This window comes from Chanos chanos, chromosome 13 (assembly GCF_902362185.1).
Source record: "Chanos chanos chromosome 13, fChaCha1.1, whole genome shotgun sequence".
Lineage (NCBI taxonomy): Eukaryota > Metazoa > Chordata > Actinopteri > Gonorynchiformes > Chanidae > Chanos > Chanos chanos.
In genome coordinates this window covers 18,896,845-19,041,023 of record NC_044507.1, presented here as the reverse complement: position 1 = coordinate 19,041,023, position 144,179 = coordinate 18,896,845, and the positions used below count along the sequence as shown (strand labels likewise).

At 41.2% G+C, this 144,179-nt stretch overlaps 6 protein-coding genes across 6 annotated transcripts in view; 5 read left to right on the top strand and 1 right to left on the bottom strand.

Moving 5' to 3' along the window:
- The first annotated feature begins 75,619 nt into the window (after window positions 1-75,619).
- Window positions 75,620-77,141, top strand: psmg3 (proteasome (prosome, macropain) assembly chaperone 3). The gene is made up of 3 exons (XM_030790864.1): window positions 75,620-75,691; window positions 76,275-76,504; window positions 76,627-77,141. Exons 2-3 carry the CDS (start codon window positions 76,289-76,291, stop codon window positions 76,777-76,779), a joined length of 369 nt encoding a protein of 122 aa, XP_030646724.1. The 5' UTR covers window positions 75,620-75,691; window positions 76,275-76,288; the 3' UTR covers window positions 76,780-77,141.
- Window positions 77,142-77,502: 361 nt separating this feature from the next.
- Window positions 77,503-92,401, top strand: tmem184a (transmembrane protein 184a). Its single transcript, XM_030790689.1, has 10 exons — window positions 77,503-77,824; window positions 78,287-78,535; window positions 82,835-83,000; window positions 84,434-84,524; window positions 85,752-85,827; window positions 86,918-87,009; window positions 87,372-87,541; window positions 87,815-88,012; window positions 90,385-90,646; window positions 90,938-92,401. The coding sequence occupies exons 2-9, from the start codon at window positions 78,287-78,289 to the stop codon at window positions 90,615-90,617; spliced, it is 1,275 nt and encodes a 424-aa protein (XP_030646549.1). The 5' UTR covers window positions 77,503-77,824; the 3' UTR covers window positions 90,618-90,646; window positions 90,938-92,401.
- Window positions 92,402-96,808: 4,407 nt separating this feature from the next.
- Window positions 96,809-105,713, bottom strand: mafk (v-maf avian musculoaponeurotic fibrosarcoma oncogene homolog K). Its single transcript, XM_030790639.1, has 3 exons — window positions 105,679-105,713; window positions 97,511-97,589; window positions 96,809-97,375 (listed from the first exon to the last, which is right to left on the bottom strand). The coding sequence occupies exons 2-3, from the start codon at window positions 97,553-97,555 to the stop codon at window positions 96,941-96,943; spliced, it is 480 nt and encodes a 159-aa protein (XP_030646499.1). The 5' UTR covers window positions 97,556-97,589; window positions 105,679-105,713; the 3' UTR covers window positions 96,809-96,940.
- A 4,083-nt stretch (window positions 105,714-109,796) lies between these two features.
- On the top strand, window positions 109,797-127,454 carry ints1 (integrator complex subunit 1). The gene is made up of 46 exons (XM_030790305.1): window positions 109,797-109,887; window positions 110,010-110,297; window positions 110,441-110,637; window positions 110,787-110,924; window positions 111,032-111,191; window positions 111,272-111,377; window positions 111,591-111,777; window positions 112,202-112,347; window positions 112,483-112,624; window positions 112,775-112,951; window positions 113,109-113,217; window positions 113,332-113,452; window positions 113,644-113,721; window positions 113,815-113,972; window positions 114,154-114,250; window positions 114,405-114,496; window positions 114,698-114,758; window positions 114,863-115,060; window positions 115,631-115,760; window positions 115,902-116,081; window positions 116,194-116,343; window positions 116,637-116,921; window positions 117,185-117,352; window positions 117,745-117,866; window positions 117,996-118,147; window positions 118,239-118,385; window positions 118,813-118,911; window positions 119,111-119,235; window positions 119,394-119,648; window positions 119,804-119,963; window positions 120,216-120,347; window positions 120,912-121,095; window positions 121,301-121,424; window positions 121,702-121,832; window positions 121,940-122,027; window positions 122,384-122,631; window positions 123,820-123,949; window positions 124,072-124,205; window positions 124,469-124,661; window positions 125,433-125,554; window positions 125,709-125,818; window positions 126,114-126,230; window positions 126,328-126,398; window positions 126,542-126,633; window positions 126,809-126,918; window positions 127,071-127,454. Exons 1-46 carry the CDS (start codon window positions 109,833-109,835, stop codon window positions 127,184-127,186), a joined length of 6,585 nt encoding a protein of 2,194 aa, XP_030646165.1. The 5' UTR covers window positions 109,797-109,832; the 3' UTR covers window positions 127,187-127,454.
- A 6,194-nt stretch (window positions 127,455-133,648) lies between these two features.
- LOC115826069 (retinal homeobox protein Rx1) lies at window positions 133,649-136,135 on the top strand. The gene is made up of 4 exons (XM_030789746.1): window positions 133,649-133,747; window positions 134,076-134,355; window positions 134,946-135,103; window positions 135,713-136,135. The coding sequence occupies exons 1-4, from the start codon at window positions 133,649-133,651 to the stop codon at window positions 136,133-136,135; spliced, it is 960 nt and encodes a 319-aa protein (XP_030645606.1).
- Window positions 136,136-139,363: 3,228 nt separating this feature from the next.
- The window catches only part of micall2a (mical-like 2a), a 13,799-nt gene continuing 8,983 nt past the window's right edge, over window positions 139,364-144,179 (top strand). Inside the window, exons 1-4 of the mRNA XM_030789745.1 lie at window positions 139,364-139,506; window positions 140,396-140,444; window positions 142,966-143,107; window positions 143,497-143,642. Coding sequence (XP_030645605.1) covers window positions 139,364-139,506; window positions 140,396-140,444; window positions 142,966-143,107; window positions 143,497-143,642 — 480 coding nt within the window. The remainder of the gene's footprint in view (window positions 139,507-140,395; window positions 140,445-142,965; window positions 143,108-143,496; window positions 143,643-144,179) is intronic.

Sequence of the window (144,179 nt, the reverse complement as noted above, 5' to 3'; positions counted from 1 at the left end):
CGGGGTCCGGGGTCCGGGGTCCAGGGTCCGGGGTCCGGGGTCCCCCCCCCCCCCTCTCTCTGCTGGCAGGTAGAAGTGACATGCCTGTATGGCAGAGTTAAATTACTGTAAAATGTTGTGTTTGAAAGTATCATGTTTGGTCTTGTTGGGAAGTACGTTTTGTGGTTGCTAATTTAGTAGTATGGTCAGAGGCTAGCCAGTTTGGGAATAATTAAGTTTAGGAACCATTGCTTAAAATGATTCAGAAAAAAAATGTTAATTACATCTCTCCCCAAGCAGATGACCTACAGACGCCGCGTGATCACTGGCATTTATTGTTTTCTTCCTAATTATTTTCTAAATTCCTGTTTTATTTTAAACTGTTTGCTTTTCCTTTGAAGCTCTGCTATTTGATTCCAGTTTGCTAAAGCTGGTCTTTAATGATATGTAATTTTTTCAAATACTCTTAGGCGTACAAAAAGATGGTGTATTGCATTATTCATCTGAGGGGTTAGCATGACACTCCAACACTCTGTTTCTTTAGCCTTTTGTTTTTGTTTTGGGGTTTGTTTGTTTGTTTTGGAAACTGTATCGAAACATTGTATAAGTTTATACACTTTATAGATTTCAATAGAAAACAATGATATAGGAGCAAACAGTGATCAGCAACTGCCTGTTCGTCTCAAATGGCATCCATGGCCAATCTGGTTGGTTTCGATTACGGTTATGGTTGGCCCGATTTCAACAGCGCTCAGACAACGGCAAAACACTGCGGAAACGTAAAGTAGAATAGTGCTATGCACCTCTATTGTATTATATAAAAATGCATATTCAAAACATGCAGCAAAAAGCACTTATGAGTTTCCTAATAAATCATTATTGTAGTAATGTCTGAATTGCTGTCTTTTCTGTGCTGATTATGGAGAGTGCTGGGACAGGTTGTTTGAATCGAGCCCACTGACTGGTCTTTTTTTTGTCTTTGTCTGTGCTGCAATCCTTAATTTGCGTAAATGAGAAAGGGCAGATGCCTGGAATATATATCGAGGCAGAGGATTGGCCACTTCCTCAGGTTGGCAAACAAGAAAGACTTTCATCCCGTCTCACAGATCTGTCTGGTAATGAATGTGGCGTGTTTTTGCTTTGAAAATGCTCTACTTAGTTGAGGTCCCTTCAGTGATTTGTCAGTCCACTGGCACCGTGTGGCCAGTGCCAACTTCATTAGAACAATGAACGCACAAATGTGCTATTCCTACAACAGCCAGCAGGATGCTCTCACACACAAATAGCTTGCCTGTCTAATGAGAGCCCAGTTGGTGTTTTCTCATTTAATTATTTTCCCATGCCTGCAATCAGTAAATAAGCCTGAAATTTAGCAGCCCAATGATGAACTAAATGCCCCCTTGAAGATATCTACATGCATGCTGGCTTGCAGTTAGAAGTCGCAAATATCAAATTCTCTAAATGGATTTTTTTTTTATCTTTCATCATGCAAGGACTGGGAGGGTTTTGTTTTGGGTCTTTTTTTTGGTTTTGTTTTGTTTGGTTTTTTTTCATTCCGCGCAGAGCCAAATTAAGATTAATACTTAAACGGCCGCCGAAATATTTTAATATTTCTGATAACACAGTCTTGAGTGAGTATACTGAAAGAAAAAGAAAAAAAAGCTCTTATGCGGGTTTATTGAAGACAAGTCTGTCTTTCAAAGTGTTATGCTCTTTACGCAAACAATCTTGTGTCCTGCTTGTTTTCATGTTTTATTGACAGAAAACAGCTGACCTTTTGGTAAAAGATGTGTTGATGTTTTTGCATTACTTTTATTTGAAAGCCTCATCTGAAAAAAAAGGCACAGTTTTATTTGATTAAGGGTGGCCTCTTTTTTATTTACAGGCAGTCATTGCACGGGCACGGTATGTCATTGTGAAGTCTCTTTTAAACAAAACAATCTTGGATCTTCCCTTTCAAACTGATGCATCCTGTGGCAACACTATACTTTGAATAATAATAAAAAAAAATTGTCATGTCAGCCTTTTCTCCTTAAACAAAATCACTTTGCTGAAAAAAGACAGGGTGACTTTGCAAAGTCAATATTGTTCTTTGCTCCTTTGATGTCATACATGAAAGACATCATCATTTCCTTTTTGATTAAAATATGTATTATGAAAAAAAAAGCCATACTGATCAAAATTACACAGTTATCAAAAATATAAATTAACCCTTAATCTTGAATTAGCCCTGGATATTAAGGACAGAGGTGGAAGAACAAGAAAGAGTCTGTATGATTCTGCTGTTACTCAGTGGTGGCAATATTGGGTGATGGATTTCAGCTGGGAAGACAGGTAAACTGCAAGAGCTCAGCACATCCAGTAACAGTAAGCAGGGCAGCTCATTCACTCCCAGTTCTGCCCGTTAGATCTTCCACCACTGGAATCCATTACGGAGCTGAGATGTTAGGCAGCGAATGATTCCTGGCCGTTCCGACACCGAGGCTCACTACCTGACACACGTCTATCACCATAATGTAGTGAAGGAGCACTGCGGAGATGTCTGCTATTTTGAATTATGATTGACTGAAGCTTTGGCTCAGAGAGATAGAGAGAGAGAGAGAGAGAGAGAGCGAATGACCATGTCTTAAGCTCTTAAGAGGGATGTCTGTCTTCCCACAGTTTTTTTGTCTGGAAGGAAGGTATGCAGCCTACGTTGCTTCGAGTCAGCTGAGGTTTCGACAAATCTGGGGTTATTTGTTGCGTCCAAAAGTTCAGACTGTTCCATCTGGAAGTGGAAGGGTAAAGCTGTCTGAGTGTGACAACTTCACAGTAGAGCAACTTCTCCCCGTACTGTTGACATGGCTTTCTGTGCCTTAGGGGACAGGACACTATAGCTGCTTGACAGCACAGAGACCATATGGCCTCTAATGGCAACCAGGAGAAAGCCCGATCCTGCCAACGTAATATCGTACATTATTTTGTTTCACATTTCATCTGTATAAATCTATCAGCATTGCCCATTACCAGGGCGTGCGAGGGGAGACACTCATTTATAGCATGCAAGAATCCTTTTTGAGCAATGCATTTTAAATGTCGAAATCAATACCTAATTTACAGGAAACCGATGCAGGTACATGACTACGATTTGCTGGCCGTTCACCTTCTAAAAAAAAAAAAAAAAATGGAGAAGATGTGCTCTCTCTCGCAGGATCATGACTTTCTGAGTGATATTCAATTTAAGAGTCATACCAGGGGGCGATGGGTCTTTTTGCTCAAGAGTTATGACTGTTTTCCAGAGAAAGACCGATGTTGCAGCACAGTATCCGAGGGGGGAGATTTCTGGTCTGACTGACAAGAGCGTACCGACTGCGGGGTGGTCGGGGTCGGTCACGGGGGGAGGTGTGTGCGCAGAGAACCACGTCGGCTCCCGATAAGATAACGTCAGACTCTTCGTCCAGTTTCCAGCCCATGCACCATCCTCTTTCCTCCCTCACCTTCACATACTTACACTCCACTGCAAGCATGACAAATATTGGATTAAAGGGATTAGAGGCAGGCGAACATGAAAAGAACCATATGCTTTCGAACCTTCCTCCTGACCTAGATGTACATGCATGCAACGTAAATGAAAGATAGCCTGCTGTGCGCGCTTTTTCTTTTCTTTCCTTTTCTTTTTTTTTTTATGACAAAAGCTCAGTGGCGAGTTAGCATGGTGCTGGCTGGCCACCGCATTCCGGTGATTGGCTGCGATTCCGCGTGAGGCTGAAATTCATTTACAAAAGATAATTGTACATTTCCGGAGGGAAGAGGGGAGGCAATGAACGGCAATAAAAGAATGAGTCTACATTGCTGTGCACAAATGGTGCTAATGAGAATGATGATCGACTCCAAATGAATCCAATTAAGGAGCTGTTATTCTCAGACCTCATGAATCTTTACGTGTTCTTCTGGGATGCTCAGTCACCCAGGAGAGAAAACAGGGGATATGTTGACCACCTTGCTGCTTGCTCCCTACTAATAAACTTAGAGGTCCATAAAAGCCAGGTTGTTTGTGTTTTGAAAGGTTCTGACACAGAAGGGGGAACAGGTCAGGAATAGAGGGAGTTTGTCCGGGAATGCTCAAACGCCTGGGATTGGCTGTAGCGTCGTAGTGAAGACGATGGGATTAACCAGGGATTAGAGGACGATAAGCACAGTAACAAAATCGCTCGACGAGGACACTTTAGTTTTACCGCGCTGTGTTAGAAAGACCTGGCGATAAAGCCCTTCAGAGTAAACGTTACCAGGAAACGAGACATGGGCAGACACGGAATACGATGAGTGTCCGCTGCAGGCCAGCGACTGGAAAGACAAGAAAGAGAAAAACAATGGCACTCCTGCCTCCCAAATCCATATCACTTCACGCGGAGTCACACATGGATAATCCCAAAAAATCATCACACTTTTCCTATCAGTTTTTCATCGCACCATTCCTATCACACCATCTAGTTGGGCGTGCAGAATATCAATGAAATGCTAAAAACGAATTTAAAAATGAGGATACGGCAAAGACTTTGTGAGTGTCTGTGGGTTCTGAAGGTGTCAGCTTGCCACTAACAGTGCATTTAACTTTGCCACTCAGCTCTGTAATCTAAAGGAACTGTAAAATAGGATTACTTTTTGACTAAACGACAAATTAGATTATGTACTTAAATGCTAATTGACCATTTTTCAGTTTAGCCAGACCTTTTTTGTGACCAATTTCATATGCTCAATTAGGTGGGGGGGGGGGGGGGGGGTGTATATTCAAGCAGCACAGAGGCTCATTGGACATGACAATGAAGGACAGACAGCAGAGGAAAGGGTAGGCTACAATCACCGAAGAGAAGAGAGACGAGGGCGATTACAGAAAAACAGGGGAGGCATAGGAGGGGAGGATCAGGGACTCATTTAAGAAGTGGAGAAGCAGCTGTAATGGAGCCATGCGGAGACGCAGGGAGGTGCACAGAGAGGCTCGCGGAGGAACTACGTTTCCCACATCGCAGTTTCAAGGAGGGTCAACAAGGGCCGTGGCAAACAGCGCGGTGGGAGCTTATCTTAATTCTGAAGGCAAGAAAATCCAAGATCCCATCCAAGCTGAGTCCCTCTAATCGATTTGGACAGGTAATTCAGACGAGAGCAGGAGAGAGCTTACAGCTCACAGCTCAGTGCTGCCACATGATGACAACCACACACACACACACACACACACACACACACACACACACAAACATACTCAGCTGCAGCCATACCAATTTAATCAAAGGCACTCAGAGCTAGCAATAACAGCAGGTATTATGTAACATAAAGACTCACCAGAGCAAACAGTGAGATTGCTAATAATATGAAGCAAATCTGCACAATGATCAAAACTGTGTTTAAATGCTCTGTTTCAAGACCTCCAGCCATCTGCTCATAAACTAAAATGTGAATGATGTGAAAAGAGGGAGAGAGAGAGAGAGAAAGAGAGAGAGAGAGGGAGAGAGAGAGAGAAACCTGCAGTACCATTTGCATGAGCGGATGGAGTTGTTAATGATTTGAGTGAAATATTTCAAAATGACAGGAAACCGATTCCTTCTTCAAAATTAGCATTTGTGTAAGATAGCATCATTTTGCTTGATGGGCATAGCCCAAAACGTGATTGGCTGACTCATCTGCACATGTCTTGATTGCGATCTGAGCTGGATGAGCCAGTTAGCAATTGGAGCACAGATCTCCAGCCGGCCTGGCATGCAGTGGGAGTCACACACACACACACACACACGTGCGTGCACGCGCACACACACACACACGCACACACACACATACACACACATCCTGCCTCACTGCTGTTTTACACCTGCCTCTGGATTCTGTCCAGCTCCTACTGTGATACCATGTTATGTAATTCAAGAGAGTCCATTCTCTTCCATTTAGTCTGTAGAGTACAACATTCTTGTATTAAGGTTCCAACATTCAAGCCTTAAGCTCTTGCTAAAGGGAAGTTGTTGAAATGGCATAGTCCTAATCAAGCAGGCAGAGGGATACATTTAGAAGTACTGTGTTACAGGTTAGCACTTAGCTTCCCAAATCCACTGACCCACTGACATGATAAACTACAAAAACAGCTCACTATAAAAAAAAAGTTCTATTAATTCTTTAACAAATTCTCTTGACTGTCTAAAATGTGGATGGAACAACAGCTCAATTCTATTCTCCCAGGGATTATGCAAGAGTCTGCACAGAATACAACACTATTTTAGGCTATGAAAATGACTTGATTCAGTTATCCTATTCGGTCCACTCTGAGCTTGATGACAGTCTCAAAACACATACTGATGATGCAATTGTGAGACAATGCAGTACGCCTTATAACCTCACTTGTCCATCAGTCTCAGAAATGCTACTGAGGAATGACATTATCTTTAAGGGTACATTTGCATGCCTGCTGAGTAAAGGAAAAAATGTTCAAACTGTTTTCATGGTCACTGCATTTTAACGAAGCAAGCCAAGATTTGTTTTGAATTTTTTTTAAATTTTATTTTATTTTTTTTACTGAAAGGGCTCGGCACTAGCTTGTGACTTCGCCAAAATCAAAAGTCAGCTTTGATGGTATGATGGAGGGAGAGTCACGTATTTCTCTCCTTATTGAGCGCTATGAGATGATAAGTGGGCCCCCAGGGAATGTATCCAGAGAGAGTGCTTTCACTTATGTCCTTTCTGAAGAGCTTATTTCAGGCTCCAAGCAGGCAGAACTGGGGGAGATAAACAGAGGAGGAAACAGCAATACGCACATGTTTACTACGCATTGACTGAGCCTAATGGCACCTGTATACTAGAAGCACACAGAGAGAAAGAATATTTTAAGATTTGCATTTAACCTCAGGGACAGAAACTTTTCAAAGAGCCATACACAGCATCGCTAAAAGAAACTGCAACAGCCTTAAGGCTCCAGGCCAAGATTTCTTGCTGTTCGCTGACCAGTTGCCAAGACATGATGTTTACATGGGCCACAGACTACCTAACACCTCCATGGACACACAGGCACTCACTGCACTGTGCTGCAACCTCACAACCCCCAAGATACACAAGAACTTACTAACACTGCTATGTTTCTCGCAATCTCTCACATCAATGCCTTTCACATGAGTGCTGACAGCAGTAGTACTTCACAAGACTAGTGCAATTTACCACAACACGCTGGGAGTGACAAAATTTTGGTGGGGGGGGGGGGGGGGGGGGGTGGGTTGGGTGTCTAGGGACTATCCACCAAAAATTGGTGAAAGTTTTTGACATAGTTCAAGAATGTTGAGCTCTCCTGAAAACAATAAGCGAGAATAAATAGATAAATAAATAAATAGATAGATAGATAGATAGATAGATAGATAGATAGATAGATAGATAGATAGATAGATAGATAGATAAATAAATAGATAACTAGATAAATAAAAGCAATAATTCACAAATGAAGAAGTGCATCATACATCCCAGGGTGTCCACTCAGATCTTCTGCAGCGAGACATCTAGCCATGTCAGTTGAGCACAGGTTAAGGTCTCAATCTCCAATCTTTTCACATCTAGCCCCAAAATGGTGGAACGAGTTGCCTCTTCAGATGCATACAACACATTCAAAACATACAACAAAACTCACCTCCTTCACATTTATCTGACCTCTTAACCACTAACTTTACTGCACCTCACCCTGGCTCTCCAGCTGTGTAATAGCACTGCACAGATCTTCTGACCACTTGGACTTGTTTGAAAGATATGTATGAAATTATATATATTGTGTATGGGTTTATTACTATACTTAGTCCTTAGTATATTACATGTATATACATACATACACACACACACACACACACACACACACACACACACATATATATATATATATATATATATATATATATATATATATATATATATATATATATATATATATATATATATAAGTAAAATAATAAAACCATACACAGTCCAGCGTGTTTTCTGACACTGAAATGTGTATTCCCTGGGCACTTTTGCAAGTTGCTTTGGACAAAAGGCAAAAGGATCTGCCAAATGAATAAATGAAAATGGAAAATATTGAAAAAAAAAAAAAGGTTTCTTAGACCCTAACATAGTTTTAAGTACAATTACAGCAGGTTTTTTTTTTTTTTAATTCTTGTATTTGCTTTTTTGTATGTGGCTCTTACATTTTCAGCCTGGGAAATGGGCAGTATTAATAAAGGAAAACAATGGGCAGCATTAATAATGAACTGTATTTTCAATGACACTGTCCTATTTGAAGAGTCCTTGCACGGTGTTCATTTATACATTTCAGTCCCATAAAGTCCCATATTCACACTCAATTCCGAATAAGATAGAAAGTGAATGGTTTCTGTTTTCAAGGCTGACACAGCCACTGAAAGACTTACAGAAAGAATCATTCAAAAGGATGAAGATGATGTGCTCTTATTGATCTACAAGCTTGATGGTGAGCTCTACACTGCAATGTAGATGAGAGTAGGGAATAACCTGGAGTGTTTTTTTTTTCTCAAGTTCACTAACAAGTAGCGTCAAGTAAGGTGAATAAATTGCTAGCTAAGCTCATTTTTACAGTTCTCAGATAAGCAGTTGCATGCTTAGCTTGCGAACACTGCGTAATAACCTGCGAGTGGAGAATTCTAACAAACTAAAATGGCTGCTTTCACTCTTTATTCAATGGTTTACCTTCAGTATTCAGAAATCTGTGTATTGTGTAAATTGGTCATTTTTACAGTGAGGAGTAGAATGCTATCCTGGGCTGGGCTTTTTGCAAATGCAAAGTTTCTCTGCCTAACGGCAATTGCGAAGACTCGAGAGACAGATGTTCCAAATTAACTTTTACGCTTTACAGACATTAACAATGTGTCCGCATAGCAACAGTGCTCACAGCCAATTTGGCGGCAAAAAAAGAGAATCACATTAATATCAATATCCTATGGAGACATTTCTATCATGCCAACTAATGGGGGGATATGCTGAGAATGACTGACAAGTGAGGTAATATGCTTTCACAACCAATAGGGCTTACTGTTTGAATCCAAGCAGGCCTTTATGAGAGAATAATCTGCCTTAGATGAATTTGTGATTACTTTGTGAAATGTTGACAATCTGAGGGGCCAGAAAGGGGGAGCGAGAGAGTTGATGGTGGTGGGAGGTGGGGAGGGGAGAGGGTTTCTTCAAGCGGCATGAGATCAAATGAAACTTTCATGTGTCACATTACAGGCGGTTTCATTTCTGTCCAGTGGGTTTTATGTAAACAGAGGAAGCATGACCACTGATGAGTAGGGGGGGGGAGCAAGATATGCACTGAAGACAGAGGGAGGGGTCAGTTTGGGGAAACAGGCCTGTGGGGGATTATGGGGGGGGGGGGGGCGGTCAGAACAAAGAGGGAGGAGTCTGCATGGGGGAATGGAGAGGGGGGGCAGGTTTGCATCCTCAGAAGATGCCTGAGAGCTGTGCCTGATGTATATTTAAACAGCTATGTGCTTGCACTGTGTAAAGAGAGCGTGTTTTTTGCCATTCACCATTAAACATATCACAGTCTTCTCGGCCTTAAATGAAAAAAGCCTGTTGCCCACAAACACCACAGTGAGACAGGTACTGGATGCTCTAGCAGGATGTGTGTGTGTGCGTGCATGTGTGTGTGTGTATGTGTGTGTGTGTGTGTGCGTGTGTGTGTGTGTGTGCGCCCGTTAAATGGAAAAAACACTGGTTCCACACAGCGACTGAAGCCGGAGTGGTTTGAGTAATGAGACACAAACGGCCGACCCGCTCTAATTAGAAGTACATTGCTAGTAAACGGCATCCACCACAGGTAAGCATTTAACTGTGAAAATGCAATCAGACACTTAAACATACAGCCTAAATCTGTAAAACAGACTGCCAGCCCGCTAAGTTAAACAGCAGCCATGGCAGTTCTCCCTCTTATGCTCTCTCTCTCTCTCTCTCTCTCTCTCTCTCCACCTTTCTCTCTCTCCCTCTTGTATGGATGTGTAGCAGCTCCTTCTATGTGGAATGTGGGTAATGTGGATTTATATGGTGGTCAGAAGATATTAGAGTTTTTAATCAGACCCAGATCTTATTGGAATATCAAAGAGAATTAATTGGATTTTCTGCCTTTTTTTTATAGTGTGATTAATGTGTCCAAGCTCATCTCTTTATGCGGCCTGCCTGCCTGCCTGCCTTAAGAGTTCATACACTCCAGAGTCTCAATGGGTGCGCGTGTGCGTGTATTTGTCCTATTACACAAATGCGGTAATAAAAGTCATACTCACAACAAATATGGAGGAGAGTGGATAAAGTGTGTGGGTTGATTAATTCAAAGGTCTCGAGGCCCAAACTAATCTGGTGAATCGTGTTACGTTAATCACGTTAGGCCAAGCTTCAAATTAAGGAAGGGCCGAGTTCACGGTAAGAAGTAAAACCACTGGTTGCCCACAGCCCGACCGAAGAGTATGTGCATTTCAGAGCATTTCATTTAGATTGTCCCGGAACAACAACAAACTGTAATAACAACAACAAAAAAAAATCAGCTAACCGTAGGGATTTCTCCGTTAATGTACCGTAGATTTGATCTGATAGCATTTCCAGCATGGTACGGGACGAAAGACAAACTTCTCTTACAATGTATTATAACATTCAATGAAACATCTCAGAGGTAAATGACTGTCGCTCGAATAAAAGTTGACCAAGTTCACGAGAGCGTAAAGAGAAGTCAGCTGGTAAATGTATTGGATTATGACATCCATTTGCAAAGCTTAAGTGCACGTTATTGTGTGTTCTGTCCCAGAGTGAATCAGGCCTTGGGGACCAACGCAAACAGAAAAAGAAAACATTTTTGTGTGTGGTTCCCTGGTTGGGTGTGCCTCATAGGTCAAAAAGCATGATCCTGAAAAATCAATAAATACATCATGTTTGAGATTTCTTTTCATAGATCATTGTGGCTGAGGGAATAAAATACAAAGGAAAGGAAAGATCACCCACTACAGTTTGATTTCATATTAAACTTGCAGATTTCTCCAGATAATTCCTCGGATAGATACGAAATGATATCCATTTTTGTCATGTTATTTATTGAATATCTTGATGTATTGTAAGAAAAATCCAGAGAAAAATATAACTCTTGACACATGAGTTTCCTATGATGTATGCCTCATTGTTCTGTAATGGCACATACACACTGGAGATGACTGTAACAATAATGATAACTATTATATAAGAATAAAATTGTTCCAAGCCAAAAGAATTGCTGTTTCAGTGCTGCAATGGTCATTATAAAAACACTGGTGTATAGTAATGATAGCTTTGGTTGGGAATACTATTCAAATCATTTTTTTCCCATGAAATTTTCAAAGATTTTTCAGGAATATAAATGAGATGCCCTGTCTTTATGAACTCAAAGCTTTGATGTTGTTAAGAGTTGATGTTGTTAATGATTAAAGATGATTAAACATGTTTCATATGTAACTACTTAACAGGACTGTATCTTTATCTTTTTGTTTCATTTAGTTTTTTGTTTTGTCTGATAGTGACCAAAAATAAAAGTAAGACACAATTCCACAGTCTCTACCTCCTGCTGGTGGGTGAAACAACCATTTGTGCGAACCAGCCATTCTACAGATAAAGCACTACACACGATTCCTTTGTGAAGTGTGAGTACTCCACCAATAATAAATCATTATCTTTACGATTCATTTTACTGTGATCATCGGTGGCGTGAATGGGCTTTAAGCCTGGACCATCTGCGGCACGGTAAAACTGCAAGTGCTGAAGTGAAAAGCCAGAACAGATTTTTTTTTTTGTTACATTTTGTGCTTTCTCCCGCAGCATTGGCTAATGTGCAAGACGTTCTCTCTCACATCACTGGCCATCAGAGAGGCCCGGACTCAGGTGGTCCCACGTAAAACAAAAACAGAAAAAAACCAAACGAGATGCCGTAATTGACATGCAAGCCTCACACGGATATCCATATTTATCTCTGGGATAACACCTTACAAGCTTTCCAATCTGCCATCCCGAGGGTATGATTTCTCTCTTTCCCCCTCTCCTCTTCTTTCTCTCTCTCTCTCTCTCTCTCTTTCTCTCTGTTTTAACCCTTATATCATCCTCTGTTTCTTTCTCTATCCTTGTGTCTCTACCTCCCCCTCTTTCTCTCTGTCCTTTCGCAGCAGGTGATCAGCGTGCTGCCCTGATTGGTCTTGATAGGCCTCACTGTTTAATGAGTAGCAGGAGGCCTTATGAGTGAGTGAGGAGACAACAGGTGGAGCGTCAGAACGATGCTGTGCAGTTGGGGAGGCACCTCTGTTTCTGCCAGCTGTCTGGAACAGATAGGCTTTTTTTCTTTTTTTTCTTTTTTTTAAAAAAAGGAGGATTCCATATCAGATTGATTTGAAATGAGCAAAAACCCCCACGAAGCTTTGTGTACCATCAGCTCACCGGCAGACTTTTTCTGTTATAAGCACACTTGCCAAAATAAATAGCAAAATGCACCTGGGTTTTGGCCACAGATGAAAAAGAGAGAGGGAGAGAGACAGACAGAAAAAAAAACCCGGTGAATGAATGCTGTAGCATAATCTGAATCGCGATGTCTGGCAATCTGTGAGAGCCATCTCCAGACTTGGCACTGGAAGAGATCGACTCTATTGCTAAGGGCACACAAATATAGTGAGTTAAATTGATTTAATTCAGTCGGTGTTGCCGTGTGAAGTTGTTGCCCTGAGAGCCCGATGCTATGTCCACCTTCATTACTCTGCAATCGATCATCATCGTACAGGCCATTCTCCAGGAAATGGCTGGTCTCTGCTCTACATTGTCGTAACAATCTAGGGCAAAACAATGAGAGACACACTAGCATTGGAACCAAGGTTTATAGGTCCTTTTGGGTTTTTTGTTTTTGTTTTTTTTTGCTGGAGAAGTTTTCTCAAATCAAAATTGAAATAGAAATTGCGGACACTCTTGGACATGATGTACACCTATTCATGTGTATTGTCTCAGGATGAATGCGCCAGGTGTGCTAGATTTATAAAAAGACCCCATCTTTGAAGCAATGAGGATTTCTGCCATTACTTAAAGACATAACAGGCTTTGGCAAAAATTTGAATATAAAATTATAACATATTTTTGGAAACATAAGCTTCTGCCATCACTTTTTAAATTTGTTTTCTGGTTTCTTCGAAATTTGTGACTATTAGCAATCTCAATGACTAACAGTTCAATTTAATGTCAAATATAATGTGTCCATTCCAAATTCTAAAGCAGCCTATGATTCCTGTGAGGAATACAGTAAGACAGTCTAATTAGAGTGTTACCATACACACTAGCCAACAAACTGTGTGAATATTGGCACATTTTTGATAAGTGGACGCTAGTATGTTTTTTCCCAACTTTGTGGCAGTTTCTATGGTAACAATGTCTCTCTGTGTTCTTCCTATCAGTTGATTTTTCCAGCAATACTAATGAAAGTAATGTTTTTAATCAGTAGAATTCTCAAACAGGAATCACATAAATGATTTAAAACAAACTCCAGTCTTTAATTATCGGCAGATGCTTGCGACTTAGGTAAGTACAATGCCTCCGCCAGCCAAAACCAAAATTTATAGCCCATCGTGACAGAAATGCTTAGAGGCCCTTAAAGTCTTAAGATGCATTAAACCCATCTTGGCAGCTGGCGCAATCTGCAGTCGATAGAATTTAAAAGACATTTTGCTTAATTATCTCCTGAACTTTAAACGATGTTTGGGGTCTTTAATGGAACCACCAGAAACAGGAGATCAGCGTTGCACATTAGCAATGTAGAAATGCGCATATTGCCCATATGAACCTCAGGCCTTGACCTTCGCCATGGTTCAGTCCAATTTCCCGGGTGAAGTGGATATTAATGGTGCCTGTTTGTGTCAATGGTGGGACCCATTTACATCCCTGGCTCCATCAGATGTGCCATTCATTTTTTGTTTTGTTTTTTTTTTTTTTTCCCTTGACGCCAGAGCAAGGCGCGGTTTCACTCATAGGTTTCTCCGGGTGCCACACTCTACCACTTGTCATGATGCAGTGCATCTTGTTGTACATAACAGGAGGTCTCGCCAAATAATGCCATGTCCCTTCACTCCCTAGAAGCTTCCACTCCATGCACCAAACCAAGTGAGCGGAATTCGAAAGAGAGATCGAGACATCGCTTCCTGGGCAGAGTTGAGGTTTTGTTTTTTGTTTTTTCTCCGGGTTTTTAGGGCAGGCGGACGACAGCGCCAGTCTGCTGTCATTTCAGCAGATGCTACGTTTAACTCTTAAGGACCTTTTTTCTCAAAGCAGATGTTTCTGATGTCATTTATGCATGAAGGGTACAACCTGTCACTTTTACAGCCCCGTGTTGGCTCATAGAAGGTTTTTCAAGAGCAGAAACAGCTCATTGCTAACAGCCCATTTACACCTGTACAGAAGAACCTCAGTGTGATAAAAGAGCGATGTATTCCTCCACTTCAATGCCTGACTTTCTGACTGACAGGGAGATGTAAATATAACAAATAACATTCATTTATTGCCACTGTAGCTTTGTAAAACAGACAACAGTGGGTATACAGCATTTCCAAAGGGGATGAGCTATCTTTTATATCTGTCTTCAAATAACTCACATCTGTCACTACCTCAGTGACGCTTGAAAGAGAGGGTCAGAGAACCGTCCCAATCTTTTCTGTGTGTGGTCCTTTCAGAGTAAAACATTTGCCCCCTTTTTTTTCATTCTGGCCGATGGACAAGATAAATCTTTCAGTAAACAGGGAGGAGAGTGCTCTCTTTGTACACCGTTGCCTTAGATTACCTGGAATGAAATGCATATATACCGAGCAGGAGGGCACGACAGCAAATTGAAAGAGAGGGACCGTAAGCACTGCTATCATTTGTTTCTGTAAGTAGACCGGGCTCTGTTATTGTAAATGAATCTTTCTAACGAGAGCAGGAAAACACACGGACACTGGCCACGAATAAAAAAAAGACACATTGTTGCCGTATAATTTTACATAGTTCATGTACATACAATAAAGTAATTTTTTAAGCTCTCTGTCAGCCTGTTTTGTTTTTTTTATGAAGGGGAAAAAAAAGAATTCTTTGGATTTTCAGTGTTACACAAGATCCTATATTCACATCTGTCAAAATGGTCTTTGTTGGGTAGACAAAGACATTAATCAGATCTGCAAGTACTAGACAGCTCCTTTCCAGGGGCGAGCGACATTCCACAGCAGATGGCTGTTTGGCTGTCTCCGTCAAACGGCACCTGCTCCTCGCACTCCCGTTCAGCACATTTTTAATCAGAGTGGTCCTCTCTGGCGTCTGGCTCTGGGAACCAACGCGAAACATACTTCCCATCAGAAAGAGCTGGCCTATTTGAATAATGAGATGTCCTTTCAAATCCATCAGTCCGCGAGAGTAAAAAAATGCGAACGATCAATCAAAGACGCCATTGAATTTCAATTAAAAAATTTCTTATAAAAAAAAAAAAATTGGATAGCTAGGGAAAGTTAACTGCCAATATGTGATCTTTTAAACCAGTTCTAATCTGTAGCAACCAAAAGCTACTGAAAGGTGACCTGAAAGGTTGTTCTCCTCTTTTTTTTTTTTTGTTTTCATTGGGGCGGGGGCCTCCCTCATTCCTTGTTGATGCTGCCGGCTTTAGCAAACTCAAAACAGTTCTCTGGTCGTGTTGTCCCCCCGCCCCAACCAACAGACTAAAACGTTATAGTGCGGAGAGGACGAGAGGAACAGGAGTGTGGCTACTTGACATTCACATAGAGATAATATATCGATCAGAGGCTGGGGGATTGGCACCTCTATATTTACTCCCCCCCCCCCAGTGGCAACCTACTGAGGGCAAATGCACTCCCCTCAGTCTTCAGCCCACATGCCTGACTGTCTATACCATTTACCCCAGGCTCTGACTGGATTCTCTTGGTTTATTGAGTGCGTGATATGTTAATTCAATAAAGGTCTTTGTATCCTCTCGACCAATGAGAGAGGCTTAAGATAAGAGCAAAGTCATGAAAGGCAGCTAATGCGCTGATTCGAATGGGGATGCGTATTAAATATGTAGCTATCTGCTCTTCGCTTTTGCTTACGATCATAAGAGGAAGATCAAATTCTCTCATCATTAAGTCTAATCTCATTATGCAAGGTAGGCCTATGTTCCAGATGCACAAAGTTTTATTGACAGCGTTAAGGAAGCTGAATCGCTATCTCTCTTCTTTCAGGGTGATCTCTTATAAAAGACACAAGGACACATCACCTTTCCCATGAATACTTTCATGCAATTTATTTTCACTGCAGAAGAACCCCAAAATGATTCTTATATCAGGTTTTGAAATTCCCAACAGAACTAATTACAGTGACGGGTATAAGAACATATCGTTGAAAAGGAGCTCTTTTTAGTGTATGTACGTGTCTGTGTGCATGTGTATCTGGGTGTGCAGGTCCGCGTGTGTGTATTTGTGTGTGTGTGTTTCTGATGAAATGAAAACGAATGGTGTTGACATGCATAAATAAGAAATGTAAGATGTTGAAAGTACCGCTTTACTTATCTAAAACACAGACAAAATTACAGCTGAGAGATGAGCAAAATGTATTGTTTCTCGGCTCTTTTGTGGCAGGTCTTGGACTAATGTCATCTGATATGCATTCCCACTCCTTGTTCCAAAGAGCTCTCATATCGTAGGCTTGGTTTTGTAGTCCAAATAGTAGACTATTAGCCAAAGACACCCCCACTCTCTCTCTCTCTCTCTCTCTCTCTCTCTCTCAATGGCAATGATATCTTTTATCCTGCTAATGCCAAGTGCTCAGATATTATAATTACAACCACAATACAAAAGAACATGCAAATATTTTCCAAGATAAAACTCTACATTATTCTGTTTTTTTTTTTCCTTTTCCTCACTCATGATAATAAATTGGCATTATACTTTAATTCATATACATGCTCAAAAAAAAAAAAAGGCCCAATCAATGAAAGAGCCTCTAAAGTGAACACTGACAAAGCTGTTATGTATTGCAAGCTTTATGAGGGTGTCATACAGAGCACACTCATCAGGCCTGCAGGTATACAGCCATGCTATTCCGTAGCCAGGCCTCTAATTACTTTGCGGGAGGACAGCTAGAGAGAGGGAGGTGGTGCTGATGGAGGCGGGCGGGGGGGCATTCAATATCTCTCGCTCTGCTGCATGTGCGGTACCTGTTTACTGACGGATTTTGTCCATCACACCACTGCTAGCCGCTGGCCGGCCCTAACGCGGCTTGCGTAAAGTAATTTCCTGCGAAGGAGATTAATAACGGAATGGTAGCTGGTTAAAATTCAACCTCCGCGAGGGGGTTTTGGCAGCAGACAAAGCCTCTATTCAATAAGGGTCTAACACAGCACGTCTAACTGTTGATGCAAATGAACTTGGATTTTTAATGAGCAACCCTCTCTTGTTTTAACGTAACCCTGACAATGGTATAAAAGTCATACTGAAAATCTGCACTCATACAATCAACACTATACGCCAAGGAAGGTTAAGAAGTAACAAATTGTGTTCTTCTTGCTGTTGTTGTTGAGGTTGTTTTCACCTTAAAAATCAAACTTTTTATAATAGGTACAAGTTGCTTTGAATGCACCTGAGAGTAACTAGGTCATCTGAGCCATTTGCACTGAAATCCCTGAAGTAAACGCAAACACATGGTCCTCAGGGAGAGAGTAGGCCACATGCTCGATAATCGCTATCCATACTTAATGACTCAGACAAGCTGCTGATTCAAGGTGAAGTTGTTAATGCCATTTGTGTACCTTCCAAAGAGATAACAGCCCAGCAATTGTCCCATCTTTGCTTTGCTAAATTGAAATAAAACAATACCCAAGGGCAAAGGCTTTAAGGACATCAGCTTTGTAATTTCACCCTTATCTTCAAGTTCCAGCTCCTTACTGAATGCAGACAGTTGTACGGGTCCTAAATCAACATTGTAGGCATGATTTGTTCTTGTCATTCTAAGTGTTCTCTTTGGTTGCCAATGGCAAGACCTCCCAAGCACAGCTTGTCCTAAGCCAAGCATTTACTGAGGTAGCCGCAGTGAATATAGCCCTCAACCATGGACGTAACTGGCTTTTGTCAGAACAATGCCTTCCATCAGTGTAGCTCTATGCTCAAACAAGAAAGAAGACTAATAAGTGGCTAATCTGAAGTCCTGCATCTGTCTTCATTACCAGTTCATTAAAGACTATGTCTGATGTGAGATTAAAAGACCAGCACACTAATGTATATTCCACTGCCTTGGACGTTCTACTTCCTTGTACATTACCAAATGAACATGGAGGGAGACCAGCTGCATTTCCATTCTTTTCAAATCAAGAGGTTTCTGCCTGAATGTGTAAACCAGAAACATCTCTGAAAAGCCCCACCCACCTTAACCCAAAGGAGGGAAAGGAACCAAAGCTTATACGCCACTTCTATCCACCAGCCTCTCAAAGGCTTTTCAGCACCATGGACAGCCCCCTCTAATGCATGCCATTTAACCTCCGTTGTGTGAATAATAAAGTGATGACATGGAACTAAATATTAGGCATAATCACCTTTGCCCCACCTCTCCTCATACAACAGAATATTTCTTTAATGGTATTCATCAAATTAACTGTCTTTTTAGCTATCTTTTTTATTTATTGTATAATTCTTTGCATCTTTAAATGAGATTATACTGCATTTTCTTGTTTAAATTTTTGTCAATGCAAAAGGCGAAATATACATCCTGGATACAGAGGAGCTAACTGAAATGTTTTAAAATAACAGAAGTCTGTATGAGTCTGAAATTCATTAGTGTGATTTAATCATGAAAGTAAACACAGTGGAAAAGAAACACGGTGAATATTACCTCAGTGGTTAATGAGAGAAGAGTGCTGATCATGTGCACCAGTTCACCAGGTTTGCAAAAGCTGTTATTCCCCAAAATGGCTAAAAGTTCTACAAGGACATCTTCACATCACTGCTAATTTACTCAGTGGCACACCTACGAAACATTATTTTAAGGCTACATCAGAGAGGGTCTGGCATTCTTGTAGCAAAAGTATCTTTGTCAATTCACATGGTGTAAGTAATATATATAAATAATGAACTTTTATAAACCTGTATGTCACAGTAAGTCCAACCTTGACTCGTATTTGCTCGAACGTTCAGTTGAATGCCAAGTAATTGGGCATTAGTTGGCCTCTCCAAAACATTTACGATCTTGAAATATTGAAATGAAGAAGCATATGTGAATGGGTCATAAAATACATTAACCCTAAAAAGTTCCACTCATAAGTTTTGATACCTCAGAACCACGGTCAGTCGGTCACCTCATACTCAGCTCGTTTAGACGACTTAAGTAGAAGAATTCAATGGTTGCATGCTAAGTGCTTCACTCAGACTGACCCTAACACTGTCTTAAATAGTACGAGCAAAGAAGAAACGAATTGTTTACACATAAGGGGTAAAATTAGTCTTCTAGAGATTGCAATTACTTACATAACATGGTGAAATGCCAGTAAGAGGAGGTTTCACTGTTTCCCAGTGCAATCTGGAATCTCAAGAAAGTGCCGAAGTCTGCGAGCGGTTTAGACGTCTTTTTCCAAGCGTTGCGTTCAGTAAACGAACATTTTGATGGGCATTGTATGATTTGCCTGACGTTCAATTTATCAGCGACTGTCTTTTATTACTGACGTTCCCGTTTGTGCCAATATTTTTGCTCCCTCCTATTCACTGTGATCAGACAAGATGCCGCTCTCTTGATGTGGTGGTCGTCTCAAAAACTGTCCGTTAACACTTGGAACATTCAGTCAGTGGCGCTCTATTCCACTTTCTCCTACAGCAGACGTGTCTTACGGCGACGGCTACCTCTGTTGCTGAAGGATTTAGGTATTAAGGGCAAATTATGGGACGCGTACAGCAGCAGTTAGCAATCTCTTATGTCAAAGGAGCACGCAAGCGTGCTCCTTTTTTTTAATAAAAGGGGGTGATATGAATGTGAACGTCACCCTGCTCACATTAAACCTATCGTGTCCAGCCCTGCTGTGGTGAGCAAAATAGCCTTACATTCCTCTTCTCCCATCTTGTATAGCTGTAACTCTCAGTATCCGCGGCACGACTGCACTCTCCTCCACAAAGAACCTGGCTAAGGCAACTTGCATACAAAACAGCTGACTCAATCTTCAAGCTGCATAATCAAGATAAGAGAGACAGAGAGCGAAGGCAAGCGGAGACGCGCACGTTTGAAAGACATTGCTTTACGCAAGTAGCTAACAAATGATGTTCGAGTGTTTTCAGACCAACACAACTCTCCTTAAGGGCTTCCCCCCACGTTTTAAGCCATGCTTAGATCCAGTCACTCTCCATTCAAAAAAGTCAACAATAGTCATAACACCACATCGAATTGCTGACGAAAGAACGGAAAAGGCGGAAAAGATTTTAACCTCATTTTCTGGAAGGTGCTGAAGTTTACATCTTGTTTAAGTGTGCAAATCATCGTGCTTTTGAACTGAATAGTGTTCTAGCTTTCAAGGAGACTCTTAACAAAGACAAACAAACACAGAGAGAGAGAGAGAGAGAGAGAGAGATTTCCACTGACAAAATGTAATTGCATCTTTTTCATGTTCCAGTTAATTTTGTACGACTGTGTTCTCAATGTGATTCAGGGATACAACTGAATGGGTTAGTGAAGAGACAGAACTGATCAGTATGTATTTCTAGAAAACTCTGTTAGTTTAATGTTTTGTTTCTGATGAACTGTGCACTGTAACTGTTCAGTTATCTTTATTTTATAGCTGTAAAGCGAGCACCAGCAACGAAGGTGCATTTTGGCCTCTTGGAATCCACCAAATATGGATTTTGTCTTCACAGAAAAATCTTAAGTTTTATGACAGACTGGAAGATTACCAGTGAAGCCATGTACTCTTATATTCGTAGGATGACCATTTTAGTCTAACTGATGTTTAGTTGTATAATTATTAGAAAACCTGAGAAATGCTGTAACCTAACCATCCATTTTGGGGGACGGGAGATTGCTGAGGTGAGGCCTCGTATGTATCTCAGTGATGTTGAGGTGGAAAAAAAAAGATTGATTGTTTCAGTGACCCAGAATAGGAATCACCATTCACGCCTTCACTTTGCAAACGAGCTATTTTACTTTTTCCCTGTTGCCAAAGTTTTTTTTTAAGTCATAAGAAGATCTGGTACCTGATATTCACTTGGTTACAACAACATTTCCCGGGGATAGATGACGCAAAAGTTGAAGGAAGCGCTCTTGCACACATATCTACAGTATCAATCATTTGAAACGCAGTCATTCAGAGATACGTCCACATAAAAAGCCACGCAAAGCTTTTTCTTTTTGACTGGTTTGACAGTTTAGAATTTCGAAACAATAAGGCATTTTCTATTTCTAAGTGAATTTGCTTCCGAACAGTAATCTGTCGAGTGCAGTTAAAGGTTTCGCGATGCGCCGTGTTAGTCTATTAAGACAGAAGCGCGCGATAAACAATTACCGTGACAGACAGTCACTTACAGACTTCATAACAACTCATTTAACTTTATATTAGTCCCATTTGACATGCGTAAAAGGGGCATCATGTATTACTCACGTAATTCATGAGTCCGCTGAATGGACGAGTGGGAGATGGAAAAGCTTGTCGCACATTTTTATGGCTGAAAGCGAACTCTAGCGGTAAGCGGGATCGGGAGCTGTCCAAGGTCCTGAAGCCTTTGGCGACCTACGGTACTGTTTGCCTCCTCGCCGAGTTTATGTTTTTACCGCAAAGGAACACAAAACGAAAAGCTAGAACATCTGGGACAGAGATGTGTTTGGAGGGCGCAACGCCGTAATGTTCCTTATCCACCGCGATGTTGCTTTTCCCTCTAAGCGTCCCTTCTCAAAGGAATTTTCTCATAAGGGCTTGAGATATCCCATAATTTTTCATAATTTTAGATGACATTAGGCGACTCTTGATATTTCCTTTTGGTTTTCACCAACTGCTTATCCCCACATGTATTGCTTATGCAGCTAATACTCTGTATTACTGTTTAGACTGCTTTTAGCCTAAGTTTGGCTCAGTTTTTTGATGCACTGTGTAACTGAAATACCACTTTTTACCGCTATTTCAAGTCCGTCAGAAGCACAGTAGCAGAGCCTACATTATTTGTTGCTCGCACATCGTTGTGCAGTATCCAAATGGATAATTTACAAATGTCAGATTCTGAAATTCGTAAACCGTACGTGCACCAAGTATTGCACCCCGCAAGAACATTGGCTGACAAAAATCGATGTTTTTCTTCGTTACAGATGGCACTCAAACACATTGGAGTAACTATCCTAGCCACGTTCTGAAACATTTTCTCTTACCAGCCTCATACAGCGAAGTAGGAGCCCTCTGGTCTCTCTGGAACCAAAACCGGAGTCCCTATGTCACCATGAACCCCAAGACAATTTGAAGGAGGAAGTAGAATTTAGACGGAAAATCCAAGGTTTGTCTTGGCCACGGAATACGAAAAGCCGCAGCTCCTCACTGCGTCAAGCACGAGCCTCAAAGATCCATTAAACTGTGAGTGATTAATTCAAGACAGAACCCCTAATTGAAAGCTCTTTCATTCATTGTCTTTATGTATTCCGAACAGAGAAGAAGTCAGGAGTTTCCATTACGCCGCTACGGGGCAGTTTGTACTCTGTCATAGAGGAGCCGACTCAATCTTAGACGACCATTTTCAGTGGTTCATAATTTTTAGTGACGGAGCTGGCGGTAGAGCTGCTGTCCAAAAGCATGCTGATCCACAAGTCCAGTTGGGGTGAGGTTAAATCTCATAATAAGATTGTTTGTCACCTCGAGGCTATAAATGGTGTGGGTTCAACACAGAAGGCTATGGGGTAATTGTAAATCTCTCTGTTCCTGCAAGCCACGTGAGGCGGCTACTTGCTTTAAAAACGTGGCATTTGTAAAGTATCGCTTCACGTATCTCACTGTTCAAGACCTGCTCATACAATGCATGTGATTTCCCTTGCTTCAAAGAAAAAAGGGACAGAGAGAGAGAGAGAGAGAGAGAGAAGAGACAAAGCCATTGAAAGTCAGTTATTTATTAGTTTAATTTTGAACTATTGATCTTAAGCCCTCACAGAGGTCTAGATGCAAAGTGTTTAAATTGCAGCATCACCATTTTTCTGTAAATAAAACTGGAAGGTGAGAACAACGCAAGCACAAGCTAGTTTGGTTATCCAAATATCACATGAGAATAATTTGTTTTATTTCACTGTCATTTTCCACATTGAAGTATAAAATATAGAAGAGCATTTAACATCAAGGGAAATACTAGCATCCAAAAAAAAAAAAGAGTAATTTGGTCTAATATCCACAGGCAGGGAAGAGTGGCATGATAATTATGTCTATCTGGACTGTTTTAGCTGTTCAGTGTCTTCTACATAGAATTGCTAAAGACATATACACGCTACACTACTGCAAATGAGCTCGATCCCAATTATAACTGAGTACATTTTCAGGGGCCTTAATTGGAAGCCTTTCTTTCTCTCTGCGTCATCATACCAATACATGTCTATTCTCTTCAGGCTGATTTATGGCTGCTTAAACTTCGTGTGCTCTCTGGTGATGTAGGCTGGGGGGGGGGTGGGTGTTGGGGGAGGTGGGGCAGCGGCGGTGGGGGGGTGTGGGCGGTGAGGGGCAGGCTGCAGCAGATGCCTGGCTGACAGGGGGAGGCTGCAGAGACTGCTATGCCCTGGCTCACTGCAGCACTCAGGCAGGCGGGACGAGTGGGCACTATATCCACAGGCTACGCAGCTCTGGTGCAGCAGCAGGGATTGACCAGTCCCCTTGTGTCACCCTGTTTACCGTTAGCCGTGCTGCTCGTTACGCCAGCCGGTCACTGGGGCAAAGAGCCTGATGTGACGGTGGCAAAAGAGCTACACTGTGTCATAATGAAGTATCTGCCACAACCCCTTGGATTTTCTCAGTTTTTCATGTGTGTCAATGAATTTCATCTGATCTTCAACCAAAGACAAGTATTAAATAAAAGAGGCCAAAGTAAAGCAAATATTGCAAAAAAAAACCCCACACTTATTTAATATATTTATTAACAAAAGCAATGCACCACCGAGAAGCTCTCTTAAGTAATTGCTCCTTCACAGTCAATAACGAGTTGCATTACCTTTAGTTGCAATGACAGAAGCTAAATGTTTGCTGTAGCTATTGATGAGCCTGTCTCTTCGCTCTGGGGGAATTTTGGCCTACCCCTCCATGCTGAACAGCTTAAGCTCAGAATCATTTTTAGGTTTTCAGGCATGTGTGGTTTTTCAGGTCTTGCCACATAAATTCAATCAGGTTTAGTTCAGGACTTTGACTAAGCCATTCCATAACTTTGTTTAATTTTTTTTTCCCCATACTATTCTAGTGTTGACTTCCTTTCACGTTTAGAATCACTGTCATGACCCCACTGTGTTTCAGATTTAGCTCACGTATGGACGGCAGGACATTATCCCTTAGCATTTTCTCACATTGAGAAGAACACATGGTTCTTTTAACGATGTCAAGTTCTCCAGGTCCTGAGGGAGAACAAATGTCCGTGGACCATCAAATTCCTATGGCTGCACTTGACTGCTGTCAGGAAGTTCTTACTGTGGAATGCAATGTTTTGTTCTTTCTAGACATAATTGCATTCAGGTCACCCAAAAAGTTCCACTTTTGATTCACCAGTCCACAGTACATTCCGAGTCTTGAGAGTCATCCAGGTGTTTTTTGGCAAACTGGCCCAGAGCCTGTATATTATATTTAATGAGCAGCAGTTTCCACCTTGAGACTCTCCCATGCATCCCATTTTTCAGCATATTTATAACTTTGGAGCCATGAATACTGACTTTAGCTGAGACAAGAGAGGCCTACAGCTTCAAAGACGTTGTTTCTACAGTTCTGTTTTGTTTCACTGATGGTTTTATGCTTTACTCATACAGAGATTTTGACAGACCAGTCCCTCCTGGGTCCATTGTCCAGTGTCCTAACTTTCTCCATTTGACTGATTGGCTGTGACCATGGCTAAGCTGAGGTTCACAGGCTTAGAACTGACTGTGTAACCCATTCCAGACTCACAGGCTTCGACGACTTACCTTCAGAAGTCTTTGGGAATTTCTTTTGAGTACGGCTTAATGTGGCTTTATGAACCTGTGTTTTGCCAAATTAACTTTGGATGATACAGGTTTAACTTGGTTAGTTATATTTGACTGGACTGACCCAAAGATTTCAAACAGCTGAGCATAATTAACAGTTTAATTAGGTTGATTTAACCTGGAGCAGTTACATTTTCGCACCTAACAATTGCACATTTAATTTCCATGCACACCAAAGAAATAAGAGAACAGAGCTGATATCTTTTTTTTTGTCTCTTTTGTCTCCTTTCCTGTACTACTAAAACCAACAAAAAAAGAGATCTCGCCAAATTCAATATCAAAAAGATGCAAAAACAGATAAAACTAGAAACAGGGTAAATACTTTTTCATGGCACTGTCTATATCATTGAATAACACTGAATGTTATATGGATTGAGTTTGTGAGCAGGTGTGCAAAATCTATCATTTTAAGACTCTTAATGAGGAAGGGCAATCCTTTGTAGATGATTTATGCTTTTTTGTTTCTCCACGGAATGATGTGTACAGAAAGACACATACATGGTTTTATCTTTGGATGCTTTTTTTTTTTAACAATGTTTAAACAAAACTTAAAATTAAATTTAGTTTGATGTACAATAAGAGCAGAAGTGCACAGCAAGACAAACAGATATGTTTTGATTCCTTTATCTGTAACACCACAATCCACAGTGCTATATCGACTTTTCCCCCGATCGAATTGTACTTTACAATTCTACATAAATGCATGATTCTGATTGGATATTTTTCACTCTAATATGTAAATGTATCAACCTGAATCCTGATTAGGTTGTGTGTTGAGTACTGTTTTGAGTACAATAGTTTGACAGAATACAATGCTATCCTCAGCTTGGGAACATAACGATATTTAACTTGTCCATTTATACCTAATTAAACACTCCAATGAGGCGTGGTGGAATATAGGATTTCACAATATTTGCAGTAAGCTGTGTAAGTATTGGTTAAATATTTTAAGCAGCTGTCAGTATTAGAGAAAATGGAATCTAATGTCTGTAAATGGGGTCTGGGGAGAGAAGGAGAAAAGCAGGCCAAGAAGTAAAACGTTGGCCATGATTTATTCAAATCCTCCTTTTATTTGCTAAGCCTATTAAGGTGCTGAGGAGAAAGTATGGACTAGTTATAATTCTGTGGAGGAGATGTTAGATGACAGTGGATGTAATGGAGCATCTGTTAGCCCTGAACACCGCAGATCCATCTGAACATCTGGACTGAGGGAGGGGAGCCTAAAGCGGGATCTCTCCTTCGCTGATGGTCTGCTGTCTTTAAAACAAGACGTCACCAGCTCTGCCTTTGTTTTGGATATTTGCTCAAAGTGTTTGGGTGACGTCTCTCTTCTCTTTTTCTTTTTCTTTTTCTTTTTTTCAGCATTTTCACATTAATCCTTTGTAACAGATGCATCTGCTGTTGTATTCTTGGAATGCAATGTTCATTAATTCCAGGTCTTTATATGCCAGGCTGTGTTGGACGATTAACTTTGTTTCTCAGCATTGGGAACTGGTCAAAATAACTGTACATAGCCTCGGGCGAAATTCTGTCAGACCTCTTTTTTTGCGGGGGGAATGACAAAATAACGACTGTAATTGTTGTTATTACTATTTCCGTGGTAGTACTGTCAAAATTGGATTATGTAAATCCATGTTTAGAGGATTATAATATTTAAGCTCTGAGACCAAAATTACATCCAGCTAAATCGTAGGCTTGGTTTTGTAGTCCAAATGGTAGACTATTAGCCAAAGACACCCCCCCCTCTTTCTCTCTCTCTCTCTTTCTCTCTCTCTTTCCTTTTTCTTTTTTTTTTTTTTTGGTTTGTTTGGATTTTTTTTTTGCTTTGTTTTGTTCTGAATGAATGTTACTTTATATGTAATTGTATGCAAAACACATAATACATTATCTGGTCTAATTGCCTAATTGTCTAACTAACAAAGCTTAATTGTTAGTTTCCACACTAAAATAGACAGGAGATAATATATGAATTTACTGGAATAAGTCTCATTGAATACCCTTCCTTTGGAAGCGTGGCTTAATTCATCGGTCTGACAGCCCTCATGACTGTTAAAATCAGAACCTTACTCTCTGAATAAGTCATAACCCACGTGAGTCTGAACACAGACACGTTCTTCCACGTCAGCAAAACCGCTTCAGCTCCACAAACATCCATCTTAAAGGACAGTGAAATTTCTAAGGTTCTGGTAGTCTGTGACATTTAAATACACATTTCAAATGAGTAAGTCTTTTTTTTTTCCAGGTAGCATTTAAGGGGATAGGAAAAGCAAAATGTAGAAAAGTATTGCTGACATAAACGGTACGTGAAAGTACGGGCCTTTTGCTCGGGGTTATGATGACTTCAATGTTTAAATCCCAAATTCAAATGCAAAAGAGGATCAAAGACAGCAATTGTGCCCTCAGGAAACTGCAGAATTGACACAAAGACATAATCTTAGACACACTCAGGGTTTTTTTTGTTTTGTTTTGTTTTTATTTTGTTTCTGAACACAACTTATCAGTGATCTAACATTCTACACCAGTCTTTAGACAAATGAGATATTTTATCATTTACATAAACACATGTTAGATTTACCACTGAGCCGGGATCAGTTCACAGTCAGAGTGGAGAACGACTCATTACGTAGGAGTTAGATTTGCATAGATTTGAATGTACGGTGACACTAGATGGGCATTTATAGACTGAAGTTCTGATTAGATGCCCATGAATCACATATTTCTCTCCAGACGTGGTCTCTCCAGAGTTAATGACAAACGAAACTTTTTTTTCTTTCTTTTTTTTTGTAGAACAGCTCTTACATATTTATTTTTAGTCGATACTTTTTGCAGTTAAGGGCTTTTCAACAAAATTAAAAATCATTCTGAGTCTTTTTCGTTGTCATCTCCTGACATATATATATAATAACACAAGTTTTACAGACTATTTCAAAAGGCACGACTGAACTTCAAATCGGGCCAATTTAACATCATGTTTGTAGTAAATTATGTGAAACTAAGGATTAAAGACATAGTGATAATGAGAAAACTACTCTCCTATCACTAATTATATGGTAAGTGTAGAGTAAACCTTTGCCCTTTGATCACCCTTTACAATCCAATGTCTTAAGCGTCACCATGGGTTCACTTCAAACTACTTAAACAGCTCAGACTTTACTAAGGTACAGCATCAAAGAGGAACGGTCTTATTTTTAACACACCTTAAAATCCTCCACCACCCAGGGGTAATGTTCTTCCCACTAGTCAGAATAAATATTTTTCACCCTTAAACTTCAAGGAAAAGCATGACCTGGAGCCCAATAGTCAAAAGGCAACTGTCTGTGGAGAGGTGCAAGCTTCAGACATACTTGCTCTTTCTCTCTCTGTCTCTCTCTCGCTCTCTCTGTCCCTCTCCCTCTGTCCTCTCTCTCATACACACACACACACAAACACACACACACACATACACACACACACGCACGTGCACACAGACACCTCAGAGCCGCGCAGTTGCGCTGTCAGACTTGGCCGCTGACATAAAAACACCACTCACACTAAAAGCTTCACAAAAGAGGAAGTGTCTTTCTTACAGCTGTGACATGCCGCCACTCCCCTCAGACCACTGAATGACTGGTCTTTATTCCTGCCTCCTGCTTATAGCAGTAGAATGGAAATGGTCTGACGCACAGGCTTTCAGCTACAGCGGCCCCACTTCGGCCCCGTCAGAGCCAAGCCCCTGGCTACGCTCCCTCAGGGCGTGCTGCTCTGTGCCTGTAAATAGTGCTTTCCTTAGATTGATACACTTACGGGGAACGAGCGGAGGGGCTATTTTGACAGCGGACGCGAGAGCATGCATAATTAAAATTGGCTAAGTGCCTGTGTGCCAGTTTGGGTCTTTTTTTTTTTTTTTTTTTTTTTTTTTTATGTCTCCCCAACCACTTGTTCCATCCCCCACCCCCACCCTGCTCCCCCTAAGAACTACGAGAACTTCCTTACATCATGTGTGGAGATGACCCTGCTGTTTCATCAATCTGGTATTTTATGAGCTACATTAAAAAGGAAAAAGGGGGCAGGACAAGAGGAGAAGGCCATGGGAAATGAAGTTTCCAACTGAGAGAATCACATATCACATCTGAGCCTCCGCTTCAAGGCTGATAAAACATTTGTACGTTTCCTTAGCTTGAGGTCGGTATTCTGTACAGTTATGATCCAAACAATGGAGAATCCAAAGGGGGAAAAAGGGGAACAAAAGATCGCTGGGGCCAGATCATGTATATGCGAGCCGTGGATGCATTATGAATTCAGCCCATGCTTGGGAATAGGGCATTCATTTGCACGCCTGGCAGCAGGCCGGCTAAACCACAGGAAGCCGTTGACTCCCTGCCAGAGCACTCGTTTATGCAGTCAACAATCCTCTCACCTGTCTGCTGGCATGCCGGTTATACACACACACACACATACACACACACACACACACACACACACACACACACACACACACACACACACCGTACACCTGCAAGAGGAAAAAAAAAATCATTGTTTAGCCTGTAGTAAAGCCATTGTAATTCCTTACATGTGTTGTCCTGTGGCTGACTTACAAACAGGTACTGATGGGGTTTACCAGTGTTCATGTTCAGTAACACAGTCTTGAGTCCGATTGTAATGACTTGGTTTCATCGTTCATTAAACATACAAAATGATAGAGTGCTGTTTTCTTAGGCCTTCTCTTCTTCTCAAGGAACCTTTCCCTGTGTGTGTGTGTGTGTGTGTGTGTGTGTGTGTGTGTGTGTGTGCGCGTGTGTGCGTTGTGTGTGTGCTCCACACAGCATGATGGTTGGTTAACATGTATATCCTCATTCAAGGCAGCACTAGTATCAAACATTGCAACTCCTTATTTTGTATTTCTTTTTTAATGCCCCTCTCCAAACACACACACACACACACACACACACACAAACAGAAGTCCTAGTCTATCATAAGACCTATGGAGAGGTCAAGGGAGCAGCAGCAGAGAGGAAAACAAAGTTAGTGGTTGAAACTGTGTAACTTATTCCACATATCTATCTGTTCTCCTCCATCTCCACTGCCTTGAGTTATCTCCGCCAGATTGGCACAAATTCAGGCCGTTCCCATTGGGGCACCCACCAGTCTGCATCTGTCTGTGAGTGGCCTGCCAGCCTTTCCATCCATTCCTCTCCATCCGCCCACCCACCCCACTCTCTCTCTCTCTCTCTCTCTCTCTCTCACTCTCTCTCTCTCTCGCTCTCGCTTCCCAGCACCGAGGTGAGTTCCGGAGCCCTCAGTGACACGGCGCAGTCGCTGTGAGCACAAGCAGAGACACATCCGCCCACACCAGAGCGTCAAAGTGATTCCCAGCTCACGACGCAGAGGGAAAAACAGATTGAAAAGTGTGCATGTGGGGGGGGGGGGGGGAGGGGGGGGGGGAGGACCAAAAAAAAAAAAAGGATGGAAATATACCTGACTCATTTCCTTACCCTCTGCTTTTCTTCTTACCCAATTACACATGCAAGAGAAAGACTGAGAGAGAGAGAGAGAGAAAGGGAGAGGGGGGAGAAAGATTGTTAATAATCTTACCTGAACTCCAGCACTTCAAAAACATCGACAGATATTCATCTCTCTCTTCTCTTCAGTTTTTGGTACTTTGGCTGATTGAAAGGTATAAAAATATTCCATGGATTTACAGCATAATAATTGTTTTGTGCAGACAGTTTTTTCCTCTGGGACCTCTGTTCAAATGAATCACAGTAGCTGATAATGCCTAATTATAGTTTGTGGACCTTGAAAATATTTGCAGTTTTACCTAACAGAATTGCACAGGCATGTGAAAATGTGTACGTGTTTGAAACTCCAAGAACTTTATGAAGACTGAAATGATGGGGGAGGGTTTTTTTTTTGTGTGGGGGGGGGGGGTTTGGCCTTTTTTTATGCGTTGCCAGATTCACTCTAAGCTCTGTTCCCAGTGCAGTGGAATCACCAGTTGCTCTTAAATACCCGAATACACAGAGAAAATTGGCAGACCATTATAACCAGAATTTCATTGCCTCTACCAGTGCATACAAACCACTGATCCATTTCTCCAGTACCATCATTATGCAAGCATTACACACACACACCCACACACACGTTCATGTTCAGACCAAGTGCCGCAGATGCACATGAACAAGCACGCTCACAGACAGATGCGCACAGACAAGGGACAAGCAAAGAAATTGTATTTTTTCTTTCTTTCTTCTAGACTGATAATTATCTAACTGAGAAATGAAAGTTTGACCTAGTCGCAGCATACCCATTAACCCCAGTCCATGTATTTTTACGATGATCACACCTCATTAAGGAACAAATTAATTCATCAGATACTGTTGAGTATGAAGACTTTAAAAATAATTGTTTTTTTTGCCCCTCTCTCTCTCTCTCTCTCTCTCTCATTTTGAAGGTTTTGATAAGGGTAATGTCAAAGCTGTTATGTGTTTTTTGTTTTTTTGGGGGGTTTTTTCATAGTTATAATTATGTTATGAATTACTGCTTCGTTGTATTTATTTAGCGATAGCTGTATGCCATGTGCGATTTGAGAAGAATTAATAAAACTAATAAATCATTCTTACTTTCAGTTAATTAGGTTTTTAAGTAATTATTGTTTTATGGAACACTGCTCATATATAAGCAGGATTTGCTTTGCTGACTGGCCTTAAGGGTTCATTAGTATTAGTTATCAGCTGTAGAGACTGCTTACACCTGTCCTGAATAATACATGACAGCAATCAGATGAAGAATTCATAGGCCGATTGGGATGCTGGTATAAATGGGAGCTCCAGACTAATAAATGAAATATACATTTTTACCCAGGTAAGTACTACCAAAGCAAAATTCCTGGATTTATAACAAACTGTTTGTGTTAAAATGTTTCGCAGACTTTTCAGACTTTTTTTTTCAAGTCCTGATCCATAATATTCTTAATTTCTGACATACACATTGACAAGCAGTCATCTTGATTGTCTATCCCAACAACATAAAAGCACAAAACACTAAGAGAAGTAACATGTTCACATGTCTCATTATAAATATGAAATCAGTGATAATGCCAACAGAATTTCCATATTAAAATACAATACAGTACAATAGAGCTACAACAGCAGAGTACAACATGTGTTCCCCAGAGATGAAAAGCGTGGGAAGCTTTGGATCTTTTTATGATAGTCTCTCCCTTCAGGTACGGGCAACTGTAGTATATAGGGAGTTTCGGTTCACCAGGGGGTCATTTTCTCTTACCCCCCCAGTCACTCTACCTCAGAGTGGATGGGTGCCAGTGAGTGCCCTTTCCTCTCCTTTCCTCTCGTTTCTCTTCATCAAGTTAGTGGCCCACCTCTGAACAGAACATCTACCTTTCATTTTGAGCCACAATGGCTGAGGGGAGCCGTCAAATCCTTCAGTCGCCTTTGGAAACTTGGATTCCTCAGTCATAGCACGAGCCACTGTCTGGCTCAGACGTCTGAGAGAGATCTGAAGTGACATGAAAGTTACAGTCACTGTGGCTGAGCAGTCTAAAGAATGTATGTGTTCTTTCCCACCCGGTTTCTCACATCTTAGCACTTCTTTTTTTTTTTTGAAAACTATACATATTTCATTTATATACAGTAGGCTTTTTGTGAGAGAACTCCCTGGAGACCTCAGCCTTAACTGGGCTTGTCATACTGTGAGTGTTCTTTATGGTTGCCATATATGAATACAAAGTGATCATCCAGCCCGCAGAGCAAACCCACGTCTTTTCAGACAGCTTTTCCCAGGTGCGACCAAGACTCACTCCTGCCTGCCCCATGCCCCCTCCCCCCCCAGTCTATCTGCCTCAGGTGACATTTTGTTTAGTGCATCTGAAACCATTTCCTGTACACTCTGTAGCACGCTACATTGGAAGCCATGCAGTCATTTTGTGATCATAATATATTATATTATTTCAGCAGGTTTCTGACTAAGTACAGTAGGTGTTCTTATAGCCAGGCTCACATGTAGAGAGCACTAAATAACATGCTTGTCGCTAGCGAGAATGCTACGTTGTGAATGTCGACGTGCTAAGAGAAAGCATTTCAGCCCTCTTCTGTGAACAGCTGCTGTTCTCTGAACTACTGTCAGCTGTAGTCTTTGAGAAACAAGTAAAGCCACTATTTTTGGTACATTTCAAACCTTTCAGATGGTCACAGCGACCGGCTGTCTAGAGGTAACCTTTCCCCTGAAGACAACACCGGCAGTAAAAGCTTGCACAGGTACGCAGCATGCGGGACACTAAACATCATCAGCAAGCTTTACCAGAAGGCTTATCTTTTTGTTTCACTCGTCAGTCAAACAGTTTGTTTCAAGCTACACAGTGGCTAAGGGGGCTTTTTTCTCTCCAGTGTGAGCAGGAATACTGTTTGTTAAACTCACAGCGGACTGATGGTAAGTTTCCGACAGTTGCTTATGCAACTACCGGCACAGAATGTGATGAAACAAACTGTGTATTGTACAGACTTGTTTATTTGAATCATCAATTCAGTTTCCTACATGAATGTGATACATAGTACTCCTGATGCTCCAGTGTAAGAAATAGCAAACAGGGTGTCATTTCAAACACAGCAGTTGTTTATCCGCCTGCCATCAGTAGAGCAGAGCTGTCAGTGGACCTTAATATAAAATATAAGATGAAGGGTATGGATCTCTGTAGATGCTGAAAAAAATCTTGCTAATAAGCTGACTGGGACCACTTCTACTGATTGTCATTGCTGAGAAGGGGGAGGGGTGTGCTGTTACAGTGAATACTGGAATCTTAGTGATATTTGGTGGGGTGGGGCGGGGGGGGGGGGGGGTGTGTGTAATGAAATGACAGAGAGAGAATCTCGTTGAGGATGTACCTGCTGTGAAGTCAAGTGATATATTTAGCTTAACATCTGTTCATGCCATTGCCTGAAGGAAGCATGTGCCACTGCTTACTGTTCTGAAAACAGTGAAACCTGTTCTTTGTCACACAATCATATGGTAATGTGCATTCCTGCAGTTTTTGTCTTTGTACTGTTTGAAAACTTGTCCAGTCTCAGTACTCACACAGAACCAAACTGATGCTTATAGCTGTCCTAAAGAGTTACATATGCTATATGGATAGCACAAGTCTCATTGTAAATGTAAAAACAGCTATTGCATATTAGAATAGAATAGAATAGAATAGAATTATATAAACTTCACACATCTATATTCACAGACACACACGCAATGCTCTTTGCCCATCTAGAATTGTGCCCCGCCCATAAAATAATTCAGTGTGGTAACACTACAGATTGATCAATCAATCAAAGAATGTCACACAATCAGTGGGAAACTGCTTTGTTCAGATGACTTAATATATGGCGAACAAATGATATTTTATTATATTTCCAACACGTGAGCATTGTAAAACATCTTTTTGAAAGAAGAAATGGAAACTGGAAAATATGGAGGCTAGGAGAGGTTATTGACAACTGAATCTATTTCCCTTTCAGAGGCTTTATTGAAGACGTAACTGGAATTACATTTCTGACTAGTGTTAAATGGCAGGATGACTCATAAATAGGCTCACATACATGGTGAAATGGGCTCATTTACACAAAACTTTTCCTGATTAAAAACCGCTGCCGCTGGTTTCCTTTTTAAATATTCTTCCAGTGTTTTCAGCAAAACGTTATTTTCAGTCTGTGTATGTGTGTGTGCCAAGACACTCAAAAAAAAAAAACAAAAAAAAAAAAAACCCTGAATCTCTTCCACTGGCTGATCATTAAGAAAAAATGTCTTAGAAATATGCAGATTTTTGGTGTTGTTACCTTTAGTTCTGTTTATATTTGTCTGCAAAGTATCTAATTGGCAGCATTTCTGAGGAGCAGCCACATGCTCAGAGTAACAAAGCACACCAGTGGTAACATGATCTTTTAGAAACAGTCCTTCCACGTCCTTAAGCAGATGTACAGAAGAAAACTGATAAACAGGACATAGGCAAATGATTTCAGCTGTTTCGAAGGGACCAGCTTCATCACGTTCATAAAACTCAGAGCGGCATCCACTGTTCTCCTTCATGCCTTGGAGATGAACTCTGAGTTGATCTGTTCTGGGAGAGGTGATATGATAACAACTTCATCCATATATTTAGCCAGTATAGAAGTCAGAGCCATGGGCTGAAAGGGAGTCTGACCTCCACAATGAATTGGGTCTGGGGTTTTTTTTTTTATTTATTTATTTAGTTTTTAACAAAAGAGCTATCCGTAAACCACAAGTCAACTCAGTTATTTAAAACGAGTAAATTACTTTCTCATGCCAGACAAACATGGAACTACACCATCATAAATATATATATATATATATATATATATATATATATGTATATATATATCACAGTGGTGAGAATAGAGAAAAATAAAGTAAGTGGGAGTAATAAAGACATGAGACTGGAGCCATCAGTAAGTATAAACTAAGGACGAAAATCAGACATGAACAGATAAGAAAACTGCAGTGTCAATGTGGAGCAGCCGTGAACAAGACTGAGCAAAGTGATCCATGTCTATGAGTAGTTTCATTGATTGGTTTTCAGACACCGATTCAGTCATTCAAACATAAGTGAATAGTTCATGCATCCAAAGACATGCTCAAATAGTTACACACTGAGCTGAGTAAACATTTAAATAACCTCCAACTACACGAAATGTAAGCAGTTAACTATTACAGACGTTTTTGTGCTCCAGTTTTCCGTGGGGCTAGTCAACATGTACTGTAGACATTACATTTATCGCTGAGTCTGTGGCAAGACTTCTTAAGGCGGTGAAAGTAGTAATATGAAATGCGATTATTATTAAAACTTCATATCAAACACATCTACTATTCAGTATTTTCCTCCACAAAATGTTTCAATGAGTAGTGACCTAGAAAAAAAAAACTGTTTGCTCAACCATTCTTAAAATATTACTTAGATAGAAATGCAATATTTACAACACAGCTTTCAAAAAGCTTGAGGGTTTGGGTAACGGCGAATGGTGAATAACAGTCAATTCTTTTGGTGCATTGCAAAACACACAAATTTGCTATGTTGGCACAAGACCGTGTTGTGAGACATGTTGGTAGAAGAGGGTTATTTTTTTTAGCCTCCTTCTCATATCCCTTCTCTCTTTTGGTGGAATCTTCCCTGTTAGTCGCTAACCAGTGGATTGATTCTCACCGTGTTAGTGCCAAATATGACAGACCAAATACTTAAATAAGGTTTTAAGGATTTCCCATAAACAACTAATTCAAAAATTGTACTGACATTTCTTGGAAAGTTCTAAGAAAGTAACAGTGTTGTAGGAACCTCAAGAAAACCTCACCAATGAACGTGAAACATTGTCTCCTTTGAAACAGCAAGGTGATGTTTGATATGGCATAGCAGAGTTGGACCAGGCATCAATGTTAAAATTAGCCCTTAATTTCTTAGAGTGTAGTTCAGTTTTTTTATATCCACTCCATTTGCACACTGGGGCACAGCCATTTTACGTGGTAGCTATTGTTCAGCTTTCTGCAGACCAAGCTGAGCTCTTGAGGAGGTCAGACCATGCAGGACTGAGAGAGATCTCTGGAACAAAAATGATCTAATCATTCTGTTTAAGCTTCATTATTTTGTTTGACAGCATACAAAGAAACTTATTTTCTGCTGTCAGTATCATCATAATTTCTAGTAACGAACACTGTGAGAATCCACAGACTTCACAGAGGGTTAGGTTTCAACAAAAAAAGAAAGAAAGAAAGAAAGAAAGAAAAATATATTTGTTGATGAGTGTCTGTGTCTCCCTTGTGCCTGCAGTCACATAGATGTAATAGACAATTGACAAACCTTTTCTTCATTTTCTTCACTGTGAGACTGTGTTATCATACTTACCTCTACTTCCAGGTAGGTTGTGGAGTCAGCTTTGGAAAGATATGCTGACAGCAGACTTCAGCCATGTTTTTAGGCCAAGCTTCATTGTTTTCCTCACAAAAGAAAAGGAGAAATGATTACGTACCTGCGTCACAAGCTGTATTCTTTTCATAGCCTCCTCTCATAGTGCTTTTCCAGCTCAAGAGAGAGAGTGGCCACAAAGGAACACAAAGACTTGCTCCACAAAATCACCTTGTCAATCATTTCCTGGAGAAATTTGATTCAAAAATTCAAAAAAGTTTACTTTATATATATATATATATATATATATATATATATATATATATATATATATATATATGTATGTATGAAACAAATTCTTGCAGCTAAATAGGCAGCTTTAAGCATGGTGACCAGTGTTGGGGGTGACGAGTTAAAAAGTAACGTGTAACTGTAATTATATTACTTTCCTCCATAACGAAGTGAAGCATTACAGTGCAAATTTTCAATAATCACATTACAGTTACTGGATTATCAAAATGTCCTTTCCTGCCTTATACATGCCTTTTCAAAATAATGTTTTTCCATGCTGAATATTTAAAGTTAACCTATAAAATGGACAGATCCAGTCCTGTGTGCTAATTTGTCAATACGGTGTTCCAGCTATGTTAAAATACATGATTATAGAAGCAGCAATGATGCGACACACACCTGTTCACCTTAATTGTGTATCTATGACTACCCACTGTCACTAAGGAGAGATTGGGTCCTTGACAGTGGCTCCCATTAAATGGGACAAGACAAACAACTGGTTAGTTAGCTTGCTAGCGAGGTCTGCTACATTTGAGAAAACCCAAAAATACGGTGCAGCCAACCAAGACAACAATATGGAGAGCTTTAATGTTACTTTTAATCAAAGAAAACAGATAATGCAGCTGTCAGCTGATAACGATACCAGAATACATCAGTAGCTACCTCAGAAACTACCGGTAGTTAACCGCTGTTTCCAGTGTATCATTTTTACTGTGTAGGCTATTCCACCAGTATTGGCTACACTGTTTTCTAATTAAAGGCTCATAAGTTATGCCTTTAACTGTGTTCATACTTTGCACTAGGCTGTTGCACTGAAAATAAAGTAATGAAAGGACTATGACGTTTGTCCGTGTATTTTTATGTGGTAATTTGTGGAATTTGTAGTTTTAGAGAGTCACTCAAAAGTAAAGTAATGAGTATTGTAATTACTTTTCATAAAGAGTAACGAGTAAAGTAATCCCATTACAATATAAAGAAGTAATTGGTACTTGTATCTAATTACTTTTTTTGAGTAACTACCCCAACATTGATGGTGACCCTGCGTTCAGCATTGCTTGTACCCTATCACTGACTTTGTCCAAAATACCAGATGATAATAACACTTAACTCCATATGCAACCATATAAGCACGTCACCCTCCAGAGAGTGACCCTGATGAAGAATGCATGGTCAAAACTATGTCAATGGACTCCTAACCATGGCTGGCAAGTGTGCAATGCTACAATATGTTGGGTTATTCTATCAACACAAATTTTGTGTTATGCTCATTGGGTTGCTAACCTTTTACTGGCCTTTTCTTTCTTTCTTGTTTGTTTGTTTGTTTTTTGTAACCTGAATGTGCTGGGTTCTGAGCTATGGTGAGAAAAAGACTCATTACTTAAACTGAAGTTAATACTCAATGCTGGGGTCAATGTTAGCGCCCTGTGCGCTTCCATTTAACTACTCTGTTTTACTTTTATGTCCAAATGTAAACAGCTACTCTCGAGAATTATTAGAACAATAATACAACAATGATTCTAAAACCGTCTACTAAGCAATCGTTTATTTTGCCAGTTAACCCACTTCTCTCTGTGATAAGCTCAGATTTTTTTTTTTTAATATTATTTATAAAATCTATTGAAAATGTAGAAGTAACACATTTTCTAGGAAATACTAGGCCTTGTGTGGGCTCAATATAGAAGTGAACAGGATGTCTATGATCATGTTTGAAACATTTAGCCAATACAATGCTTTGTAGGCAGTTTATTGAGACATACCTCAGAATAGTGATTCTTTTCCTCCCACCACTTCTGCTGAGGGTTTACAACAGCTTAAACTTCAGTCTTAATAAAGAGGTTTGTGTGTGTGTGTGTGTGTGTGTGTGTGTGTGTTCCTAGGTAGGAAAGGGAGAGATAGGAGGCAGTAAAAAGTCAGAAATATGCAAATGACACTGAAGATGAGATAATAGTGATAACCAAAGGATGACACTGAAAAAAGATCCAGCTGCTGAGTTAATTTTCAAACCCACGGTTCTGGGCGAATCAGACAAATCACCACACTGGGTTGTATAAACCCAAGGCTCTCTGTTTAGCGAATATCCCAGGCCCACTGGGTAAAATGAACCCAGTGATATCTAATGATAACCTAGGACTAGATTGAACAAATGGCCCAAATTGGGTTGTCAGTGGTTCCTAAAACGCATTTGCATTCAAGATAGATACATAGACACAAACACACACACACACACACATACACAGAGAGTCACGTCTTTGCTTCAGTCTTCCTGTCTTCTGACCAATCAATGCTCTGTGTTTTAATCACTGCGTTACCCGCTCATCTTCTCATTATGAGCACCTTGTCTCTGTTGGCAGGCCTTGTTCCTGTTAGCTTACCTGTTCCTGGCTAGCTTCTACACTCCTGTGTATTGACCCTGGTCTGGTTAATGATTTCTGATTTAGTGTTAGCCCAAAGTAGCCTGTTTACCATGTACTGAACCCTGCCTGTTTGACTTTGGATTGCATTTTGAAATACAGTTAGCCTGCGCTTGCATCGAGCCTCTGTGAATTCTTGACAGAAGGCTTCACCACCAATACCAGGATGCATCAGACAACGGAAGAAATAATTCATAAGTGGAAACAGCTTCCCTCTCCTGGTGCATACCAAGAACATGTTGTCAGATTTGACGGGACACCTAAGTGCAGGTATTTTCTCCTCCACTGTCTCCAAAAAATCTCTCAGTCGGGAGCCACCATTACAGACGCTACAGAAATAGCAAATGTTGTTTCACAGCTTGCAGGAAGCCCAAAGGATTGGGCCGGCGACCGTAAGGAGAGAGGTAGGGAGGAGACCGGGAGAAGGGTTCATTTCTCTTTTCTGGTCCATTTCTGACCCCGCTTTTAGTAAAGCCCATTCGGCGAAGTAAAGCGAACGCTTCAGATGTCCATGCTAAAATCCTGGTCCCTGTTGGCCTTGCACGGCTTCCTTTTCTGGCCTCCGTGGCTCCAGTCTCTGCTCCTGTTGCCGCCACCACCTCTATGGCTCCAGTACTCTTCAGTACTCAGTACTCTTCAGTACTCAGTACTCTTCAGTACTCTACTGTCACTCTTCATCAGGCACCAGCTGCAGAGTCCATTATCCCAGAAGCTTCTGTAGCTGAAAGTCTCCAGTCCTACTGCCTGCCTCTCCAGTCCCGCTGCCAGCGTCACCGGTCTCTGCAGTTCTGCCACCCGAGCAGACCACTGTTCCACCTGGGCATCCAGTCTCGTCACCTGCTCCACCTCCAGACCCTCTACTCCTGCTGGCCGATTCATCACGGGCGCTGTGACCTCCAGCATCACCTTCAGTCATTTCCTAAACATCTCGAGTCACATGGTGCCCCTGATGCATTGCTTCCTGAGTTTTACGGTCCGCTCTCTTCTTTAATCATTGTGTTTCCAGCTCATTGTCCAATCATGTACATCTGTTTCCTGTTCATTAACTCATTAGGTCTCTTGTATGTATGCCCTTGTGTTTATAGTTATTCTCTGCAAAGTATCTCACATATATCACACGCTAAGATACAGATTTACAGTGAACATGTACACAAACTCATTGTTAATAGACATTCTGTGAACTCAGGAAAGTTCTCTTCTCAACACTATTCTAATAATGTTCGTGAAGCTGTCCTCATTCGTAATGATAATCTCACCAGTGCTTCCATTCACCAGTTCTGTGCCTGATGAGAGGTGATCATAAAAGAAAGAAAGTGGGTCACAGAGTTAATATGTGTGAGTCAGAACTACACCTTTCCCCTAAAGGAACTCATGGTGTGCTCATGAAACTCGAGCGTGCAGGTACAGCAAATGTTTTGGTTCTGTGGACCTTATCCAGTCCTTCACAGGGCAACACAAAGAAATGTCTGGATAGTAGAGAGAAGACAAATGCGCAGAGAGATTAGCTAACGCCACTGCTTGTTGCAGTGAAAAATGACTTGGCTGAATTCCAGGGTTTTTCTGCTCTTACCTGGCTGTGAACTAGGGCAAAACCGAAAGAGGGCTAAAGACCCAGACACATCACAGTTGGGTTTGATCTGTCGTCTAATCAGTATATGATTCATCCCCTTCCCACACCCACCCCATACCCCCCTCACTTCACAGAAGTGCAAACGATAGGACAGACAGACAGACTGGGTGATATTTTCTATCAGCGAAGTGCAAATCTTACTAAGTTTATCAGTCTTTTATCAGGGTGACAACTCAGATCTCACTTTGTCTAAAAGGTGTGGAAAGTGCTAGAGAAAGATTACATTACCCCATAAATAGTATTACTTCTTTGGGAATTCCTATTTTGCTCTATGACGACATAGAGGCCTGTACGCTGCTTATGGTTACTATACCTTTCTTCGTTTCGTGAATAATCCAGAGAATTATTTCTGTTTAAGAGCAGCGGCAGTGTGTCAAAGGAAAGCCTGAAGCCAGACTTTGGGTCAGTGAAACTGTAGTAGACAAACACTAATTAGATGTGTATCAACTGACTGAAATGCCCTTTGGCAGAAAAAAAAAGAAAAGAAAAAAAAATCAAGGTGGGTTGAAATTCACTCTGCTCAGAGACATGTTCCTTTTAATTGTTTGGGACAAACTCCACTCCTGGGCTACGCTCGGTAATGTCAGGCTGTGTTGCAGTATCGTTCTTTTCTCGCCCGTTAACACGACTGTACCTTTGATTCGCCTGCATTTCATTTGCACAGTAATGCATCCCTTTGCTTTGACACCACTCACCTCTATGTGCTGTTTGAGAGATGCACTTCCACTTTGGCCTTCAGCAAACATTAGCATTGGGAGACAATAACACTAATTAACATGAGATGGGAAAACAGAAGTATTAGAACACACTCTGTTCCAAACCAACCAAAAGGCTGCATTTCAAATATCTGGCTTTTTTCCATTATTTAAATAGGGTTTGAGATCACTGGCTGCTCTGTGTGCTAAAATAAAAAAAGGTGGCTGAGTTTGAATGTTTTAAAAGCTGATTTAAATGCCATTCATTTTTTAATCTAAGAGTTCTGAGAGATTTTTTTTTTTTGTGAACGATGACTGAAGTTTGAGTAGAGTAAAATTTTGTGTAAAAACTGAGTTGAAAAGAATCAGTCATGTTTGTGTGATAAAAACACTTGCTCTTTCACTCTAAATATATTCCTCCATATTCACTCTAAATATAATTACTCCTATGATAACCACATCACCATGACTCTTCTATATGTGCCCTCACAGTAAAAAATCTAGCAAAATATGTAGATATTGGACAGAACACTTTTTCTTTCCATGTACTCTCTAAGCAAATAAATACATTAAGACAATAGTACATTGTACATAGTACATAGTACATTGATTTCACTACAGTCAAGTCACCCATCTCTCGTCCCTCTTTCTGTCTTTCACACACTCACTCACAAACACACACACACACACACACACACACATCTTTAAAATTCTCAGTGCCCTCGTGTTACCCAGGTGTACAGCATTTTAGAGACAAATGTGGCTTGGCTGTGTGGTTTTTCAAGCAGAAGGCAAGTCCAGCGCCGTGGACGGATTAAGACTCACATATGTGCACAGTCGAGCCCCAGAGACAGAGGCAGAGGCAGCATGGGGACGAGCCCGCTGAGGGCTGATCCAATCCTGTTTCTGGCCTACAGCTCTCATGTGTGAAGAATGCAGCGTATGGAGTCAGTCGACCGAAAAGTCTGCCGGGCTGCCTGAGCTGAGATGACACATTGAATACAGCTTTGTACAGCAACCCAGCAACATGGAACTAGATCGCTCTCATCTTTACTGTTGTGGCGTGATGTCCTGTCCGCTTCTGACAAACATCCTTCTCGCTATGCGTAAGGCCGTTCGTTGAAAAGGACTGCAGGACCTGTTTTCCTCAAGGACAATAGAATGTATTCTCTTTCTAGAAATAGGACAAAAAGAATCTCTGTTTCAACAAGAATTGGCTACACTGGTTACCTGTCCGGAAAATAGCAATAACGTGTTTGCTTCCGACATGTGCTATTTGAAATGACACTCTGATCTGTCCATTTCGCCCTTAAACGACTGAATGGTAAACTGGTATCATCTTTGATTGGTGGAGCATGATGTAGTTTCCCTACGTTATCTGAGAAGATCAAATCCCCATATATAAACCACAGTCCAACTGCATTGTACCAATTGTAGTATGTGATTATGGGGAAGATGAGGATCAGTCATCCAGTAAGGATCTGAAGAGGCAAAATTTTACCTCCAGTCATGTATTGCAAACTGAGAGGACTGGAAAGCTTGCATAGAATGAAACCACATCGTGTAAGACAGCACCATCCACATGTTAGAATCATCTCATTAAGTACCTTAGGCTCTAACAAGGAACAGTGACAGTGTTTCACTGAAACACATAAAAGCTTATTTCTAAACCATTTCTCAATATTGTTGGTTTAAATAGCATAACTGCTTTAATGTGGTTAACATTCAGAAATCATTTGTTCTGCTAGCTATAGTTTGGTGCGTTCAAAGTGATGTTGGGTTTACAGTGATGTGCACTTACTCTTTGATATCAGCATGTAACAGCTGAAAGAGCTACCACACAGCTCATCATTTGGCAGACATATAGTTGGGGAGTTTGAGGAACAGACGTTTGTGGTATCCCTCAAAAAAGGAGAAAACAGCCAGAGGTGATACTGATTTCTCCTCTATTCTATCTGCTCTTTGGAGCGGGTCAATCCAGAACAATAATGATCCTTTGGCCTATAGCTGAGATATGAGCATGTCTAATTGAACAGTGCTCGAAGACATGACTGGACCCACATGCTCCTTGAATAAAGACAGCCGATTGGACGTGTTTGCCCTTTCATTGAATATTTCATAAGTTCAAAGACAACCAGCGGTCATGCCTGGACCTACCGAAAACCTCCCCCACAGCTGCCTGCTCAACACTTTACTAGCTGTTTGTGGTTTGTGTGTGTGTGTGTGTGATTTATTTCAGCAACTGGGACATACAACACATAAGCATGGTCTATTTTATTCTTGTATCTGGGTTTAAAGGACATACATAATGAAATAACCCCAATTATTTTCACTGTGGCACTTTATACTTCTCCATTTGTAAAGAGTACACAGTCAAAGTTAAAAGAATGCCCTCGTTCCTTTTTATTAGGTTTGGATTTTTTTTTTTTTACTTATTATTCTTGTGCAATGCATTAACTCTGTATTCATTTCATGTGCCACTTTTAACTTGCAGCTCTCTCTTAACACACATTTGCCACCGGCAGTAACACACTGAAGCAGAATGTTCAAATGAATTAAAAGAGTTGTGCATGGGGGAAAAGGTGGTTTTCATTATTTTTCTGACACTCCTGTCACTGAAAACTCATTCATTATTATTAAAAGCCATATGGCAGAGGTACAAAGCACAGACACTATCCATTTCAAAGATGCATTATGCTTAAAACACAGCACACAATACCATAAAACATACATATTAATTAATATGCAAATGAACATATCTTATGCATACATCAGTTCTTGTGTTCTGTGACAGTTGTTGATTGCCTGTGGTGGTTTGGCTACTGATGTTCTTCTTCCATTGATTAAAGCTCTCCCAAGTTCACATGAAAATTCAAACTCCTCATCACTGTTTTAACATGACACTCCAAAAAAAAAAAAACAGTTCTAAATCAGTGCGGTGTTTCCAGTTGCCTCTCACTAATTCAATCTCGCATGTTTTACACACATTATAACTCATTGTACAGTGATTGAAGCACTGGCCATGTAATGCTAAGAATGTATTGAATGCTTTGTGGATAAGGAAAAAGATTTTTTCTAAAGACTTTTTGCCTGGTCTAACAGGCGCCCTGAGGCAAACATGATGTTTTCATTTTTGAGTGCTTTGTTTTAGGAAATACGGATAAGTGTTCTTGTTTATATTGTTTACCTCATTAGGTGATAAGGTTATAAATTTGCCTTTGTATCATTTCCATGAGGATTTTTTTTTAAAGAACTGAAGTTATTAAAAGGGGAAATACTCAAGTGGCTGTGAATTTTCCCTTGATTAAAAGTCCTAACACAATATTATGATTCTTCATCAGGACACAAGTAGAGTCAATGAGATCTTGGCTCTCTACACTTCAGATTGTGAATGAAAATCAAGGTTAATGTTTCTAAATGGTTAAGTTAAAAAAGGAAAAAAAAAAAAAAACCCCAAACAAAAATGTTCATGAAATCCAAAACCGTTCAAACGATACCTGAACTGAGCCCATCAGTAACACCTTCCCCTCTGAAAAAGAAGGGAGAAAAAAGGAATCCGTTTTTATAGGCTGTCCATCAACTTTTCTGTCTCTCTGCGCGTAAGGCAGGGGCTCATCTCCCACAGATCATTAATAAGCAGGACTCAAGTGGCAGAGTAGAATCCCCCGCAGTTCTGTGTGTGCATATAATGACTTCATCAGGTTCCTTCATCTGCATACAATCAAACTGTGCAGCCAGCCATTAAGAGGGTGGGTGGGGGGGGGGGGGGGGGCGGGGAGGTCCACAAGCAAAAAGGCTGATGAGTAGTTGAAGCGCCACACGACCAGGCGAGAAATTAATCAGTCAGTCAGTCAGTCAGTCAGTCAATCAGTCAGTCAACTCACAAAGAATTGTGAGATTGTCCACTTCTCAACAACTTTTTTTGAAACAGGATTAAGGCAATGGTTCTCTGAAGTTAACGGTCTCCTGGAGTGCTAAACTCCTCTGAAGTGCTTATAGAAAGAGGACGTTGAGAAGAAAATTGTCAAAGTTAGTCGAGGCACCTGAAGGCTGGTCAAGGCAGACTGAGTAAATTAGTACATTTCCTCTAAGTATTTTTTTTTTCTCTAAAAAGCTAACAAAACCTCACTCATTATTTCAGTTAGAAACAGATGGTGTGCCTTCAGTTAGCTAAGAATTTTAAATTATTAGTGACTGAAATTTGCTGCTGGCTTGTGAACAAAATCCAACAGAACATCATGTTTGTCTGAATGTTTTGCTTTTTGGCCACTCAGCAAGATATGTGCTTACATCATCTAGCCTCCATTTATCTCACTCTCTGATCACTGGAATAAGCCATATGCTGTCATTTAGAAATTGGGGGCTTCTGTTACTTTAAGTTGTTATTCACAGTTATTAAAACTCACTTCAGCCCCCACACAGGTCTGCTGAATGACTCACGGCATTGTGAAACACAGCCAGTGTTTGAGACTGACTTGAAAAGGCTGTACAAGTTTTCTGTCTTCTGTTCTTTAACTATCAAATCTTAACATGTACCTGCTCTTTCAAGTCACTCAGTGACCAAACTGACATCTGTGCAAACATTTGGTTTGTTTTTTGGGGGGTTTTTTTTGGTAGCTGTGTTTTTGCCTTAGATTCAGATTACGTGCCTCTCTCTGTATAATGAACCACTGCAGCTGCAACTGGCATTGCTGTTGCAGCAGAAGTCTGTTTTAATATCATACTGTGCTATTTAATACACTCGACTATTTAATAATGTTTTAATGAATGAGAGAAAGGCAAGGAGAAAGAAACACACCGGGAGACACAAACCAAACTATTATTCTACAGTGGATAAACATACAGGGTAAAGAACAAATTGATTCCGCATATATGCCAGAACAACAAACAAGTCAAAAAAAAGAAAAAGAAAAAAAAAGCCTAGAATCATAGTTTACATTCATTCGCTGTCGTTCCCTACACATGCAGCGGTGAATATATGCTTCTTCCCGCTCATTAGCCCTGATGAGTGGCCTGAGCAAGAAGTTTGCGGCGCTCACAGAGTTGTGATTTAATGGAAGGTGACAGAGCCAGATACCTGGAACATTCTTCTCCTCTGCTGCCACACACACACACAGCTTCCAAGACAGAAGCCAGTCCTTGCAAGATACCTTACCAAAATAATCACTAGAATCCATCTGGGTCCTCCCCTCTCCCGGTAACCACGCTAACGGCTAATGTAGGAATGCTCTGCTAGCGCGTTGTTCTGTTTTGACCCTGCTAATGATGCTAACCATTTATGCATGATCCCTCCCTGCATGCAGAGTTCTGTAACCTCCAGTTGCAGCGCTAACCGCTGCGGCATGAATCTACAATGAAAACTGAATTCTGTGCTAACCTACACCTGTTTTTCAGGTTAGACAAAGTTTTAGGTGCTGTAATATATATATATAGCAAAGTGCGGTGAAGCAGCATGTTTCACATTCATAATTTTAAATAAATGTTTAACTGTAATAGGCCTATTTATGCACGTGTAAATATAAGAGAGAATAAATTATGCATGTCCATGAAATTCAATGCATACAGTACATTAAATATTGAGGGGACATGACTGGTGTAAAATTGCTTCTGCGTTGTGTTATTTTCACAGTCTTGTCTGTACTTCGTAGACCTAGCGCTAGCATTCATAGTCATGTTTTTCCTCTGATAACAAGAAACAAATTAAAAACAAAGAACATTACGCTGCACTGCCCTTGACATTCCGGCCCTTTGATTTTTAAAGAGTTCAGTCCAGTGAATAGTTAAGTCAGCATTTGTTCTGTGTGTTCCTGAGAGAACAGTAGTTATGCTAGTCCCATTGCGGTCGTGTTTCCATTTATTGTAATGGACCATGACTAGCTTAGTGTATGTAAATTAGTTTATGTGCTGCGATGGGGAACATATTAAACTATGACATGAACTCTGTATTGTGGAATTAATTGTATTATTAGTATGAGTCAGCTTCATTGTAATTTACTTGTTTTTGGTGAATTTCATAAAAGAGCAGAGGGAAGATGGGAGACAGGAAGTTTAAATATGGGCAACAGAGGAGGGACGAGTCATGCATTTCAAATTTTACATTGCTTTACAAAAGTTTTGAGCGATATTTATGGCACAGTCTTGTTGGATTTCTTACATATATCCTAACTCTGTCACAAAAACTTGTAACTTTGCTTATCCCTACCTCTGAGTCAAATTATCTGATGTGTTCAAGTACAGGAAGAGAGTTAGTTTTGTTTTGTTTTTTGTTGTTCCCTTTTTGCGAGTGAAAATTCAAAGTCTGGAAAGATAAAGGAAATCAAAATTACTCTCCATTGAAGTGGAACAGATGTTCTGAGCCCAACCAGTGAATCTCACACAGTGAATAAACAATGTAAGGTACTCGTAGATAAAGAGACCATTCCATATCCACTCTTTTGTTTACTGAAATTAACATTAATCATTTCTATGGCCCAATTATCAAAATAATTTGTTAGAGTCACATTTGTGATCAATGTCATATTTCTTAAATGTGTCATAGATTGTGTTGATTTGCTTAAAGCCATAAAATGAAGTTTTACATTAAAGATAACTGAACTTGTCTGTAATGTGATTGTTGGCTGTCACAGTGGCTAAATTAAGATAAAGACCTTTTAACCTTCACACAAAAAGGACTCTTATTATTAAAGCTTTAAAATTCAGGGGACATTTCCAGTCTGTCGAGAGGGTCAGAGAGGTGAATGTGTCTGTGAATAGAAAGGCATTTAGAATGATAATTTTATGAGGAAAATAAAGATTTTATCATTTAAATTTATGGACTTGATAAGCACACCCTGTTCACATTTACCTGGGGTTACAGAGTTATAGACAAACACATACCTAGTGTTTTCTGAGGGTTACTTTCCTTTTATGAAAAAAAGAATTCAGAGCAGGTGATGTCATTTATATTTTTCTTGAATACAGTCTGATCATTTTTTTCCCTTCATTTGTAATCGACGCTCTGTTCTTTGAATAGATTAATACTGAAGAATGTCAGTTTAGAACCCAATCATGCTGACACCAAGTTCTCTTTAGATTATTCTTGTGTTTATATAATGTGAAATCAGTGTTGTGGTTGATGGTTAAAAAAAAAGACAGACAGACAGACACATCAATATCCTATATCAGTCCCTCCTGACCAAAAACCTATTCTGTTTTCTACTTAGGATAGGATGGGAGGGGAGTAGGGTGTCTAAACAACTCTACAACTTTACAAGGTCTTGCTAACAATAACAACTGCTTTCATCTTCATCCAAAGATTTCCATGGTTAGGTGCTTAGTGTCTAAGGGGGAGAAAGCAACACATGAAGTAGTCTGTCAACTCATTTTGCCAAATGTACAAGTGTAAAAGATATGTGACGTGATGTGGTTTCACAAGCAAATGTTTAAAGTGAGTACCAAAGAAATGTAATCTTACATACAGCCCAAACACAGCTGTTTCCAATTTTTAAACTCTACAAACTTGACACCAAACATCAGAGTGAAAAACTGTACACATTAAAAAAAAAAAAAAAAATGCATGTGAGTGTAGGCATGACTAAGGACTTTGATCCAGGCTTGTACCAGAGTTAATTTAATTTCAACCTGTAAGCATTAAATCCTTCCTTTGAGCCACATGTTGCTTTGAGATTAGTGAGAGAATTTTACGACTTCTCAAGAGAGAGCCTATCATGAAACAGTCTGTGTTCTTTCACCCCTGATTACGTTCTATGGTAGTCAAGTGTAGAGCTGAACTCCAGCCATCCATTAAATTTGATTTGGTTTGAAATGTGGGGATTTTGGGAATGCCAAATGAGCCCCAAAAAGGAAGAACAGTACAGTGGTTAATCCTGTAAGTCTGATATAAACAGTAGAGCGTCATTGATTTATTGGTTCGTTCAGTGAACCATACCAGATGGAGATACTGAACTGAAGAGGGTAATGATAAACATTACTAATACATAAGATTACAAAGCAAAAATTGCAGATCTGTTAAAAAAAAAAAAAGTAGAATGAAAGTAGAACACGTTGAACGAATTCATATTCTTAATCGTCGACAGACTGATTTTGCTTCGTTTGGTTTTGGAGCTGATCATCTGTGTAAAAGAAATCTCGTGAGGAAATGCAAGATTGCCCCTTGGTAAATTTTTTGTCATATCCGCTTAACTGAGGGATCTATGATGTCCCCCCCGGTTTGGATGGGCATCAATCCCAATTAAGGAAGCTGCAGCATTGTGTGAATTGCCTTACCCAAATACTCCTTTCGCTGGCTCTGAGAGAACAGCAAATGTAAGACACAAATGCATCATCCACTGTCTGCTCTGACAGCAAGCACCTCCACTGTGTCTCTGCAATGATTCATTAGTTTTAGCCTGTCTCCTCCTTAGAGAGCTGCTAATGATGGATTTAAAGACATCCCCCTTGCCAATATTAGCCAAGTGGTAGTGAGAAATATGTTTGTTTGACTTCATAATTGATATATTTACTTACTAAAGCTGATTGGGGAAATGTAAAACCGAACCAGCAACTGAAACAGATAGGAAGAAGGATTTGTATCAATGTTATACACAAAATTACAGAATTACAGAAATTTTAATACGGAAAGACACAGAGAAAATGTCCCATTCCATTTTGTGTCAAGACTTTTTCAATAAATATCTGTTACATACTCCTGTGTATTACTGAAAAGGCACTGATTAATGTAATCTTTACAGTGAGCATGCCTGTCACTTTCATGACACTGCATCTAATCAGTGCGGCGGCCCACTCTTTCACATTAACTGTAATGATATACATACCAAGAGGATGTAACAGTGATATATATGACATGATTTTAAATTGTGCTATAACTATGGAACCCTCCCCTTCACAAAACATCAGCGCAAGTCCTCAGAGAAAATTTGATGGCATAATTCTGATACTCCATAGGTAATATGCGTCTGCCCAGAGGTCTCTGGGTCATATCTATGAGGGTGAGGGATCCTCTCTCCCCATCCCCACATCCACTTACTGGAACATAATATTAAAGGAGGGGCTGGGGTTTGGAAGGACTTGCTCGCTTTATGAATGATACTTTATGGAAGATTTCAGTACGGACACGTCCGGTTCCACATGGGGCACTTTCATGTTTTTTAAGCAGCCAATTCCGCCGAGCGTCCTCTTTCATTGGCAAGGGCAGTTTTGCACTGTCTAATTCACCGAGCTACGCTGAAGACATGCACTTTGTGACGCTTTTTTTTTTTTTTTTTTCGTGGTTCACTTTTGTCCTACAAAGACCATTTTTTTTTTCCCCAATGTCCCTCGTGCAACAAGCAAATGCATCACCAGGGGAAAGAGCCAAACTCCTCCACAGTGACTTCAAAGGCAGAGACACCTCAATCCACAACAGATTTGTTTAAGAGAATGTGGAGTGCATTTGCATACATGTTGCTTTCATAGCAGGTGTGTGGGAGAACATAATAATTGCAGGGAGGAGGGGACATCCATTAAAGGATAGCTCCCACTTCATTCCACCTTTCAACCACAGATAATCTTTTTTTTCTTTTTAACTTTTCTGACAGCATTTTGATACTCAGAACTTGTGCATGTACAGTACTTTTTTTGAAGCACTGAAGGTCTGCTGATCCAAAGTTCTTTTTAAATCGCCAGAAATACCCAGAACGAGCTTTTCCAGTGCTGTGGGTAAAAACGGCTAGCGTGGGTGCGTGTTGTATCATTTCATGAAAAAAGGTGTACAGGTTTCCCTGGGGTGATTATGCTCTGATGATTAGGTCTATGCACTAGTTCTAGACTGGAGAGACAACACATCACTTTGGCCTTGACTGTCATTATCCTACACAGCTGAGTGAGCAAAGTACCTCTCTGCTCAGACAGAACAAGGAATGGCATTCCACAAACACGCTTAATTCCTTATTATTCATTCAAAGCATGAAGGCAAACATTATTTCAGACCTTTGACATTGACATTTTCAGTAAGCCATCATGCTTCAGTGATGTTCGTGCCATTCACTCCTCACCGTAGCTCCATAAACGGAACTATTTCTTAGATCACTGGTTGTCATCGTTGACTGAAGACGTTTAGCACGATGCCCAAAGCTCTTACGAACCTAATGGCTTTCCGTGTGAGGGTAGATTTTTCTGATACATACATACATATATATATATGTATGTATGTATCAGAGTTTGTAGTTTGTTTTAAAATGGCGCGAACGTCAGCGCCTGGAATTCAGAGAAGGCTTGAGTTAACAGTTGAAAGCCTGGCACAGCAGTTAGCGTGGATTAAAACAGTCTAGCCATCAGGTGTAGACACGCATCATTGATTACGCCGCAGTGTTTGTGGTTTCTGTCATTAACTCACACTCTGTCATTATTTGCAGAGCTACACGCAGCAAATGTTTAAAAGGATGTGACGACAGAAGCTCTCTTTAGACGTGAGTGGAGGCTTCACCACAGCCAGCAGGTGATTTGTAGGGGGATGAGGGGGGACGCCATCCCCTTTGTTAGCAAAATGACCAAAATGCATCCCCCTTGTTAACCTGCCATCCCTTTATATACTGCATAGAGTAGTGCCAGTGACCACTGGGCCATCCCCCCCTCTGTTAAAAAAATACCAAATCACCTGCTGACCACCATGAAACAGTGCAAACTAATGACGACAAGCCTGTTACGAAAACCACAAACTAAAGACAGCGACAAAGAACAAGAGCAAATTTCAGGGTATAAGAAACTGGTACTAGCTCTATAGTATAAAATGAACAGCTATGTTCATAAATAAATGTCTTAAGTTTTTCTCTCAGATTAGAGTCTAAGACATCCGCAGAAGCTCATAAATATATGAGCTTGACTGAAAATGTGTCATTACTCAAGGTAATGAAATTGCTAATTATTTTGATCTGCATTGATTATGGAGTATTACAATAATATTAATCTGATCAGACATCTCACAATGTATTTGTAAAATTTTGATTGGCTGTTGTGTAGCAATCAGAAGGCCATGATTCCGTCCTCTGATCTTGCACAGCATCTATATTCAGAGAGATAAGTCTCTCATTATCCTCCCTTTGAGTTGAGAAAGCAAAGAAAACAACTGTTATTCTAGCTAGCAGGGTGATCTTGGGACTTTGTGTGTGTGTGTGTGTGTGTGTGTGTGTGTGTGTGTGTGTTTACATTCAGTTCTTCAAAGGCGTACAAGAGATGAAAGTTTTTAGATGCATAACTGTCTTTTTTGAGTTAGGGTTTGTTTTTCCATCGTAAACATGGTGAAAATCTTGTATCCACAGGAGTTTGGATGTCAGGCGTGAAGTTGCTTTTTTTTGTTGTTGTTGTTGTTTTTTTCTTTTTCTTTTTTTTTTTGCTTAGATATGACAACGACCACGTCGTCTCCAAATAAATTTGCAGCGGTTATTAAAAAATGAAGGGAAGCATAAATCACGAGAAACCACTCAAACAGATGTCTGAGCAACAAGTACGAAGTTCACCCCACAAAGAAATTTATTCCTTGCTTGAGTAAAGCCGAGAGCTATTCCGCAGCCTCTGGGTATAGAGTGGTTTTATAGTCAGAAATATGACCTTTTTGTGTATGATCAGCGACCAGGACCAGAAACAACTGTAATTTCTAAAGAGTGAACAATCTCACTGTGAAAACACAGAAGAAAACCTCCTGAGGTGTTTTGTTAGCACTAGAATGAGGTCAAGGAATGGAATTTTTCAGAACGTTTGGGGGAAAGTTTCAGAGAATGTAGCAGCGTTGAACTAAAGTATGAAATGTACCAAGATATGTTCAGGGCGCTTGTTCCTTTGTACAGAACTTTTGACTACGTAATACTTGCGCGTTCTCTTCGATCAGTTACCATAGCAACAGCCTGCACCTCTCTGACTAATTCATCACAGCTATGAATGGATTGATTGGTTGTTATGAAACAGCACATCAGTCAAGATAAGAAAGTGTCGTACTTCAATCATCGTCGGGAATGCGCTATATTTCAGCAAAACGTATCATTTAACCAAACATTTACTACTGGTACATCTCGTTCAAAAATTTATGTGTGGACTTTGCAAGCATAACTGGAACAATTGACAAAGCGACTAAAAGGAACATTTTAGGAAGTAGATTGTCTCCGTCTGGTGTCTTTGTCACAATCTATTTTCACAAACAAATAAGATCAGAGGACACATCAGCATACATTCAGTCTGAGACGATAAGAAATGTTGAATGATGTGATCAATAATTTGAATTTAAGACACTGACAGAAAATGAGTCACAGGGCTGGAGCTGTCTTCTTTCTTCACGGCACATGTGAGAGCTATTTTAGCAGGTCAGACAAAAAAAAAAAAAACGTCCTATTCACAGTACTTCAAAAACAGAAATTACCTGTGCACAACTTAGCCACATAACACGTGTGCAGACAAGTGGCCAGTTAGTTTACAGAGGTTGCGTTTGATGAAAAAATAGCCAGCACTAACACTCTGCACAGTGACACTAAAAACCTGTTGGATTTACGTGTGCATCCTAAATAGCCTGTTAAACCCCTGGAGGGAGTTTCATGCACACTTCCTTAACACAGCATATTTGCCTAAAGGAAACACTCTTTAATTACACTGAAAAAGTACATTAACTCTCCATGACTAAGCACAAGTGCAAATTGTTTAGGACGTGAAATCTTAAATACGAGGGATTAATTAAGTCCTACTACGGCTTTCAGTGTCACAAAGTAAAAAAAAACATATAGATATATCTTTCTTAATAATGATTTACTGAATTACCATGGAAACTGGGATCTATTTAGCTCCCTTCTATTGCTGATCATCCTAAGTCTTCTGAGTGCATGTGTGCAATGCACTGTAGGATTCAAGTCACACACTATCATTTGGGGCCTCAGTGAATCAGGAAGAAAGAAATGCAGAACGCGTCTCATGATTATTAAAGTAAAGAAGGATCCACTCCGCTGCACAAGTTTCAACGTGTCTCCTTGATTTGTACTGACAAGACACTTCATGCTAAAGCAGTGGTCTCCTGAGCCTTCTATGAGGAAGCAATCCATTACGAATAGACAAGTTTTATTAGGGGGCGGAGAGAAATGGGTGGCATGCAAAGACTGCTAAATATAATAAACATTACCGATACTCTCCCTCAGCCCAGCTGTCTTTTCAGATGCAGATGAATGGTTCAGACAGTGCAATAGAATTATTAATGACGGTGGTTTGATCATTGTGATTCCATCATTAAAAGTTAAAGGCCATAGAAGTTGTGTGGCCATGCAATCTTCATATTAAACGGCAGACATTTCGTTTTACTGAGAGCAAGGTGACCAGACATAATGGGCCTCAGTGTGTGTACTGCAAGGGTAGTAAAACATACACAGATACAGTACGTAAAATGAATGTATTGTGTGTGTGTGTGTGTGTGTGTGTCACACGGTTGTCTTTTGTCTTATAGGCATAAAGCAAAGAAACCTCAAGAGAAAACAAACCTGTTTGTTACGGCATATGTCATTTTAATTTATGTACACGTTCATTTCAGTTTGTTTATTTGAATCATTCAAATCTTAGCCATAACCTCAACTAAACTAGCCATAAACACTTAGCCACAAACTAAAACTATTCTGTAAACAGCAATGGTAGTGTCAGTGGGTATGTGTGGTTTTAGGGACATTTCTGGCTTGGAGAGTGACGGGGGGACGCGGGGGGGGGGGGGGCTGTATAGGGGCCAGAGAAAGGCAAGGGGTTAGTTGTGTTAGACACCAAAATACACCAACAGAAATCAGAAGCAAGATGGAAATAGCGGGAAGCAAGGTCAAGGGGATTGCTCAAGTGGTTGGTACGGAAGATGAGGTCAGTGCTGTGTGTGTACTAGAAAAATTGTTTGGCAGAGGCTTTGAGGGTTTGACAGGAATTTCATTTAAATTTCCATGCCATGAATTTCAGACCAAAAATCATCCATGTGTGTAATATACAGGTTGGAAAATCACTGCTTGGTTCCTATCAGGCTCAGACAGTTCACAGTCGCAGCCAATGAATGTTATACGTCGTAATACAAAGATCAATGAAGTGCTCTCTGAATTTCGAAAGATCAAAAGATTGATTGTGTAAACATCAAGATGGTACCATCCCCAAATTTACATTTAAAACAGTGACATAAGGAATTCATTACGTTATTCTCTCAACAACAGTCATTCTAATCACATGGGCTTTGGAATGACTTGTACGAGGAGAACTATGAAAGATTTTTAATGAGAAAGGATTGCTTCTTTAGATTTCATTTCATTTGCATATTGTGTTTATTGTGGAGAAGGAAAGGGATATTTGATGTTGTGCAACAAGGCCTAGCCCGGATCGACAGATTAATCTGCAAGTACACAACCAGCCTCTAATATCTGTTTCCACACATTAGTCATTATAAATCAGCATTTAAAATCTGGATTTTCTCATGTTTTTATGAGACATTTACAGCAAAGGGATTATCGAAGCAAAGACCCCCCCCCCCCCCCCCCCCCACACACACACACACACACACCACCCCACACACCACCCACCCCCACCCCACCCCAGCCCCCTCCCCTTCTGCCGCAGTGCTGATCCATCTTTTTTATCTTTAATTTACCTCAGCAGAGATGAGGGTGTTATCATTATTTATTTATTAATATTAAGTGAAACTATTTTTACGATTAGCATGACTTAGTCTTCCATGAAGAAGCGATAAATAAAATGAAGGGGTGATATGATAGAACACAACAAACTCTAACGAGACGAATGTGTCACTTTGCTTTCCAACCTTGCCGCCTCTCAAGTGTTGTGATTAGACAGCTCAAGAAAGATAGAAGTCCAAACTGTCCCATATTCTAATTAGCTGTCCCTGAAATGTAGCCCACGACGCTTATTTCGACTATAAGAAATGTTATCAGGGTATTCTGTCCACACGGTAAGGAGGAAACCTTCAAACTACACTGGGACGTTAATTCACGGAATGGACGATTCTCAAAGTGGTGGGAGTGGATAAATGAAAGTCAAGGACATTGGATGTGTTACACCTGCGTAAAGACGGAGCCTGCAGACATTCAGTCAGCTGTCTGTATCAAGGGGCGGAGGGGGAAAACAAATCTGACAAACTTCGGAGAGTAACCTTTCAAATTATTCTGTTCCTTCCAGAAGTTCAACTCGTCTGGGTTTTGCACAGAGGCTGTCGGGGCCTGCAGGAAGGAGAAATCTCAGTAAACACAGATTAGAAAACGCTGATAGCGGACCAGGCATATTTAGAGCCAAACCTCGACACTATGGTGTCGGGATTAGTGGGGAGGATCAAAGATGCTTGGAATGTTTGTTTCCTTTTAGAGTCGTGTGTCTTCATAATTAGAAACAATGTTGAATATAATTTTGTTAGTTTGTAAAATTTAGTAACGCAGTTGTAATCTACAAACATTTCGTTTTTATGAGGGAGAAAATTAGAATACACACGCACACACTCACACATAAACACGCACACTCACACTACGCAAAATCCTCATGGCACTCTGGGGCAGATATGAACAGGTGAAGTCAAACATGCTGTTCCTGCTCAGTGGGCACATTAAATTGACAGATTTATCCTCCTTCTGTCAGACAAGCCCCACACGTTAAGTACACTTGACGAAACCACAAACCTGAGCGTGTGCAGTTCAGCAGAGAGTCCTTTCAAAACAGACCTCATACTAAAGCAAACAGGGCACAGACCTGCCCCACAGATACCAAAACTCTATCTTCACCTCACACACACAGGCACACGCACTCACACTTTTGCACATACACACACTTGCGCATGCACACATGCAAGCACACACACACACACACACACACACTCTTGTGTGCACACATGCATGCATGCACAGAAACACACATGCATTCAGATGCACACTCATGATACACACACATAGACATGTATGCACAGACACACACACACAGCTGTATGCATGCATACATGCATGCACACAGGTGTGCACACATACACACACATTTTTACACAGGTACATACACACACACACACACACACACACACACAAGCAAGCTCACGCGTAACCTCTAGCCCACTGGCACACACACACACACACACACACACACATGCACACACTGATGTCCTGATGTCTTTGTGACCAATGGCAGTCACTGCACTTTCATTCCAAATCACTGCACTCATGCTGTTAATTTTACAGAGGTGCTGCAGGGGGACTTAAAAGCAGGCGTGCAAGGAGCTGGATTTGCTGAGCAATGCAAATTCACACCATCTCAATGGAAAAGATGGTGCTCATTCAAGGAGCTCATGTATGGTAATGCTGCACTACTATATCTGAAATATGGGATTTTAGAGTAGTGGAGTGTAAATAATTAACCATTAGATAAAGACGGGCTTTGCAAGCCCAAAGCCCTGCTCAACAAGTTCTGAAATTTACAGCAACAGTTGTATGGGCTTAATGTGAACATGTCTGGCTTTGAACCGTGACCGTAGAGGAGGAAGAAAATAATAAAACTCAGTGGTCTAGTACAAAAATGATCATACGTTGTTTCAATAATATATGCCAAGTCCATGTTTTAACAGTCACTTGAAGATATTAAGGGGTTATAGTCTGAGTGAGCCTCTTCTTAAATCCATCTACTCAGGCTGGTGTATAAGATTTAAATTTAGTCATTTAATTAACAGGTTCATGAAGGACTTACAGTTCACTCAGTGAAAATGTGTCATGTCGTTTTTGCGTCACGTGGAGTCTTTCTCTAAATGTAGTCACGGTCTTAAGTCTCACGGCGTTAACAGTGTGTTGTTAGACAACACCGAAGTGTAAAAGGAGTTGAAACCGAGTCATGTAGAGCTCTAATATAGCCAGTTCTATAGACCACTAGCCAAGAGTGTCAATGAGGACAGGGCTATTAGAGTTTTAAATGATGTGTCTTAGAACAGTGTTCCTTGTTCTCTACATCAGTCAGTGGCTACAAATTGCAAAGTGCTGAAATAAATGTCACTTGTAAATCTTGTGTATTGTTACATGGAGTCTCTGGTCCTTTAGGCATTTTCTCCACTATTAGTCCCCAGTCTTTTAGGCGTGTTACATTTACATCACATCTTCACTTATTCATTTAGCAGGCGCTTTTATCCGACGCAGCTTCCAAGAGAGGCCAAATACAAACCAAGCATATGGCCATTAAGGGGCTGTCTGTGGCAGGAGTGCCAGTATCAGACCGGGTACAACCGCAAGAGAAACTGAAGGGGAGTCGAGGAGAGTGATCTACAGAGAGACGCAAGTGGGCCTATAGCCCCATAATGTAAGCTATCATGTACCCTCTGGCATAAAGTAAAACAAAAATAAGTGCTATGTATTAGCCCTCACAGAGGGAAGGAAATCTACCTCATGAGAGTAAGTGCACACAGGATAGTACAAGCATCAGCATAGATTTATAGTATTTCATAGGGAGTCTTATGAAATAAACATCATAGAAAGATAAGTAATACATTGGGACGTTTGATAGTAGGGAGCGGTCAAGTCTGGGGGAGGTGCAGCAAAAACTTTTACAGATTCCTTAACTAACTCATAACTAGTCTTTGGCAATAAAGATAACCAAGCTATGACACATACCGACCGCATACTTATTCCTCTCTCACTCTGTTCTCCATTTTCACCACTAAAGTCTTCAGTCCTTTAGGTATGTTCTCCTTCATAGTCAACCAGTGTCATTACAGTTTTGATGAAGAGATTCAAACTAATGTTCGTCCTCAAAATTACTAGTGACCCTCTATGTCTGTTGACTGGCTTGGAATTTAGCTCACTACCATTAAACACGCTCCATGCGGTTGTGTTCATTTATGATTTTACAGAAAGAATCTTTATGATTTTTAAAATAAGCCTGAGGCGGATAAAATGCTCACAAACAAACCCGTTGTTTATAATCTGTGATGATTTATTGAATGCATAAAAGTGGTGGGGTAAGTACACTCACCACTTTCACCAGAGGTGAAAAGTTTCCTACAATTCACTGAATTCAAATGGTTTCCAAATTCATTTTCCTAAACCCTCAGGCACAACAAAGAAGACGAGCTGATTAAAGAAAAAAAAAAAAAAAAAGCATAAACTTGTAACTGATGTTAGTATTTATTTGTGGTACACTAGGATTAAAATTGGTTTTTGCCTCTGGATAGTGAAACAATCCAGCAAAGCATCAAAAGTTATAAAATGAGATAAATCAGGTAGCATTGTAATATCCTTGAAAAATACCTGTGAAAAAAATTAATGTCAGATCATTTTGGAGTGAAGGCAGATATTCATAGCTCCAAGAATCGGAATGCATGGAATTGTATCAGAGAGAACTGAACTGTGTTAGGGGCTTTAAACATCACACTCAACCCAAGCTCTCTCCTCCAATTAGAACTCTTAGATAAATTGTAGTTGGTGGTGGGAATATCAAGGGACCCTCAGTGTGACTGACTTGGCTACATGAAAGATTAATAATGTGATGGAGAGGCATTTTAGTGCTGCTCTCCATCTCTCTCCATGACCTTTGCTCTGATGTGTCTGATATATGTGTCTCTCTCTCTCCACTGTAAATAACACCATGGCAGAATCTAAGACCTGTCAGGTTCACCTATGCTCAGCCCTGTTTGAACGTCACCCAATCACCAAATGGGAACGAGGGAGATTAATGTCCAATTTTACACCCCGTCCCTCAACAAGAAAACATCACCCCCTTACCCCCGAATATGAAACTCATTTTTTCAACAAATAGCCAGATATTCCAATGGATTCATAAAGCAAGGGTGATGGATGGCGGAGTCTTTAATGGGCCAGTGTTGTGTTCCAGCCTGATAGGCCTTGGATTGTGATGAGTGAAAATGGCTTCGTGGCTTAAAAAAAAACAAAAAACGTTTTTATACAAAACCAATATGATTCATTGAAAAAAAAAATGCTTCCTTTTGAAATATTAGCACAACGCCTTGTTATATTTTAATTCGTGCTATTTATGTAATAATTATCCATTTTTATCTTTCTTCCACTTTTTTCACTTCAGTTTCAGTTCAGGAGCGAGTCCATTTCCAGAATCTTTTTTTTTTTTCTCTTGTAACTGAAAAAAAAAAAAAGACTAAAGCAAGCTTATGCATAATTGATGCAACCACTGCTTAAAAACTCAAAGGTCTGAAAAAATCTAGGAATGAGCTCTCAGGTGTTCACAAGATCAAATAGGAAGCCTGATATTGTATCTCGTTTGATGGTTTTTATAGCTGTATATATATATTTACATATTTTCCTGATCTTGTTCCGTCTTCTGGGCCTCTAAGTACTAGACATATCTGACTTACATATTCACAGACATAGCCTCTTCACAAGGCCAAAAAGTACATTATCATTTGACAGAGATTCTAAACCACTAATTTCTCTGGCCCATTCCAAAAGCCACCCTACCTCCTCTTTATCTTCTAAGAATAGCAGACACAGGAGATGAGGAGCTGCAGCTGTTCCTCCTGAATCTCATTTACCTGCTGTCATGTCTCTGCTCTGAGACCACAGCGGTAATTAATAGAGGCCTTTTTTTTTTCTTTTTTTTTTTTGGCGAAAAAGGAGCCCCTTCAGCCACTTTCCCAACGGGCGGCCAGGACAGGCGAGACAGACAACAGTTGTTCTCGTGAGACGCTCCCGCTAAGAAGTGACTTTGAGGAAACGCTTAAAAATTGAAGAGAGCACCACCAAGGCTAGGGCTTGGGCAGAAAATTAAAAGAGAGCCCATCTACAGAGCAGACCAGAGGTGTTGTTTTATTCATTGATTGGTTTCGGGCCTCTGCTTGTGTTGGCAGAGCTTGCCAGCGGCGCGCTAGTATTAAAATCTCTGACTTGCTGCAGCCCTTGTAATGGCATCTCGATGAGATGTGTTCGTCATGTGGTGTAATCAGACGTGTATCTCCGCTAGGTAGCGGCGGAAAGCTTCTGCACATCTGAACCTTGGACCTTCAGAGCATTTTTGTAATGTATTTATTGATCTCGCAGCTCATGGGAGGCAAGCGTTAACGGTCCAAATTCTTCACATGACCCACTCAATTGTGTGCCAGTGAGAAAATGGGGCCAAGCCAGCAATGAGTTCGGTGGAATTAAAGAATCCACTCTAATTGCTGTGAATAGAGAGAGAGAGAGAAAGAGAGAGAGAGAGAGAGAGAGAGAGAGAGAGAGAATGGAAAAGATTATGCAACACTCTGCATTTGGATTCCCCCTCATCTCCTGTCTCTCTGGGGCTTCATGAATGTCTCAGTGTGTTCAATTAAAAAACCAAAAGTCATTAAAAATGTAAGCACCTTGAGACTACCGAGCAGTGAGATACACTGGAACCGTCTCAAACTTCAGAGCCCGCCCAGGGACCTAGATAGCGCTTTAATTTTCTTCTTGTGAAAGGAACATTTAGAGGTGTAATAAAATGGAAACAATCCACACTAATGTGTGTCTGAGATGACACAATAAGATGGCAGGACACACTGTACTGAGTTTTAAGAGATGCTTCAATTCAATTCCCTCTGAAACACTATAAGAATATTCCTCACAGCAACAGTCTAATATTAAGAACAATGAATCTGTGGAATTCTGTAAAACCATTCCCAACATTCCTGTTTTGAGAAAAAAGCACTGTTGACCTGTTATCCTGGGATTCTGCCCATGATGAGCGAATAAGTCAGTATTGTGTGAGGGGAAACTGGTACTTGTCTGCTGAGTTTATCTCTCAGAACGATGTATTTTCTAACCGACAATATGTTGTGTATGAAACCTGAATTCTCATCAGTAGCAACGTGTCAGCAATCATACACTAAACATGTAAGTACATTTTCTAAAGGAACGTGCAGTGAGATGACAACTCGAGGAATGTTCCACCAAGTCAATAAAAAGAGCTGAGAGGACAACAGGAATCTAATGGAAGGCACGGTTATTACATTACATGGAATGAGAGGTTATTACTGTTTCATTTAGAAGAGCTCACCCCTGATGTTTCAAATATTTTCACTCACACTCAATCAGTTTTAGTGATATCAAATTCCCGGGTCAATAGCAGATTTATTGATGTACTAGCAGCACGTTGAAGTAGCAGTTAGCCATCAACAAAGTGCTCCAACTTCCCTTTGGTCACAAAATCTTACCCCTCAAACTGGTTTTATGTAATATTGTTTCGGATTTTACCTGGCATTTATTCCTTTATTTTGATTAGTCTTAGCATTTCGTGACAATAACATTTCTCAGTCATCTCATATTATGACAGTAACATTTCTCAATTCTCGGCTATCACACCCTTAGTTCAATGTGCAAATGTGCAGTTCTTGAATACCAAATATGGGTTGTTGATTAATTTACCTCACAATTGATCAATAATTAACTTGAATTCAGTGGGAACACTGCATGTCATTTTGAGGTGACATCGATCTTAATGTTTGATGCCAGTGAAGTTGAACAACAAAAGTGTTAAGTGAAATAATGAGAATTTAATGAGACACTGCAATTGAGATGACAGCTACTGACAGCATCTAACAAATTCTTCTGAACTCTCAAACTTTCAAAACATGCTAACAGTGGATGCTGTGCTCCTTCTAAGAACAACACCCACAGTTCTGTAGGTATTAAAAAGTATTCGGGATAAGTAATTCAGCAAACAGACTCACTAAAGAATACCTCTAGAAAGGTTAGACTTCATCTGTTATTGCCAGTATTATTTTATAGACTTGCCCTTTGACCTTCAACATTACAAACATGTATGCATATTTACAAACAAGAAAACAGGATGCATGTCAGCATGTCATTAAAAGGGAGATCATCGCAGAACCTTGGGCAGACAGATCATCGTGGCATCGTGGTAATGCTTCTTCCGGAAAAGAGGGGAGAAAAGGAATGGAACAGCGTGCAGCCTCATCTAAACAAGCGGGTCTGTCCATCTCACACGAACACTTCATGCCTTCCGTTTCCACAGAGGCGCTGGAGGACCCTGGGCTGAGAAGATGAGGGAACCGTGACACCATGGCGGATGCTGTTTGTCAACATTTAGATAATGAGGGGACTCACAGGTAGACAGCCCACTGGGGTGCACACTTTGATTACATAGACACCCAGTGGTCCGTTTTCATGTACTGACCAGCAAACAAATCTGCCAGCTTGTCAGGCATGCCTGGACGACATCTAGCAAAACACCGAAACTGGAGGGTGCTTCTAAAAAAATCAATTCAGCTGAATGATTTTTTTCTTTCATCTTTTTTTTTTTTTTTCTGAGAAAGAAACATGATTTTTTTTTCCTCAGGCAGATGCTCAAGGAACTAAATCATAAAGCCAAGACAAGAGAATGGAGGGGGGGGGGGGGGGGGGGGGGGGGTAGCAAAAGCCATGTGTTCCTTCCCTTTTAGCTAATGTTCACATTTCAACAAAAATGGATTTTGTAAAGACGCTGTCAGTTGACGCATTGTTTTTCTTCAAATCTCATGTTTTCCCTTGGGCATGGAACATTTATGGACCATGTTGAGAATAACTGCTGCATATGCAGTTTTGTGGGCAGGGGCGTTTCATATTTTTTAAAAAATTAAATAAATAAAACGGCCATTTTGGCATGGCTCTAGTGGTCAGCATACTTTACCCACAGTGGGAGTTTCAGGCCTTGGCTTCATGGAGTTGGATTGTGCAAGGTCAGCCGGTAGAGCGCTTACAGAAACGGGCCGCCCTGCTGGCTTGGGGAGAGAAAGAGAGAGAGAGAGAGAGAGAGAGAGAGAGGGAGAGAATCCCCCATCATCCCCCCCACCCCCCACACACCCCCCACCCCCACATCACAGCCCCCCCCTTTCACTGCAGAGGCTCTTAATCACAGGTCCACCACCATTTTCTCTCATTCCACTCTCCATCAGTGCGTCTGAACTAAAGCCACAAATAACTCCCACGACTGAACAGATAACCTCCATCTAATCCAGCATGGTTGGTTTGGGCTCTGCTTGAAATGGACATTAACCCTGGCATTTGTTACAGAATTTCAGCCAAGCCCAAACCCATAGCCTCTTAGGTCTCTTACTCTCTGTGTGATAATATTCATAGGTGCAGATGATATCACTGTGTTTGTTTACGAGATTATTATATAATGTGCCAATAAACCATCTCATAAAATGATGGAACATTCATTGCATGTTATGAAAGAGTTTAAATGAGCTCAGCATAATTAGAATATTGGTGTTCATCATATTGCTGTATTTTGCAACTCTCATTACTATGGCATTCAGTCTGGGCCATACATCATTTTAGCCGTACATTTGTATAAATGCCATTGGATAACTGGCTAAAAAAAAAGACAGTCATTTTAAATAGGGATTCAAATAAAACTGATTATTGGCAATTAAAATTTAGCAGTACCCTCTTATTGTCATTCCCAAAGCAAACAAAGCCTATTTCAGTGGTTTGGTCTAAAATCCAAGCATGTATGCAGTATGTGATCTTGGGGGGGGGGGGGGGGGGGGGGGGGTTTGAGGGGGGGGGGGGTGTTTTGTCCATTGTCCAATCTTCCCTCCTTCTTGAAGTTGGATACAGCTGTCACTCCTAAGACATACATTTAGCTAATATTAATCTCCAGTATCCAAAAGCTATTATGTACCTTTTCATCTGAAAACCATGACCCTGTAACCGTTTGAATCATATAAATTTGCTTTAGTGCAGTCTCTTGTCCAGCCAGCTTAAATAATAGATGAAACTTCTGCTTTCATTTGTATCTTAGTTTGTTGAATACAAAGCAAAGTTTTTACTCCAGCATTTCTAAAACTGTTGGGTCGATTAACATATTCGGACAAAAGCCAGATAACTGCCAAACTGCATCTTAATGCAAGCACTGTATCCAGCTTATTGTAGAAATGGTGCCATGGAAATGGGGGGAGAGAGGGGGCACAGACTAACTACTCGCAGGGGAGACTAAAATTTCCTTCGAAAAAGAACTAAGCTAAACTTCTGCTCTACTCAGCTGTCTCTGATTAATACTCATGGAGGAGATGCTGTGTCATTCTATGTTGACTAATTAGTTTCCTTTCAGTGTCCCTGGCGCAACTCAAATCACCACTGAATTCTTTCAACCTGACACAATGTACTGGCTCTATGTCCTTTACTTTCGCTGTGGGAAACGATGGGAAATTCCCAACACTCTTGGTGTGTTGGGTTCTATTAATGGGCATTACACTTTTCAAGTGCATTATCTGCAATGCAGCACAGCACTCTAGTGGCCACAAGAGGAATGCATGTGTATTGCTCTCTGTCTCTCTCTCTCTCCCTGGGTGTGTGTGTGTGTGTGTGTGTGTGTGTGTGTGTGTGTGTGTGTGTGTGTGTTGTATTGGGCTACGGTTAAATAATGAATGAATTCCTGATGTTCGACTCCAGATGGTAGAGGAGCAATTTTCATTATGTTTATTGTTGAACTCCACTTAAATGATGAATCTAAACTTACAGATAAGTACAAGTTGGTTCCCAAAGGACTATAGCACAACTTGAACCACAGAGATACAATGAATTAAAAACATTCATTCAGTCGGTATCAAAAAGTACTGATGATGTATTTGAGGTGACGTAAGCAGACATGAATATGAATTAGAGAGCATTATGAAGATAGCGAAGCGAACAGGAAGGAAGTCACTTCAGTAATGCTCGCATACTTATTTTCTGTGCTTACATCCCCCTTTTCACTATTGTGCTGTGAACGTGTTCTTGTATATGTGAGAAAGGTGGGTGGGTTGAAGAGAGGGGGAGAAAGAGAGAGAGGGAGGGAGAGAGAGAGAGAGAGAGAGAGAGAGAGAAAGGGAGAGCCATGACCGTGGGCATCTCTCCTATCAGTGCCTATCACTCTCTACATAATCTGTGAGGTAAGTGACCCAGAGAAGGTCCTATTAACCCCAAATGAGCTCACGCTTCAACACTCTGAGGCCACACTGAGAGAGCACCTCTCTCAGACTCGTCTGAATCTGACATGACCATACTGCCAAAGACAGAGAGAGAGACAGAGGGAGAGAGAGAGAGAGAGAGAGAGAGAGAGAGAGAGAAAGTCTGCCAGACACATGCAGCTTCCCCTGAAAGCAGTATGGCATCAAGCCAAGCCCAGGCTGCCTCACAGTCTCCAGGTTCAGTGCATGATAAAAGTATTAAATGCAGCCTAGCCACATTAAAGTACATTAATACACACTGTAATTTCTTTTGTGCTTAATATTTTCACCCTCTTTTTTTGCATGTCTCATCAGTGAGAATAATTAGTCTCCCACAGTAACAAAGCAAAAGAAAAGTGTGCATGCTTTAATTATCCTATTTCAAGTCATATCTGCTCAATTGAGTGGATTTACCATGTCCATCAGGTCTATATAAATCCTTTTCCTCATTAGAAATCAACTAGGGGAAAAAAAGGGAACAAATTGGAGCAAATGTCTTTGGGAATGAGTCAGAATAAAGGAAGTGCAGGTATGTGGTGCAGCAGAGAAATGAGAGTGAGGATGAAATGTACTTTTAATTAAATCCTGCCAACCAATCACTCTTATCTCCCCGTAAAGGGAGCAGAAAGCACTGAAACACCATGCACATTTTTTACATTTTTTTTTTTTTTAAAAAAAGGAACATAAAAGAGATGTTAAAATGATTATGTTCCACCAGCGGAAGTACTGTATTCATAAATGTGGCACATCATTCCTTTTTTTTTCTTTTTAAATAATATGACAGCCGAAATTATTCCTCACGCCATCCTCTCCCTGTCATGAAAATGCACAGAACTCATAAATAACCGGACGTTCTTTACGACTTTTTAAAGTGGAAGTTAACTCTCAGCATTGTTTACCAGACTCAAGACCATTCTTAATGCCCACAGTTTGGTTCTGGGCACTGAAGCTGTGGTTCTCATAAAGAAAGACCAACCTGGGCGGTGTTATACTTGAAGAGTCACTTCAAATACGATAAAGGCTGTGGTTTCAAGCGCATTGGCCGCCACTAATGGAAACTGTTGAATTGTGAAATTGGGGGAACCTGTTAGTGTCATCTGCTGTGTCTATTAACAAAAGGCATCAGGATTTAAAAACGCCAAACATTTAAATTAATTTAATTAACCTGACACTGTAGGTAAAGGCTCCTCTGCTTTCATGTTAATTGTCACTGTTACTTTTTTTAAACCAAGAATAAATTAAATTGATTCTAGATTGATTACACGACTAGATAAATGCTGAGACCCGAGGACCAGAGCCACTCTTATTTTGCCAACAATAGTTTTGACCATCGCATCCTGCCGCTAGCTTGTCGTTCTGCTGATAAATTGGATGTAGCACTTATCTCTGCTCTCATTTGACATGACTCATCTGTGACAGACCTCTGGCCTCTCAAAATAGTATCATCAACCTCTAAAAGCCGATAATTCCAGAAAATAGAGCCCCTCTCATGTTTTTTGCTGTGCCACAATAAAGTCTTTTTGTGAATCATAGGGAATAGCTGACCAGTCAATTGGCATACACAGAAATCACCATACAACGATTGATAGGTTGCTGCTACTGCATAAAATCCCAAATAACAGAGAGTGCAGCAGGCGAGAGAGAGAGAGAGAGAGAGAGAGAGAGAGAGAGAGAGAGAGAGAGAGGGAGAGAGAGAGAGAGAGAGAGAGAGGGAGAGAGAGAGAGGGAGAGAGAGAGAGAGGGAGAGAGAGAGAGGGAGAGGGAGAGAGAGAGAGAGAGCTAACTGGCTTTGGGAAACTGTCTCAATGAAAAAAGGGCATGCACTTGTTACAAATGAAAATGACCTACTGTATGCCTTGTGGACCTTTTAAAGAAATTGCATGAGCGTGAGATGTATAGCACTAGTCCAGGGGGAGTCACAGTAAATGGGTAGTAATCAAGCACAATGACCAGTGACTTCCAGCGGCAGGAACAGATTCATTTTTCTTCACGCAGAGAGAACCATTCTTTAGAAATAACACCGGCACTTTGAAACAGACAGACAATAATAACATTGGTTTATTTCTTTAATAGAAAACCAATAAAAAAAATACCTAACTAAAAAAAAATGTTTCTGAATAAATATTTCCTCTACGCTCTGCAGGGGTTCTGCTAGAAATTTTGAGTCCTATGAAAGAATATAATATTCGGCCCCCCAAACCTTAATAGTGTTATTAACAGAGTTCTATGAGGGCACTGGGCCCTTGGAATTGTCCTAACCTTCCCCTTTTACCGCACCCCTGATGCTCTGTGATTCAGCTGTCAGGAATTCCTAGAAGCATCACCATCAAAAAGAATTTTACATTAAGTGTGTAAGGCAAAATCCAGCTGATAAAGCCATACCATGGGAGCACACGCTAACAACAAGTACATAATTACATAATAAATGTACTGTTAACAGCCATTAGTAAACTAGGTAGCAGCCCACTTAAAAGTCCATTTTCAGGCGATAGACTAGCTAACTGGAGACCTGAAATACCCAAACCATTTACAAAAATACAGTCAATTTAGTACAAGGGGGCCTGAAGTGTATTCAGTTAGGGAATAGGGCTGATTTAGTACTGTTAACTAAAAGCAAATGACATAAAGATACTTTTTTGAGATGAAATTCACCCATATTTGAATTCAAGGATTGGTGCTGACTAGCTGTATTCAGACAGGAATGGCAGCGTAGTTACTGGCAACAGGTTTTATGCTTCAGTCTAAAACGCAAGCGGTCCCCGGTGCATCGTCGTTTTGGAAAGAGCGTTTCATCACAAACACTGATGCCAATCTCTGCACATGTCTCAGCAACGTACGAAAATCATCTTCACTTACTCTAAAGTTGTAAAACTCCAGTAACGGGGGAATCCTCCAGAGGGACATAACTTCTTCCTGCTTTAAGAATTCTGATAGTCTGACATGTATTACGGCTGAAGTTTCAGAGAATTCATACATGATCAAATAACCAGACTTGACTGGAGGACTGCGTGGGGAAAACAGGTCTTGTACTCAAATAAATGTATTTGTTATTATTTGGCTCGTGGGCTTTCACATCAATAAACCTGTTTCACAGTAAAAGTAGCCACTCACAGCATATGTACCATCCAAATGCTTACATTTTACAAGCCAGAACATTAGCATGGCATGGTATGGCTTTAAGAATATGTTTTCTTTTATCATTTTTTATTATTATTAGGATTTACATAAAGAACACTCCCAGGGCATGATGAACACAAGGGAGTCGGAGAGTTGACTTCGAGTGTATTGAGTAGTTCATTTAAGGCATTAAGTTCAAAGTAGCATTTTCACAAAACAGTGCAAAGAATTTCGCAAAGCTACATGGGAGTTCCATTTATTCATTTCTATGCTGCAAACAAGTGATTGAGGCACTCAGTAGCTCTTCCCAACCTCTATGGCTTTTACTGCCTTTGAACTAGCCAAGAGCCAAAAGAGCTCAGGCCATTAGCAGGGCGCAGTGTCCAGGCTTTTGTCTCTGTCCAAAAGTGATTTTCAGTTTTGGAACTGATTGTAGTCGTGAACAAAATGGTGAACAAATCAGTGATCGCAGAGGTTGCTATGTTACATCACAACCTACAAGCCACTAACCAGTTCCTGAACTGAAGGCTATGGAAAGCAACAAAACAATGAATGACTGAACAAACAGGCACGTGTTTGTTTACGGGATCTTGTTCACATGGCTTACGGCTTACAGTTGAGTCCAAATTTTTCACCACCTTTGAATGACGCATTTAAAAATCGTTTCAAAGCACTGCAGTCAGTATGTGTGCGAAATTTGCCGAGTGTTAATTCTGGCCATGACGTAAAGAGGTAGGCCTCAATGTTTGCCTATTATATTTGTCTTTATGAATAAGTCATCAGAAATGATAGAGTAGCCACACAGCAGTAGCCAACTCTTGCTAAATTTGGGTTTTTGATAGGCAGGAGAAAATAGCATGGATCTGTGTAGCATGCTATGCTGAAATCTGTCTTTCAAGCCTCATATTCATTGGGAGGTACTGAGCAAACTGGTAAATGAATCAGAGAGTGAGACTTTCCAGTGAACTGAGTGAAATGACTTGAGTCACTAAAAAGAATAATGGTGCCAACCACTAGCAGATCTGGGCAGGTTTTGTGGGTGGAGGACTCTTGTGATGTGTACTTGAGTTTGGATTTCATTTTGTCCAGGTTAAATCCAGTCTGCATGTCAATGAATTATGGAAAAGGTCTTGATTAATTATTACTGATGTTGGTTCATTCCCTTGATTAACTAATCTGACATAACTATTTATTAATTGGTAGTAATAACCAGGGGCACCAGGCCATTTCATAGTACAAGCTGTGTTGATAGTAATGTAAGATAAATTTAACAGTAATTAAGAGCTAAGCTCTGATCAAAAAATAAAAAAAAACAAGCAAACAGACAAACTAGCGTGAGATTGCTTTTTTTTTTTTTTTAATGATCGACAAAATAAATTAAAACAGCTGTGTGGGATGCAAGTATACATAATGTAAACAAACATAATGAATAGAAGTAAATATGGGTAATGTATGAATTGTATCAGGTGTACCAAGCACAAGGTAATCCAGTGAAGGTCTCTGACATTAAACACATCTCTAAGGAGTCCGTTCTGTCTGGTGGATTTTTTCCTGTACTCTAGACAGTAGTTATCAGAGGAACTCAATTAGCCACGAAGCAAAATGCTGTTCCAAAAAGGCAGGTTAAGCTATACTTACATCCCAGACTGTCTTGCATTCTCTGTCTGGGATAACATTTAGGAGAGCTGACTTCAAGTGTATTGAGATAAGGAAGTTAAATGGGGGAACGGTGTCCTTTCAGCTCCCATGTAACTTTGTTACAGTGTCTGGTCAATTAGGAGCCAAGCAAGAACAGCAAGTTCAGCATTGAGTGTCATGGATGATCAGAGCGGTATGCTTCCACATCTGTATTTTTCATGACATTCGGAGTCCTTGGTACCTGAGATCAATAGGAGAACCAGACACTATTCCAGTTGAGGAGAATTACAAGATTCGCTCCGGGTGCAGTTGTCTGGAGATATATACCTGGCAGCGAAGTCTTTAGTAACCTCAGTTTCTTCAGCTTACAGGATGTCTCCCTTAGGTTAGATGTTTATTCAGATGAAAGTATCTGAAAGTCCTTGAAAGCCATTTGACTGACTGTTGGCAGAGATGAGAGAACAGTCCAACTTCAGCATCATCTCACTTTTCAATCTACGAGATTGTGAGACAGCACGTTTCCTTAAAATTGTGCATAACGTAAGCATTAATCAAATAATATTTACAGTAGCTCCTTATGATCTCTGTCATGAATATGGTTTTCAAATGACACCATATGTGCCATTTAGGCCTTACTGCCTACTGTGAAGGCTGTAATAACTCTTTGTCCTCGCAAAAACAATGAATTGATTCCACAACATCACACAACACAACACAACACAACAAAACACAACATCAAACATATTTTATACAGTTAATATAACAGTTTCATATCCAACACTGAAAGAGGTCTTTTTGACCACATCTCTCAGTGTAGGGATATGCAAACGAGGCCTTTGTTTCTATGGCTTTGTCCATGCTTTTGTTGTGTCTGATTCTAGCGTCAGCTCCCTGCAGGTGCTAATTCAGAGGTTCCATTGCTTTGTTCGAGGGGATGTGAAATTTGCCATAACAATGCTGACCTCAGGCAGGGGTTGGTGCATACTTTCCAGGCTCATTGTGCCAAATAACACTTGTGACACTATCTGACATGGATTTCCAGCCCTCCTATGGCTAGGCCAATCTAGGTCAGATCTGTGTTCCAAAAATATTATCTTTTTTTTTTTTTTAATATTTGAAAAGTGAAGTTCACATGCCCTCTCTGTGTTAATGGACCTGATGGCATTAAAAAGATAAAGTCATAATACAGCATTGTAATTTTTCAATGCGACATATGGAAACACACAGAATTAATAAAATCTATATCTTAGAAGATAGTGTGATAGCAGAGGACGAATGGTGTGTGATTGGTGATAATGTGTATTTAATCAGATGTTTTCATTAAACCTGAACAGAACAAATAAATAAATAAAGCACCACTACGTCTTTTTGATCACCCGTCATTTCCAGATTCTCTACAGCAGTGCCAGCCGTTTGAATCTGGAAGGGGGTTGAGGTTTGGAGTTAAACAGAGGGACAGTACCACTAATCAAATGAAAGCAGAACATGGGCCAGTGACAGAAGTGCAGACTTTGCATCTTCTTTCAGGTGAATATTAAGCTCAGATTCTTTAGAAGAGATCTGCTCATGCAGTGCCAGGCTGATACACAAAAGGCAAGAGGCTTTAAACATAACACAAAAATGCCAAATTAGCTAGGCTCAGCAAAATATGAAATCCACAGAAAAGAAAGGTCTGAAGACCTAAAAAGACAGGTACTCGGGGAAGCTCAGCCACATCCCAAATGTGTGTGAGTCATACGTGTTCAGAAATGTTAATGACTTAAAACTTGCACGTAGGTTTACGATATTTTTTGATCCACGAGCAAGGAATACATCATAGATCACTCTTGACAGGCGAAACTACACTTGCTCTGCATTTAACTATAACATTTGAGTTTTTTTCTGTACGAAAGTTGCAGAAGCAACATCATCTTCTTCACTTTCAGGACTTGAAAATTAGGTTCAGATAACTCGGGACATGTCGCTTCAGCCCCTTGGAGTTCGATTTTTTTTTCCCCCTCTGTGTGATCTGATGTAAAGTCACTCATGCAGTGGCTCATTCTCAAACTAAGACTTCTGCAAATCTGTTTTTCTCTCTGTAGCCCTTCTGGTATATTTACGAGACGTCTACCGATCCATGCTTGAGAGACAACATACATCCGGGTCTCATCAGTAGTTTCTTGTCCGAGGAAAGAAAGCGAGAATGGCCAGTTACAGAAACGAAGACCTTAATCTGATTTGCAGTTCTTCATTTCAGTTCAATCCAGAAGAGTGTGAAATTATTTAATATGATATGAAAATGATGGGTCTTTCCAGAATGAATACTCAGGGATCGTTAAAAAATACATTAAGCCAGGGAGTGATGTTCCAATTATAGAATGGATTTTCAAGAATGTGTTGCTAAAAGGCAGAGCTGTGCTGAAAACGGTTTCTATCTACTTAAAGATGCCTCAATTAAGGCCTTATTAAAATTTAAAGAGTTTTTATGGCCACCCTGCAGCCTTTGAAAGGTCAAGACTGTCACTGCGAGATTAAAAGTTCACTAACATGGCTGTCTTAACAGTCTCACTTCAAATGTGCATATTCCAACACCTTTCTTTTCTCAGCCACGTCCAGCCGTGAGAACTTTACGTAAATGTAATCATTAGGTTATGAGCACGACATTAAATTTTATCCACAGTAATCATTAGCCATTTGTTCTTGACTTCTTTTTCATTTTCAATTGTCCAGTCATTGATCATTAACCAACCTAAAAGAATTTACAATTACTACAACAGATATGTAAGTGTGTTAGGACATTAAGAATAAATTAAACAATATTGAGGTGTATCTGCATCAAATGCTGCTTGATTTCTCAGTGCACAAGATGTACACTCATTGGTACAACACTCTCATAAACCTCAAAATGTGCATTTTGGGAAATATCAGTATGAGAAACTGTGATGTTTAAAACAAGAGTCGAGTAAAGTCACTGTGTGTCAGTTTTCTAGTGTTCAAGAGGCAGTCTGTTTTTATTTGTCTCATAAAGAACTTGAAACAAGAGCAGTGAAATACAGCAGCAGTATAAATGTTGCCCTTTCTCCATCAGAACGCTACAGTTAAGAGCTAGAATCACTAGATATGTTTGTCTATGTTAGGAGTGACCCTGACACACACATATTTTTAACTATCCTCACAGGAGGTCTCTATAAATTTTCAGGAACAGTGCATTGATTTTAAATGGAAATAATAGATCAACATCATTTTAAAGACGGTCTAAGTATGAAGAGACATTGTCTGAAAGCCATAAAGTCAAGCCCAAGTGATTGGTAAAATGGCCTTGTCTTGTTTTTACCAGACTTTGTGCCTCTCCATAAAAATCATCCAGCATGGAGAGATTCTGTCTTGCACATGTATGTACTGTACAGGAATCATGGATTGAGCCATGAATTGTGAGCACAATCCTTTTGGTGTTTTCTGAACTGTTTTCTCAAACTCAATGTATCAGTTCTGCAACTTAAAATCACTGAACAGGCAATAATCAGCAGCAGCAATTAAATTTAAAGTATGGCATTTAGTATTTTATTATATTGTTATATTTATTATATTATGTTATTTTGACTGGGATTTTTTTAACTAAATGAATCTTCGTATTTCACGCAAATGTACATGAAAGTAACCCACATAGAAGAAAAAAATATTTATACTACATTTCAGGAAAATGCTGTGTTGCTGGGACAGCATGATCCGTTTTTTTAAACGTCCCCTCTGACTTCAGCACGATTAACTTAACGTTAGCGCACTCGGATTCGTGGTTATGGGCAAAGCGGTATCTACAATTATATAGACGTAGCTTGATGAACTGTACACGAAGCCTGATATCCACCAGTGCGCATGAGCGTGGTAGAGAGGGTTTTGAAGTGCGCGCACGATTTTCTTGAACTGACAGAGGAAGTGGTAAGAAATGTGTTGTTATTTTCTTGGGGGGAAAGTATCTCTGCAATTGCTGAATAACACCTTAAAACCGTTCGTTAAACATAAGCAACGCAGCCACTCTCGGTGTGCACGACACGGGAATGTTCCGTGCAGCCTCGGTATTTCCTAAGTGCACTGGCTGACACTCAGTGCCTATGTTCCCCTGAACTAAGGTGGCCTAGTAGGGCCAGTAATGCTACGCATTTAGCTATTGTGGCAACGCTGTAAATCGAAACAAAAAGATAACGCGCATGTTAATGAAAAAGTTATGGGGAAAAGGCTAAAAACTCTGGTCTTCTAATAAAAAAAAGTTTGCCTCTTAGGTCATCTATAGAAGTCATTTTTCACATTTTCTTTTTCAATCGTTACTCTCTCCACTCATCCAAGTTTTCATATACGAAGTGGGATATCTGACAGCGCACGTGCGCTCACGTACCGTATAATTTCCAGTGTACTCAACGCACTGCCTAAGTGTATGCAGCTTCTGTTATAAACCGCTGAGAAATTTGATTATATTTTACAAATCTGTTTCGTAATTGGTGATGTTTGTTAATATGTGTTGCAGGGAAAGGAGTTACCATGGCACCTCAGCCCCTGATTAAATCAAGGCAGACAGAGAAGATAATAAATGGAGTTTCAACTCAAGTTATCTGCACAGAGTTCAGCAACTACATATTTATAGTCCTCACTCAGTATGGAAAGATAGGGACGTTGATATCCATAACCCCTGACTCAAGATCCGGTGACATCAGCTCATCTATGTTTACGACAAAGGTACTTCTTGGAAAAGATGAGGTAATATTGAGCTTCACATTAACCTTGTGTAGATAATGTTTGTATAATGCTAAGTGGAAAATAAAGGCCATTTAAACATTTTCATAATGCTCTGTCTGTTATCCTTTTGTTTTGTCCTACAGGCACTTACACATGTCTATGCCAAAAACCTGGTAACTTTCGTCTCACAGGAGTCAGGAAACCGGCCGGTTCTTTTGGGGCTGGCCCTTAAAGACAGCTCCCTTGAAACCATGAAAGTCGTGAAAGATATGATCAAAAGCTGTCAAGTCTGGTGAACAGTTTAATATTTTTCTGTGACAGACAATGCTCAGCCACTTGAAGACATTTTTGTTGGGCCTGTAGTCATTGTCAGTGTATCACCTTAAATGTATCTCTTCTATTTAAGAATGTGATATTCCTGATATGATAGAATACGGTTCAGCCCTTCACTGTGGTTGTGGAACTGACAGAAGTACCCCTGTATGCTCTGTATGCCCATCTGAGGATGTGAGATAGGCCTGTATTCTGTTATAAGAATATTTTCTCTGTGTGAGGGGTACAGTTGTATGTGATTATCTGAAATATAATTGCTCATGCCCTTTTAATTACTGAACAAACAGTGGATTGTTTTTTAGCAGTTACAGATTTGTTTACTTGATTGTTGTGCATTAAATAAAGTTTTTTTTACTCTGAAGTGTTATGGTTGTGGAGGAAGAGTATGTTTTGGAATTTACAAATCTGAGGCAGATTACCTCTTTGCATAGTATACGCAGGTGCACCTACCATCCTCCGCCCTGGCCTCTGATGTCACATGAAGAAGGGTTCATGTTAGTCACGTGACCCGGTTGTTTGTTGTCTGACTTGCACCTGCCGAAGTGGAAAGCGTTGTCGAAGGTGTTGATCAACGAACTTTTGGTCTTTAATTTAGAATTTATCTCTCCTTTTTAACGTTAACATGGTACATTATAGGTTGCACCTCGTGAAGTGAAATATAAGTACCGCGCTTGACTACGGACTTCGATCTCTTCAAAACCACCTGTCGATATAACAAGGAAGTAGACAAGTTGGACAGTAGACACCTATAGATAGGTTCAGTTTCAACAACCGGACGAAGAAGCCATTTCCCCTGTGGCGATTTCTCACGGTAGATCTTCAACATAAGTGGAAAAAATTGGAAAGCAACGTGGCGGCTGTAAATATAAGCAGCACTTTTAAATGTGCTATGTGTATGTAGAGTCTTAGAGGAAGAAAATCATCTAAAACTTGGATGACGTTCGTTTAAAAGAAGCGCAAACTTGAGCAATAAGGTGAACTTATACCCTGTGGTGGATTAATACAAGGGTAAGTAAGAATATGTACATTATTGTTCATACTGTTCAGTTATCTCAAAACTCTTTAATTCTTTTAGATGCTCTTCCTGAAAAGTGAAAAAGAAAGTTATACCACATCGTTATACGCTGTTAATTTGGGGACGAGGAAATAAATACATTTGTCTGCTGTTGTCATTAACTGTTTCGAAGCTGAAAACTGAACCAAGTTTATACTCTTTCTTCAATGTCCGAAAAATACTTTAAGTGACAGCGACTCCCATAGAACACGTCATGGCACATGCAGCGGTTGCCCAACCTTTAGCTCCATGCTCAACAGGCTTCTTTGAAGTGGTTCACTGCGTAATCACTCTTGCTGTTGTCATGTAGTACATCTTAATATTTGCTGAACGTTTACTTAGCAATTGAACTTTTTCTGAGTTGCCAGGATTTTAAGGTCAAATGTTGAATATGTTCTTTTGCTCCGTCTTTTCAGATGAATTCTTCTGCGGAAGAGATTGTCAACAGCACGCTGTTGATGGATTCCGTTAACAAAGCGGATGATTCGGTCCTTCCGTCTTCATCGTCCTCGCTGTTATCAAACATGACCCACCTGTCCAACATGACCGTAGTCAGGTCAAGGAATGGGAATCTGACAGGGGATCAGATTTTCTTGAACACCACAACTGCTCAAGCACTGTCTGGGATTTTTGTTTGGTCTGCATTGCTCATTACTTGTCATCAGGTGAGCTGTCAGTACTTAGTGATTATCTATCACTGCCTTTTTTGAGTAGCAGTAATTTAAAGAGGTAATTTCATAACCCTCTCTGGTTATAAGTCTGCCCACACAAACCTTGTAATACTGTTGTGAGCTGCCTTTCATGCAACATGCCCCATGCTGTTTCATAAAGTCTAAGCTCTCAGCAGTACTGTATCCTGGACACAGAGTTCCAGTAAACATTTCTGAAAAGCTAGGTTCTCCAGCCCTCGCATGTGAGATGAGCAGAAAATCTCTGCATTGAATGGAGAGCACCATTGTGGCTGAGGTGGAGCCGCGGGCACAAACGGCTCTGTTTCATTCAGAGACTAGGCAAACGAAAACAAACGGTTGGAGGGAAATTAGAGCTGTTTTGAGCTACCTGAAGTCATCTCCTCCCTCGACCTGATTGTGCGAGGGTGACACATCCCAGACAATCCGGGTAGTGCTTTGTAACTGGGTACCTCTCTGATCTAACCCCCACCCCTATCTTTGGCTTTCCATAACATGTCTCACATTCCCATCTTGTTGCTCCTCTGCCTCCTGCTCCTGTTGATCAATAAATACCTTTCTATTTGTAGGTATGCAGGGATGTGTGTGTGTGTGTGTGTGTGCGTGCGTGCGTGCGTGCGTGCGCGTGCGGGTTGTGTGTGTGCGTTCCATCCCCATGTGTTGCTACATTATCCATTAGTCCGGTGAGAGTACTGTTTGCTGTCCTTGACGACACCATGGATTTGTGTGCAGCTGATAAGGACTGAGCGCAAACACAGTGGTCGATTTAAGACAGTCAGGTTTCTGTAATATATCTGAGAAAAAAAAATGCACTTGTGTTCATTTAAAGTCGTGCTGATACTGTGCTGATACACAAATAACACGCTCAGTCATTACCGATAATCATTACATTTCTGGTGTTGACTTTGACTCTTCAGCCAGGAAACGGTGATTCTAAATTTAAACGCGTTTAATATTTTATTTTTTTATGGTCGAAACAGGCCAATCACATCATAGGTTAGTTGTGAACACAGCTGAGTGAGATAAACTGTAGTTTAAACAAAACTCCCTCCTAAAAGATGTGACACAGTGAAGAGTGTAATCTTTGTGATTTTACATCTTTACATTAGCCGTGTCTGTTGAGCTTCTGAAGTAGATGGAGAATCCAAAGCTTCAGTTTACTTGTGAGATCTGTGTGAGGTGAAATGTTGATCAGATTTGGAATGTGTTCCCACATTCATGTCTTCTGTGTACGTAAAGACACACGCCCGATCATCCCCCACCTGATACTATTGTAGGGAAGTATATTATTTAACAAGAGCACTGCTGGAAATCTTTGTTGTTGAAATACCCGAAGTGCCAAACGAGAGAACCACTCCTTTCAGTCATTCACAGCACTGAAACGGCTGCAGAGCGACTGCTTACTGCTTGCTCTTCAAGTCAGGAAGAGCTGTTTGAGATTAAGGAAGAGAACAAAGAAGAAAGGAAGAAAAAACTGGAAACAAAAGAACTTTCATTGATCTTTACACTAGCTGAATCAACATAAGAGATAAGGGTACACCTCATTCTCTTGTCACATGGTGCTTCCTAACTGATAAGCATTAGATAGATGTTGAATCCTAGCACTGTGTTTGCTGATGGACACTGTATGTACACTAATGTCATATAACCGCTACTATAACTAGAACACTACCAGATGGACTTGGCCCAGTTTTCATGAATGGGCTTTGTATTAACATTCATATGGTTAAATATAAAATTTGCGCCAATGCAGTTAGGTGAGTAATTTCAACAGATGAAGGTGGCAGTCAAAATGAAAAATATTCATTTTCAAGTATTCAAATTTTCATTTTAACCATCCTCAGTTGCTCCACCACCCCACTTCCTATCTAACTATGCAGGAAGACAGAAATCTAATTTTCGTATTTGTTAACACTTTTGGATCCCCTCTCACCTCTTGCGAGATATGCGGTCGACCCTGGGGGAGCTCTAATGCATGTCGAGTATTTGTCATGTAATTGAACGACTGCCGCTGTGTTGATGGAGTTTTTTGGTGTCAGAGAAAAAGTCCCTTTACTGCTGAAAAGATGTTGTCTCTATCTGGAGGACACATTTTGATTACCCCTAAAGCTTTGCATTCTCCATACAAAAAACCAGAAACTAAACAAAGTCACATTGCTTTGATAGAAACTAAGAACAAACAGTCAATCCGCTGGCAGTTTCTTCTCCGCTCATAATCGCCGTCATGCAATTCAGCTAGGCTCATTCTCCTTCATCGTCATAGTAACTGAATGAGTTGGCCACGCGCACGTCTGTCAGAAAGCATGGTAAACAGTTGCCTGATGAGGATTGGATCTGAGGTGTCGTGAGACAAACATATGTAAATCCTGACGAGATTAAAACGACCCCAAGGACCACTTTAAGTATTCCACAGAATCATTTTTATTTCCTTGCTTAAGGTATCCTCAGTAGAGCTGTCTCATCCTGCAGCATACTTGAAAATGCATCTTTGAGACACCTTGGCTCTGAGGTAACAGATTTACCTCAGCGCCGTGTTTATCGGGCGAGGGTTACCGTTGGCGCATAGCTGACACAAACAGAGTTTTCAGGACACAGACTCCTCGCTTGGATGACTCAGTCATCCTGAGTGAAAGCCCGTAACGCACAGGGACAGTCACAGTGAATGAACAAAATCCTCTGACGCGGTCGCACCCATTGCTTCTTTCATTCATCTCTCGTGCCCCCCCCCCCCTTTTTTTTTTTTTTTTTAGAAGTTTGGTGTAGTTTTAGAAGATAATACCAAACTTGTTTCAGAGGAATATATCACACCTGGCCGTTTTTGGACTCTTATAGCTTTTGGAGAGAGCAGTTCTGAGCCCAGGTCTGGCTGGACCGGGACCTGCGGTATAATGAGTCTGGACTGGACTTGGATGACTGCTCAGCCGCTGATAGACTGAGTCAAGTCCACAGCCATTACTCAGAGCCCGGCTCAGCATCGCTGTCACGTCTGCTTTATGAAGCCGAGGAGGCCAAAGGCTTTTTTCCCCCTCTCTCTCTTTTCTCTCTTTCCCTACAACAATAGGAAGGAAATAGAGGACATCAGTCTATGGTTTGCCTCACCTCTCCTCCCAAGAGCTGTAAATACCTTCGTCCTACGGTCTCCCACAGGCTTGACCAGCTAGTAATCACATTTTGTGTGTGTGTGTGTGTGTGTGTGTGTGTGTGTGTTTTTAAGTTTATTAGCAGTCCAAAAGGACAGAGATGTTTGTACATACAGTAGAGTCTTCCTTACAGCTGTGTGTGTGTGTGTGTGTTTTTAAGTTTATCAATAGTCCAAGAGGACAGAGATGTCTGAACACATAGTAGAGTCTTCCTTACAGCTCTGTGTGTGTGTGTGTTTTTAAGTTTATCAACAGTCCAAGAGGACAGAGATGTCTGAACACATAGTAGAGTCTTCCTTACAGCTCTGTGTGTGTGTGTGTGTGTGTTTGTGTGTGTGTGTGTGTGTGTGTGTGTGTGTGTGTGTAAAGTCTTTGATGCTGTCAGGATTTGGGGTGTTTAGAATGACTTTTTTTTTTAAATCTGCGTAATAAATGGTATTCAGCAAGTTATACATAAATATTGTTTATTTCTCTTGCTCCAGTGTTGTATATAAGTTTTATATTAACACACAATCACTATTGATACGTTGAGTTGTTAACATATCATAGTTTTTGTTTTCTGGGTTTTTTTTAGTTGGGAATATTGTTTTGTTGTTGGAAACCATTGTTGGGTTTTATTTGACAACAAGGTCAGTGCATAGTTCAGCCTGTCCGTGGAAAAAGCATTAGTGAAAAATATCACTCTATGCGTTTTAATTTTTCATAGACCTGTTGTGTGTATTCTTAATTTCAGTAGCACTTTCTTATCCATTATTTCCATTTCCTCTCTCCATTCAAATGTCTCCTGTTTCACCCTCTGAACCCTGACTGCACTTTGTTCCTCTCAGACACATTTTTAACATGTCATTTCCTTTCCTTTATCCTTCCCTCAGATCCCCAGGTTGCCTCAGGGAAAAAAAAAAAACAGAGAGAAAGAGAGAAGTGTACTATATTCATAGCTTTTTTTAGCCAGCCCTCAACACCTCTCCTTTAGAGCAGCAGAGATTTGACTAAATTATTCATTTTGGACAGTTTGACGGGGTGAGGTGGGACCGTGTTTTCTCTCTGTAAAATGACTTGTCTGTCTGGCACAGGCTGATTTAAGCAATTTTCATTCACTCTTTTTTTTTTTTTTTTTTTTTTTCTTTTTTCTCAGATCTACTCCCATCTGAGGTCGTACACTGTTCCTAATGAACAACGTTACATCATACGCATCCTCTTCATCGTGCCCATCTACGCTTTCGACTCCTGGCTGAGCCTCCTCTTCATCAGCAACGACCAGTACTATGTTTATTTTGACTCTGTTCGAGACTGCTATGAAGGTATGAAAAACAACAACCACCCCACCCCGCACACAAACACACACACACACACACACAGTCAAAATGTTAGCCAGCCCTGATAAAACATCTCGGTGATGCCCGCCGGTAAGGCTGGGTTTGGACAATAATAAGGAAAGAATGACGGCCTGGCAAAACAACAGTGGCAGATTTTCAGCTCCACACAAAAACAAAAAAAAAAGAAAATGGAGGGTTGCACAGACAGGCGCATGTAGCTGACCAAACCTGTTTTCTCCCTCCTTACACTTTCCCGCGAGGGAAGGAGGACAAGTGTTGAGTTAATAAGCCCAGACCGACTGCCTTCTCTCTCGCTCTCTCTCTTGCTCTCTCTTGCTCTCTCTCGCTCTCTCTCTCTCTCTCGCTCTCTCTCACTCTCTTGCTCTCTCTCTCGCTCTCTTGCTCTCTCGCTCTCTCTCTCTTTCACTCTCTCTCTCTCTCTCTCTCTCTCTCTCTCTCTCTCTCTCTCTCTCGCGCTAGACAATAGAGTGTGGAGTAACATTTCTTTGCTGTTGGTAAGGAAATGTGAATAAAAGGGGGAGGGGGGCTGCTGAAGTTTTCAAAATGACATGACCTGGGTTGTATAAAAGAGTTGTGGTTTTTAATTTGAACACATTGATTTTTTCATGTTTTTCTCATATACTTTTTTTATGTTATCTAAATTATTCATCTTGTGTGAATTTCTAATTTCAAACATCATATACTGATACGTAAAGGGGCAGACTGAAAGAGGAGGTTGGAAAAATACGGTCGTGAATAGCACATAAAAAGTCTTGTTCGGTCTTAATGTTTTATTTACCACATTGTTCCCAGCGGCACATGCAGTAAGATCACTGTATGTGAGAAAAGCCTTTATTTCCTCAGTCAATCAGTTGTAAATACTTGCTGATACTTTTGTCAAAGTATCAACAGTACAATGAAATAAATATTTAGCAGAGAGTGAAACTGGATGTGTCCTCTGTTAGCTTTTTCTAAGCCTTCTTTAAATAGCAACAACAGATTAGGGTGGCTTTGCTTGTACAGAAAACCTATTACATCACACATGACCTGTGCGACTGGCTAAAGATAATGGAAGATAAACAAACTGTGGTGGTTTATTATGTCCAGTGCATCTGACTGCATAAAACACTGCATAAAACACTGCATAAAACACTGTATAAAACACTGCATAAAACATTGCATAAAACACTGCACAAAACACTGTATAAAACACTGCATAAAACACTGCATAAAACACTGTATAAAACACTGCATAAAACACTGCATAAAACACTGCATAAAACACTGCATAAAACACTAATGCGTTTTTTTCCTTTTGTTGATACTGAAGCTAATGGTTTTGTTCCCTCTCTTTTTTTTTTTATGTTGTTGTTGTTTTTTTTTGGTTTTTATTTTTGTTTTTTTTGTTCCCCCTCTAGCGTTTGTGATATATAATTTCCTGAGCCTGTCTTTCGAGTACCTGGGGGGAGAGAGCGCGATCATGGCCGAGATACGAGGCAAACCCATCCAGTGAGTGTCCTCATTCCGCCGCCTGGATAATGGATATATTTTTCATAATTCATTTTTTTCTCCCCACAAACTTTATTTCCCACGGAGTGATGTGACATTTGTACCGTCAATCCGTCTTTAATTTCAAAGCCACGTCACTCTTAGCAAAATATAAGTTTCGCACCGTGGAGTATTTTAGTCAAAGCAAACCGGCTAACGGCCAAGTCTCACACTTAGGTCAGGCTATGGCCTTTGTGTAGATGTCTCCCCACCCAGCTTCATGGAGCTAATCTATGCAAACAGTCTTGGCCCCAGGCCGCAAGAACACAGTATTAATGACTGATTAGGACATGGCTGCTGGTTAAATGACTTGTCCCTCTGTAGGTGGGCCAGCTGTGCACTGCAGTACGTGCAGTGGAGGGAAAAAAATGGAAAAACAGTCCATTTAAATGAACATAACTGGAAAAAAAGGGAAATATGTTGTATGTTTATCAAGCTAATTTAGCTGTGTTTAATGTGTCTTTTAATTAAAATTTCTTTAATTAATGTTGTCATCTAGAACACAGGCTACACAAATTGTTTTGTTAAAAGTAACATTATTATTATTATTATTATTATTATTATTATTGTTAATAATAAAGTAAAAGTAGTAATTATTAAAAGTATTATTAATATCATGCATGTGGGATGGGAATAGATTGATTCTGTGTAATTCTGTGTTGTTCAACGCTGTACATGTCTGTTAGAAATTTTGTCAGACTTGTCTGACAGTCAACTACAGACATTTTCATCAAACACATGATCCAGGGCCACCATTTTTGAATAAGTCGATTAGCAGCGTGGCTCTCCCAACGACTGATTGGCTCATGCAGCAAAGACAGAATGCATCATGGGAAAAGTGCAGACAGCTCTCTATGGCCCCAAAACTTGGTTGTATAGATATTAAGCTGTTTCAGGAAAAAAAATGAAATTGCATTTAAACAAAGATTATAGCTTAATCATGCTTTAGAATTATTCTACATGCATGGATCCACTCCTACATAGTTGCTTTGAAAGTAATTTCTTTTGCAACTGCTTATCATGCAAAGAGTCATTATTTCTTTCTTTCTTTGTCATTGTTCCAGACAAGAAAAGCAATTAATTATTCCGCTGAAACTTCAAAATTGCCATCGTCTTTGATCGGTTGTATAATTTCTCCTAAATTTAATATGAATTGAATAAACAGTTTCCATTTGTTTGCCCACACAGGTCAAGCTGCCTGTACGGCACCTGCTGCTTGGTTGGAATGAGCTATTCCATCGGCTTCCTGCGTTTTTGCAAACAGGTCAGTATTAGTTTGCGTTATCTAGAGCGTCGTTTGTTTGTAGCTTCCCTCTCCTTGGTCCAATTTGTATTTTTATGAACAAGTATCGAATATGAAAGCAAAGCTTCGGAATGAAATTACACTTTGTCGCCTTAACTGGCATCCAGCTTTTTTTTTTTTTTTTTTTTTTTTCCCAAATGGTGAAATGACAGCGGCAATAATTGTTTATCCGTCTTTCCGAGGATAACATCCAATGGTTAAAGAAATAGAACTGTGTATATATATATATAAATATATGAATGAAATGGGTGATGGCAGCTTGGCGATAAACACAGGGAGAAAGGGTCTGAGCTGGTAACACAATGCCGCTGTCAGTCTGACTTCTGACGCTGCATGTACTCTGAGAGTAACACTGCCTGAAATTGGATTTGAGAGGTATGTCCTCCAAAAATTGAAAAGTCTGTGAAATGAACATTTTATTTATTTATTTATTTTTATTTTTTTTATAGAAAGGAAAACAACTAAACACATGGTTTTCCATGGCTGCATGCTTACGTGAAATGTTTTCAAAATGACTGATCTGAGCAAAGAGCCGTATCCTCGGAAAAGTCTTTCTTGAAATTTGGCTCTCCTTGTTTGGTTATTTCTTCCCCAGAAGCCTTCTTTGATTAGAAACTTCTTTTCGAAAGCTAAATCTAGTTACTTGGGCTGTTAATGTTGCCATTTCTGGAAAGCATAAGAATATTTTACTCTGTGCTCAACATCTCGGTATATTGTTGCTAATCAGTTCAGCCGCGCTCAAATCCTCAGTGAATCACCTCTGTTTCAGAGTAAATTGATTTTTTTAAGAATGTAATCATTTAGTGTAATCACGTAAATCTTTTATTCGTGATACCGGTCCCTTGGTGCAACTTATTTCATAAGCGAATGCCTTTGTTGTTTTGGGACTGTTCAGCTGTGCAGGTTGGGAAGCATGCGCCGACTTTCACGGATCAGTTTTTTTTTTAGAATTCATTTGTCTAAGTGATATCAAATACCACTTGTGTTCATAGGATTGTTTTTTTCCTCCATGTCTGTCTTATTGTTTTGTCTCATCGATGTTGTCATCTAGGCGACGCTCCAGTTCTGCGTGGTCAAACCCATCATGGCATGCATCACCATCCTGCTCCAGGCCTTCGGCAAATACCATGACGGGGATTTTAGGTGTGGCCCCCACATCTTTATTCACTCTTCACCTTTTTCACTTCTTCATTTCTTATTTAGATTTCTTATTTATATTGTTCATATTTACAGCTTGCATCAAGAAACGCTGCTTGTTTTAGTAAAGTTCAATACATTTGGGAAGAATCGGTGTCTCTCGGACTACCCATATATTTCAGACCTAGTCTTGGCCTAAATTACGTTCTGAATTGTATTGTAGTTTGAGAGATCACCCAGACATGTTCTGAAGGTTGCTGCTTATATTGCTACGGCACTGAAAAGGAGGAAGAGGAACGCTGGTGGTTTTTTTGTTTGTTTTTTGAAATCTTTCATGCTGCCGTTTGCGTTTGTTTTTCTCTGTGCAGTGTGACTGGGGGCTACCTCTACATCACCATTATCTATAACATCTCTGTGAGCCTGGCTCTCTACGCCCTCTTCCTCTTCTTCTTCGCCACCAGTGACCTGCTCAGGCCATACGAACCAGTGCTCAAATTCCTCACCATCAAATCCGTCATCTTCCTCTCCTTCTGGCAAGGTAGAGTGTCAAGCATACGCGAGTCATCGTATTACCGTTAAAAACATTTGTTTTCTCTACCAATGTATACGTGGCATAGCTCAGTTGCATTATGCAAGGATTTGGTATTATCTGTTTTTGTATCTTTTTTTTTATCTTTTTTTATTTTTGCTTCTGTTCTTTTTGTTTACTTTTGTGACTAGTTTCTGTTCTGTGAAATGATTCCCTGTCCAATAAAGAGCATTGTTTTTTTGTTGTTGTTGTTGTTGTCGTGTCCCCCACCCCCCTCCCCAGGCATGGTCCTGGCCATCCTGGAGCGCTGTGGGGTCATTCCGGAAGCGTTGGTCATCGACGGGCACGAGGTGGGCGCGGGCACGGTGGCAGCAGGCTGGCAGAACTTCATCATTTGCATCGAGATGTTTTTCGCCGCCATCGCGCTCCGCTACGCTTTCACCTACAACGTTTACCAGGAGAAAAAAAACGACGCCCCAGGTAATGACGGATGAGGTGTTCGAGTTTATCCAGGGAGCGTGTGACTTCAACGCTCATGCTTGTTCAGTGCTTAGGTTTTGAATGAAGTTCATCGACCAAAGTTGAATTGAACTTATTACACGACACTATGCTGTCTGTAGACGTTTACTGTGAAGATGAGGTGCAGTGTCGTCTTTCAGCGGTCGGCCTTAAGGCAGGAGAAAGCCTGTCTCCTCGTTGTTATGTCTCTATGAATCAGAGTGTTAAGGAACTTTGTGAAGTTCAGCTTTTCTCAGGTGGATGTTGAGAATATTAGATAACCTCAGCAGGATGAAGAATAGAGAGAGCCAGGGCTGGCCCTTCTATTCCAGCACTTTATGCTAAAGAGAAGGACAGGTGAACATCACCCCCCCCCCCCCCCCCCATACAACTCTGTTCTCTTGATGGTGCCAGAAAAGAAAGGGAATTGGCTAGTGCTTGTACAATATATTCATATCCATTTTTTTTTTTTGACCGTGCGCTACTCTCTTCATCTTGCAGAGGGGATCAAAAGCTCCATCAGACAAAATGAATCAGCCACACTCCACAGCCTGGGCTTTTCAAGCCTGTTCTAGGGAAAAAAAAAAAAAGAAAAAAAATCTGTTTCATTTTCTAGCAATCACAAGGCTAATGATAGTGGTGTGGCTGAATGTTAAACACAGTATTAGATTTGTATTGTGAGCCGATGAGGTGCGGGCGAAAAATTTCGTTTAAATCGAGGCTCTCAGAATCATAGTTTCAGGGCTGTTCTGAGGGGGAATGCTAATACGTTGTCTCAGCAGGAGGAAAGCTGTTATTCATTTATTTATTTTATTTTCTTTTTTAATTTATTCTAAGTATCTTGGTTGCCTGGGTGGTATGGTCACGGTGGCACATTTGTCTAGACATGGATGGCTGACTACTGAAAGGAAAGTAAGGCAGTCTTTCTGATGGTGCGTGTGTAAGAATACTGACACAAGTACATACCTGTTTTAGTCCTCTGATGGCAAGCTTAGAGAATGTGAGGGGGCCGCAGTGAAAGGTTAGGAACATGTACCCAGAATTCACCGGAGATCTCTAAAGGTGAGCTCCCGCTTTCTCTCTGGCCTTTTGCGGGGAGTAAACCAGGTATGAGGAGGAGCTCAGGGGAGCGTGCTCCTCCAGACCTGTGACCCGTGACCCGCTGGGCTCTGGCCTCCTGAGCCTCTCCCGCTGAACCTCAAACACACATCATAGTCAGTCAGCCCCCCCGCCCCACATTCCCAATTACAGGGCCTGGTCTCCAGAGCAGGGAGGTCTCAGCGCGCTTAGGCCAGCTACATCTCCGCAGAGAGAGAAAATGACAGAGAGAGAGCGAGACAGAGCGAGAGAGAGACCCTCTGCAGCTACATCCTCACCTCTGATTAGACTCTTATCCATCAACCCAGAGAGAGGGAGAGAGGGAGAGAGAGAGAGAGAGAGGAAGAGGTTGCAGAGAGATAGAAGCCCTCATGCAGGAGTGAATCTGTCTGCTCAGTACTCTGCTTTTATGGGATGTTTGACTCATATATAAGAGAACTAAGCTGGGGGTTGGGGGGGGGGGGGTAAATCTTCCCTTTTCGAGTACGGCCGTCCCTCTCTGGCGAGTAAGGGCTAAATGAAGCAGAAGAGAGATTTAGCAGCCACATCAGAGCACAGTGAAGCATGCAGCTGTTTTTGTGGATTTTTCTTTTTTTATTATTATTATTATTTTATTTTAAGTCCGGAGCTCTTTTTGAGTGCAGCCAGGTCAGGCGGAGGTGCAGCCGGAGGGCGGAATGCGAGATGAAGATAATGGGGAGGTTGTACGGAGCTTGAATGCCACCGTCTGTAAATGGATTGTGTAACGCAGCGAAATGACGTGGTCTAGGACTTTCCAGAAATATCAGGCGCGGAGCAATGTGTCATCTGCTTTAAATGGACTAGAATTTTATTAACATGCCTAGATTGCAATGCATCATTTTATAATAGGCTTTTACAGTGTAGGATTAAAGAGAGCCAAAGATTCTCTAATTAGCGGTCTCCTGGCATTGTGCTAATGATAGAAAACAGTATGAGTTTGTCTCATTGCTTGGGTTTTTTTTTTTTTTAGCTTTAATGTTTCAAAATGCCTTTTTTTTTTTTCTTTTCCTTTTATACATTTTCCTATTTGCTTCCTAGCATTGCGCTTCATGCCGGGAAGACATTTCATATAGCGTTCTCTGGAATCGAGTTGTTCTTTAGTGTTTGATCACTATCAAGATCAAGATTCAAAATCGATTTTCTTGTGTCTGCTTGCCATCAAGAGTTACGCCACACACACACACACACACACACACACATGATAGCATGTCCACTTTTCTGTCTGGATTTTGTAGAGAACGTCGCGCCCATGCACAGCATCTCTAGCGGTCTGAAGGAGACTATAAACCCCGGGGACATGGTCCAAGACGCCATCCACAACTTCTCTCCAGCGTATCAACAGTATACCCAGCAGTCCACTCAGGAGGTGGTTCAGCCCAGCCAGAACGGCAAACCGGGCCCCACTGGCACCAAAACCAGCAAGAAGGCCGACAAAGTCATGCTAATCGCTTCAGATGACGAATTCTAACCCGGGGCCCAAACAGAGAGGATCTCCGCGTAAGTCCATAGCTGTGCAGTAGCCTCACTCTGGACTCAGTTTCACAATTATTTTTTTCTTTTCCTCCCAAATTTGTCAAAACTTCTCAACTCTGCAGTAATGAGGCTTTATTCGTTCTAATATTTTGTGCGTGACTTGTGGGGAAAATGAACTTTAAAGTCAGGAGTGAATTTGTTAGTGAAGCTCAGTGTGAGGGTAGGGTATACTGTGATGCGTTCGTAATTTGCATTTAAAGACTTTGTTTTGGTTTAATGATTTTCTTCCTCCTTCTCACGTCTCCTGTGTTTCAGCAGAAGGAAGGAGCTTGCTGAGGGTGGAGTGGACGCTTTTCTTCGGTTTCCTTGCATGTTTCAAAGCAAGCGCCACTAAACTTGTAACATCAGGAAGAGATCCAGACAAGCATACACTGGCTGGAACTGACACTTTGGAGCCCAGCTCTTTGAAGTATTTGCTCAGTAACTCTACAGTTGGGCTTCCTGATGAAAAAAGACAATCTCACAGAGATACCCTGGCTTTGGAGCAGACACTTCAAACCATTTGACTGGACCTCTTTGAAACCCTTTGCATCCAGCATACCAGGGACAAATACTCTTTTCCTGCTGCCTTAGGATGTGCTGTACAGCTCATTAATTTTCTGACTGTGCATTGAAGTAAATTCAAATTCTAAGGCAAAACAGCAAGCATCAGTAATAGCAGTTAATTTTTTTTTTTTTTTTAAGAAAAAGTTGATAACCGAAGAAAAGTTGATAATGACTCTGTAACTTATTTTGTTCATTCTTTACACTGTATCTTTCCACAGGCTAAAACACAAAATAAGCTAAGAGGTTCAGAAATATTAATTTCTGCTTATTGCACCTGTATTTTTTTAATGGCCTGTCTCAAGTTAAAATTTAATTTATGTAAGAAGAAAGACAAACTTAAATTATTAAGATGCAGGGCTTTTTCCACTTAAGATCTTCAAGATGACAGTCTATCAATGTTTGCATGTTAAGTATATACCAGTACAGATGGATCCTTTTAAAAATGACTTGCTATGTTCTAGACACAATGAATAGCGGTTTTCATTAGTGTGATGAAAATTTAAAAACTCTTCTATAACATATAATGTACAGTGATTACTATGGTTAACACCTATTCAGTTAGCAATTAGAAAATTGCAAATACTTGATATGCAAACAGTGAAATAATGTTCTTTTGACATTTTTGTCATTCTGTAGGCCATTCTTTTTTTTTTCGTACCCTTTTTTGTTTACTTGTTTTGTTCATTCTGTACTGTTTGTTAATATACCCCTGCTCACGTTCCCTGTCTTATTACCAGGTAATGCACTTGACAATATGCCAGGAGTAGCAAACTTTCCTGCAGCAGACTGGCAACCTGTCCAGGGTGTTTCCCTGCCTTTCACCCAGTCAATGCTGGGATAGGCTCTAGCACCCCCTTCGACCCTAAATAGCATTAGCAGCTTAGATAGTGAGTGAGTGAGTGAGTGAGTGAGTGGCAAACTTTGTATATTAAGGTGTTTCTGTGTATTTTGAAGTATATGGACTGTTCTCAAGAGCACACAGAGTGAGGAACAGGGCTCGGACATGCAAATGAAATTTCACGATGTTTTGTTTTCAGTTTTGTGCCAATGATCAGGGGCCTTACAGATATTGGTGGAGGAGAGATGAGAGCGCGCAGTGATTACCTAAGTGTTGTCCAATCTGCTCTGCAGAATGTTTCATCTGATTTGTCAAGATGAGTCAAGTGATCTCTGAGAGTAAACCTCAAATAAAAAAATATACATATATTCAACAACAATATGTGGATTTTCATAACTCGGAGAGAACGCTTACTGACACACGATTTTCTCTCAAGTGAGGAAGAAGAACAGATTGATGAAAGATGAGAGTTTGTGTTTTGTTATTTTGTCTTATAAGACAGCTGTCAACTACTTCAACTGTGCAAGCTATCGTGTGTCTGTAAATGATGTACTCCTGTTTAATGAGAAAAGCTTTATTTAAAAGTACAAAACAGAAACTGCAGACTATTTACAGGAATAATTTACCTCCTTATATTCAGCCAGAATGGAAAAAAAACAGAGTGAATTTATTTGTACATGAGGGTAGGTCATTGAAAAAAAAAAACATGAAAATAAGTGAATGCAAATAAAATAATTTAGAGGCTGAAAATAAACAAAAAAAAATCAAAATAAATATCAAAGTTCAAATAAAATACATACAAACAGATTAATGACAAATCACAAGAGAATGATCAATCTACGACTAGGTTTTGCTGCCTTTCATGTTGTCTTTATGTACAAATCACCATTTTTTATATAAAGCAGTTTAGAGTAATTATGCTTCCAAAAAAAAAAACCTATCAAAAACAAGACCAATCTAATCTGTGTGGTTGTAGAGTTAATTAAGGGTTTATAACAACCACATTCATTTGTACAGTACAAAAAAATATGAATGAGCTTGATGCTTACAGGCACTACTTTTAACATCATTTCTTCCCCTTACCCCTTTGTGTTGAGGTTGAATTTTAATATTCACTTATATAAAGTAATAATTTGGAGCAGCTTACTTTATATGTCATGGGAATTGATTGGGATTCTATAGGTAAGTTTGTCCAAGAACACGGGTTAAAATTCCTATGTGCGTTCATTTTGAATAGCTTTAAGAACTGACAGAGGACATATTTTAGATATTTATACATATATATATATATATATATATATATATATATATATATGCGTGTGTGTGTTTTTTTAACAGATACATATTTATGGGTTAAAACAGAGAATAATTTATCCTATTCAGCCAAGAAGGCCACATACAGCATACATATAAAAGACCAGAAAGTACCCACTTGTTTTAGATCCCATCTTTACCAGTGACTGTGTCTGTAGGAGTTAAATGTAAAAACTGTAACTGAGCAAAAAATATAATAATGTTGAAGCGTGTACTGTTTTTCCAGAAGATTTATTACTATGCTCTTGGCATAAAGATCTAGGTTAAACAGATGGTAACGTTCTTTCTCCTGCATTTTTCGACTTTTTTTTTTTTTTTAAATGTGACTCTATCATCTCTGCAAACTGGCCAATGTTCCCCCTGACACCGGGGAAACTGTGGTTTACATAGCTGCATGGCCCTCTTTACAAAAAAAAAAAAAAAGGAAAGGAAAACCAGTATAACAGGGCCTGACTGGACTCAGAACTGAGTGATTACATTCAGCCTATTTCAGGGAACTGGTTTCGTATTTGATCATTCTGAATGACGCTTTATGGCTTCGGCAGTAGCTGAGATGAGAGAAACCGAGAAAACCCAGAAGAACCACAAAGTTGTAAGTGCACAGAACATAGTAAATAGAATCTTAGAGTCTCTCGCAATTCGTTCACAGCATTTCAAAGGATCACCACAAGGGGTCAGTATAAAGCACAGAAAGAGCTGTTTTGTCATATTCTTGCATCACATTTGACGGTACATATCAAATGTTCAGTTTACATAAAGCACATTTAGGATCTTTTTTTTTCCCCCTCAAACTTTTCCTGTTGAAAAGATTAAGCTGTTTACACAGAGCCCGTGAGGTGGGATGAGTGTCGTTAAAAAGCACAACAGAAAAGTTGTCTGAGGACCATTTTTTGGTTCCTCTGTAGTTTTTTTGTTTTTTTGTTTTGTTTTGTTTTTAAATATACGCCCCATATAAAATTCAATATGAAGCACTATCTGGTCACATTTATAAAGAGTTCACAAAAAGACGACATGAATAAAGAAATTTTGAAACAGATAGTTGAAATGTTGACCATCAATTCACCGATTCACATCCACACAATACAACCCAGGGATAGTGAATTATACACTTTGTTTACGATCTCAATCATGAATCAATCTAAAAAATGCATCTGTTTGGGGAGCTTTCTACTCCAATGCACAGTAAACACAGACAGAGCGTGACGGGTGAATTGCTGATAAATAAATGCACAATCAAGAATTTAACATATCGTCTTATGAGTTGAATACGTTGTTTACACACTCAAAAGAACGGATATTTGGTGGGGGAAATGTGAGAAATGACTATTGAGCTGAAAATTAAAAGACAAAATACGTTCAATAAGCAAAGTACTGAAGTAGAAGATGACAACATCACTACATTTCCAGATATTCCACGCCATAGGGAACATATCAAAAAAGTAATCACAACACACAGAAGGGCAAAAAAAAGTCTCTAGCATTTGGGAATAAACAGCCATACAAAACATAAGTGGAAATATAAAATAAGAATCGAGAAAGCCAGGAGTTCAGCAGTAGTCCACTTTTGTTTGGGCTACTGGTGAGCTACACAGCAGCAAAGTCCACCCCCCACCCCCCAAACCAACCTCCCACCCCACCCCCCTGCAGCAAGAAGGATTCCCACCAGGGCAAGAGGAACAGTCATAGCCACTTAGGTTAGAGATAATCCTGACTTCAGCTACCACCGCATGGTTATTTGACAGGTATTACAAAAACAATATCAACAAGTCCTTTACATTTTATATTCTCGCCTCTGTGTTAAATCAGTTTTCGGCGTGATACGGAAAAAGGACATCAAGTTTAACCATCAGGATTATCCGTACCCAAGAGTCTGTGTCAAAAAAAATATCAAAGTATTTGCAAGGAATATACATTTCGTCAGGGTTACCAACACCGGCAGTGGCACTCGCTGATGGCAGAGCAATAGGAATGCTTTAACGAACGGACGGAATTGTCTGTGGATAAGTGGTAAAGGTCTCATCGGGGAGCTTCAATTTCTATTTACTTTTTTCGCGTTGAAACTAAAACTGAGTCTTTAGTTTAAGTCTGTAATATACAGGTAACAACTGAATTGCATTTCTTTGTTAAAATGGCTCCCCCTTTTAATTGCTATATCCAATATGGATTACCTACCATGTTAAATGGTATTCAGAGAGAAAGATCAGAGAGAAGACGCAAGTGCCTATCTTTTTAAGATAACCAATATCAAAGATGTGCCCCTTAACAGACATTATCAGCTGGCAACACCTTAAGCTATTAAACACGATCAAACGCCGATCGCAAGCTCCACCTCCAGCATTATCGCGCAAGCACCTTTTTTCCCCCAGGTGCTGAGTGTATTTCGGGATTCTTTTTCCATAACTTTTACATTATTTGTAAATCTGTTTTGCAAGTGCTTTTGTGTGGTTTTATACTGTTGTTAAACAGTAAAAAAAAAAAATTAAAAAGTGCCACATAACTATTTTAATCATTTGCTGAGTCAGAGTAGATTGACCCATTTTCCTATGGTTTGTTTCCTTGTGAATTATCAGTTCCGTAATGATTCACGGAGGATAAAGGTTTGTTCAGATATAGATATTGCATTAATCTACACCTTGAACTGAGCTAAGGTACAACCAGCTATCGCCTTTCTTTTGTTTATTGTTCAATTGTTAGTTGTCCTATACAGTCTAAGACTTACTTTGAAGCATTTTTAAAATACTTTTATGAGTAGTTATTAAGAGTAGAAGGAAAATTGAACCATAAACTTGAGATCTACCTCCAGGCAAAAGAGTTACAGATCAGCACGTTGCGCAAGCAAAGAAGAAATAATAATCTCAGAATGTTTCTTCCAAACAAATGCCAAAAATGTAGTCAGTTTTCTTCAGACTTAGGTCAAAATAACTGTCAAAAATATTATTTATAATATGATTATACATAGAGTATACTGTTACTGAGCGATTATATATATTATTCAATCTCTGATGTAAATGCAAGATACCACAGGCATCAGAGCTGTCACAGACCATTGCTGCCAGGGCAGGTTACAGTCAAGTACTATCTCACACTTCAAAAAGTGTTCTCCTCTGCTTATTCTCAGTGAGGGTCAGGAGACAGAGAGAGAGAGAGAGAGAGAGAGAGAGAGAGAGAGAGAGAGAGAGAGAGAGAGAGAGAGAGAGAGAGAAAGAGAGAGAGAGAGAGAGAAAGAGAGAGAGAGGAGCAGTGTGCCCTGCCGGTGCTGGGGGTTTGGAGCACAGTGCACAGACAATATAGAGTAATAGAAAAAGTGTGTGTGAATGTATATGTAGAGAAAGCATGTATGTGAGAGAGAGAGAGAGAGAGAGAGAGAGAGAGAGAGAGTGAATGTGAGTGTGTGCGTGTGCGTGTGTGTGTATGCAGCCTAAAGTAATCACACAAACTCAGCAACCCAACCCTTCCCAAAGTTCATTTACTGAGCCTCTTCTCAGTATGGGTAGGGTGGGTTTGGGTTGGCATAACATCCAAATTGGACCAGGTAGAACAGGGCCAGCAAACTCGTCCCACTAAGACGGGGCAGAGAATGGGGCGGAGCTGGGGCTGTGATTGGCCGACTTGACGATGGTGATGACACTTGTGGTGGCCACTTTTCCGGGAGAGAGGGGTCCACGAGTGACAGTCCGGGCGAAGCACTGCAGAGCCTCGTACTTGGCACGAAGAGCATCCAACTCTAACCGCATGCTGGCATTCTCTCGGGCCAGCTTATCTACCTCTTGTTGTAGCTCCGTCTTTTGCCGCTCCAGCTCCTCCTTCTGTGTAACGCGTTTGATCCGGCAGCTGGCGGCATATCCGCGGTTTTTCAGCGTACGCCGCCTTTGCTTCAGCCGCACCACGTCTTCCTTGGTCAGCCCGCGGAGGTGCTGGTTGAGCTCCCGCACCGACATGGCAACCAGTTCGTCATCGCTAAGCGCCGGGGCATTCTCACCCACCTCCTTCTTTACCTGTTAAACAAACAAACAAAAAGTCCCCCAAAAGGCACAAGCTTGAACACTACCTTAGGTTTGATCTCTAAACCTACTAAATGCAGAGGCCAATTAAAAATACATTGACCAATGGCACAACAAACACAACCTTACCTTTAAAGCTTTGCCTGCTTTAAAATTAGTCGTCATGCCCTGCATACAGACAACTGGCCAGAACTCCTCAGAAATTAATCTGTAACGAGAGGAATGAGGTATAATGTATCTTAGAGGATTTGAGCTACAGAACAGACATTAAACAAGAGATGAGCAAATAAGTTTGACAGAAGATTGATGTAGTCTCTAAAATGATCTCAAAACTGCAGAGATGAAGTTATTCACTGTCAGTTCTGAGTACTGGCCTACAGGTGTCAGTAGCATACAGGGAAACTGACCGTAGGAGAGGGGGGGCCACCCTGTTTACATGCAGTTACTTCTCACAATGTAGTTCACTAGACCGTTGCGAGAAAGCAAATAATAGAAACAGGTCAGTCCTCAGCATGGGGCTTCGTCTGATCTTTGCACTTAGCCGTTCACGCCAAGCTATTTTTGCCGCGGCGTTCTTCGGAAAAGATCTCCCTGTTCACTGTAACTCACGGTTGGCGCTGTTAATCTAGGAAAGGGCATGCTTGCTCGCGACTCCATTTCACGAGTAAAGCCCTCTGCAGGTTTGTCTGACAATCAGTTCTACCCTTCAAACACATCTACCTGCTGTTTGTGTCCATGCAGATGCCTCTGTGTTTGATAATGTTTAAGCCTAGAGGGTTTTACAGTTAAGTTTATTACGGTATCAGCTAATACTGACAGAGAAGCTATAAATGAGAAAGCATCGATCAACATGAGGTACAGTTAAACTCCTCGCGCTTCTGCTGCCATGGAGACAGCGCTACTGGGAGTACAGCTCACATGATCAGCTGAATGGTAAACAAACTTCATTCAGAAACCTTGCCACACACAGAGGATAATGTCAAGAGTAAAAAACTATGTAGCTCACTCTGAAACGATCCAATGCACTTCATCCAATGAGACTGATAAGAAAAAAGACGGCAAGGTGAAAGACAGTTGAACGGATGGATCAATTTATTTATGGCGCGTTGTAACGAAAATATAAACTGATAAATGTTTTTCTCTGACCTGAACAGATTTCATACAGCGTGTTTCTGAGCTTAACAAGCAGCTTCTATTTCTGAACACCATCAGGCTATCTTTGGTTCAACATATCCAAATACAGAGTATAACGTTGTCACACACACACACACACACACACACACACAAGCCATGTGTTATAGGACGTCTTATTAGGTAAAAGTTTTAATTGAGTTATGGCTATACAGTAGGCTACTTTAAATCTCCAGCAGATTCATGGAAAATTCCAGAAGGTACTGTCACACAGGAATAGTTTCCCCTACACAGTCACTGCTTGTATTTCTGCTTTTAGACAATGTGCTTTATCAGGTTTAAGGGGTATGGCCAGCAGGCTGGATCCTGTTACACTGGGCTTTCCTAGTTAGCTTCATGCCCTTACTTAACTCTCTCCGGATATATTTAGCTCACTGTGCTGACACAAAATTCTGCCAACAACATAATTTAAATGGAAAACCGATAAGTGATAGCCTACCTCATTTAGAAATAAACAGCATATTCTTAGTACGGCCGATGTGAACTACAACTTTCAACCGACAATTATCTTGGAGTGAGAGTCATTATCTAAATTTTTCCTCTGGGATGTTAATCCCTTATTCTAGGGAAAAACATCCGCTCTTATCATGTTTCGTATCTGTGTCGGGCAGACTGAGTTTGATGCAGGTGGCCTCCAAGTTCTCCCGTCTTGCGCATAATTTAGGTTTCATCAGAATCTACTGGCTTTACTCAGAAACCTTTGGCAACGAACTAAATTAGAGCACATCCAGTTTACCAAAGCAGTTTTGTGATGAATTCCATGACGTATGAGATCTAGCTATCTCCATTTACCAAAAAACAGGTGTTAGGAATAGTAGAAAATGCACTGGTTTTGGTAACAGTGCAAAGTTCAAACTGACTCATGAGTGGTCTGCTTTATGAAAACCACACCGGACCTCCTCTGGGCATCTTATTGTTCTGGTATTGTAAGTAATGTAGAACAGATATGCTCAGATTATTTTTGCTTTGATAACGCAGGCAACACAGGAAACAAAATAACAAATGAACAAATGAAAAAAAAAGAAAGAAAGTAATAATCGGAGTCTCGATTCATAACATCTGTTCAGTGACCCCACTATTCACTGCTCTCATCAAAATATTATTTCTCTTAAAGCGTTCGGCAATCACAACAAAAGCAAAGGAGTTTGTGCAGATCATGTGTGTGTTTACACGCTTTGTGGTTGTGTGTTTACACGCTCAAACTGTTGATCTGTTTTGCAGGTCTGATAATGAGTATGTCCAATTGCATCTGGAAGTTCTAGAAATATTCTCTGGTTTAACATGGGAAACCGTACTATCCCTATGGGGAAAGACTAGAAATGTGACAGATGACGCAGGAACAGTAGGAAAGAGAAGGAAGCAGGTTCCTCGACAGTGAGTTGGCTCAGAAAGCATTCCCTAAAAACAGGCTGCGTCAGGAGGGGGGGGGGATACTCTGGATTTCTTTCCAGGGGAAAGGACCACCATATTCAAATGGAAAAAATTCCTCCCTCTCCATACATGGGGGCCTCCAGCTTTTCAGCTCTCATACACACACACACACACACAACGCATTTCCTTGACATTCCTTCGGCATGTGGTCCTCTCTCCACTTGGACTTGGAGCTGGGGGTGACCTAACGGGGCCCCCCTCTTTCCTGCGTGGCCCTGCACGGAGAGGAAAGGTTCTAATTTCCCAAGGCTGAAGCCCCGTTTTCATCATTTTTCCACGAGAACAACGGATACATTTTTTACGATTCAGCACTGCCTTTGACTGGATGCATTTGACAGCCCATAAGAACACTAGTCCTCTTTCTCTAGAGTAAGTACAGGGAGAAAAAAAAAAGTAAAAAAAAAGAAAACATGTCAGTGGGAGTGGCCCTGAGAGAGGAGCACAGAGAGGGTCTCTGAAGTGTGGATAACAGAACTGCATTCCTCACCCCCCCCATACATACACACACACACACACACACACACTCTAAGAAAAGAAAGGGGGCCCCCCAATTTCCATTTTGAAAAGCTGTATACATAATGCCTTTTGCATAACGTTCATAGTATTAGAGTGAGATAGGGAAATAGTACTAAAAATCAAAGCCATTAACTCCACCCCCATCATTTTAAAATGTGTCTGGTTTACTAGCCAATGAGAAAAAAGCAATGGCAATAAACAGGGTTAAAAATAGAGCGGAGGAATAAACAGTGACCAGTCTGCTGCTCGCTGTGTAACTAATTGTGAAACAGTAAGAGGATATGTGAGCACAAGCAGAATTGAAACTATTCGCTGATCACAAGAGAGAGGGATGATTGTATCAGCCCTGTTCTAATATGACATGTCAGTGGCATCCGGGGAGGGCAGGCGTGGGGGGGCGGTGGGGGCATCATAAGATTGTTTGTCATCATGCCAAAACTCCATGAGTGTTGAAGGGGGCTGACAACGTTATTGTCGGTTCATTCAGTGGACAAACAGGGTTCCGCCCCCCGCCCCCCCCTTCACTCCACCCACAATCGCCCCCAAACCCTAAAGTCATTTTGAAATATTTTTACATACATTTCAGGCAGCTAACTGGAAAATTCAACAAGAAGCCAAAAAGATAACATTGCTGAGTTGTCTTTCCCCATTACCAGTTTTTCTGTCTCTTTTACTTCATATTCCCTTAAGTATGACGTTATTCATTTCCTCAGAAACAAGTGTAATATCAGAGGTATTCGTGCATAAGCATTTCATAAAAGCAATAGCAACATTTTCCTAATTTTTCTCAAAGACTTAATTCATACAGGCCACATAAATGAAACCTAGCTATCAAACTTCTAGCCAAAATAAAGTCATAATGTTTACTGAATTTTACAGACATTTGCTTTTCTAGTCATGACGTTTTTGGTGACCTCACTGAGTAATTTTAATGGCTGGGTAACTGCATATTTGAGTTACTTTTTTTTGGCGTACAGTCTGAGAGCCAAGTCTCGAAACCCCAGCCCTGTCATGGAATTCAAAGCTACTGATGATGAGTGCGAAATATGAGTCTACCTTGTTTTAGAAGTCAAGTAACTATTCAAATTCAGAGGCTGTTATGACAGTCGCCAGACTGACACAAGACCTCTGGCTAAGGTAAACAACACTTCAAAGAGGAGGGCACTGGCATTCCAGTGATAAATGGAGCAATGGCTTGTCTTAGCTATTTGTTTTGCCCCTCTCTCTCTCTCTCTCTCTCTCTCTCTCTCTCCCTCTCTCTCTCTCCCCCCCTCCCCTTTGGTTAATAGTCTGTCTTCAACTTGAAACAGACATGATGTTCCACTTCATGGTCAACTGCTAAGTTAGTATGTGAGAAAGCTTCTCTCTGATTTTGGTAACGTCTGTTGTGTTTTCACAGGAAAGCATGGAGACTTGTCTGCTAGGAGCCCCTGCCCATTTGCTTCTACAGCACAGTGCATTTGGTGGGATATTATGTAAAGGAAATGGAGAGCATAGCTGAGCCGTGAGTCATGCTGTTTACTGGTAAGAGCGAGGACGAGCGGCAGGGAATCACACCCTCCCAAACTGACGTTTCCTGGAAAATCCCGTTGTTTCGCGGGGCGGAAGGAAAAGTACGGGGATACTTGGGAATGGCTGGCTGGCGTGACCGCCGGAACTTTTTACGGATAGGGAGGAGAGGTAGAGATATCTGAGCGCAGCTATTTTCCAACCAGGGACTCAGGGATTCGAAGGAATGTTAAGTATGCAAAAAGCAAAGACAAACCCGTCCAGAATGTACAATTGTGAAGCCTTCACTCCGCTACTAATCTCTCAGAGCAAAATCTCTCAGATTAAAATGAGGTAACATCACATTTCCTAGACTGTCTCACAATTCATTGAGTTCAAAGACTTGTTTATACGTGACGGAACACTGATGTGACACCAACATCTTTGGGGGAGGAAAATATTTTTTATATTTTAATGTATTCTGCATATGTGTTCACTGTCTTGAAACATTCATCTGCCTTACAGATTCCTCAGTAATGTGAACTAGCACATCTGGACAATTTCTCAGACATCATTCTGTAGCCAGTGAAGATGAGACAGGGAAACAACATCAGGAACATTTAACTCATAAAAAAAAAAACACCAAATCACCCAAATGAATATTGTGCAGACCAGACAGCTTTGTCCACACCCTAAACCACAGCGTGACGAGGTCACTGCTCTCAGATCCAGAGACTGGTGAAGAGGAGCAGGAAAGGGCTGGGTGCTGCCTGGTGGTGTGTGGTACACACTCCCATGGAGCTGAAGGGAGCCAGTTCATATCCCACACACTCTAATGAAGAAGCATTAATGAATACTTTTGACATTAATACAGTCTTAAAAATTCATTTATAAGTTCTGAGTGTTCCTTGGGAACTCATATAATGAACAAATTTCACTTCACTGGTTGGAACTTTATAGTGTTTATGCTAACCAATAGTTCCTCAGCAACCAGGCATTTCCCAACACTTTCATATTTTCCTCTTTAAGCCCAACTGTGTCATGATGACCATTGTACATAACCATACCAGCCTTGGTCAAAATTTAACTCCTAAATTTAAAATTTCAGGATTGTTTTGCGGCAATTGATTCTGGACTTTCCCGTTGTTTCATTCTGAGTCAATAACCAATACCAACGTTTCATTCACTTTCAAAAGCCTCCTTGCAAAACCGCACAGAGTACTGTAAGCGTCAGTCAGACGCGCAATCCTAACCACAGTTTTTTTTTTTTTCTTCTCTTTTTTTCAGATCTAACCCTTTCAGATGAGTGTGACACATTATCTTGCTCTTTTAATAGGCTCAAATTTCAATTCATTTACAGCATTATAAAACACCAATCTTAATGCCATAAACACACTTAACAGGTACCAGCCTTGCATTAGTCAATCCCAAGCGATTTTTTTTTTTTTCTCGAGGCTTCAGAGGTCACAGCCAAGAGAGATGGCAAAAAAACCGCCTACCTCACTTTGGTGACTCTCCCACGTGTGCATCTCATGATGGAGCTGAGCACGCACTTCCCCTGTGTTTCTAAAAGCAGCATGCAGACGACACACTAAGTGTAGGAGGTCATCACCACAGATACATCAATAGTGACTCAGACTAGCCCACAGGGGAGGTCACAGAGCAAACGCTTACAGTATAAGAAGAGCGACAAGATGACGAATTACGCCTCCTCCAAGATTTTCCACCCCAAAACATATATGTATATGTCTAAATACGTGTATATGACCATGGTCACTGATATGATGAGAGTACATGGTACCTATCACCTGATTTCCCCCCCCCCCCCCCCCCCCCCAGGCATGCAGTCACCACCAAAATATGAAATCTTCTCATGCCCTTCGCTAACAGCACATTCCGTAAACCGAAGAATGGATAATGGCTAAGAATTAATCTCAAGCCCAGCAACAGGCTTTTTTAAAATTATGCCACCTCAGATTTACAGCTGAGACATGCTCTCTGACAGCTAGGGTTTCACTGTTGGCCGTTACAGGGCGGCCTTCCTAATATATAGTCACTGGTCCTGATTTGGAGATCCTCCACTCCGACATTTTTCTGATGTTGATGCTAAACATAGCACAGCCAAATTAGTCGAAATGGTACAACTTTTCAGTAGTATCATTCTGACAGCATGCAAGAATTCCTTCACAAGCTCATAGTCCACACTCCTTTCAATTGTCCATAGATGGTCATGTTTAATACTTAAAAATATTCATTGTTCATGTTACATAACTGCTTAAATTTACTGGACTGTTTTGCCCTTTCACCAAATATTAGCAGCTATGTTTTTCTCAATTTCAGAGTGGCTACTAACAACTACTTTATCATACACGGTGGAAATGAATCACATTATCCAGTTATGACTCACCTTTCCTATGAGGGCGTAACTTGGTCTAATACATGACATACTCAGTAAACTGGACAGAACTGACCATAATATAGACCAGTACTTCTCAGTTTGACCAATTTTGGCGAAAAAAAAAGAGGTAGAGATTTATAAACTGTTTAAATGGAGCAAGTCTAAGCCTTTAAATCCTTTGGACACTTTCAGACCGGTATATAGTCGTTATCTCAGCTTTCACTCATTGCCGTAAACCTGGAAGGGCTGACTCATTCAAATGGATCTCCTTGGTTCACCCAAAAGTTTACCTCAGACTTAGTCTGACTTGTGATTTAGTTACATCTGTTAATATCCAACTGTATCGGGATTTTCGATGACGTTGAAATCAGACTTACAAAAAAGGCACATAACGGCTGTTATTTAGCGTTGGCACTGATCTTAAGCCGTCTCTTTGAAAAACAATGCTAAGTACTGGAATCTGCTTGTGGCAGAGCGAGTCCAAGGCGCTGTTTACTTTGAAGACTGACATAACGTCACTCTCAGTTTTCCAGCATATCCCTCTGTAACACAAGACTGAAATGATATTGCGTAAACGCCAAATCTCTGAAAAGACTGTTCTTACACTACTGGCAGAAAATGCACGATTATTTTGTGGGTAGACCCCTTTGGCGCTTCTCTTCATGGTGGGCTACACACTTAGTGCCCTTTGTCCTAGAATTCTAAACGTTGACCACGTGTTGTTTCCTTATGTCGTAATATTAAAGATTAGCGAGGGGCTTGTGGTATGAATGAGAAAGTATAATTCATGCAAAATTATTACAATTCACACAAAGGCGGACGACAAGTAAATTAATAATTTGTACACGAGCATACTTTAGCAAGTTAATTCTTTGGGGCTACAGTGCGAAATATTTTAGAAAACAAGTTTTATAAAACCAAGAGACTGCCGTCTACGCTCAGAATGGGATTCCCATTCGTTAAAAGTTATGGAATGATCTGGAGAAGTTTGTGGCAGATAGAGTAATCGACGCAACCCCTCGCACGTGTCCAAACTAAGATGACGAATAAACTATTTTTTAACATTAAATACTGCCGAAAAGTTGTTCTGGTTTTATTTCTGTTTTTCCTGATAACATGTCCTTCAAAAGTTTGTGAAAATAAGGGAAAATAATAATGCTATGTCGACAAGTACATTTCGGGCAGGCTTCATGCGTAGATCCGTCATCATGAGAACATCAGCATATTCGATAGGAATTTCAAAACATCTCCCAGAAAAGCTCGTACACCTTACCTTGTGAACGCGGAATTACTGACGGGGTTGAGTTTATTTTTGCGAAGTATCCTGTAGGAATAGGTTGATGTGTCTTCTTCTCAAGTGAGAAAAGTGTCCAGCAATCGAAGCGAAAAGTAACTCTGAACTAAATTAACTACAAAACAACAACAATGTATCAACATTCCACTCTCTGCTTCCGCAAGCACTCACGTCACCAATTCCTCGTGACCGCCCCCTCCATTCATGAAAATAACTTTCTGCTGACGTCAGCCAGGCGGGAAACTAGTGGAGGCCAGAAATAGATGCAGCTAGAGAATTTTTTGGAGAGTTGGTAAACTAATCTATTAGGTGCGAATTTTACAATACACTTAGGAAACAGGCACGCGCAATACAGGGAGAATAACGGACCCCAGTTTTTCTTAAATAGTCTGAAAAACAACAATACTTTCGAAAGTGTTTTTTTTTCTTTTAAATCATTTGTGGTGTTGCGGAATTAAAATGCACTGTTACCAGGGCGTACACTCCGTTTTCGAAACGAAAACAGTTTTCTTCATTCTTTAACATTTAGTAGCACTTGACGTGATTAGGGTTATCTAAGTTTGTCAGAAATTGCTCCGTCTCATGACACGAGGAACCAACAGCGCCCTCTGTCCACGGGTCTTTATACTTTTAGAGTAGCCTACAGAGAAGTGACTATTTCCCTTCCGGCTTCTATTTACATAGTCACCACGGAAAATAAATAAATACATAAATAAACACGAATTTTACTAGGGGGGTATTCCAGAAAGCGGGGTTGGTGAAAACTTAACTCAGAGTAGGTAGTAAACCTCCTATTAGAAGAGCCTCATTACTTCACTCTCCCAGCAAAAGAAAGCCACAGGGGTCTTCTATTTGGAGGTTTGCTACTTGTTCTGAGTTAACTAACTTTTAAGTTTTCACTAAACCCACTTTCTGGAAAACCCCCCAGATCTAAAACCTATCAAATATCTGTGCTGTCAGTATACAAATCTCTCAAGGACTTTGTTTCCCTTTACCAAATATTACCGTTCTCTTCTGAAAGGTCTTCTTAATTTTATTATTGCAGCTTTCTAAGCCCTGTCATAGGAAGCTGTATAATGCTGGATTTTGTTACAGGCTTACAACGTCTAATTTGACATCCAAGAGACTTGCTAAAACTCCATAATAAACCCAACAGATTTGTTTGTGTGGAATTAAAACAGCAACGTGGAAACACAGAAAAAAAAAGAGCAGTTTCCTTCTCTTGAATCCGTGTTAGGTTTCCATATTGTTTTTACTGAAACTCTCCTTGTAAAATGAGATTTGCACAGATGCTTTCTCTAACTTCCTTCCAAAGGAACTGACTAACGTTTTTAGACTTCAGGCAATCCGTCAGGGCATAGGTCCAGGGGTTGCTCGTTTTTGCCCTTCTTTCTGTTCAAGAGCACTGACACGGGTGACTCAACACACATGTATTTTGCTCAGAAGGGACATATGGATCTAATTGTACGTTGCTGTAATCGGATATTTCGTCTACAGCACAAGTTGAAAGTAACTGAGGTTTATGAGTTGGTGAGTAATCATTTACACTTGCGTTCTGGGTGGCTTCTCTGGTGCAGAGATTTCCCTGAAACATCTCTAAATCTGTTGCTATCGCACATAGAAGAGATTTATAGATTTTCAACGTTTTCCTCCAGTTCATTTGTCCTCAAATCATTGCATAATTGTCAATGAGGCAAGAATATTACTTCAATTAGTTTTACTCAAAAGCTTTTCTAAATTCAACATCATAATTGTTTTGAACATGTGCTCTTCTGCTTTGAACATGTGCTCCTCAGTCTAGCCATTTATATTGTATTCACAATGAAATGATTCATATTTCCTGGTCTGAAGTGATGCAGCAATCATTATGTTGATATGATCTCATAAAAATTACGATTCATCTAGAGCGTTTTACAGTATTGTGCACAAGGTTTGGCTGCAGTTCATTTCAATATCCCACGAGACTAAACTGTTGACAATTATATTCACATTTTTTTTTCTGACATAACATCATTATGCATTTGATCTATGATTTTTAAAAAAAAAAACATACAGTGTTGATCAAACATAGTGCAGTGAGGTCCATCATTGTTATGAAAAGATTGATTAGGTAGAGAAGTTTATAGTGGGACCATGAAAGACCACAGAAATATATTAATATCGACAATAACAGGTTTTTCTGTAGGACTCTCACGATCGAACTTACTTTTCACACAAATTACATAGATGTGAATTTCACCTCATCTCATGAGAAGCATTATACGTCAGTTCGTTCTATGCCGAGTTTTGGCGAGGCTAGAAATTTAGCCTCGGAAGAAATATAATCATGTATAAAAATCTGTGTAAGTAAAAGAAATCCCAGTGTTTTAGGGCTAGGCAATAACACTGAAAAACATTGAGTCATATCTGCCCCTAAGTGGTTTTGTGTGAAAGCGTTCATTTGCAAAATACTTTAGCAGTTTTTCAGACTTCCCTTGTGACATGGGATTTATATTTGGAACACTGACTAAGCATTCCACTGACCTCATCGAAATATGTATCAAAAACACATTATATAACAAGTTGGCTGTTTGGTGTAGCATTGACACACTTGGTGAAGTGGTAAGATCTAGTAGTATGCTATAAAATAATGGTCAGAAGTCTAGCCCATCTTAGCTTTTGGCTGCATTCGGTCTACATGTAATTTTTGGCTGTTCCGTGAAGTCTCAGTTGTATTGTTGCATTACTATATAAACAGCAGCTTATGAGTGACAGAAATAATAGAATTCAAGGCCTTTGTGCTGGTCTCAAAGGGAGATGGCAATTTGAGGTTCACTGTGCAAGCAGGTATGTTTTCAATAAAACATTTAAAAACTGTAACTAAGCACACATGTTTTCACCATTGAGGTTGGATCATAAGAACATGTTTATTTCAGTGTGTGCCTCAAAGTGCTTGCTTTGTGGTGTTCTTTTCTGGGTGAGAGTTCTGTTTTCTTTTGTCTGGCAGGAACAGAAACGTCTGTTTCCATGCCTGACATCATTTTGTAATGCGAGGATACTTGGAAACAGTATTCTCTGTAATACCCTGCAGCCTTTGCAAAGAGGCAACAGTGCCACCCAGAATCAAGTTATGTGCCAAGATTTGCATGTTTGCTATATATAATTCTGTGTAGTTTGCCTTCATTTGTTTTATGAAAACGTATAATGTGATTTACTGGACATTTGTTCATATTTTAATTTACTGGTGGAGGGTAGGGCGTAGGGAAGGGATTCGCGAGAATCCAAATTTGATTTTCATTGCCATCATGTGGAAAAAATATGTGGTGTCTCAATACGAAACCAATCTCTCAAGTCTTAGATAAAACAGAGAAACCGAGAGACCGAGTTTGATATTCTGGAAAATATGTGGTTTATATATACTCGCATTTTTACCTTGTGATTTGGAAACAAATCAAAGGTCTCTTGATACTTTTATTTTGAAAAAAAAGGACCGTTTAGCAGCCAGTAAAAAAACGTCTTATTATTTCGTCATTGACGTCAGTGTGTCCTTACGGACCATGGAGCCGACACACTGAGAACAAAGTAAATATAAAACAAAATTCACATGCATTGTTGTTTTATTTTAAGAACATGTAGCAGATGTAGTCTTCTCTGGTGTATACTCACTGTCTGGAGTAACAGTCAGATGTTTGAAATCTAGCGCTTATGTAGACTGAATAGTAGTGACTAACGTTAGCAAGCTAAGTTAGCTGGTTTTAGCCCTCAGTTGATGGCTAGCAAATTGGTATGCTAGCTGTAGTAGATAAGTTTGAAGACTGCATTGCTACTACATAATATTTGGGCCAGCTAATCTAGCCATCGCTCTGCCAGTACCACTCTCGTAACGTTAAAATGAGAAGTTTAGAAATCTGACATCGATAGGCCTTCATGTAGTCGCTGGCCAGTGTAGGCTGTCAGACTTCAATACATGTTAGTTTACATTAAATGTTTCGGGTAAAAGTTAAAGGTACTTACAGTACGACTATCAAGACTGTGAAATTACGTTATTAGACTTATCACAGTTGGAGGGAAATTATGTTGTTTCAGTTGTTTTAACCTAATTTATCCATTCAGCAGATTTTAAATTGCCTGCCTCGCTGTAAGAAGGTGTCATAATGAATAGGCCAAAGCCAACTAACATTAGACGCCCAAGTGCTGTTAAGCCTTCAGGTGAGTGTGGACGGCACACAGAAACATAACTGTTTTTAGCTTAACTGAAAAGAAGGAACTCTCGATAAATGTAGTCAGCTAAGACTCTCTTTTGTGAACTTTTCCAATGTGGTGAATTTCAGGTCACCCTCCTCCTGGTGATTTCATTGCCCTGGGCACAAAGGGTCAGTCCAGTGAGCAGAAAGCGCCAGCCGCTCTGCTTAAACCGGCGTCCTCGGGATTGCCGCCCGATCGCAAACGAGAGGCCTCTTCATCACTCCCGTCTTCCTCCGGTCTGTCCAGCCTCTCCAAACGACCCAAACACTCGGCCACGCCTCCGAGCGCTCTGACGCGTCTTGCCGAAGTGGCAGCTGTTGACAAGAGGGCAATATCACCTTCTATCAAAGAGCCATCAGTGGTGCCTATTGAGGGTGAGACATTGTATTAATAAGCATCATTATGATATATTTCTCTCTTTCTGCGTCTTGGTTCACCAGAGGGCTTCAGCAGAGGCTGCTGCAGCACGTCCTTGACGGAGATCTCGCTGAAACAATCTTTTCTGCGCCTTTTGCAGTCCCTCCAGCTGTGCTCCTGGATGAAATCGAAGCGGCGGAGGCAGAGGGAAATGACGATCGGATCGAGGGCTTGCTCTGCGGGGCGGTCAAACAGCTGAAGATGAACCGAGCCAAGCCTGACATCACCCTGTATTTGAGCCTCATGTTCCTAGCCAAAATCAAGCCCAACATATTTGCCACTGAGGGAGTTATTGAGGTGAGTAATTATTGAAGTGTCACGTTTTTGTGTTATTTTTAATTCATGCGTTACCTTTGTGAGGCTCTTAACTGAGCTGTGTGTGTGTGTGTTTGTGTGTGTGTGTGTGTGTGTGTGTGTGTGTGTGTGTGTGTGTTTGTGTGGTTCAGGCCTTGTGCAGCCTGCTGCGACGTGATGCTTCCATTAACTTCAAAGCCAAAGGGAACAGCTTGGTGTCTGTGTTGGCCTGCAACTTGCTGATGGCCGCCTACGAAGAGGATGAAAACTGGCCAGAGATATTTGTCAAAGTGAGAATCAAACCTGTCTACATCTTTTGTCACACTTGCAGACTTAAAACAGTCTCCCTCAAAGTGTCCCTGTGATTCTCATTCATGACAATTGTGATGTGACGTAGGTTTACATTGAAGATTCTCTTGGAGAGCGTATATGGGTGGACAGCTCCCACTGTAAGACCTTTGTGGACAACATCCAGACCGCCTTCACCACTAAAATGCCGCCCAAGAGTATGTTACTGCAGACGGACACGGGTCGCTCCGGGGGAGACCTGAGTGCAGGTATGTGGCTCTAGTCGGATCGGGTTTCTTTGACTGAATTGAGCGACTGGCCCGGTTCTGATGGATCGCGTCATTTTCAGGAAACAGCCCTCACCCCTCAACCCCCGACGAGGACGACGGCCAGACGGAGCTTCTCATCGCGGAGGAGAAATTAAGTCCGGAAGATGAAGGACAGATCATGCCAAGGTAAGCATTTCTATTTTGATTACTTAGACATATATAAAGGTAACGCTCAGTCACCTGTACTTTTAGCGTTCTCTGTGTGCACACGCATACTCTGCGTATTCAGGTTGTAGTGCAGGGTGTGCTTGATATATGTTAGATATTTGTCTTCGTTGCCTGGTATTGCTTCCTTAACTGTACAGAGATGGATGTAGTGTAATAAGTTTTGTTTTGTAGGTATGAAGAGCTGGCAGAAAGCGTGGAAGACTACGTTCTCGACGTGCTTCGGGACCAGCTGAATCGTAGGCAACCCATGGATAACGTTTCAAGGAACCTGTTACGCCTGCTCACCGCCACCTGTGGCTACAAAGAGGTGCGGCTGATGGCCGTGCAGAGGCTGGAAATGTGGCTACAGAACCCAAAAGTAAGAAATAAAAGAAGTTATCTACATAACATAATATAAGAAGTCATCTACAGGTTGTCCTCGATTTACCATATATGTGAAAATTACGACAGCTGTCTCGTCAATCTTATTATACCGTTGTCAAGTAATGATACTCGGTCAAAACGTATAAAAACGACCACTGTATGATAACATCGGTCGGTCGTGCTGCTGTAAGGCAGTAGTATTTAGTGTTGGTTGTGTCTCAGTGTGTATTGGTGCGTGGCATGAGTCATATTATATAAAGGAATTACTGACTTTCAACGGGGGCGGCAGAACGGAATCCCGTCATAAGTTGAGGGCAACTTGTAGTCTATAACATACTGTTCTTCCATTCACTATCAGAAAAGACCGTGCTACCATTCAAATCTTACAAATATGTTTTTTCCCTTTGATATTACTATAGTTAACAAGGCCGGCCCAAGACCTGCTCATGTCTTTGTGTATGAACTGTAATACCCACGGGTCAGATGACATGGAGGTGGTTTCCAATCTCATCAAGATCCGACTCAAACCCAAAGTTCTGCTGAACCACTACATGCTCTGTGTCAGGTATTAAAAAAAAAAAAAAAAAAGAAATCCACATCTCAGAACACCTTTTTTTCCTCTTATTTTGCTGTTCCTTGAGTTCTTTGGCAATATGTGATTGTCCTGTTTATTAACCTGGATTTTGTTCTTGCTTTCCAGGGAGCTTTTAAATGCACACAGGGACAATCTGGGTACTATGGTGAAGTTTGTGATCTTTAATGAGTTGTCTAATGCCAGAAATCCAAACAACATGCAAGTCCTCCACACAGTCCTACAGCACAGCCCCGAGCAGGCCCCGAAGGTGAATCTCAACTCGTAACTGCTCGTTGAGTTTTTATCAAAAAGTCTTTACATGGAAATACACTGTAGAGGACAGGTTCTTCCCACATTTAATTCTTTTTGTTAATATATATAGTCAGCCTTTCCTCTTTCTGTCATTTTGCTTGTCCAGTTTCTGGCGATGGTGTTCCAGGATCTGTTGACTAATAAGGATGATTACCTGCGAGCCTCTCGTGCTTTGCTGAGGGAGATCATCAAGCAGACTAAACACGAGATCAACTTCCAGTCCTTCTGCCTGGGCCTGATGCAGGAGAGGAAGGAGCCCAGCTACGTGGATATGGAGTTTAAAGTGAGCGTTACTCCTCTGTGGAGCGTACACTGCACCTCCTTTCTTTCTTAAAAGTTACTCATCTGTAGTTAAACCCTTTTCTCATCTGGAGATCTGACACACAACTTCTCTCCCCAAAACCACCCCTCACCCCCCCCCTCAACCCCTCACCCCTCAGGAACGCTTTGTCATCCAGGTGACAGATCTGCTGACGGTCTCCATGATGTTAGGAATAACAGCTCAGGTTAAAGAGGCCGGCATCGCATGGGACAAAGGAGAGAAGAAGAGTATGACATTTTCTCTCTCTCTCTCTCTCTTTTTTTTTTTTTTTTTTTAATAAGTGTTTTAAACCTACTCTCACCACATGCTGTTAACCTGGCTGTGATTGTTGACTCTGACAGATCTGGAGGTACTGAGGGCGTTTCAGAATCAGATCGCTGCCATTCAGAGAGACGCCGTGTGGTGGCTGCACACCGTGGTCCCTACCATCAGTAAAATAGGACCTAAAGACTATGTCCACTGGTATGTAATGGATATCACCATCCAATAGGAGTGTTTCGTTCAAGACGACCGACCGAAAACCGTTAGTGTGATAAGATAACGTGTGATCTTTGTATAAACAAAGCTTTTTTTAGATGTTGTATATGATGCCTGATATTGATAAACAGGCTTAGACTATGAATCTTGTCTGTCTCTGTCATTCTCTCCATCAGCCTTCACAAAGTGCTCTTCACAGAGCAACCAGAGACGTACTATAAGTGGGATAACTGGCCACCTGAAAGTGATAGGAAGTGAGTCTTTGTTGGCATTTGGAATTCTCTCTTAAGTGTTTGTGATGTTGTTGCTTTGCTCTAAATACGTTACGTGCATGTTGTTTCTGGAAGCTTCTTCCTGCGGCTATGCTCAGAGGTTCCCCTTCTGGAGGACACGTTGATGCGTATTCTAGTGATCGGCCTGTCACGTGACCTGCCGCTGGGCCCGGCCGACGCCATGGAGCTGGCCGACCATTTGGTCAAGAGAGCCGCAGGGGTCCAGTCAGACGGTAACTCGGTGCCCTTACAATGTTTGGCAGGGTTACAGTTATCCCTGTTTGATCTAAACAGTATTAGAGATGAGCTGAATTTGTTTATTTAAACTCATCTCTGAGTGAGTGAGCTTGCTTGTTTGTTTGTTGTTGTGTTGTGGAGATGACCTGAATATCTCTTCGGGTTTTTTCTTTTTAGATCTGGACGTGTTGCGTGTGGAAAGAATCCAGCTCATCGATGCTGTACTGAATTTGTGCACATACCATCACCCAGAGAACATCCAGTTACCTGCAGGGTAGCCTTATACAGCACTGTTACAGTCCAACCTTCCCTGTCTCATTGTTCAGTCATTAATATTGTGCTGTTCCGTTTTTTTGTTAGGCTTTTGGTATGAGTTACCTACGTTTCAGTGACACGTTTGATTGAAATTATTTCCAATGTCATTGCAGGTATCAACCTCCAAATTTGGCTATATCCACGCTTTACTGGAAGGCCTGGCTTTTGCTGCTTGTAGTGGCCGCTTTCAATCCGCAGAAAATCGGTATCTCTAAGACCTCTTAATTGTATCTTTTCTCTTTAACACACACAAACATTTTAAGCCAAGCATTTGTTACTGTTCTAATGAAATGTTTGTGAGCTTAGTATTAAAAACAGATGAGGTTTATGCTTCAGATGGGTATCAAAAGGTACACAAAAAGTATCCTTTTATGTAAATCCTCTGTGTTTGGGTTTTCATTTACAGGTCTGGCGGCTTGGGACGGATACCCTACCCTGAAAATGCTCATGGAAATGGTCATGACAAAGTAAGGCACAGGTCACAAGTGCTGGTTTTTTTGCAGTTGTTTTTGTTTTTGTTTAGTTTTACCATGACTGCCAGTCTAACCCGGCTCCGTCTCTCTCTGTCCAGTAATTACTCCTACCCTCCGTGCACGGTGGCAGATGAAGAGACCAAAACGGAGATGATAAACCGTGAACTCCAGATCTCTCAGAAGGAGAGACAGGAGATCCTGGCCTTCGAGAGCCACCTGGCAGCCGCCTCTACCAAGCAAACCATCACGGAGACCAACAGCCTTTTACTCTCTCAGCTCACCAGCCTGGAGCCCAAGTACGAGTCCTGCACATCAAACGCTAAATCGCTGAATATTCAACTATTTTCTGTGTTTTCACTGAATGGGTCTAATGGTACATACAGTTGCCAGTTTGTATGTACTGCGGTTTTGTGGCCAGTGTATTGTTTTGATTTAACAGGGGAAATAGTGTTTTGCATGCGCGTCGCTTTGGCTCGTTAACACAAACATATACGCCTACCTGTTTTGAAAGCAGTCACGAACTGGAATAAAAATGTCCCTTTTGTTTCATTCTACAGTATTGTACATGAGAAAACTGGTAACTGGTGTGTAGTTAAGTGACTTTTTTTTTTTATTATTATTCTTGCTGGTAGAACATTGATTGGTTTGCAACACCTACCGAATCATGAGTCACACACTGATTGGCTCTTTTCCACCTCTGATTACCGCTATCAAGTTATCCCCATCTGCATGGTACAAGGAGAAGAGAGCAGTCCAAAACCGTCTGCACAATACTTGACTGTACTGTACAGTTTTCCCGCGCCCCGTGCTTTTGTATTGTAGTACCTAGAGGAGAAGTTCACCTCCCTGTGTTTGCTTTCACACAGAGGGCCTCCACGCAGACCTCCTCCTCACATCCAGGAGCAAGTGAAGAGTCTTAACCAGTCCCTGCGCCTGGGCCACCTGCTCTGCCGCAGCCGCAACCCGGATTTCCTGCTCAACATAATCCAGAGACAGGTGAGGACACACACGCAGAGTCAAATAAAACACATTAAGTCTTAACACACTGTCTTAAATGTTTTTGATTATGAGAGACTTTTATTTTGATTTTGGGGTTTTTCGCATTTTTTTTTTTTTTTGTTTGTCTCTGTTCTCCAGGCCTCTTCTCAGTCAATGCCATGGCTGGCTGACTTGGTTCAGTCCAGTGAGGGATCTTTGGATGTTCTGCCTGTCCAGTGTCTGTGTGAATTTCTCCTGCATGACGCTGCGGACGACAGCTCTTCTGTGGACGACGATGAAGAAGGAGAGAGCAAAGAGCAGAGAGCAAAGAAGAGACAAGTATGACTCATCTTTCCACAGTACAGTACCTCCACTCATTGTAATACTCCTCCTAGAATCCAAACCAAAACAAAATAAAACAATGCAAATCGAATTTTTCCCACAACATCAGAGGCAGCAAAAGCAGCGTCAGCTCCTAGGACGTCTGCAGGACCTGCTGCTTGGTCCCAAAGCAGACGAGCAGACAACATGTGAAGTTCTGGACTACTTCTTACGTCGTCTGAGTTCATCTCAGGTTGCGTCCAGAGTTCTGGCCATGAAGGTAAAGCTACAGTTGCTTAAGCTCATGGTACATCATAAGAGACGTTTAGAGCAGATTTTCTCAGCTTTGCTCCTGGGGACCCGCAAAACAGCACAGTTTTTCTTTTGCCCAGTTTTGACACACCTGGGTGCTTATCAACTGTTACTGAACCCCTCGCTCCTAGAGCCAGTTACGCTGGTGTTTAGCAGTAACTTAAATGTGCTGTCTTGGGGTTCCGCAGATCTTGAGTTGAGAAACTGTTGTACGGGACTGGCTTCTTCTCATTGATAACGTTGATGAATATCGATTTTCAGGGCCTGTCTCTGGTGCTGACGGAGGGTGGGCTGAAAGACGGAGAGGAGAGAGACCAGCCTATGGAGGAAGACTCCAGAGATGCGGAGTTGTTGCCCGGGTACCAATGGCTGTTACAGGACCTCCCTAAACTTCCCCTGTTCGACAGCGTGCGTGGCATGACTGCCAGTGCCTTACAGCAGGCCATTCACATGGAAACGGACCCTCAGACCATCAGCGCTTACCTGATCTATCTTTCCCAGCATGCACCAGTGGAGGAACAGGCACTCCACAATGACCTGGCTCTGGTGAGCTCATAGACCGTTTACCTCATTCCTTCCCTCTTTGGCTTGAAATTAACACAGCATGAATACATAATGATACTTAATTCTACATGAATACATACCTTTTCAACTCCAGTTACCATCAAGTACAGCAGTATTTATATTAACTCCAGTTACCAGCTGAGAAAAATGAACGTAATATTACATTCTCTACATTGAGAGTGTTTGCCATAAAGGGAACTTCTGTGAGACTCCCCTGGCTGACGGTAAACTGTCTTGTCTCTCAGGATGTGGCTCGACTGATCGTGGAACGCTCCACGATTATGAACAGTCTGTTCTCCAAGCACTCGTGCAGGCCCGATTCCGACGCCGTGCTGTCCGCCCTCCTCTCCATCTTCTCCACCTACATCCGCAGGATGAGGAAAACCAAAGAGGGAGAGGACCTCTACAGCTGGGTAATTAGACAGCCCATGCTTTGCAGTCTGAGTGGTGTCCTCTTAGGAGCCGTCAAGTTTCGAGTCGCTGTTCGTGATTGCAGGCTTTCTGATTTAGATCAGAATTATTATGCCATACAGAAAGAGTTGTTCATTAAATCAGCATTTCCCAGGCCTGCTTCTGAAAAAGCCACAACTATGCAGATTTTAAGGCTCTGTGTTCTCTAATAGACTTAATCTCAGCTGATCAAGGACTTGATGATTAGTTTCTGAGTGGAATCTGGTGTGAGAAAGAAGAAACGAACCTAAAGCATGCAGAACTGTGGGTTCCCTTGAACAGGATTTGGAAACAGTACATTAAATAACCCATAAATCTTGATTTTGGGCTTCTCTTTTTTCTCTTCATTTTGCAGTCTGAATCACAGGACCAAGTGTTCCTGCGGTGGACTACGGGTGAAACTGCCACTATGCACATTCTGGTGGTCCACGCGATGGTCATACTGCTCACACTGGGTCCCCCGAAAGGTATCTCTGAGTGTCCAGCTACTTAATGATCTGTAAAGTCAATGTTAAGACATGCTCATGTGCTGTCTAGCCTCTGTGTGCTGAAACACACTGTGTGTGTGTGTGTGTGTGTGTGTGTGTGTGGTTCCATAGGAGAAAGTGACTTCTACACACTGCTGGACATTTGGTTCCCCGACAAAAAGCCCCTCCCCACTGCCTTCCTGGTGGACACATCAGAGGAAGCCCTTCTCTTACCTGACTGGCTGAAGCTGAGGATGATCCGGTCAGAGGTTTCCCGATTGGTGGATGCGGGTAAGATATGTGGTAAATGAAAACACAGGTTTTCTGTGGCCAATGAGAGTGAGAGAGTGTAGGAATAATTTGCATATTTGTGTCTGGATAGCTTTGCAGGATCTGGAGCCTCAGCAGCTGCTCTTGTTTGTCCAGTCCTTCGGCATCCCGGTGTCCAGTATGAGTAAACTGCTACAGTATTTGGACCAGGCCGTGTCTCATGATCCACAAACACTGGAACAGAACATCATGGACAAGAGTGAGGCTCCACAGTCACATGCTCATATTCTCACGTCCTGTTTCTCTGGTCTCCTGTCATTTTCTCTGTCCTATATTTTGTGTTATTCAACTCATCCTTTACATTATTCTCCTCCTCCTCCTCCATCCATCCAACAGTAGATACAGTTATCAAAGTAAAGGGTTAGCTATATCTATCTGACTGTCTATCAGTCTATCTCACCCTCATTATTACTGTGAAGGTTACTTTAAAATATTTTTTTATAGGCAGTGCAATGCACGGAATGCCCCCTTGACAAAGTTGATTTAAAAAGTCGTTGAAAAGTTTTTCAAAGAAAAAGCCACGCTCATGTTTGAAAATGAATTTAAAAACTGTGAACTCGTTGAAGTTGGCTGTTTTAAGGCGACGTACGGGGACTGACTGAGCGTCTGCGTTCTGTGTTTTTCAGATTACATGGCTCACCTGGTAGAGGTGCAACATGAACGAGGAGCCACCGGGGGGCACACTTTCCACACTTTACTCAGCGCATCACTTCCTCCTCGCAGGGGTGAGTGGCCACTTCTTTCATCACTGTCTGCGTTCAGCGATTAATCCTGGGTGTTTTTTTTATCGCCCGATAACACGGTTTTTACTCTTCCAAAGTCAGCGGGACATCACCACACTCGTGTTCTAATTTAGTGTATGTTATTTATCTGTTCACCAACACAGAAGTGATTTTTTTTTTCCCCATTACTCTTCTTTAACAGACAGTGCAGAGTCAAGCAAGGCTAAGGTTACCGTGGAAACACCCCATAGCTCAGTTAAGATGAGACCAGCAACTCAGGTGCCAGTCATTGGTCCTGAGGATGACTTGACTGCCATTCTCCTACAGGTAGGCCCTCTGGTCAAGTGCTGCAATGTTAAAAGTACCTCAGAGGTTTCGTTGCAGTACGCCTGCTTTATTGTAAATAGGTCCAAATGGGCCTAAAAGGTGATTTTTCCAGAGAAATGATCTATGTAGGGATTCATTTAGGGGGTTTCTTTCTACAGTTGTTCCCCCTGAAGGTGGACCCCCGCTGGCCGACCCCGCCTGTGCGTCCCCTCTCCCTGGCGCTGCAGCAGGCCCTGGCACAGGAGGTCCTGCGGGCACGGAAGGGTCAGTGCCAGCAGGGCGGCACGGCCGGGCGTCTGCTCCAGGCCCTGGCGGCTCTGCTGGGCTCTCCCCGCGCCGGCGCCCTGGTGGTGGCCATGCACCGCAGCCACGCCATCTCCTGCCCGCTTCTGCGCCAGCTCAACCTCTACCAGGTACAGCACCGTCACTCCCACACACTCTCTCACTGTTACCCACAGGGCAAGACTGGGCACTGACGACCAGCCTTGTTTCCCCGCTTTTATTCTCTCTCTCTCTCTCTCTCTCTTCCCCTCTCGCCCGCTCTCTCGTTTTCTTTCCCCCTCTCCAGCGGCTCGTCTCTCAGGACGTGGCCTTCTCCACGCTCTTTTTTAACGCCATCGTGCAGATGCTGTCGTGGCTGGAAAGCTCTGCCGTGGAGGCGGGACCCCTGCAGACCCTTCTCAAGTCATTGGCTGCCCAGTGCCCCCATAAGCATCGCATCACTGACGGTTAGACCCCACCCCACATGAAATCCCAGTTTCTCCGCTGCGTTTAAAATGTGGTCTCTTAAACCTAAGATCTGATGGGTTTCCATTTAATCTGCTATCTGGTGAGGACTGGATATTTGGTTGCAGGTGTTTTTCTAAACAGTAGAGTTAACATGAATCAAATACTGCTTTCTCCGTAGCCGTCCGTCTTCAGGTACCCTACAGCTGTCCGAAACCGTGATCCATCGTTCCTAATTTCATTGCATCTTTCAGTGCGCACAGGTTTTCTGCACCTGGCTGAAGCCCTGGCATACAGACGAGACACGGAGGCGACGGTGAGGGGAATCATCGCTTCCCTGAGAGCCGGAGAGAGATGCAACGCGGAGCCGGACCTCATCGGGAAAGGTAGCGAATCAGCATCACGCGTAGTGTGATTTTTTCGTTTCACTCTTCCTGTTAGTGCTATTTCTAGAGGACAGAACCACTGGTCAGCGTAAGTTTTTGTGTAGCTGTTGGACTGGACAGTATTATTGCTCAATTCTTTCCAGACTGCTCTGCTCTGCTCTGCTGCCCCGTGGAAATGAATTTCTGCCCAGTGTTTATCTCTCTCGGTGTGTATTTTTAAACCCAGCCAGAGCAAACAGACTTCCAGCAAGTGGAAGAATGTTGTTTGCCACTTTTTACTTGTTTATGTTCAATAAGAACAGCAGTGGTCGTCAGGAGTAGCAGAGAGATCTTTATAAAAAGTTACTGTGGTGAGGGCAAAGGGCCCAGAGAGGGTGGGTTTTTTTTTGTTGTTTTTCTTAGGAATGCAATTATACAAAGTCTTTATTTTTTTTTGCCATGTGGCATTGGCTCAGGGTGCTCCGTTTTGTTTTTCTTTTTCAAACCTGCGTGAGGATTTCACAAGAAGTCAAGGAAACTTCTCAGAACATTACAGTCTCACCATATGTTCTCTCTGTTGCTCAGTTTTACAAGGGTTGATAGAGGTCAAGTCCCCATTTTTGGAGGAACTGCTGTCCCTGCTCATGACCGTTGGCACGGAAACGGGTGCCACGAGCAGGAACACGGCTGGCCCTGTCGCCATGGTGATCTCCTTGCTTCTTCAGGAAGCAGAGGACAGAGGAGTGAAGAAGGAGGTGGATTCCAAAATGTATGTACCCCAGACACTTACTGAAGTCAGTTCAAATCTTACCACAGGAACAGTGTGGTATTTCTCTTCCACAAAAGAAAATCTTATGTCCTCTCTTTAATTTGTGTTAAATTTAAATGAGAGATTTTTGTATTGACAGGCAGTATTAGAATAGACCGCTCTCTCCTCAGCTGTATCTTTAAGAATTTGTCCTCTTCTCTTGTAGCTCTGAGGTGAAAAGAACAGGATCAAGCTCTGGGCTGCTGGTTGATTGGCTGGAACTCCTTGACCCTGAGGTGACCTCTGTATGCCCAGACCTCCAGCAGAAGCTTCTTTTTGCCCTAAACAAGGTAAACAGTTCCGGAATGTTTGTGTTTGTGTGTGTGTTTTTGTTTGTGTGTGTGTTTGTGTGTTTGTGTGTGTGTTTATGTTTTTGTGTGTGTTTATGTTTGTGTGTGTGTTTGTTTGTGTGTGTGTGTTTGTTTGTGTGTGTGTTTGTGTTTATGTTTGTGTGTGTGTGTGTGTGTTTGTGTGTGTATGGGTGGATCTCAGGGTGGAGATGTGGTGTGGGCGTGTATGCGTATCCTTTAATTGTGTTTAGTTTTATTTCTCTTATCTCTCTGACAGGCTAAAGGCAGCAGTGACAGCCTGGCCCCATCATACAGACCGTACCTTTTGGCTCTGCTCATACATCAGTCCAACTGGAGCACCCTTCACCAGTGCATCAAAGGCCTGCTCAGCAAACACAGAGAGCAGAGGTGAGTCCTGACTGTAATCTTACCAAACACGCTTAAAGATCCACACACACCTCTCTTAAAGACCCACACACACACCTCTGTGACACTGAATATATCCTCTCTGTCAGACTGGACCCGTCCTCTGCTTTGGACTTCCTGTGGGCGTGTAGTCACATTCCTCGAATCTGGCAGGGTCGCGACCAGAAAACCCCACAGGTAGGATCAAGGCCCCAGACCAGTCATTCCCACTTATGCCACTGCAGTCTGGGTGTCAGGGTATCTTTTGTGTCCACCTGACAAACATGAAAGAGCATGTATCACAGACAATTTCAAGTTAGTATTTTTGGCCTACTGGAATTGCATATGGGCAAAAATATTATGAGTACAGAAAGAGCAGTAACATACGCGGTACACTTATAGCAGTCGTCCAGTTCGCTCAAAAACAGTAAGTCTGGTGAGTCCCTCTGTTATCAGTTCCCTTATAACGGAGGGACTCACCAGGCGTGGGCTGAGATGCTCTGTCTATTGGGCAGAAGATGCGATTGTCTATTGGGTAATCCCTGTCGCTATAGAAACGCACGGAGAAGTTTGTCCTGCGGCTGAATTCGGAGGAGCTGATCAGCCTGGTGGACCTGATCCTGTCCGAGTCCGAGCTGAACTCGCCGGATTCGCCCCAAGCCAAGACCACCCTGGACCAGGCCTCCTGCTCGCTCATCCAATCGCGCGTGCCCCTGCTGCACAGCTGTTGCCACGGAGACCTAGAGAGCGTGAAGAAGGTCTCCGAGTATCTGATCAACTGCGTCAAGAAATGGGGTGACAGGTGCGTCCATGACGTCAGCTCTTAAATGTTTGTCTCTGACTTTTAGGTGTTTTCTTCATTTTTGTCATTTGTAGTTCTTTTTCTACTTTGTTAAGCATTTTTCTTTTAAAAAAAAAAAAATTCTTTTCGCAAGTTCACAAATGTGAGTTTCACTGCCCATTTCTGCCCAATGTCAAACAAGGTTCAGAGTTCAGTAAGTCAGTGAATAAGTGTCGACGGACTTCGGCGGAGAAGTATTCTCTGTTGGACACAATAGTTTGGAGTGGGCAAAGCTCAGTAATTAGGTCTTGTGGTGTGAAATTAAAGGCAGCAGAAGTTGTTCTGTACTATGATCTGTTCGAAAGCTCGGGCGTAGTATAATGAAGCCAAGAGGATTAAGCCTGACTCTCCACTCTTGCTTGTGTTGTGAATTCCAGCTCAGACTTGGCTGTCACAGATCAGAGTGTAACTCTTTGTGGAGGAAAAGCGTTCTTTCATGAATATGCCTTTGGTTATTAACAGAGGTCTAATGAGCAAACTTTAGCCAAGGTCAAGAGAAAAAAAAAAAAAAAATTACACGAAGAATTAAAGTCTTCTAAGCAGAGCTAAGCTGTCTTATAACCGGCGGCCGCGAGAATGTACTCCTCTCACAAAGCGAAACGTTCGGGCCTTGTGTGGAATAAACACTTTGTCTGTTTTTCTCGGCTGTTTTATCCATATCTGCCGCTCATAAGCACAATGCTGGATTAACTGACATAAACCACAATTAGCCGACAGAACGGCAAGAAGGCAGGGGAGCTGTGGCTTCGGGCGAGAGGTTGTTGTTGTTCGGTGCCCTTCAGTCAGTAATAACAAGACGGCTTTGTTCAGAGGACGTCCCACCCACCCCCCCTTTTTGTGCGTGTGTGTGTGTGTGTGTGTGTGTGTGTGTGTCTGTGTGTTCATGTGTGTGTTCTGTTTTCTCTCGGTACGTTAAGCCTGCAAATCCAGTCATCGGTCAGAACAGTCAACATCGTCTTGCGTACGCTTGCTATTCTGTCGCCTGTTTTTTTTTTTTGTTTTTTTTTCCCCTACATTGTGAGGACATTATGAAGGTCACTGCTTTGAAGGTCAGGTTTTAGAGAAGTGTCTCTCACAGAAGAAACGCGTAAGCGTGGCTGCTGTCGAGGGCGTCGTGGCGATCGATGAATTGATATCGTGTCTTTGCAGCGTAATGAGTAAGAGGTGTCAGAATCTGCTGCTTCAGATCTACCTGCACTTCCCAGAGGTCATCCAGCACGTGACCCTCCCCCAGGCCACCCTGAGCGGGGACGGGGCCGCGGACGGCAGCACCTGTAAGGTAAAGACCCCGGCGACGATCTTGCACCTCAGACGGTTGCGTCTGACCTCCGAGGCCCACGCTGGCCTCGGTTAAAGATCTCACGCAGGTCCAAGAACGCGTTTGACTTGTCTTTTATGCAGCTCGACGTCCTGGTCCACCGTCTCATCACCTTAATGGGCGACAACGGAGAGTCCAAATCGGCAGAGAGCCGCGTGTCCGACGCTAGCCTGGCCTGCAGGAAACTGGCCGTGTCACACCCTGTCCTTCTCCTGAGGTCAGAACAACCTCTTATCTGGAAGATCCCGTTGATTGCCTCCCCTAGTGATTTACTTTACTGAAGAAGAGAGAAACACTGTATCAAGACTTATCAGAAGCGTATTATGTATTTATGTGATGGCAATATTTTTAGAGTTAATGTTCGATCCGTAGCTGCTGACAGAAAAAAAAAATTATTCGATGGAATTGAAATTGTGTTATGCTCAGTGGTACTTGTCTGTCGACTGTGGAAACCAATCAGATGTTGCCCTGCCCTTTCAGACACTTACCCATGATCGCTGCACTGCTGCATGGTCGCATCCACCTGAACCTACAGGAGTTTCGACAGCAAAGTCACCTGACTTTCTTCAGCGACGTGCTGACCATTCTGGAGCTGCTGCAGCCGCTTGTGTTCCACAGCGACCACCAGAGGGTGCTGCAGGACTGCCTGCTGTCCTTCATCAAAGTCCTACAGGTCAGAAAAACAGCACACACTCAGCTCTCAGCTTTTCATGCCTTGTTTTTCCAGCTTTTACTAGAATTATTTTAATGTGTTAAATATTTGACAATTTGAATTATTTATCTATTTTTTTAAGGAGTCGTTGCGAGGTTTCAGTTTTTTTGCCTCGGCATGTTGATACAGTGTTTCCCCAGTGGACTGACTGCTTTTCGTGAAAGGGCATGGTACACTATAACTGGTAGTCCTCCAGAACATCACTGGCCCTGTTCCCTTGAGTGGGAGTGTTGGTCAGCATTCCCCTGGCACTCTTGTCTCAGCAGTGGTCACAAATGGTCAGGCACCTGTGTGCTTGTAGGCGGAGTTATGTAAAAAGCCCTCTCCTCTAGACATGTCATTAACGTACCAATAGAATGTAATACAATTATTGGTCCCACGCAAGACCTGAGATTGTTTCTGTCTTGTATGCATCTTGACTTGAGAGCTGCTATGTTAGGGAAAAAAAAAACTTATGGTTTTGTTGCGCTTTCCAAGTTTGGAGAAGAAGAAAAAAACAAAAAAAACACGACTTGCTCAGTTAAATGTGAAGGACATTCACTTGCTGCTGGTGACTAATTCTGCTCAGCTGTTTTTATGCTTAACCTCAACAGAAAACAATGTTTATACCATTTAAAGCCCAGGAATGATACTGTTTTTTTTTCTGCTCTCTAAACTAAGGAGCTATAAAAATGTCTGTCCTAAACAGCAGAGGAAGCTGACAGGAAACTGTTACTTTGTTTGTTCTCACAGAACATTAGGAGGTTATCTCGACTGCCAATCATAAGCAAGTTCGTGCAGTTCATTCAAAAATACATTACCCACGATGCCGCGGCGGCTGTGCCTTATCTGCAGAAGCATTCCGACATACTGCAGTAAGATGTTTCATGTTGACTATCCTCTTCCCTTCTTACAATGTTTCAACAGATACATGAAATCATTCTAACTTTATACCCTCCCATTTCCCTATTCTCTTACCACCACCACCCCCCCCCCCCCCCCCCCCCCCACCCCCACCTCATCTTTCAGGGGGCTGTCATCAGAGAACCCAGACCTTGTGCAGCTCAAGTCTTTGCTGGCTGGTTTGACTCTTCCTGTGAAGACGGGTTCCTCAGAGAGTGTGGCTGAGGACAGAGACGGTACATGTTTTTTTTTTTTTTCCTTTATACATACACCAGGCGATTGAGCGTGACCGAAAAACTAAATGCAACCGCAAGACCGGCCAAAGAAAGCCTCTTTGTTTCTCCAGCTTTTCTCACACTTGCTGTGCTGTGTTACTGTGTTGAACATTTCACTCTGAATATGGAGGTCACCGTATGAGTTGTTGAGCATTGAGTCCTCTGGGTTTGTTTAATGTTTAATCGCCAAAAGACAGTATTTCATGTCTTTTTTTTGTTGTTGTTGTTTTTTTTTTTTTCTTTGTCCCAATCTTAGCGGAGGACTCCTCTTCAGGATCTTTGCCGCTGGTCAGTATATCTGCATCCATGCCGCTGACCTCTGCAGACATGACAAAGTACCTGAAGAAGATCTGCAAAGGAGAGGCCATTGAAGGTAAGAGAGATCTGGTATGACTGATCAGTCCTGTCTCTCTCTCTCTCTGCATGTAAAGTCTTATGTCTTCATTCATGCCATTGGCTCTACCCTCCAGATGTGTTGGAAGTGTTAACTGAAGTGGATGAGAAGTCCAAGAGGACTCCAGAAATCATTCAGTATTTTGTTGTAAGTGTTTCATAAGAAAACAGCACGTTCATCAAAGCTTAGACAACACAGAGGTGTGTTTCAGAGTGTTTTTTTTTTCTTTTCTTTTCTTTTCTTTTTTTTTCTTTTTTTTTTTAAACTCGGTGTGGGTTCTTTTCTTTCAGAATGATCTTCAGAGACTGATGAGTTCACCTGAGGAGTTGTGTCGAAACATGGCCTTCAGCCTGGCTCTTCGCTGTATCCAGAACAGTCCCAGGTAAGACCTGCTCTGCTCTATGTTGAGAAACCAGTTCCCTTTTAAACTGACCTGGAGTCTGGTCTGAGAGGGGGTGTCCATTAATAAAACAAGTTCTAATGTTTTGAATGATGCTCAACAGTAGAGTCTGTGTATTATTATTATTTCATTATCCCCTCTCCTCTCTTTGATACAGCATGGCAAAAGACTTTCTGCCCACGTTCATGTACTGCCTTGGCAGCGGAAACTTCGATGTAGTGCAAACAGCTCTAAGGAACCTTCCAGAATATGTTCTGCTCTGTCAAGGTAATTCACAGTCTAACTTAGCTTGGTCTTTCAAATTTCGATGTATACTCTCAGAGAAAAAAAAAGCTGTTAGCATACAAGTCGTTAACCTGTCGAATCTTACTGAATTACTCATAATTTTGTTTGTGTGTTTGTTTATTGTTGTTCTTCAGAGCACGCTGATATTCTGCTCCACAAGGCTTTCTTGGTAGGCATTTACGGCCACATTGACACCAGCAGTATGATCTCTGAATCCATGAAGGTTCTTCGAATGGAAGCAACGACATAGAACTCATTGTCACTGTCGCGCAAAGAGCATTTTGGTTGTGCCGTAAGACGCTTTTATAATCTTACATCATCATCGGCCTGCCCATCGGCGAATTTGGAATTCTGATGATGTCACACTCAATCTCTGTCTTAATGAAACTTCCTATGAAATGGAGAATTGTTAAAGATACTACTATGAAAGTTATGTTTCAAAAGTGATCTCCAGTGATAGATATTACTCCCAGCACACAGTACTGTCATTAGCATTTTGTCATAGAATACCTTGAATAAAAAAGTGAAATCCTGCAACCTCTAATGTCTTGAGTGATTTAATAAGAATGGTTTGAATGTAACACATCTCATGTCTGTTGGTTTGGTTGTTCCGTTGGCAAGATGGTGACTCCACACCATTAGTCTCTTTCATTCCTGTGATTAACAGTCCACTGGGTTGCCCTCAGCCAGGGAAGGTCAGTTTGTTTTTATCAGCAGCACCTGAAAAGTGAGAGGAACCCAAAAGCCATTCTTTTTAAGCCCTACAGAACCGACCCAGCTGCACACGTTGGGCATCTTATCCCCCCTGCATTATCTCACTCTTACTAATCTCAGCTATGCCATGAATGCTGTGATGGAAACCAATTTACCATAAAAGTGTGAGTTGTTCTGCTCCAGCATCTCTGACTGTATCTGAGAAGCTTCTTAATGGTGTCAAACGGAAAAGTGAAGGAAAAAAACAGCACACCAGCATGTCGGGAACACCCCCCCCCCCCCCCCCCCCCCCCCCCCCCCCCCCACCACCAAACCCGCTTTCCCCACAGTACTCACTAAATTAACCGAGGCAGTAATTGTTGAATCACACAGACCAAAAACCCCCCTCACCTCCCACCTTTTTTTTCTTTTTTGTAAGCGAACATGAGGGCAGGTTGTCTTTGGCCATTGTAGATTGAATGTTGCTGGTGTTCAGTTACAGTGGGGCTCTGGGGAAAAGGCTCTTGGTGTGTAGTGAAGGGTGAATGGAGATGTAGGGGTAAGGCATGCCCGCACTGGAGGCTTGGGGAAGCTGTCGTCCATACGAACTGACAGCCTCTCAATGTTCTGCACACATTTAGACTGATGAAAGGAGCGTCTTCCGATAGGCGCACGTCCACGGATGCATGTACGCTCCTCGCTCGCCTTTTAAGACGTCATTAAGTGATGAGAAGTTAAGGGTGGAATTTTGGAAACCTCATCTCTCACTCGACTTCGGTATGCTCCTCCTTTGATTCATAACCTTGACAAAGTTTGCCCAGACATCATCGCTTAAAACTGAGTTATTTAAAACGCACTCTTTTCTCAGGTGTTTGTGAGTTCATTGGAAAGGGCAGCCCCTCTGCGACTTAGTGGGATTTGTAATTATGTTGTAATTATACGCATTCGTAATTATGCTGGTGCCTTTATGCCTTGTTCGCTAACCTGACAGTCGTCTTTTTGTGAATCGTGATTATCTCATTTCTTTCGAGTTGTTGCGGTTTAATCTCCCGGTTGATTTGTTCGGTGGATGATATGCTTGATCAGTGTTAATTGCACCTGTAAGGTGTCACGTAACGCCACTTTTCAAAGCTCTACTAACAGTGTTTCATCAACTTACCCCAGATGCTTTAAGTGTCTGTGTTCTTGGTGAGATGCCAGTTCCCCATTGGTTGAGTGGCAGTGGGGCGGAACGGAGATGAGTGACAGGTGTGATGGAGCTGGGACAGGTATTATTGAGGAGGTTGATGGGGCACTGACACATCAATAAACACAGTCCTTTTTTCATCTCAGAAACACGTTGTGTCAGGTAAAACAGCTGTGTGTGTGTGTGTGCGCTTGCGTGTGTACGCGCGCGCGCGCGCCATGGAAATCGTGTTTTCAGAGTGTCTAGATCTCATGGTTACTGGGTTACCATTTTGACTACACATCAGACATCGTTTTGGTTGATGGCTTTGCTCATCAATACATTTTTGTATGGGATAGTGTCAGAATTATGGGAGTGACAACAAAAAAATGACAATAAGGCAGTAAGTCAGTCACTAACCGTTGTTCTGAGTGTCTGGTGATTCAGCTCTGCTTCTGTGTCACGATCTATACAGCAAAGTGAAGGAGAGAGTAACCATTCTGGTTGTCTCACCTTTAGGAGGAACGGCGATGTGCTGCTACCTGCCCTTGCACACCTGTCGGCTCCGTCTTCATCTCAACAGCACCTTCCCCCTCAGATCATCTCCTCTTCCTCCACGCTTGAGTTGCGCTCGGCCAGCGTGGAAAAAATGTGGACTGGCTCTCGCCTCCCCTTTCCCTCAGACTTTGAAGTGTAAAGTGTGATTGCTTTTGGATTGCGGCCGCTCCCCTTGAAGGTTTTGACATGAAAAGCAGCTCGGCCTCTCAGGTTTATCCCGTCTTCAGTGATCCGGGACTAAACCAATCAGCCTGTTGACTGGGAGATACAATTACCAGAGAGAGTGAGAGACACCAAAGATAGGGGATCCACCTACACACAGCAACGATCCTCTAACAGGGGTCCTCTCTATTTAAAATATGCCATCAATGTCTTAGCAAAGTCTTCTTCAATGGGCTTGTTTATTTCAGCTGTAATATGATTGTGTTGTGAGGTTATTAATCACAGAGTCAGACAAGTGACGGTCCATCTATATGTTCGACACGCATGTTTACTCGCAAACGTTCTGTAACGCAGAGCTTAAAATACCTTAACTTGAACCCAACGGCTTTAATTCGAAAATTCTCCCCGTAAACAGTCCAACAAAAGCAAAACCGCAAGATAAACACGGGGAAATTTTAGATTCCGACTAAAACCTACAGCGAAATTGCCACGTCTAATGTTATTACAGCGTTATTTTCATTAACGGATCAAGCGATTCATCACTTATCCTATTTACTCTTTGCACTTGTACTTTGATCTTATCAGAGAGCACAACTATTTTTGAACTGCAAATTAGAACTGCCTTCTGTTCTTTCCCATGACTCTGACTGCTGGTAATCATCCATCTTACCTGATTCCTGTCGGGACAGTTATATTTGCTTATGTGTCATTCTAATGGATGTGTATTAATGATATTGTGTATTGTTCACAATCACTGTTATCCAAGATCCTGTGCTGGCACATCCAAAGGAGAATCTGATAGTTTCAGTTTTCTTTTCTTTTTTTTTTTTAAAGTCTTGTACAGAATGTGATACACTGAAGACATAATCTTTGTATCATATATGTAATGGATAGAAAGTCCAGTGAGATATGCTTTGTATGTAGTATTTTATTTGTTTATTGTTTGTTTGTTTGGAGTGTTTTTTGGGGTGGGGGGGTGACATGAAAAGCTGAACTATTTTTACTTGTTTACTTTTGTTTTGTTGGCTGTTAGACAGATTTTTTCAGTGTCTTGTCCCTTAGAAAAGGTTTTGATTCTCTGCTTGAGCCTGCCTGTAACAGTCTAGCCACAATGCGTGAATCATTTCCGGCCTGTTCAGAAGGCAATTAGCCCCCGCTAAATTATGATCCACCCTCAGAAATAGATCAATCAAGAGAATCCGTGCAACACTAAAAAGCAGTCACTAGCTCATTTGCGACACTTAATGATACCTTGAATGCAACAGCGTGAAAAACTGAGACATGTTTATGGCTTTGTGGCATTACCCAGCCTTTTAAGGAGACCTTGAAATAAAATCTCATTACCCTTTTAATTTGAGTTTTAATGTAGCGTTTTTAGTATCTTTTCATCTGCGTCTTCAAGCAAATGAGATACACACCTCATGCAATCCTTCTCCTCAGTATTGGAGCTGTCCTTCCATGTTTTAAAGAAAGCAAATTTTTCAACAATCCTATTTAGCTTATGTCCATTGTAAAGAAAAAAAGTTAATCTTAGTGAGATTTTAATGCTTTGAGAGTATGAGGTTCCCTCCCCAAATCCTTAAGTTACCCAGTTAGCTAGTTACTCAGCCTTTTAGTTAAGTCCTCTATAGTGTTTAGTGCTTGCGATGTGACTCAGAAAACCGAGAATGGCTGGTAGATCAATAAGGTCTTGTCTTAACCACCAACATTGTTCTCCTAATGCCTCCCTCAATTATCCATGAGCATCTCATTTGTAAATGGACTTCCTTGCTGATGGCTACAGGATACAACCTGGTTTTTCAAGTTTTTCTGCTCTGATTAGCCGGATAAACGGGCATTAAAGGTGCCGGCCGAAGACCAAACAGAAAGAGGGAGCTCAGCTTTTTAGACGTCCCCCGAAATCCCTCTTCGTCTACTTGGATGTGTAGGGGACAAACACAAATGACTCTTCGGCATGACCAACGCCAACGCCGCACACAGTGTTTATTTAAGTTCTATACAAGCCCAGCCGACAGCTCTAATCTCCTCTACCCTCTCTCTGCACAGGTGGACTTAAGACCAGCAGCGTTGGTGGCGCAAAAGCGCAGAGAGAAGGAAGCAGAGACGTCTGCGTTCTTCATTTTGGCTCTAAATTGTTCACAGGGCGCTTTCTAACTACCAAATACATATCTGAATTTGATCAGGGTGCTTTTGAGTTTTGATGTGATGTCGTTCTAGTTCCTTAACTCATTTCATCGCAAATTTTCAGCACCGATACATCACAAAAACATTTCGCCCATTAGGCGCTTTTCATCCTCACATCTTTTTAAATGATCACCTTCATAAAATCGTCACTCACAATCATTTGAATCTCTTTATCGGGTCATAATTACATATTTTGAAATATAGGGATGTTATTCAGTGTTTGTACAGGTGCAAAGAGAGCTGTTGCCCTTCTCTGGTGTAGCAGCCAAGCCCACCAGTGAGTCATAGAGCTGGGTTACTTTACCCAGCTGTCTTTCTGGTGATGTTTAGAGCTGATCAAAGCCCAATCGGCCCAGCAGTCAGCCCTGACACTGGTGACAGCACCATGCTCTCACCGCCGTCTGATCAGATTAGCAGCCGGGGCATGTTGAGGTGACTGCGAGGTGATATGTTTCTGTGGATTAATTGACACACCTGTGTTTCCTTCACTCGCAGTGATCACAATGTTCTCATCTCCCTTCCTTCAACACCAGATGTGCAGCTGGGCCAACTGTATGGATCTTTCTCTTTGAATCCAAACTCTACTTGCATACGCATGTGTATATGCCTGCGAAAGAGGTTTCCACGTGAGTCACCTAATGTTTTCGCAAGGCCTCCGAAAGTTCATAAGGGCTCTTATCTCGGTGCAAGGCTGAAATTACACTTTGTCGTGAGCTATCACCAAATTCACATTGATAGTATACAAACTCAGATCATAGCTAGGAAACATCTCATTGTTGTGCGTAGGTGTGAAACAATTAGGTAATGACAGCTTTGATGAGATATTTGGCATATTTCTACTAGCTGAACAAAGAGTTAAAGACTCGACATTCCTTTTTGTGCACAGTGTTGTGTTGGTTGTGAAAGTGATCTGTTTTCAAAGGCCAAAGATCAATGACCCAAAGCCATTGTTAGTGAACTCTGTCCACAGCCCAGCTCTGAACAATACTCCCTGTTTGGACAGGTGATCATCCGCTAATGTAAAGATTTGAGGAAGTCTTAAGACAGAAAAACACATGGAGACTATTTTTAAGTCAATTTTGATTGATCCATTTTAATTGCTGTCATCTCCTGTCAGTACTTTCAGTTGTTATGACTAACTCCACGTTTAATATGGAACTTTTTTTTTGGCGTAGAACAAACATATTGATTGAGAAACTAATCAGAGCCTCTATCAGTGCTTGTCCTCTCCATCTGAGACTTTTTTTTTCCGGCACTGAGTGATTAGCAAACATCCGAATGGGTTTGTAAGTGAATGTCAATTATGTGACTCAATTAGTGTGATTTGTTTACCATGTGTACATAGGCTGTTTGTTTGTTCTCTCCTAGCAGATTGTAACTTAATCTCTGTGTGCGCTGGATTTCTTTGTTTAACGCCACAGACGTGGAAATCTTTCCAGTGATTTCATATCCTGCTGTTTTATCGGGGGGTTTTTTGTTGTTGTTGTTTTTTTTTGCTGAAGCCATACGAGTGACTACAACAACACACACTACAGATGACAGATGCAAAGACCTCTCCAGAAACCTGTATACGTGTCTCTCTGAACGCTCATGTCTCAGGTAAAAAAAACCCAAACAAAAAAAACAATGTGCCTCTCTTTTTCTCTTCTTTTATTTTTTCTTGCTACACTCCAGTGCCACATGTCTGCTCCATCACACTAATAGTTAATGCAGAAGCCATGAAATAGTGCCTGAACTTGCCTTGTGAGCATGTCTGAGAGACAGATCTTTCTTTCGTGTCCTGAGAGATGGAACTGAGAGACCGTGTTAGGCCTCCTCCTTTTGGTAGCGCGGTAAGAATATGAAAGAAAGACGTGACATAATGAAATAATGATGAAGAATGTTTTTTTTTAGAAAATGTGCTCTTAAACCAACCATAGGGTAAATTCCCACCTCTTGTAATTGGATGATATGGTTGAAGCTCCGCCCTATTTAAGTGGGGCTCCTGGTCATGTGACCAGGGGAGAGGGTGGGTCACTTATGAAAAAGGGAATCCACACCTGGCTAAAGGTAAGTTTTCTCCACTGTGGAGCACTGATCTTTTTAAAAATACTTTCTGCTACATCTTCAAACATGCTGTCTGTCAGGGAATGTTAATATCAAACATCATACCTCGCCAAACTTTGATTATTATTTTTTTCAGACTGCAAGCTCTGTGTCTTTTACTCGGAAACAATTCATTCAACAACATTCAGAGAGACTGCATGCAGAACTCTGATTTTGCATCGTAACTGAATCTGTTCTGAAGAGACTGGCATTTCCAGAGGTTTTTTGTCTTGTTGTTCCTGTTGTTTTTCTCTGACTCTCCTTGTCAGTCTGTTCTTTCTGTCTTTTTGAGGACTCTCATCTGAAGCTCAGGACTGTAGACAGTGAGAGGGGAATAGTCATGTTTGGCTCAGGCCAGTTAGTGTCCACCCTCGCCCCTGCCGTCCTTCACTCCTCTGCGGCTCATTTCTTCCCAGCGTTCCCCAGCAGACTGAGTTCTCCTCAGTTCCTGCTCCCAGGACCTTTATTCAGCTATGAGTTCCTGAGGAGCTGCCTACAGCCTGAGCCCTGCAAACAGACTCTGTTTCTGGCCACTCAGGCAAACAGCATCAGCCACCTCACTGACTCCATAGGTATGGGCTTCACATGCCGTTCATTGCTATATTAATGTGTGTTTCGTTATTTTACTTAAGGTCCTGTACCAATCTGATTTTTTTTTCCTTTGTAAAAACATAAGAGTTCACAACAACATTTGTTTTCTTAGTTCAACATTTTTGCCTCGGTAATTTTTAAAAATGAGCGTAATTAGTACAACAATTATTTATTAACTATGCATTTATTTGTTTAAAGCACAAAATCTTTTTTTTAAATATATAAATTGGGCCAGTGTATGTAAGGCAATAACTCCACGTGTCTCTCTTTTCCATTTTTCAACAGTCGCAACAAAAAAGAAAGTTTACATTGTTATTTACTTACCACATTGCATAATCTATAACAGTTTATTTGCAAGTCACATTATGCGATAATTGTCCACCCTCACTGAACAGCGTTTAATGGGAATGTAAATGTTTACAAAGGATTGTCTAATAGCTCGTAACTAACAATCAATTATCCAGCTCTGTTAAAGAGGAGTAAATGCATGCTGCACTAATTAGCCAATCTAGAGCCATTAGTTCTTTCTCAGCCTCTGGCGTTTGTCTAATTGGTGGCTGTGATGTGGCAGATGAACCCAGGCCAGTGAAGCAGCGACGGGCACGTGCCAACTACAGCAGCTGGCAGCTGGAGGAGTTGGAGAAGGCCTTTGAGAGTACTCACTACCCAGATGTCTTCATGAGAGAGGCGCTGGCTCTCCGTTTGGACCTTATTGAGGCCAGAGTGCAGGTGACTAGTTTTTGTATTACTCAGAGGAAAATATTCCCAAACAGTCTGTGAATTAGGAAAACACATTGTTCTTAAAAGAATCCACGACCTGTTCATATCTCGCAGTTTCGTTTGAGTGCTGTAATTATGGTGAGCGATAATTCATTTTTAAGTGGAAAAAAAGACAGATGTGTTTCTCATATTAGCTATTTATTTTTCTTCCATTTTTGTGGGTTCTCTGTCATGATAGAAATATTAAAGACAAAATAGTATAACAGAATAAGATCAAAACAAAACTGCATTGAGAAACAACAGTCCCCACGCAGTGAGTAAAAAGTACAGGGTTAGCTTTCTATTATTTAATGCAAAATTAGTGCTGCCCCTAATACTAGTTCGGTTTTGTGCTTTGGGTTGTTTGCCATTTCTTATTGTAAATTGCATTATGTCAAATATTCAGAGTATTTTACATGATTCTAAAACATATCTACGGGTATGTAAAACATGTGCACACATCAAACATTAGGAACTACCTTAATTTTGTAATCTAAGAAGCACTCGATGAATGAGCTTTGAACGGATTACTGAAAAAATGTATATCATATTTCTTTTGTGTTGTTTCTGGTTGTGCAGGTGTGGTTTCAGAACCGAAGGGCTAAGATGCGGCGGCAGATGAAGTTGCACAGTCAGCCTGGGGAACCTTGTGTCAGGCGGGACAGCGAGGACCAGCCGGCAGACAGGTCCAACAGCAGCTCGGGAGAACCAGAAAACAGCGACGGTGATCGTTGGGACAGGAAACAGCAGAGAGGAAACTCCTCCTGGTCTAGACCAAGCCCTGGAACCATGAGCAGTCCCCTGCAAAGCACCCTCCTCGAGGCCAGGGATCTGGACGGGGCTGGAGGGCCCAGTCCAGACGATTTCCGCTCGTGTAGCATTGCCAAGCTGCGAGCAAAAGCCAGGGATTACAAGGCAGAGATCCACAGTTCTGCAGCCAGGTTGGGCTGGGATCACCAGCTCCGATCACAGGTCCCCACCACCGACCTGGAAAGTAAATGAATCAGCTCTGGCCTCCTGCACAGCCGTGACAAACACATCTCAATAGCCAATACCTCATCATACAACAAAACCAGAGGAACTCTTCCCTCCGATTCCATATCATTGCAGTATTTATAGTCAACTCTCTGTTAACTTGACAACAGACCCAGCAGAGCAAAACAATGTCATAGCATTTACTTCACAAGAATTCTAATTTTTTGTTTATTTCTAATTACAAATTACTCATCGTTTTTATCTTTACATGCAATATGGAAAATATTCCTTTGCTGTCCATGTGTTTTGGATGTCACTCACAGATATTTCCTCAAGTGTAAATATCTTCAGAAAATCAGTAGGACTTGTATACAGTACATACTGCAAAGACATTTTTTCTTTGTTACTTTGTGAGTTTCATATACTTATGTTCATATACATTTGTTTTCTCTCATGAGCTAATTTTTTTTTAACTCAAAAGCTATGCTAAAGACTAATTTACCCCCCAACATAGTTATTGAATATTAGTATCTTTATGCAAATATTAAAAGAACTCTTTCTTGTATTTTCACACCAAAAAGTCTATATTCTAGAAAAAGTCATGCACAGTAGCCTTCAAGGCTTAAATGACAACATTTGACAGAATAATGCAATTAATATATCGGCATGAGCACTTTTACATCACTACCATACAGTTTAATCAAACAACCTGAGAGAACAAGGACAGACAGCGCGTCGTGTTCCCAGATAAAAATGTCACGTCTAATAAAAGACGCTGAGATGTTGGGATGATTTTGAAGAGGAAATTCTGAATGACCTCACTGATGGCAAACCCTTTCCGTCAGCTATCCTGTTACTCTGAACTAGAGACACAGGATGTCTGCATGCTGCCACAAGCCTAGACATAGAACAATGGGCACAGCTGAAAGGTGACTGGCCCCAAAGACAGAGCCTGTCGACAAAGATTACATTTACCAACACTTGCGGATTTTTGTTTTCTAATACTGATGGGAATTATGTTGATCTCCTAAATAAACTGAGGCAGGTCTGTCATTTGGGTCAGGTTACAATGACGTTCTCAGTGTGTCTTCTCATTTCTACCTAAACCGTTTTCCATGACCTCCTCATAGAAGCCCCCCCTTTTCATGTTAAACTCTACTGGCGACAGATCGAGTCACTCGCAGAAGGATTTTGTCCGACGGTGACACTCTTGAGAATACGCGCTATCAGTTTTGAAAAACAAGATCCGTGCTGGGGCATCTAAGAACGTGAAGAGAGCAGCTGCTCTATGTCAAATGCATTTCATGCATCTCAATAAGGGAATTTCCTGTAGGATCAGCAGAATTACAAAAGTCTATTGCCTCAGCATTTCTTCGAAGGTTCTTTGGCCTTAGTTGTGCTGCCAAGGCCCCCTTCCAAAGGGACATCAACAAATGCACCACATGAAGACTCAACCGCAGACGTTACAGGACCATTTGAAAATGACTATCAAAATATGTTATTGAGTATATTTCAGTGACTACTTCAAGACTGGAGCCCAGAATGTAGCTTTAAGTGAAAAGTGGGAAATGTAGCCGAAGGCATTGAGTTCATTGATTACTGTGCAGTTCAGAGGGATGTTTAGGCATGCTTGCTTTGTCACTATGGTGTGAGAGCGCCCTCCTCTGGGCAATATTCACTCCTTGTGTGTTAAACTTTCGTATGACCTTCAATTTATGTCTAAAATACTCAGCCATACCAGTCTTATTCATGTATTTTATTAGCATTTATGTGATAGATGTTTTTAAATTTGTATCATTTATATACAGATACAACTGTAAAAATGAGTAATTGAAAAGAACAACTTAAAAAACAAACAAATAAATAAATTAGTGTTTGATAAATCTTACCACTCGGAGAATGCGAAATGAATGTGATACAGTATATATTCTTTTCATTTGCCAGTGCATCATCTAAATGAATACCTCTGTTTCTAATGCTCAGCTTTCAATATCTTTCCAGTCTGGTCCAAGTAGTGGCCTAATCTCAGCACTCAACCTTAAACTGGGAAGGTCGAATTTGGTCATGTTTGACATTATTTACAGCAAATGTTAAGGATCACAAAGACACGTGCACTGTAAAGTATAAGGGGGGGGGGGGGGGGGTACAGAATTGACACTTTGCTCTCCCTATATTTTATCATACTTTTCAAAGCATTGACATGTGATACGTGATTAGTATCACGATGTTCAAAAGGATTTTTTATCTTTAGATGTTTTAATATTTTGTCGTTCTTTGCTTATTTTAGATTACTCCAATAAAAGCCAGCCTCAAATGTAATGAACTCAGTGGAGCAGTTAGGATGGTACGCCCAAGATAATTTGACCCTGGATTCTTACAAACTCGACACAAACTCTTGGTAGGAAAACACATTTTCCGAGACAGTAGCATCAAAATTCTTCATTTAGCCTAAAGACATACTGGGTATCATATTTTCTTTTATCTACGCTGTCCTGTTTATCTATTATAGCGTACGCAGCCTGAAAGTGAGCCAGATGACTGGATTTATTTAGGTCAGTGCTGTAAAAAGCAGGCACATAGCACAAGCCCCCATTGTCACGTCTGAGCTGAATAGTGTAATAATGAATTTGTCATTCAGTGGACCCTAAACAAATTAGACCGAAAGGGCTTGCGTATATCCAGAATAAACATAACACAAATGGCCATTAACCCTTCAACGGTGTGTTAAAACAAGTTACTTATTATGACTCTAAACTTAACTTTTAACGCTTCTGATTTTATTTGTTCCAAGTTTTAGTTTTGATGTGTTAATTATCTCATTATAAGATCTTTGCACATATATAGCACTATATGTCAAGATCCATTTGTTGTTGATGATAATCAAATAATTTAGGGTAGTACCACGTTAGTAAACAGACGGACAGTTTTACTTTAAGCAGTCACATAATGTGCATTTAGAAGACACTTAATAGCTTATCAACGAAACCCCGCCCAGTAACGTCATTGTCCATCTCAGGTAACGGACCATTGCACTTTAGTTCATTTTGTACAGCAGTAAGCAATTGGAATAGCCTATCAGACCAGATCGTAAATGTTTTTTTTTTTAATTCACTGAGACCTCCCACGTTCGTTAGACGGTGCATGCTAGCACGTTTAGTCGCACCAACGCAGGCATAGTCTTAGTTAAACTATCGTTAAGAAGCTGTCTTTGGTCTTGTTAGTTAGAGAAAACAATTTGAAACAGCGCGGGGAAGGATGGCTGCCATCAAAGCCCTCGAACAGTGGTGTAGAATTCAGTGTGACGGATACCGAGATGTGGCTATCAATAATATGACAACATCATTCAGAGATGGACTGGCGTTCTGTGCGCTTATCCACAAATTTAGACCGGATCTCATGTAAGGAATTATTGATACCTTTATTGTTTTATCGTGAACTGTTTTTACATTACACTGTATACTTTTTTGCTGTGTGTGGGCTATACAAATTGATTAACCGTTAGTGTTAGTAAATGGTTGTTTCACTTTAATTACTACTAATACTTGCACTGAGGTTTTTTTTGTAAGTCGAGAGCTGAAATGGATGAAAAGTTACTGTTACACTTTCATCCCAAAGCGGCGTTATCTTTTAAATGTTTTACGTCTCGGTCGGACATGTCCATTGGTTGCTTAGGAATCAAGTTCCTCACAGCTGCAAACAATCGAACTAAAGCTGAAAGTACATGAACGGTGATGCTCCTACAGCATCAGTAACCCACCTAGAAAATGAGTTAAACCTGAGCTCGTATACAGATACTTATGACAACTGTTGGAGGGGTAATTTAGCAGACTTACCACACTGATACAATAGACCAGATTTAAGTATGAGCGTTTGTATTACACAGCTGGTAGCACAGCAGTCTCAACAGCCATCGATAATTTAAATATGATATCAAAATCCCGAAGACGCTGGAAAAAATTACTTGCGTGTTGATAGACAAGTGAATCATCACCAAAGCTAAGTGTGCGAGACTGTATCAGCGGTGATGGCCGCAAAAAGACTCATGAGTGATCTAATGTGTATTTGCTTCTGCAGATGGGGGAAAAACACAAGAGTATATTGTATCAGAGCAGTTGAAGCTCATCTAATTATATTTCAGTTATATGCGTTGACTGCCACTTTTTGTCGCCACAACGCTTGTTCTTCAACAGACAAACAGAAGTCACTATGAGCAAGTCATCAACTATCCTTTTCCCTCTCAAGGCTTTCTCATGCTAACGTGAGTCATATTCCTGTTCTCTCTTTCAGAAACTTTGACTCTCTCAGTAAAGACAATGTGTATGACAACAACAACCTGGTAAGTAATATTTCCACGTCCTTGGTGAAAGGAAGTGACAAAAGCCCCTGTGACACAAAATTATACAGTGTTTTGTTTTTCCGGACGAGCCGTGTACGTGGCTCCATAAATATTCATTTCCTTGACGATAAAGTCCACATCTTGAGGCAAATCTTGGTACAATCTAGAATTTTGAAACATTCGTCGGAGAGTTTCTGCAACAAACAGTCTCTTGCCACATAAGGTATTTGCGTGTTTGCCAGGTCCAGTAACCATAGGTTTGCATCTGGCATTGCACTGTCTCAAATACATGCTTTTCTCTGTGTACAGCTTGGTTTCTAGAGATGGAATTGTTCCCAAGCTGAACCCAAAGTTATTTTGATCTATCCTTTGTAGAATGGCTCTCTGTGGTAAGCAGCAGGGAGAAGGCTGGAATACATAAAAGGCATTGTGAATTGGTGTCTGGGAAAGAAAATGGAACCCGTGAATCGCATGTGATGTGAATCAAGGAGTCTTGAAAGAAATATGACGCGTTGCTGCACGGGGAGAAGTTCTTGTGGGTCATCTATTGTTTCCAAATTTGGTACGATTATCAAAACATTTAATCTGAAATGTCGCCAGTTCTCTGCAAGGCTTTGGATAAGGGTAGAACTCTTTCTTTTTCTCACAAGTCTCTCCATTCCATCAAGGTCCCGTTGTATGATACACATGAGTTATGTCCATGTGTGAATTTGATAAGGGCTGGCATTTTAATTTGTTTGTTTGTTTCAATTAGAATGCCTTTAGACTCTTGGTCCATTATGTATTCACCTCTGAGGGATACCACATTCCAGTTCTTCATTCATGTGACCTTTGTAACTCATCAGTTTTTACAACACAGGATGTGGTCTGGTTTTGTACTGATGGTATTTTTTTTTCTGTTTGTTGTGTCAAATGTTTAGATTTGACGCATTTTGGATTTGTTGAAATCTGAGGGACTACAACACAAACTATGGCTCAACTTTGTGGTTGAATTTGTTGAGTATATCAACAACTTTGAATCAAATATGATCACTTCAAGTCTTGTTTAGAAGCTAGAGGTGATATTTTGACAGAATCCCTATCATTTACATGATTATTTCTTATATTTATCAGTTTCTTAGTCTGTATGGGATTGGTTCGTGGAAGAGGTGTGTGTGTGTGTGTGTGTGTGTGTGTGTGTGTGTGTTGGACTGGCCCAGTGGCCTAAATCTTAACCCCCCCCTTTCCTCCTTCCTTTTACTCACAGGAAGCTTGAATGAGGCCTGTTAGAATCTTAACTGTGTCAAACAGCACAGCTGGGAGTCGTGTATGGTCAAGAAAGAGTCTCTGATTTTGCATGTTGTTTTACAAGCTATGGTTGAGGGTTCCTATAATGCAAAATGTACTCAGTTGAGGTCAGTTGCGAAACACAGGTTACCAGTGCTGTGAAAAGAGACTGTCCTGCCGCAGAAACCTGAGCTGTAAAGAGTGTCTCCAAGGCATTCATTATGAATGAGGATGACTGTCATCCAGAGGGTACTTGATCACCTCCATCAAGATTAATTTACAACTATACTACAAATGTCCGTATGTTTAGGGTTTCTCTGTGACACTTTAATATTAGAGTGTGGTCTTTTTTTTTTTTTTAGTATCAGTTATTCATCTCTGCCAGGGAACCTTATATAACTGACTTCACAGATCACCGTAAATCCAGGGAAACTCACAAACTGAATTGAATCCTATGTTGTAATTCACTTTTACAAGTCAAGTTTCTGGCCCTGAAATTTTTGCCGGTCTGTATTTTATTAATTAACAGTGTGAACTTTAGTCAGCCCAACTGGATCCTGCTCAAAGACAGGAAATTGTCTCTCTCTCAGACACACTCTGTGTGTTGCTTGCTTTTATCTAGCAGCTGTGGGAGGGGAGGATACGCTAACCCACAAAGCCGTCCTGTAAAATTTAATGAGCGTGTCCAGGTTGATCCGAAACAATACGCTGTTATCCTCGTCCCTGTATCCTCTCTCCCGGGCTCGAGTGTGCACAGGAAATGTGCTATTCATTATACACTCCCAGGCCAGACCTCCTCGGTGTGGGACTGCAGTTTGCCGCTCACTAGTCAACCTTTTTTTTTTTTTCCCTTCTATTTTTAGAGGCCTCCTTTTTGTTTGGTCTTTGCTCACAGTTTATATGCTAACTGCTCTTCAGTTTGTAAAACGGTCAACAGGACAGCACGATGATGTGTTTAAGTGTTCAGACAAGATCATGCTGACGGTGTAGTTACATTTTCAAATTAAAGACGGAAAGGGCTGTTTGATGGACAGTTTTGTAAAGAGGACATACAATTGCGAGCCGTTAGTCAACTGCCACCCCCCCCTTTCATTTTCTATCCTAGATTTATTCTTCGAGTCCTCTATTGTTGTGTGTGGTTTTTGTGTTATAATTAGGCGTTCACAAAGTTCGTGGAAATCTTTTAGGCGCTCCGTTATTGTGTGTCATTTATAAGGGTTCCCTGAGCGCAGTGGTGGTTGTGCGTTGTTTGTAGGCCTTTCGTGTGGCAGAGGACCATTTGGGGATTCCAGCGCTTCTGGATGCAGAGGATATGGTTGCTCTGAGAGTCCCTGACAGACTGAGCATTCTCACATACGTCTCCCAGTACTACAACTACTTCAACGGACGCTCACCCAGTAAGGCTTTATTATTCCCAGCGTTATGCCAACACTACGCACCAAGGTTTCGTCATGTCACCATAGTCACAATAATGATCTGCACAATAAAGCGCTGTCAAAGACAAAACTACTGTTGGTTCCTCACAAATCATTACGTATCTTAATCAGCTTGTCGTATTACATGTGTAGTAGTTATACGGTGCGCTGGTAAAGACAGTTTTTATAATCTACACCAGTGTTGTCCAGTTTCAGCCATGAGAACTGTTTTTGTCCATGCAGTCTGAGTTGACAAGTAGCTAATGTTTGGCATTAGCTGTGTTAGTGTTTGGCTGTGGTAAAAATGTACATTCCTTGGAACTGCTAGCACTGGCCTACATTCTATTAAAGTGGTTTCTCTTCTTTTACAGTAGGAGGAGTGGGAGGTCTCAAACGACCAGCAGAGGGCTCAAAGGAGGAGCCGTCGGAGAAGAAGAATCTTCCCGTCGTGGCCAGAACCTACACCCCCAAAACACCCACAGAGAATCATCCACCTCCATCCACTTTCACTCAGAGGGCTGCCCTGGAGCGTCATGCTCCATCAAGTGTGACATCACCCAAAGGCAAAAGCCCCCCTAAGCTAGAGCACTCCTCTGACCAGGTGTGAACTATGGCTCTCTGTGGATTAGGCTTGGTTCAAGCCTCTGGAAGCCTGTGGTCTTAACTGATCCTGCTGACTGTAACAACCCCAACAGAGAGAGACATGCTGTAGTCTTTTCAGACTTTAAACTGAAGTATGAATACTTTTTAAAAGTACCATAAAACCAAGAGCAACTCTAATGATAGGTCAAATGTTAAATGGATTCAGTCAGGATGGATTTGCCTCCTCACCTCAGTCATAATCTCGTATCTTTCTGCTTTTTTTGTTCTGTGATGAATATTACGGGTTAAAAAGGGAAGATGGGTGCAATAGTTCCACCCCCCTTTTCAGTCCTGTCTATACTAAGAGACCATGGAGGAAAAATGAATACTATTAATGTTGTTCAGGGAACGGGAACATGGGAACACAAGTGATATGATATACTAAGCTTTGTTTGAGCGCCCCCTAGTGTAC

Bases quoted from the DNA above. Each gene is read 5' to 3' on its own strand.
- psmg3 (XM_030790864.1), top strand. From the start codon at position 76,289: ATGGCACCTCAGCCCCTGATTAAATCAAGGCAGACAGAGAAGATAATA. The intron at 76,505-76,626 runs GTAATATTGAGC...TTTGTCCTACAG, and splicing joins TACTTCTTGGAAAAGATGAG to GCACTTACACATGTCTATGC.
- tmem184a (XM_030790689.1), top strand. From the start codon at position 78,287: ATGAATTCTTCTGCGGAAGAGATTGTCAACAGCACGCTGTTGATGGAT. The intron at 83,001-84,433 runs GTATGAAAAACA...TTCCCCCTCTAG, and splicing joins TGTTCGAGACTGCTATGAAG to CGTTTGTGATATATAATTTC. The intron at 85,828-86,917 runs GTCAGTATTAGT...GTTGTCATCTAG, and splicing joins TCCTGCGTTTTTGCAAACAG to GCGACGCTCCAGTTCTGCGT.
- mafk (XM_030790639.1), bottom strand. From the start codon at position 97,555: ATGCAGGGCATGACGACTAATTTTAAAGCAGGCAAAGCTTTAAAG. The intron at 97,376-97,510 runs GTAAGGTTGTGT...TTTGTTTAACAG, and splicing joins AAGCAGGCAAAGCTTTAAAG to GTAAAGAAGGAGGTGGGTGA.
- ints1 (XM_030790305.1), top strand. From the start codon at position 109,833: ATGAATAGGCCAAAGCCAACTAACATTAGACGCCCAAGTGCTGTTAAG. The intron at 111,778-112,201 runs GTAAGAAATAAA...ATATTACTATAG, and splicing joins TGTGGCTACAGAACCCAAAA to TTAACAAGGCCGGCCCAAGA. The intron at 121,425-121,701 runs GTAAACAGTTCC...TCTCTCTGACAG, and splicing joins TTCTTTTTGCCCTAAACAAG to GCTAAAGGCAGCAGTGACAG.
- LOC115826069 (XM_030789746.1), top strand. From the start codon at position 133,649: ATGGTTGAAGCTCCGCCCTATTTAAGTGGGGCTCCTGGTCATGTGACC. The intron at 133,748-134,075 runs GTAAGTTTTCTC...TGTCTTTTTGAG, and splicing joins GAATCCACACCTGGCTAAAG to GACTCTCATCTGAAGCTCAG. The intron at 135,104-135,712 runs GTGACTAGTTTT...CTGGTTGTGCAG, and splicing joins TTATTGAGGCCAGAGTGCAG to GTGTGGTTTCAGAACCGAAG.